The 144,179-nt window shown below is 45.1% G+C and overlaps 2 protein-coding genes and 2 long non-coding RNA genes across 7 annotated transcripts; 3 read left to right on the top strand and 1 right to left on the bottom strand.

Annotated features, from left to right (window-relative positions):
- Nucleotides 1-21,789: 21,789 nt before the first annotated feature.
- LOC120982062 lies at nt 21,790-22,192 on the top strand. The gene is made up of 3 exons (XR_005774830.1): nt 21,790-21,903; nt 22,000-22,032; nt 22,143-22,192. It is a non-coding gene; the product is annotated as an uncharacterized LOC120982062 (long non-coding RNA).
- Nucleotides 22,193-57,311: 35,119 nt separating this feature from the next.
- On the bottom strand, nt 57,312-77,816 carry AP5M1 (adaptor related protein complex 5 subunit mu 1). 4 transcript variants are annotated; one of them, XM_040410893.1, is made up of 9 exons: nt 77,579-77,814; nt 74,685-74,787; nt 72,792-73,437; nt 62,950-63,177; nt 62,603-62,742; nt 61,309-61,394; nt 59,063-59,181; nt 58,223-58,319; nt 57,312-57,454 (listed from the first exon to the last, which is right to left on the bottom strand). In XM_040410893.1, exons 2-9 carry the CDS (start codon nt 74,750-74,752, stop codon nt 57,372-57,374), a joined length of 1,467 nt encoding a protein of 488 aa, XP_040266827.1. In that variant the 5' UTR covers nt 74,753-74,787; nt 77,579-77,814; the 3' UTR covers nt 57,312-57,371. The 4 variants fall into 4 exon arrangements, with proteins under 4 accessions (XP_040266827.1, XP_040266828.1, XP_040266829.1 ...); XM_040410894.1 differs by having other exon boundaries at nt 77,633-77,814; XM_040410895.1 differs by lacking the exon at nt 77,579-77,814 and adding an exon at nt 77,254-77,552.
- Nucleotides 77,817-77,834: 18 nt separating this feature from the next.
- EXOC5 (exocyst complex component 5) lies at nt 77,835-111,747 on the top strand. Its single transcript, XM_040410892.1, has 18 exons — nt 77,835-77,861; nt 81,303-81,397; nt 83,301-83,448; nt 90,899-91,093; nt 94,708-94,772; nt 96,767-96,795; nt 96,887-96,996; nt 98,682-98,726; nt 98,808-98,948; nt 100,596-100,678; nt 101,964-102,173; nt 102,268-102,415; nt 103,804-103,912; nt 106,445-106,565; nt 106,794-106,880; nt 107,054-107,162; nt 109,155-109,370; nt 111,113-111,747. The coding sequence occupies exons 1-18, from the start codon at nt 77,835-77,837 to the stop codon at nt 111,299-111,301; spliced, it is 2,127 nt and encodes a 708-aa protein (XP_040266826.1). The 3' UTR covers nt 111,302-111,747.
- Nucleotides 111,748-126,390: 14,643 nt separating this feature from the next.
- On the top strand, nt 126,391-127,675 carry LOC120982563. The gene is made up of 3 exons (XR_005774944.1): nt 126,391-126,461; nt 126,937-127,103; nt 127,579-127,675. It is a non-coding gene; the product is annotated as an uncharacterized LOC120982563 (long non-coding RNA).
- The last annotated feature ends 16,504 nt before the right edge of the window (nt 127,676-144,179 follow it).

The raw sequence follows: 144,179 nt of genomic DNA, 5'->3' as shown, positions 1-144,179 counted from the left end.
CATAGCAACCAATCAGATTCCACCTTTTATTTTTCACAGCACCTTTGGAAAATGAAAGGTGGAATCTGATTGGTTGCTATGGGTAACTAAGCCAGTTCTACTTTACACCAGTCTGATAAATGACCCCACTTATACTCACTTCTCTCCGTTTTCTCAGGTTCGCAGGCTGAAGGGATATAGTGACGATACGTCATGCGATTCTTTAATTCCTATTATCTGCTGCTGCAGATCATAGTATTTCTATGTGGAGCACAGGTAGCAACATCTTGCCTGAAATGCTTCACCACCCCAGCGGACAGAGCCAGCATTTGTTACCATGCGGTCTCGCTGGACAAAATGGGGGCCGAAGAATGTCTCCAGAGGCTACACTGGGGCTTTGACCCCCTGAATAACATCTCGATAGGTAACTGCTTCATCTTATATATAGTAAATGTGTCATCTCAGGGTTGAGCCATTTTCCTGCTGACTAAAGCTTTACTTGTAGCTCATTAACAGTTGTCAGAACAGGAAATCTCTTCTACATTCTATTCCTCCAGATATCCCCATCTCCATCATAGAGCACTGTATGCAATGTCTTAAATCTCATGTGTCTTCTCCTTACAGCCTTTAACCAGATAAACAACATCAAAAAGTATCTGAAGACCTTTGAAAAAGAGGTCAAGAAAATTGAAAAACGATGTAAGTTCCTGAAATCTCAAGAATTTCCCCAATTTCTTTTGAGTCATAAATAGTAAATGTAAGTTTTCCCCCAATTTTTTTTCCACCAGTTTGGGTAGAACAGTTTGACAAAAAGATGACTGAATTTGTGAAAGGCGTGAAAGATCGTGTCGCAAGTAAGTGACTAAAGATCCTCATAAAGAGCCAGTAGACATATTCTGTATATATCACAACATCATCCATCCTTAACCATATTTGATTCCTTCCATTAGGTCATCCACCGGTGGAATGTAGATCTCCATGTGGTGAGTAATGTTATTAGATGGGACAATTTGATGAGTGGCCGCCATTACATACATGGTGGGGTCATCATTTACCTCAGACATTAGACCCATCTCTCTTTTTCTCTCCCTAGGGCTTCAAAAAGCTGCCCGTACCTTTTCATGCAGCCAATGTGCTGAGGAGGACTGCAAGATACCTGTGACCTGTCCCCGTAAGATCATTTCTACCATTAGTTTGTGAACCTCTTGCTCTTACAGTAAAGAACTATTTCTGATAACTTCTCTGTCTTTCATTCAGCACTGCAGAAGACAACGTTCTCCTCATCGCCTTATTTATTGTATTCTCTTCTGTTTTTCAGTGACGCAGACTAAATCCAAGGCAGTGGAGGAAAAAGAAGCTGAATTCCAACGAGCTCTGGCAGAAAAACTGCCTGCCCAGGAGGAAGAGGAGGTCCTCATGAACCATGCATGCTATGCCATCTACGGTGCTGTCGGCTGTCTTATTGTAGCCGTATTGGTCGGGATCCTTTGGTATGAGTGCCTGAGCTACGACTGGGTGAAAAAAATAATAAGATCAAGAACCAGCTTCCCACCAGAACGCTACCTGCCATAGAAAAAATCAGCCATCTGGAGTCAACAACAACAGACTCCCAAGGGGTATCACCAACTACCCCTCATCTGCAGCCAACCATCTCTGCAGAAAAAAAAATTATCCCTTACCCCCCCCAAAAAAAAAAAAAATATATTCCTTACCCCAAACCTTTCCTATCCCATACCTTACCCAAAACTATACCTTACCTAAAAAAAAAAAAAATATATACTTTCCCTTACCCAAAACCTATCCCTTACCCCCCCCCCCCCCCAAAAAAAAAAAAAGCAATCCTGCAGAGGCACAGTGAGAACCCCTCAAGCCTGGAGCAGACCTTTATCACTTGTCAATAGGTTACACCCTGAAAGGACCAAGAACGTGTCCAGGAGGCAGAGGAGGAGGCCACCAACCCATCTATTTTAAGCTGCAGCAAGACCAACACTGCAGAGGCACAGTGGGAACCCCTCAACCCTGGATGTGATTTTCATCACTGGTCAATGTGGTGCACCCTGAAAAGACATTGAGACATTCAGGATAAAGAGGATCACCATCAAATCACCTCTAGCTTGTGCTATAAGATCTTGCTGGATTGTTACCAAAAAAATAATAAAAAAAAATATAAAAAAATCTTCAGTAACAGTTTTATTAGCTAAAAGGTACAAATCTTCTACAGCATGGGTCCTCAAACTTTTTAAACAGGGGGCCAGTTCAGTGTCCCTCAGACTGTTGGAGGGCCGGACTATAGTTTAAAAAAAAACTACCGCCACTGCTGCCCAATTAGTGCCTGCCACCGCTGCCCAATTAGTGCCTGCCACCGCTGCCCAATTAGTGCCTGCCACCGCTGCCCAATTAGTGCCTGCCACGGCTGCCCAATTAGCGCCTGCCACCATGGCCCAATTAGTGCCTGCCACCATGGCCCAATTAGTGCCTGCAACCGCTGCCCAATTAGTGCCTGCCACTGCTGCCCAATTAGTGCATGCCACGGCTGCCCAATTAGCGCCTGCCATCATGGCCCAATTAGTGCTGCCACCGCTACCCAATTAGTGCCTGCCGCCGTGGCCCAAACAGTGCCCACCACCGCTGCCCGATTAGTGCCCATGGGATGTGGGGGTCATCTGGGGTGTCAGGATCTGTCTCACCTCAGCCTTGATTGAACGACCTCTTCTTCCAAGGCTAAGCTGCCTTCTTCCAAACTGCCTCTGCTCTTCTTGCTCACAAGTCGCTGCGCTGTGATGTCTGCTGTCACGTCTCCCTCTTTCTCTCCCACGAGCCAGCGCCCAACGTTCACTGCCCACAAGTTACCGCGCAAATCGCGTCCAGCAGGCCACTCCCACATGCCCCTTCTCGCTCTTCCACTTCCACCAATGATAGGCTGGCTGCCGGACTGTACGTCTGTTAAGTTGGGGGGGGGGGAAAGTAACGGACAGGCAGTGGATAAATGTCCTCGGCGGGCCACATGTGGCCCGCGGGCCGTAGTTTGAGGACCCCTGATCTACAGAGTGTGAGTGGGGGGGGGGGGGGGGCGTAAGGAGGAAAGAAACAGAAGGTTTGTAAAGGGGGATCAGAGGTGGTGAAAAATGGGGCGTGGATAGAGAAGGACATCAGGGTGGAGTAAAACATATTAGGACCACAAATTTCATGGCCATTGAGCAGCACAGCTAAACTGAAAATTCTAACAGAGAAAGGTCTCAAAAAAGGTTGGACTCCAAACTTTGCATTCACAAGACCCACTCTAATGGAAGAAGCAGCACCCCAATATCTGTAAGCAAAACTAGTGACAAGTGCTTCATAAATATGGTGCTCATTCTAACCACTCTATTTCTCATTATCTTCACACTAGACAACTGGCAGAAAATTCTTTGATAAATCTGTTTCCCTTCTATTACAATGCTGGCTGCCTGCAGCCACCACCAGGGGGAGCTCGGTGCATAGGAATTTATACAGTTACCATTCACTGGAACCTGAAATATTCTCTTTGCATTGAGCTCCCCCTAGTGGCAGCTGCATTAGAATCCAGTGCTTTTACATCTTGAGGAGAAAGGAGTTTAGTTCTGGGACCCCCTCCCCCAGACCCCGTTGCAGTTGCTTGGTTTGGTCTTTCTCTATTGGAGGTATGATACTTACACAGGCAGATAATCTGCAGTACAGCATGTCAAAGGGAATTTAAAAAACAAAATGTTAGCTTTAAAATGTGCTGTGTAGAGATGAGTGAATCAAAGTTGACAAAGTGGAATTCGATCTGAATTACATGAAAAATTAGATTCGCATTAAATCCGAATTTCCTCACACTTTGGGGTAACGATTCAAATTTTTTCCTAATACGGCTGCTGCACGTGTAATGACGTGGAGCAAGGAACTCTGGGAAGGCCGGATCACCTATAATGCCATGCATGCAGGCAATCAGCAACCAGCCAGCCCAGTGATATCACAGCCCTATAAATAGTCTCAGCCATCTTGGATTCTGCCATTTTCCAGTGTACTTAGTGCAGGGAGAGACATCAGCAGGCGCTAGGGACAGTGCTAGAAAAGACTATATTGTGCTAAAAAAACTATTTACAAGTTCAGGGAAAGATTATTCAAGGTGTAGGGAAAGGATAGGGAGGAATAATTCCACAGCATTTATGTAGAACGGGGTTCAGTAAGAGAGGTTACAGCCTGGGTAATGGGAACAATCCTATTACACCTTGCTGCACTGACTGCGGATCCAAGTTGCCATTATACAGCTCTGTAATTCCAGCAAACCGTTCTTGTTATTGGGGTGTAAGTGCTGTTTGATACAGCCATTAAAGGGGTTATCCGAGTTAATAAAAAAATTAAAAAAAAACACTTAAAATCCATCAGGATATACATATAATTTGGTTAAGCTAGATTTCATCAAGTTAAAACCCATATGTACACCTTTTCATGGTTCTGTTATTGCTGTGTTTACATGCTGAAGTACATGCTGAGGGGGCGTATAACAACAAAGCCTGAGCTCTGCCTCATGAATATTTCTGGGCGTGAACAATCTGACCTTTCCTTCACCCTGCTCTGCACTTTGCAAAAAATAAATAAATACACACTTGTCATGCGGATGGACGGATCCCTCTGTCAGTCTTTTTCACAGTTTTCATGTTCTGCGCATGCGCAGACCGGAAGGACGGATCCGTCCTTCAGTTGGTTTGCAATGCCGGATCCGCAAGGCAGCTCCATCGTCGGAGCAGCGTGCCTGCTGGATCCGCCGATCAGTGTGACAACTGACAGCATTTGTAGACGGATCCAAGTGCGGATCCGTCTAGAAATGCATTGCAATAACGGATCCACCTATCCGCTTGTCATGCAAATGGACGGATCCCTCTTTCAGTCTTTTTCACAGTTTTCATGTTCTGTGCATGCGCAGACCGGCAGGACGGATCCGTCCTTCAGTTGTTTTGCAACGCCGGATCCGCAAGGCAGCTCCGTCATCAGAGCTGCGTGCCTGCTGGATCCGCCGATCAGTGTGACAACGGACAGCATTTGTAGACGGATCCAGGTGCGGATCCGTCTAAAAATGAATTGCAATAACGGATCCGTCCAGCGGCACGGCCAAATAGCGGCAGGGCGGATCCGACAGGGTGAACAGCCTGTCGGATACATCCTGCCGCTAGTGTGAAAATATCATTAGCATTATCTGTATCTAAGCAATATCTATATTATTCAAATATATATTCAATATGGATATTGCTTAGATAAATCCATATATTGGTGGTAGATAAGGATTTTATATAGCTGAATAATGATGTTGATGATGATAATAATGATGGCCAATAATTTATTTATATTTCCCAGGGGGTGTTCAATGTGTACTAGTGGGGGGACCAGGGCTGTAATAACGATCCCCAGATGCAGAGGGGAACGTTTACAAACTGCCACCTCTAGCCCCACTGAATGCAGGAGGGACAAACATACCCTGTGCTGCTGGAGAAGAGATCACCTCGGCTCTGGTATGTACTGCACATGAGCGATCGCATACCAGAGCCGAGGCAGTGAGAAGAGCTGGAGGGGGGAGGGCACCAGAGGCTCTGACGTTTCGTTTACAGAGCCTGGACACTCCCTCAAGCAGGGAGACGGCTGTAAACGAAACATCATCAGCAGAGCAGGCTTACTGACGTCAGGGGTCACATGACCCAGAACTGAACTGGCCAAATAGTGATAGATAGGTGATGAAAGTGATTTTAAGAATCTTTCACTGGTCTACAATAAAAGCAATTAGAATAGATTTATTTAAGTCGGATAACCCCTTTAACAGGGTTTATTACAAGGAAATATTTCTATGTCTTATTTGCCCTTGTGCGGTGCAGTTATATGTTCTAAAGCATTTTTTGTCTTGTATTAGTGGGAAAAAAGGGCTTTTTAGCCGTTGTGCGGTGAAGTGTGAAAATTACAGCCCTTTTTGTCGTGTATTAGTGGTAAAAGAAAAATATATTTGCCATAGAACGGTGCAGTTATATATTCTAAAGCCTTTTGTGGAGTGTATAACTGGAAAAAAATAAGGGCCTATTTGCCGTCCAGCGGTGCAGTTATATGTTCTAAAGACCTTTTTTGCGTGTATTAGTGGCAATAAAAGTATTTGCCGTTGTTTGGTGATCTGAGAAAATAACAGCCCTTTTTAGCATGTATTAGCGGGGGGAAAAAAGAAAATTCTTTGGTCTCCTCATGCTGCTTCCACCTCACCACTATGTCATAGGGCCACTCTGTGGACTTCTCATGCTGTTCCAATCCCACCCTCCCCACTTCATGACTGGACCACTATTTTGCCTTTAGGCCTGACAGACGTCATCATTTATTTGACCCTTCTGATCCATCAGAAGGAAGGAAAATGAGATGCACAATGGATCCTGTCTGTGTAGCAGCAGTAAGGCCTGTATGGTCCCATCAGAATTGGCTTATGATTTGGTAGCCAAAAGCAGGAGTGGGTACAAAACACAGAAGACATGCAAACATTCCATTCACATGTCATATCTGTTTTGGATCCACTCCTGTTTTTTTTTGGCATTAGCAATACTGATGGATTACTGACTAAATGCTGACTGATTGAAGGCGGATGCTCCACAGACAGGATCCATTTTTGGGGGTTATTGTTCTGACGGATCAGAGGAAAGGCAAAATAATCAGTGACGTCAACACAAACTTACTGCTGACACCCTCTCCACACAGGTTCTGTAGACATCTATGTGGACTCAGCTGACGACGGTGTAAAGGGAGTGCGCTTCTTCTTGCCGCTAACATTGACCTGTAAGGCGGAGTTCATACTTGAGTTATTTGGTCAGTTTTGGCCCCGTGACTGCCCAAATAAGTGAAGTGTGCAGTGATTCTAAGAGCGACGCCTGTCATCTGCATGTCATACGGACTCACAGTATTTTTTCACTATCACAGTAGACTCCCTATGCGTGTCACTGCAAGGCACAGGGGTGTATCTTGGTTTTGTGCTGCCCTAGGCGAGACTAAACTCGGGCCCCTAATATAAATTTGACCCACCCCTTCCTGTCAAGGCCAAACCCCTTCCTCTGTAAACCCCACCACTTCCTCTTTAGGCTCCACCCTTTCCTGAAAAAGAATCATCACAAATGTATGTATGAAATAAAATAAAATGTCTATCATCTATAAGTTATTTAAAAAAAATAAACTATGCACATTCCTAGTTTGACACAAATATTTTGTATTTTGCAGATGTATAAAAAATATATAAAAATCGGTAAAATACAAAGTATGTGTGTCAGAAGTTGCGCTTTAAAAAAAAAAAAAGAAAGCAAGGTACTGATTGGTCGCTTTGGACCCTAAATGTCCATCCAACGTGTATGTGCCCATTACACACAGATGTAGCAGAGCTGAGTTTGTTACTGAGCACTCCTCGCGCGCTGCCTGTAGTTTTGCATAGGACTGCACATACGCCAAGCGCTTACTGGAGATTAGTTCTCCCCTGCAGACACAAGTTCAGCTCCATCTGCGTGTGACCGGCGCATCAGAGACTGGTGATGGGCACCGGGGTCACTTCCCCAGCAGTCCGGGCACTCACCGCCTGAACATCCCCTCCATGTCCTTGATCTGCTTTCTGCTAAACTGCTTGAACTCGGTGTACGGGTTGAAGACCCTCATGTGCGGCGGCTCCCGCTCTGCCTCCCCTGGGTCCTCCATCCGCAGACGCCGGTTCAGCCTGGAGGCCAGCTCATCCTCAGCCATCGTGTCCCTTCACCAGCTGCAGCCGCCACCTGTCCCCCTCACATGAGAAGATGCAGCCGCCACTGGTCATGTGACTGCTCCCCCATGTAATGCTGCCCCTGATTGGAGGAGAGAGAGGGAGGGGCGGGGACTGGTCCAGAGAGACAGAGAGGAGGAGAATGCTGAAGGCAGAGGAGCGAGCAGTCACTGGAGTGTAACTATCACTAAGCAAACAAAGCATTTTGCCGCCCCATTGGCAAGTGCGGCCCTAGGCAAATGCCTTGTTTGCCTCGTGATAGATACACCCCTGGCAAGGCACAGTATTCTACACCATTATAAAGGCTCTCTTCAGCCAGGAAATAGCCATTTTTTAACGCGATTCGCTGCAAATAAATTTGTATCGAACCAAATTTTTTCAAAAAATTTGCCGAACCGGCCGAATCGAATTTTTCGAAATTTGCTCATCTCTAGTCCTGTGCTGTCTCCACCTCTCCGATGCCTACTAAACATGCAGAGGTCACGTGCCATTTATCATTCCCAGAGGTCACGTGCCATTTTGTGTCTGGGGATTTTGGGAACATTTTAAAGCTGAATACATTGTTTTTAAATTATTCAAAACCCCCTGCTCCCTGCCACATGTTAAAAAAAATCCCAGAGAACCCCTTTAAATCTATGAAACCTTATATTGTTTAAAGAGGATGGATCGCTAGAACGATCATTCATCCTCATACAGTTTTCATACTGCCAGCAGCACATCCCCTGTTTTCAAGGGGAGCTGTGTATGCGGTATGCCAGACCGACAGGGGAATTATATGTGAGGTCACGGTGTAAGCATTAGGTGAGCCGAGGTAAATACAGTTCTGGTTACTCACGGTTATGTCGTCCCTGGGCAGGCTCGCATAAGTGATGAGGAGAACGGCACAAGGATTCTCTGGGGCACACTCTGGTGTAAGGGACACAGGCCAGATGGTGGGTCGAGGTGCCCTTGATGGTCTGTATTAATGTGCCTATGCCAAGGTCCCTTGTAGTCGTGACGCCAGTACCTTTTATGGTGGTACAACCATTTACTGTAGTGTTAACTGAGGAACTGGAGACTGAGGCAAAGATGGTCTAATCCAGCTTATAACTTTTACTGAACGTTGCTCCTAGTAACAGTAACATCCAATTTATAAAACAGTCTTTGGTACATCCAAGTATGAAATACAGTCTCATGCATACAGGGGTAGGGAAATGTAAGTCCTCAGAAGAAACAGGCTCTTAGTCCTATATATATATATGTAAGAAGACTACTGCTTCAGACTAGGCTTTCCCTATCACAGCATCCAAGGGGAGCATCCTTTCTGTTGTAGCTCCCTCCCTGTAGCTGTCCCAGCTTATAACAGTAGATATAGCTTGTGGCAGTTGAAGAATAGAACTGAGCATGTGCGACCACCTCAGAGAGGTGGACAGAGGAAAAAGGAAAAGAACAACCAGCAGTTGGCAATATTCCAATACATCTTGTTGAATAGCTCAACGTTCATACAAATTTTTTTTATTACATTGAATTACAAAAGTATTCCTAATCAGAAAAGTGTATAATGTTTTGTGGGACAACCCATTTAAGACCTGGCTTGGTGTTATACTTGTCTACATTGGATTTACCAGCCGGGTGTGGGCATTGATGATTAATATGGTTCACATCAGACTGAGGGGTCCCTTGGGCACTGCTGAAGAAATGATTCTGAGTGCCCATCACTGATCTATATAAAATATGCAAATGTACCCCCCCCCCCTTTCTTCTTAAAACTGAAAATGTAGAAAAGAGAATTTGAAACCTTCCCCCGTGTCACTCAGCCCCTACCTGTCCTAGCCATTACAGTTAACATCACCATCCTTTCCCTAGTCTCACAGGTCCACTGCCTGTCCTTCAAGCCACACATCCAAACCCTTAACACCACCTGCTGCTTTCAACTCAAGAAAATCACTCGTATTCGCCCCTTCCTTAATCCTGGGTCAACTGAAATGCTAGTGCATGCCCTCATCATCTCCTGCCTGGACTACTGCAACATCCTTCACTGTGGCCTCCTATCTAGCACTTTTGCACCCTTCCAATTTATCTTTACCTTGGCTGCCCCGTTACTCCACCTTTCCTTCTACCAATCCCTTCACTGGTTCCCCATTGCCCAGCAAATTCAGTTCAAGATACTACTAGTTATGATGCCGTCCACAATCTGCCCCCTCCTTACATCTCTGACTTACTCTATCACGGTGCCACTATTTCTATGGTTACTGCCGCTGCCGCCACTGCCCTCGCTTTGTCATGGGGCCACTATTGTTAGAGATGAGAAAAGTTCTTAAAAACTTCGATTTGGCTACTTATAAGAAATTTACGAAAAAATTCTCTTCATGACAAATTACTTCGCCACGAAGCACATTTCTTTGTAAGTAGCGGGTGCTGCAATGACGGGGAACGTCGATTGTGCTGCCCCCTGTCATTGAATCCTTCAGATGCCGCGTTCATCGCTGATCACGGCATCTGAGATGAATATTAAGTAGAGTTGAGCGAACACCTGGATGTTCGGGTTCGACGAGTTCGGCCGAACTTTCGAAAAATGTTCGGGTTCGGGATCCGAACTCGACCCGAACTTCATCCCGAACCCGAACCCCATAGAAGTCAATGGGGACCCGAACTTTTGGGCACTAAAAAGGCTGTAAAACACACCCGGAAAGGGCTAGAGGGCTGCAAAAGGCAGCAAAATGTAGTTAAATCCCCTGCAAACAAATGTAGATAGGGAAATGATGAGTTAACATAAAATAAATAAAAATTAAACAATATTAATTGGAGTGAGGTCCCATAGCACAGAATCAGGCTTCAAGTCACCCACCAATGGAGAAGGTCACTTACTATTATTTTGACCACAGCACCCAGACAAAGGAGAGAGGTCCCACAGCAGAGAACCAGGCATCATATCACCCACCACAGGAGTAGGCCACCATTTAGTTACTTTGACCCCTACACCCAGACGGAGGAGAGAGGTTACACAGCAGAGAATCAGGCATTTAGATCACCCACCACAGGAGTAGGCCCCCATTGAATCAGACCCTGGCAACCATGTCAGATGGCACAACCATCAGCTTTATATCAATCAGCACAGGAGAAGGCGACTTTGAAAGACTTTGACCCCTACACCCAGATGGAGGAGAGAGGTTTCACAGCAGAGAATCAGGCATCATATCAACCACCACAGGAGAAGCCACCATTTAGTTACTTTGACCCCTGCACCCAGGAAGAGGAGAGAGGCACCACAGCACATATTCTGGCATCATATCAGCCACCACAGGAGAAGCCACCATTGAGTTACTTTGACCCCCGCACCCAGGAAGAGGAGAGAGGCACCACAGCACATATTCTGGCATCATATCAGCCACCACAGGAGAAGCCACCATTGAGTTACTTTGACCCCTGCACCCAGGAAGAGGAGAGAGGCCCCACAGCACATATTCTGGCATCATATCAGCCACCACAGGAGAAGCCACCATTTAGTTACTTTGACCCCTGCACCCAGGAAGAGGAGAGAGGCCCCACAGCACATATTCTGGCATCATACTAACCACCACAGGAGAAGCCACCATTGAGTTACTTTGACCCCTGCACCCAGGAAGAGGAGAGAGGCCCCACAGCACATATTCTGGCATCATATCAGCCACCACAGGAGAAGCCACCATTGAGTTACTTTGACCCCCGCACCCAGGAAGAGGAGAGAGGCACCACAGCACATATTCTGGCATCATACTAACCACCACAGGAGAAGCCACCATTGAGTTACTTTGACCCCTGCACCCAGGAAGAGGAGAGAGGCCCCACAGCACATATTCTGGCATCATATCAGCCACCATAGGAGAAGCCACCATTGAGTTACTTTGACCCCTGCACCCAGGAAGAGGAGAGAGGCCCCACAGCACATATTCTGGCATCATATCAGCCACCACAGGAGAAGCCACCATTTAGTTACTTTGACCCCTTCACCCAAACAGAGGAGAGAGGTTCCACATCAGAGAATCAGGCATCATATCAACCACCACAGGAGTAGGCCACAATTTAATGGGACCCCGGCAACCATGTCAGATGGCACAACCATCAGCTTCATATCAATCAGCACAGGAGAAGGCGACTTTGAAAGACTTTGACCCCTACACCCAGACGGAGGAGAGAGGTTTCACAGCAGAGAATCAGGCATTTAGATCACCCACCACAGGAGTAGGCCCCCATTGAATCAGACCCTGGCAACCATGTCAGATGGCACAACCATCAGCTTTATATCAATCAGCACAGGAGAAGCCACCATTGAGTTACTTTGACCCCTGCACCCAGGAAGAGGAGAGAGGCCCCACAGCACATATTCTGGCATCATATCAGCCACCACAGGAGAAGCCACCATTGAGTTACTTTGACCCCCGCACCCAGGAAGAGGAGAGAGGCACCACAGCACATATTCTGGCATCATACTAACCACCACAGGAGAAGCCACCATTGAGTTACTTTGACCCCTGCACCCAGGAAGAGGAGAGAGGCCCCACAGCACATATTCTGGCATCATATCAGCCACCACAGGAGAAGCCACCATTGAGTTACTTTGACCCCTGCACCCAGGAAGAGGAGAGAGGCCCCACAGCACATATTCTGGCATCATATCAGCCACCACAGGAGAAGCCACCATTTAGTTACTTTGACCCCTTCACCCAAACAGAGGAGAGAGGTTCCACATCAGAGAATCAGGCATCATATCAACCACCACAGGAGTAGGCCACAATTTAATGGGACCCCGGCAACCATGTCAGATGGCACAACCATCAGCTTCATATCAATCAGCACAGGAGAAGGCGACTTTGAAAGACTTTGACCCCTACACCCAGACGGAGGAGAGAGGTTTCACAGCAGAGAATCAGGCATTTAGATCACCCACCACAGGAGTAGGCCCCCATTGAATCAGACCCTGGCAACCATGTCAGATGGCACAACCATCAGCTTTATATCAATCAGCACAGGAGAAGCCACCATTGAGTTACTTTGACCCCTGCACCCAGGAAGAGGAGAGACGCCCCACAGCACATATTCTGGCATCATACTAACCACCACAGGAGAAGCCACCATTGAGTTACTTTGACCCCTGCACCCAGGAAGAGGAGAGAGGCCCCACAGCACATATTCTGGCATCATACTAACCACCACAGGAGAAGCCACCATTGAGTTACTTTGACCCCTGCACCCAGGAAGAGGAGAGAGGCACCACAGCACATATTCTGGCATCATATCAGCCACCACAGGAGAAGCCACCATTTAGTTACTTTGACCCCTGCACCCAGGAAGAGGAGAGAGGCACCACAGCACATATTCTGGCATCATATCAGCCACCACAGGAGAAGCCACGATTGAGTTACTTTGACCCCTGCACACAGGAAGAGGAGAGAGGCCCCACAGCACATATTCTGGCATCATATCAGCCACCACAGGAGAAGCCACCATTTAGTTACTTTGACCCCTTCACCCAAACAGAGGAGAGAGGTTCCACATCAGAGAATCAGGCATCATATCAACCACCACAGGAGTAGGCCACAATTTAATTTATTTGACCCCTGCACCCAGGAAGAGGAGAGAGGCCCCACAGCACATATTCTGGCATCATATCACACACCACAGGAGAAGGCCTCTTTCAGTGATTTAGGCCTTTGGACCCAGACAGAGGAGAGAGGTCAGAGATTAGCTTCATATCCCCCAGCACAGCAGAAGACCGCTTTATTTGACTTAGGCCTCAGCACCCAGACAGAAGACAGAGGTAGCATGGCAGAGGTTATGGCTTCATGTCACCCGTTAGTTTAACCGGCCACTTTCATCTGGTTAGGCCCCGGCGCCCAGACAGAGAAGAGTTTCATTCAACTGTGGGTTTCATAAAATTTGTATGAAATAAAGAAGTGGCCCGTAGCACAACAAGACATGTTTTAGGCAGTTAATAAGGACTACTCTGCACAAGGGAGGGACAGGTCCTGTGGGATCCATGCCTGGTTCATCTTTATGAAGGTCAGCTTGTCCACGTTGGCTGTGGACAGGCGGCTGCGCTTGTCAGTAATGACGCCCCCTGCCGTGCTGAATACGCGTTCAGATAAAACGCTGGCCGCCGGGCAGGAAAGCACCTCGAAGGCATAACATGCTAACTCTGGCCACGTGGACAATTTCGAAACCCAGTAGTTGAATGGGGCCGAACCATCCGTCAGGATGTGGAGGGGTGTGCAGACATACTGTTCAACCATGTTAGTGAAATGCTGCCTCCTGCTAACACGTTCCGTATCAGGTGTCGGTGCAGATAGCTGTGGCGTGGAGACAAAACTTTTCCACATTTCTGCCATGCTAACCCTGCCCTCAGATGAGCTGGCCGTGACACAGCTGCGTTGGCGACCTCTTGCCACTCCTCTGCCTTCACCTTCCACCTGTTCCCCTGTGACATGTGGGAATGCTCTCAAGAGCGCCTCTATCAGCGTGCGCTTGTACTCGCGCATCTTACGGTCGCGCTCCAGTTCAGGAATTAAAGTGGGCACATTGTCTTTATACCGGGGATCCAGCAGGGTGGCCACCCAGTAGTCTGCACACGTTAAAACGTGGGCAACTCTGCTGTCGTTGCGCAGGCATTGGAGCATATATTCGCTCATGTGGGCCAGGCTACCCATGGGTAAGGACAAGCTGTCCTCTGTGGGAGGCGTATCGTCATCGTCCACCGTATCCCCCCAGCCACGCACCAGTGATGGGCCTGGGCTGCCACCCCGCTGTGAACTTGCGTCATCCTCGTCCCCCTCCACCTCCTCCTCCTCATCCTCCTCGTCCTCCAGTACAGTGCCTTGGCTGGCGACTTGTGAACCTGTCCTCTGCTGCTTAAACAAACCTCCCTCTGAGCCACTTCGAACAGACTGGCCCGAAAGTGTTAGAAACGAGCCCTCATCCTCCTCCTCCTCCTCCTCCACCTGGGCCACCTCGTCTAACATCATTGCCCTAAGTGTTTTCTCAAGGAGACATAGAAGTGGTATTGTAACGCTGATAACAGTGTCATCGCCACTGGCCATGTTGGTGGAGTACTCGAAACAGCGCAGCAGGGCACACAGGTCTCGCATGGAGGCCCAATCATTGGTGGTGAAGTGGTGCTGTTCGGCAGTACGACTGACGCGAGCGTGCTGCAGCTGAAACTCCACTATGGCCTGCTGCTGCTCGCACAGTCTCTCCAGCATGTGCAAGGTGGAGTTCCACCGGGTGGGCACGTCGCATATGAGGCGGTGAGCGGGAAGGCCGAAGTTCCGCTGTAGCGCAGACAGGCGAGCAGCGGCAGGATGTGAACGGCGGAAGCGCGCACAGACGGCCCGCACTTTATGCAGCAGCTCTGACATGTTGGGGTAGTGGTGAATGAACCTCTGCACCACCAAGTTCAGCACATGCGCCAGGCAAGGGATGTGCGTCAAACCGGCTAGTCCCAGAGCTGCCACGAGATTTCGCCCATTATCGCATACCACCAGGCCTGGCTTGAGGCCCACCGGCAGAAACCACTCGTCGGTCTGTTGTTCAATACCCCGCCACAACTCCTGTGCGGTGTGGGGCCTGTCCCCCAAACATATGAGTTTCAGAATGGCCTGCTGACGTTTACCCCGGGCTGTGCTGAAGTTGGTGGTGAAGGTGTGTGGCTGACCGGATGAGCTGGTGGAAGCAGTGGAGGAGGAAGCCGAGTAGGAGGAGGAGGCTACAGGAGGCAGAGAATGATGCCCTGCGATCCTAGGGGGCGGAAGGACGTGCGCCAAGGAACTGTCCGCCGGGGGCCCAGCCGCCACTACATTCATCCAGTGTGCAGTTAGTGAGATATAGCGTCCCTGGCCGTGCTTACTGGTCCACGTATCTGTGGTTAGGTGGACCTTGCCACAAATGGCGTTGCGCAGTGCACACTTGATTTTATCGGACACTTGCATGTGCAGGGAAGGCACGGCTGTCTTGGAGAAGTAGTGGCGGCTGGGAACCACATACTGCGGGACAGCCATGGCCATCAGCTTTTTGAAGCTGTCTGTGTCCACCAGCCGGAATGACAGCATTTCAAAGGCCAGCAGTTTAGAAATGCTGGCGTTCAGGCCAAGGGCTCGAGGGTGACTCGGGGGGAATTTGCGCTTCCTCTCTAAGGTTTGAGATATTGAGAGCTGAACGCTGCTGTGTGATATAGTGGAGACGCTAGTTGACGGTGGCGGTGGTGGTGGTGTCGGTGGCACATCCTCTGTTTGCTGCTCGGCAGGTGGCAACATTCCTCTCGAGGCGGAAGCCGAGGCAGCAGCGGTAGAGGGAGCAGGGGGAGCCTCAGCGAGTGCCTGGTTTTTAAGGTGTGTACCCCACTGCAGTTCATGCTTTGCATGTAGATGCCTGGTCATGCAGGTTGTGCTGAGGTTCAGAACGTTAATGCCTCGCCTCAGGCTCTGATGGCAGAGCGTGCAAGTCACTCGGGTCTTGTCGGTAGGACATTGTTTAAAGAAGTGCCATGCCAGGGAACTCTTTGAAGCTGCCTTTGTGGGGCTGGGTCCCTGTTGGCGATGTCCAGTAGCAGGCGAACTCTGGGGGCGGCGGCTCGTCTGCTTTGGCCCCCTGCTCCCTCTTTGGCTTCGCTGTTGTCTCGGTCTCACCACTACCTCTTCCTCTGAACTGTGAAAGTCATCGCCACGACCTTCAGTCCATGTGGGGTCTAAGACCTCATCGTCCTCTGCATCGTCTTCCACCCAGTCTCCCTCCCTGACCTCCTCCTGTTCAGTCTGCACACTGCAAAAAGACGCGGCAGTGGGCACCTGTGTTTCGTCATCATCAGAGAGTCGGTGACTCTGCTGTGGTGGTATTCCCATGTCCTCTTCATCTGGAGACATAAGTGGTTGTGCGTCAGTGCATGGTATGTCTTCCTCCACTGGGGAAGGGCTAGGTGGACGCCCCTGGGAAACCCTGGAAGCAGAGTCTTCAAACAGAAGAAGAGACTGCTGCATAACTTGTGGCTCAGACCGTTTCCCTGATATGCTTGGGGGTGATGTGACAGACTGATGGGCTTGGTTTTCAGGTGCCACCTGTGCGCTTTCCGCAGAAGACTGGGTGGAAGACCATGTGGTGAACGTGCTGGAAGCACTGTCGGCCACCCAATCGATTAATGCCTGTACCTGCTCAGGCCTTACCATCCTAAGAGCGGCATTGTGCCCCACGAGATATTGCGGTACATTCTGCCGGCTAGTTGAGGGAGTTCGTTCCCTACTGTGTGCGCCTGGGGCCGAACGGCCACGTCCTCTACCAGCAACAGAGGCTCCACGGACATCACCACGACCGCGTCCTCGTCCCTTAATAGTATTTTTCTTCATTGTTGCGATTCAACTCGCACCACAATGAAATATATTATTTTTTATAAGCAAAATCCCCTCACTGGAATACTTTCAGTCTTTTGACTGTATGGATTACAGATGGAATGACTGTTATATGTGAGTACCGCTTTCTTTGACAGATTCTAGTATGGGTACATATATGTTTTCCCAACCCCAGCACATTAGTTTGCTAATTCCAGATGTATGAAACGCAGGCCTAACTGTATCTAGTATATTGAACGCCAGATAAACTAACTTGGCCTTTTTTAAATAAAAAAAATTCCCTCACTGGAATACTTTCAGTCTTTTGACTGTATGGATTACAGATGGAATGACTGTTATATGTGAGTACCGCTTTCTTTGACAGATTCTAGTATGGGTACATATATGTTTTCCCAACCCCAGCAAATTAGTTTGCTAATTCCAGATGTATGAAACGCAGGCCTAACTGTATCTAGTATATTGAACGCCAGATAAACTAACTTGGCCTTTTTTAAATAAAAAAAATTCCCTCACTGGAATACTTTCAGTCTTTTGACTGTATGGATTACAGATGGAATGACTGTTATATGTGAGTACCGCTTTCTTTGACAGATTCTAGTATGGGTACATATATGTTTTCCCAACCCCAGCACATTAGTTTGCTAATTCCAGATGTATGAAACGCAGGCCTAACTGTATCTAGTATATTGAACGCCAGATAAACTAACTTGGCCTTTTTTAAATAAAAAAAATCCCCTCACTGGAATACTTTCAGTCTTTTGACTGTATGGATTACAGATGGAATGACTGTTATATGTGAGTACCGCTTTCTTTGACAGATTCTAGTATGGGTACATATATGTTTTCCCAACCCCAGCAAATTAGTTTGCTAATTCCAGATGTATGAAACGCAGGCCTAACTGTATCTAGTATATTGAACGCCAGATAAACTAACTTGGCCTTTTTTAAATAAATAAAAAATCCCCTCACTGGAATACTTTCAGTCTTTTGACTGTATGGATTACAGATGGAATGACTGTTATATGTGAGTACCGCTTTCTTTGACAGATTCTAGTATGGGTACATATATGTTTTCCCAACCCCAGCACATTAGTTTGCTAATTCCAGATGTATGAAACGCAGGCCTAACTGTATCTAGTATATTGAACGCCAGATAAACTAACTTGGCCTTTTTTAAATAAATAAAAAATTCCCTCACTGGAATACTTTATGGCTTTTCACTGTATGGATTACAGGTGGACTGGTATTAGTAGGGGTGACACAAGCACACCCAAGTCCCTGATGTAGGATTTCTATGGCACAGACCACTATTACAAGTGATTAATGGACGTTGGGAGAGATTGTGCTGCAGCACTAGTCCCAAGATGGCCGCCGCCTATCAGCCCAGTAACATGTGCCACAAAATGGTCTGCACAACCTTTAAAAAAAATAGCCTTGGACTGTGCTGCTAAATCGCTATTGGTCTGAATCCCAGGTGTAGATGTCTGACTTGTTTGGAGCTTTGGAATGCACACTGTGGCAGCTTCTGCTGCAGCACTACAAGTCGCAAAATGGCGGCCGGCGGTCAGCCCAGGTACATGTGGATGGAAAAATCACTCTGGCCACTCTAAAAATAGCCAATCCCTATCAAAAAAGCAGCTCAGCTGCAGTTGTTCAGATGAATCACAGGTGGAGGAGAGAAATTTGCTTCCAGTTATTCAATTATCCCTGCCTATTCTCGCCCTAGCATCAGCTGCGTCTATCCCTGTTCTATTCACATCGGGAGTGAGCACGTCCCGACGTGCGCACAAGCTTATAAGAGGCTGAGTCACATGCTGCACTTGGCCAATCACAGCCTTGCCAATAGTAGGCATGGCTGCGATGGCATCTTAGGGCAAGTAGTATGATGCATGTTGATTGGCTGCTTTGCAGCCTTTCAAAATGCGCCAAAATACATGCCGAACGACGAACCCAAACTTTTACGAAAAAGTTCGGGTTCGGGTCCGTGTCACGAACACCCCAAAATTCGGTACGGACCCGAACTATGCTCGAACTGTTCGCTCAACACTAATATTAAGGCCTTTCAAGGGTTGATCAATTAAAAAAAGAGCTAAACCTGGATATTTTCCCATTTTCATGCAGGCAGCCCCCTGATATGAGCATCAGAGCATTTCATGCTCCGATGCTCTCATTTGCCCTGCTCTGAATTGTGCAGGGCAAAGGCTTTTTCTGGAGATGCGGTGATGTACAGGGCTCTCCGTAGGTAAGCTAAGCAGAGCCCAGTGATGTCACCTGCACTAATGGACAGGCTTTAGGGCTGCCTTAGCCTGCAAAAGAGCTAGGGCCTGCCCCTCAATTCCGGTGACATCACCGGGAAGATTTTTAGGCGGAAGCCTCCAACTAGCAGTGTAAAAAATATAAACAAACAGCCTTTGCTCTGCACTGGATCGGAGCATGAAACTGCCTGGGTGAAAATGGAGATATGTCCGGGTTCACACCTTTAAATTGTATTCACCTTATCAGTTTGAGCGCGAAGAGGCTGCCACGACCATCTTGCTTAATGATCCTGTGCAAATTCTCGCTCAGTGCGCGCAAGATTTCGTGCAGGAACTTCAAGCAAGATGGCCGTGGGCCCTATTCTGCTCAAACGGATAAGGTGAGTATGAGTTTTTTAAAAAAAATGTAACGCCATTTTAGGGAAAATTGATTCGTTACCATGAAGCATGAGGAAATCCGGCTTTAATTTTCCCTGAAATTTGGATCGAAGTCCACACTAACTATTGTCACGTTTCCTGTTGCTGCTGCTGCTGCCACAACCATCCCCACTCTGTCATGGGGCCACTACTTGAATCTTGGGGCACTGCACGGTTAAGTGCACAGCGATAAATTAGACCTGACGCTAACATTGACCTGTAATACTGACGCACAGTAATTCGATAGCTGACAGCACTGTCCCTGCAGTTTAATTTCCAAGCCTTCACACTGAGATTGGGCCACCAAGTGGGATGCATATAATTAGGCAGAGTGGCCGGGGTATGCCAGATTTCTCGTGATAAATTAATTCGGAAAAAAAATTGCATTTCTTGATGAACTTTCGCGAATCGTCCGAATAAAATTTTTCAAAACTTCCCTCATCTCTAATCAGGATTGTGGGGGACTGGAAGTGGAAACCTCATTGATCATAAACGGATAGCATATCCTAGCAATATGCTGTAACCTTAATCCCTTTAACCCTAAATCTATATATTTTTTTCATATTTACTTATTTTTACATCATCTCAATGCGACATCACATGCTATGATTGTCATTGGGATCGTGATGTGACACATGCTGGGGCTGTGACGTGGCTCGCGCACGTTAGATTTCATTGTAGAAAATTTTTGCGGCTGAAAATCTGTTCCATTCATGTGAATGGGGTTGTTTTGGCTCGAAGCACATGGATTTCTCCAAGCCTCATTCAGATGAATGGAACAGATTTTTAGTCGCAGAAATTTTCTGCAACATAATCTACAGCGAGTGAAGGCGCCTCAGGCTTTAAGTTTCTTCATGTCACTATTTCGTACGAATCCTAAAACAATGATTATTTGCTGGATGGTATTTTTGTAGGGAAAGATGGCCGCTCTGCATGTCACTCAGCACCATACTTGTGCATTGTGATGTCACCCAGCAGCAATCTCTATTGTGATGTCATCGGGGTATATAAGGAGGCGCTGGGCACAGAGCGGTCACTCTTCAGTTGGATGTGACACGTGAGTACTCCATCATTACCATGTCCGTACCTGTAGCTGATAAATAAGTGCCCCCTTCCAAAATCCATACCCTCCTTTCTTCAGGCTTTGGAGATTCCAGACCCAATACAGATCTCAAATCTCCATCTCTATAGCAAAGCCTCTTGTAAGAAAGCACTAGACTTCAGGGCATGCTGTGACTTGTAGTTCCACACCAATAAATAATTCAGCTAGACCCATTGGGGGAGATTTATCAAACTGGTATAAAGTCCATAGCAACCAATCAGATTCCACCTTTTATTTTTCACAGCACCTTTGGAAAATGAAAGGTGGAATCTGATTGGTTGCTATGGGTAACTAAGCCAGTTCTACTTTACACCAGTCTGATAAATGACCCCACTTATACTCACTTCTCTCCGTTTTCTCAGGTTCGCAGGCTGAAGGGATATAGTGACGATACGTCATGCGATTCTTTAATTCCTATTATCTGCTGCTGCAGATCATAGTATTTCTATGTGGAGCACAGGTAGCAACATCTTGCCTGAAATGCTTCACCACCCCAGCGGACAGAGCCAGCATTTGTTACCATGCGGTCTCGCTGGACAAAATGGGGGCCGAAGAATGTCTCCAGAGGCTACACTGGGGCTTTGACCCCCTGAATAACATCTCGATAGGTAACTGCTTCATCTTATATATAGTAAATGTGTCATCTCAGGGTTGAGCCATTTTCCTGCCGACTAAAGCTTTACTTGTAGCTCATTAACAGTTGTCAGAACAGGAAATCTCTTCTACATTCTATTCCTCCAGATATCCCCATCTCCATCATAGAGCACTGTATGCAATGTCTTAAATCTCATGTGTCTTCTCCTTACAGCCTTTAACCAGATAAACAACATCAAAAAGTATCTGAAGACCTTTGAAAAAGAGGTCAAGAAAATTGAAAAACGATGTAAGTTCCTGAAATCTCAAGAATTTCCCCAATTTCTTTTGAGTCATAAATAGTAAATGTAAGTTTTCCCCCAATTTTTTTTCCACCAGTTTGGGTAGAACAGTTTGACAAAAAGATGACTGAATTTGTGAAAGGCGTGAAAGATCGTGTCGCAAGTAAGTGACTAAAGATCCTCATAAAGAGCCAGTAGACATATTCTGTATATATCACAACATCATCCATCCTTAACCATATTTGATTCCTTCCATTAGGTCATCCACCGGTGGAATGCAGATCTCCATGTGGTGAGTAATGTTATTAGATGGGACAATTTGATGAGTGGCCGCCATTACATACATGGTGGGGTCATCATTTACCTCAGACATTAGACCCATCTCTCTTTTTCTCTCCCTAGGGCTTCAAAAAGCTGCCCGTACCTTTTCATGCAGCCGATGTGCTGAGGAGGACTGCAAGATACCTGTGACCTGTCCCCGTAAGATCATTTCTACCATTAGTTTGTGAACCTCTTGCTCTTACAGTAAAGAACTATTTCTGATAACTTCCCTGTCTTTCATTCAGCACTGCAGAAGACAACGTTCTCCTCATCGCCTTATTTATTGTATTCTCTTCTGTTTTTCAGTGACGCAGACTAAATCCAAGGCAGTGGAGGAAAAAGAAGCTGAATTCCAACGAGCTCTGGCAGAAAAACTGCCTGCCCAGGAGGAAGAGGAGGTCCTCATGAACCATGCATGCTATGCCATCTACGGTGCTGTCGGCTGTCTTATTGTAGCCGTATTGGTCGGGATCCTTTGGTATGAGTGCCTGAGCTACGACTGGGTGAAAAAAATAATAAGATCAAGAACCAGCTTCCCACCAGAACGCTACCTGCCATAGAAAAAATCAGCCATCTGGAGTCAACAACAACAGACTCCCAAGGGGTATCACCAACTACCCCTCATCTGCAGCCAACCATCTCTGCAGAAAAAAAAAATTATCCCTTACCCCCCCCCAAAAAAAAAAAAAAAAAATTCCTTACCCCAAACCTTTCCTATCCCATACCTTACCCAAAACCATCCCTTACCTAAAAAAAATAATATATATACTTTCCCTTACCCAAAACCTATCCCTTACCTCCCCCCCTAAAAAAAAAAAAAAAGCAATCCTGCAGAGGCACAGTGAGAACCCCTCAAGCCTGGAGCAGACCTTTATCACTTGTCAATAGGTTACACCCTGAAAGGACCAAGAACGTGTCCAGGAGGCAGAGGAGGAGGCCACCAACCCATCTATTTTAACCTGCAGCAAGACCAACACTGCAGAGGCACAGTGGGAACCCCTCAACCCTCGATGTGATTGTCATCACTGGTCAATGTGGTGCACCCTGAAAAGACATTGAGACATTCAGGATAAAGAGGATCACCATCAAATCACCTCTAGCTTGTGCTATAAGATCTTGCTGGATTGTTACCAAAAAAATAATAAAAACTAAAATAAATTTTCTTCAGTAACAGTTTTATTAGCTAAAAGGTACAAATTTTCTACAGCATTACATCATGGGTCCTCAAACTTTTTAAACAGGGGGCCAGTTCAGTGTCCCTCAGACTGTTTGAGGGCCGGACTATAGTTAAAAAAAAAAATACCGCCACCGCTGCCCAATTAGTGCCTGCCACCGCTGCCCAATTAGTGCCTGCCACCGCTGCCCAATTAGTGCCTGCCACCGCTGCCCAATTAGTGCCTGCCACCGCTGCCCAATTAGTGCCTGCCACCGCTGCCCAATTAGTGCCTGCAACCGCTGCCCAATTAGTGCCTGCCACCGCTGCCCAATTAGTGCCTGCCACCGCTGCCCAATTAGCGCCTGCCACCATGGCCCAATTAGCGCCTGCCACCGCTGCCTAATTAGTGCCTGCCACCACTGCCCAATTAGTGCCTGCCACCGCTGCCCAATTAGTGCCTGCAACCGCTGCCCAATTAGTGCCTGCCACCGCTGCCCAAGCAGTGCCCACCACCGCTGCCCGATTAGTGCCCATGGGATGTGGGGGTCATCTGGGGTGTCAGGATCTGTCTCACCTCAGCCTTGATTGAACGACCTCTTCTTCCAAGCTGCCTTCTTCCAAGGCTAAGCTGCCTTCCTCCAAACTGCCTCTGCTCTTCTTGCTCACAAGTCGCTGCGCTGTGATGTCTGCTGTCACGTCTCCCTCTTTCTCTCCCACGAGCCAGCGCCCAACGTTCACTGCCCACAAGTTACCGCGCAAATCGCGTCCAGCAGGCCACTCCCACATGCCCCTTCTCGCTCTTCCACTTCCACCAATGATAGGCTGGCTGCCGGACTGTCCGTCTGTTAAGTTGGGGGGGGGGGGGGGGGAAGTAACGGACAGGCAGTGGCGGGCCGGATATATGTCCTCGGCGGGCCACATGTGGCCCACGGGCCGTAGTTTGAGGACCCCTGATCTACAGAGTGTGGGTGGGTGGGGAGGGGGGGCGTAAGGAGGAAAGAAACAGAAGGTTTGTAAAGGGGGATCAGAGGTGGTGAAAAATGGGGCGTGGATAGGGAAGGACATCAGGGTGGAGTAAAACATATTAGGACCACAAATTTCATGGCCATTGAGCAGCACAGCTAAATTGAAAATTCTGACAGAGAAAGGTCTCAAAAAAGGTTGGACTCCAAACTTTGCATTCACAAGACCCACTCTAATGGAAGAAGCAGCACCCCAATATCTGTAAGCAAAACTAGTGACAAGTGCTTCATAAATATGGTGCTCATTCTAACCACTCTATTTCTCATTATCTTCACACTAGACAACTGGCAGAAAATTCTTTGATAAATCTGTTTCCTTTCTATTACAATGCTGGCTGCCTGCAGCCACCACCAGGGGGAGCTCAGTGCATAGGAATTTATACAGTTACCATTCACTGGAACCTGAAATATTCTCTTTGCATTGAGCTCCCCCTAGTGGCAGCTGCATTAGAATCCAGTGCTTTTACATCTTGAGGAGAAAGGAGTTTAGTTCTGGGACCCCCTCCTCCAGACCCCGTTGCAGTTGCTTGGTTTGGTCTTTCTCTATTGGAGGTATGATACTTACACAGGCAGATAATCTGCAGTACAGCATGTCAATTGGCGCTCATTTAGTAGATTTAAAGGGAATTTAAAAAACGAAATGTTAGCTTTAAAATGTGCTGTGTAGAGATGAGTGAATCAAAGTTGACAAAGTGGAATTCGATCTGAATTACATGAAAAATTAGATTCGCATCAAATCCGAATTTCCTCACACTTTGGGGTAACGAATCAAATTTTTTTCTAATACGGCTGCTGCACGTGTAAGGACGTGGAGCAAGGAACTCTGGGAAGGCCGGATCACCCACAATGCCATGCATGCAGGCAATCAGCAGCCAGCCAGCCCAGTGATGTCACAGCCCTATAAATAGCCTCAGTCATCTTGGATTCTGCCATTTTCCAGTGTACTTAGTGCAGGGAGAGACGTCAGCAGGCGCTAGGGACAGTGCTAGAAAAGACTATATTGTGCTAAAAAAAACGATTTTCAAGTTCAGGGAAAGATTATTCAAGGTGTAGGGAAAGGATAGGGAGGAATAATTCCACAGCATTTATGTAGAACGGGGTTCAGTAAGAGAGGTTACAGCCTGGGTAATGGGAACAATCCTATTACACCTTGCTGCACTGACTGCGGATCCAAGTTGCCATTATACAGCTCTGTAATTCCAGCAAACCGTTCTTGTTATTAGGGTGTAAGTGCTGTTTGATACAGCCATTAACAGGGTTTATTACAAGGAAATATTTCTATGTCTTATTTGCCCTTGTGCGGTGCAGTTATATGTTCTAAAGCATTTTTTGGCTTGTATTAGTGGGGAAAAAAAGGGCTTTTTAGCCGTTGTGCGGTGAAGTGTGAAAATTACAGCCCTTTTTGTCGTGTATTAGTGGTAAAAGAAAAATATATTTGTCATAGAACGGTGCAGTTATATATTCTAAAGTCTTTTGTGGACTGTATAACTGGAAAAAAATAAGGGCCTATTTGCCGTCCAGCGGTGCAGTTATATGTTCTAAAGACCTTTTTTGCGTGTATTAGTGGCAATAAAAGTATTTGCCGTTGTGTGGTGATCTGAGAAAATGACAGCCCTTTTTAGCATGTATTAGTGGGGGAAAAAAGAAAATTCTGTGGTCTCCTCATGCTGCTTCCACCTCACCACTATGTCATAGGGCCACTCTGTGGACTTCTCATGCTGTTCCAATCCCACCCTCCCCACTTCATGACTGGACCACTATTTTGCCTTTAAGGCCTGACAGACATCATCATTTATTTGACCCTTCTGATCCATCAGAAGGAAGGAAAATTAGATGCACAATGGATCCTGTCTGTGAAGCAGCAGTAAGGCCTGTATGGTCCCATCAGAATTGGCTTATGATTTGGTAGCCAAAAGCAGGAGTGGGTACAAAACACAGAAGACATGCAAACATTCCATTCACATGTCATATCTGTTTTGGATCCACTCCTGTTTTTTTTTGGCATTAGCAATACTGATGTATTACTGACCAAATGCTGACTGATTGAAGGCGGATGCTCCACAGACAGGATCCATTTTTGGGGGTTATTGTTCTGACGGATCAGAGGAAAGGCAAAATAATCAGTGACGTCAACACAAACTTACTGCTGACACCCTCTCCACACAGGTTCTGTAGACATCTATGTGGAATCAGCTGGCGACGGTGTAAAATGAGTGCGCTTCTTCTTGGCGCTAACATTGACCTGTAAGGCTGAGTTCATACTTGAGTTATTTGGTCAGTTTTGGCCCCGTGACTGCCCAAATAAGTGAAGTGTGCAGTGATTCTAAGAGCGACGCCTGTCATCTGCATGTCATACGGACTCACAGTATTTTTTCACTATCACAGTAGACTCCCTATGCGTGTCACTGCAAGGCACAGGGGTGTATCTTGGTTTTGTGCTGCCCTAGGCGAGACTAAACTCGGGCCCCTAATATAAATTTCACCCACCCCTTCCTGTCAAGGCCAAACCCCTTCCTCTGTAAACCCCACCCCTTCCTCTTTAGGCTCCACCCTTTCCTGAAAAAGAATCATCACAAATGTATGTATGAAATAAAATAAAATGTCTATCATCTATAAGTTATTTAAAAAAAATAAACTATGCACATTCCTAGTTTGACACAAATATTTTGTATTTTTGCAGATGTATAAAAAATATATAAAAATCTGTAAAATACAAAGTATGTGTGTCAGAAGTTGCGCTTTTTTTTTTAAAAGAAGAAAGCAAGGCACTGATTGGTCGCTTTGGACCCTAAATGTCCATCCAGCGTGTATGTGCCCATTACTCACAGATGTAGCAGAGCTGAGTTTGTTACTGAGCACTCCTTGCGCGCTGCCTGTAGTTTTGCATAGGACTGCACGTACGCCAAGCGCTTACTGGAGATTAGTTCTCCCCTGCAGACACAAGTTCAGTTCCATCTGCGTGTGACCGGCGCATTAGAGACTGGTGATGGGCATCGGGGTCACTGCCCCAGTAGTCCGGGCACTCACCGCCTGAACATCCCCTCCATGTCCTTGATCTGCTTTCTGCTGAACTCCTTGAACTTGGTGTGCGGGTTGAAGACCCTCATGTGCGGCGGCTCCCGCTCCGCCTCCGCCGGGTCCTCCATCCACAGGCGCCGGTTCAGCCTGGGGGCCACCTCGCCCTCAGCCATCGTGTCCCTTCACCGGCTGCAGCCGCCACCTGTCTCCCTCACATGAGAAGATGCAGCTGCCACTGGTCATGTGACCACTCCCCCATGTAATGCTGCCCCAGATTGGAGGAGAGAGAGGGAGGGGCGGGGACTGGTCCAGAGAGACGGAGAGGAGGAGGATGCTGAAGGCAGAGGAGCGAGCAGTCACTGGAGTGTAACTATCACTAAGCAAACAAGGCATTTTGCCGCCCCATTGGCAAGTGCCGCCCTAGGCAAATGCCTTGTTTGCCTCGTGATAGATACACCCCTGGCTGGAGGGCCGCTGGGTGGCCATTCTTGCTGTAAGACAAACATACATATGCCAAATGGATTTACATCTAAATGTTCTAAGTGCTGGGATAACCTCCAATAGTACCTTGGACTGCGTCTTGAAGTGGTCTGCATGGATAAAGAAAGAAAATATGTGTCACGATACTGGTGTAACAGAACTGGAAACCAATGGCCAGGACTTGGGAGCAGAGTATATATAGTACGGATGTAGCAGAACCCACGTTGTTGTGCCCCGCACAGATGAGGCAGAGTCTGTAGATGAGAACCGAGGTCAGGATTAGCAGAAGTCAGGGCAGGCGGCAAGCTGGCAGGAAAGGGAGACGAGCAGAAGGTCAGGTCAGGCGGCAAGCAGGTACGAAGGTCCAAGGACAGTCCGGGTCGGCAACAGGAGGTAGCAGGGAGAACCGCTAGGGCACAGAACACACGGAGGAGTGAGTTCCAGCAAGAGGATTGCAGACTAAAAGCCAAACACAATACTCTAGCAAAGACAGGAAGGTCTGGCCAGTTTAAAAAGGAACAGGAACAGGAAGTGAGATGGCAACCAGGAAACACATAATCCACCATCTTGACTGAGGGCAAGGTAAACTATATCAGGGTGGTTTCTGACACAGAAACAGGAAGTAAGATGGCAACCAGGAAACACATAATCCACCATCTTGACTGAGGGCAAGCTTGAGGGCAAAGTAAACTATATCAGGGTGGTTTCTGACATTACTCCCACCTCAACAGCGGCCTCTGGACGGGACCTGACTTGGTCTTCCAGGATGTGTTTGATGGAATTGTCTAATCATTCGAGGAGCATTGATGTTGTTTATTGGTTCCCAGGAATTTTCTTCAGATCCGTACCCCTGCCATTTGATAAGGTACTGTAGCTGATTCCTGAAAATCCTAGAGTCCAGAATCTCTTCTACCACGAACTGCTCCTGTCCATCTATCTCCAATGCTTCAGGAGGAGGAAGGGTACGTTCAGGAAACGGATTGGGCACTGCAGCCTTAAGTAAGGACACGTGGAAGACAGGATGTATCCTCATGGATCGTGGGAGTTTAAGTCGAACGGCCACTGGGCTGATTATGCCTATGATTTTATAGGGCCCAATAAACTTCTGTCCCAGCTTTGGTGAGGGGACCTTAATTTTTAAATTCCTCGTAGAAAGCCATACCTTGTCGCCCACTCTAAACATTGGTGTTGGTCTACGGAATTTATCAGCGGCCCTCTTATAATTCTCCTGAGCACTCTCTAAGGTCTCTCTTAGTAGTAGCAAATTTTGTTGAAGTATGGAAATTCTTTCCGCCACTGCTGGTATAGGCGAAGTAACAGGAAACTTGGGGAGAATGTTCGGATGGTACCCCAGATTTGCAAAGAAGGGGGTCTGTCTGGTTGATGCATTTTGGGAATTATTGTAAGAAAATTCAGCCACTGGAAGAAGGTCAACCCAGTCATCCTGTAAGTGACAGATGTAACATCGAAGGTATTGTTCCAAAGTCTGGTTTGTGCGTTCGGTCTGTCCATTAGACTGCGGATGAAAGGCGGTTGATAAATTGATATCGATTTCCAAAGATGTGCAAAAACTGCGCCAGAACTTTGAAGTAAACTGTACTCCACGATCCGAGACAACTTCATCTGGCACCCCATGTAGACGAAACACATTTTGTATTATAAGGTCTGCAGTTTCTTTAGCAGATGGTAGGCCCTTACATGCAATGAAGTGTGCAGCCTTAGTGAGACGGTCTACCACTACTAAGATTGTATTCTGTCCCTTGGATGTAGGTAGATCCACAATAAAGTCCATGGAAATGGAGCCCCAAGGACGGGAGGGGACCGGCAAGGGCTGTAGTAGCCCTACTGGGAGAGAGCGTGGAGTCTTGCATCTAGCACAGGTATCACATGACAGGACATACTTTTTCACATCCTGTCGAGAATTAGGCCACCAAAAGAAACGAGATAAAAATTCCTGAGTCTTCTGCACACCCCTGTGACCTGCGACCTTAGAGTCATGGACTAGTCTTAGAACCTTAAGTCTTATAACCTCGGGTATATATAACTGTTGTCCATGAGTCCATACCCTGTTTTTGTATATTAATTGCAGATCATCGGGTGGTTCTGCCAGGAGGGAGTCAGTGACATAGGCTTCTTTGATTTCTTCAAGTAAGTCTTTATTAAGGATTACCCCCACGAATCTAGACTCTGGAATGATGGTTTTAGGTGGAGTCGTAGACACAGCATCATTGGAAAAAATTCAGGATAAGGCATCTGCCTTGCCATTCCGAGAACCCGGCCTGTATGAAATCACAAAGTTGAATTGGTTTAAAAAAAGAGTCCAACGGGCCTGGCGAGGAGATAGACATTTGGCTGATCTGACGAACTCCAAGTTGCGATGGTCGGTGAGAACTATTATTGGCTGGGAGGCTCCTTGAAGGTGATGTCTCCATTCTTTAAAGGCTGCTATAATAGCCAGTAGTTCTTTGTTTCCCACGTCGTAGTTTTTCTCAGCCGGAGATAGACGTTGAGAGAAGAAAGCGCAAGGATGTAACAACCCCTTGTCTCCTGTTCTCTGTGATAAAATGGCTCCTATAGCAGAATCTGAAGCATCTACTTCTACGATGAACGCCAGTTCCGGGTTGGGGTGAACCAATACAGGGGCTGTGGTGAACCTGGTCTTTAATAAACAAAAGGATTCTTGTGCTTCAGGTGACAAAACAAATTCCTTTTTTGTTTTCCTGGTTAGTTGTGTAATTGGGGTGACTATTGTTGAAAATTTTTTGATAAAGCGTCTGTAAAAATTGGCAAAGCCTATGAAGCGTTGGACCTCTTTTAAGTTACTGGGGACAGGCCAGTCCACTATAGCTCTAATCTTGTTGGGGTCCATGTGTAACCCTTGGGGTGAAATTATGTAGCCGAGAAATTGGATTTCAGTTCGATGAAACTCACACTTTTCAAGTTTGATATATAATTTATTTTTCCTAAGACGTTCCAGAACGAGTCTTACATGTTGCTGATGTTCTTCTGTTGAGTTAGAGAAGATAAGAATGTCATCCAGATAGACGACTACAAATTGGTCCAGAAGATCCCTGAAAATGTCGTTGGCCAAGTGTTGAAAGGTGGCTGGAGCGTTGCAAAGACCAAAAGGCATGACGAGGTATTCGTAGTGTCCGTACCGTGATCTAAATGCTGTCTTCCATTCATCTCCCGATCTGATACGGACCAAGTTATAGGCGCCTCGTAGGTCTAACTTTGAGAAAATTTTGGCGTGACGTACTCTCTCCAATAATTCTGGGATTAGTGGTAGGGGGTAGCGATTCTTAATTGTGATTTTATTGAGTTCGCGGTAGTCAATACATGGTCTTAGAGACCCATCCTTCTTTTTGACAAAGAATATGGGAGCCCCTGCTGGTGAGGAGGAGGGACGGATAAACCCTTTAGCCAGATTCTCTTCTATATATTCCTTGAGGGCCTTCAGTCCCGGACCTGCCAAGGGGTAGATATTCCCGAAGGGGATGGAAGCACCAGGGAGCAATTCTATGGGACAGTCATAGGGTCGATGTGGGGGAAGTTTGTCTGCCTTTTGTTTATCACCAACGTCCATAAAATCCTGATATATGAGGGGTAGTTCCATCACCTTATCGTTCTGGGATGTGGCTTCCCCCCCTTGTTCTGACTGTTTTGTTGGCACAGCATCCTTCCCTGGAAACGTTATCTCTTTGGTCTCCCAGTTGATGTCGGGGTTCTGTGCCTGTAACCAGGGCAAGCCTAGGATAACAGGAAAATGAGGAGAGGAGATCAAAAGAAACGATAGAACTTCGTGATGTTGTGGTGTTATACAGATGTCGAGGGGTTCCGTTTCTTGATCTACAGGGCCCGAATTTAAAGGGGTACCATCCACTGTTTCCATAATCATAGGTGAGAGTTTTTTATGAATCTTTACCCCATGTCTCCTTGCAAAGAAATAGTCCATAAAATTGCCACCAGCCCCGGAATCCACCATAGCAGAGGTGGATATCCACTTGGAATTAATTGAAAATTTGATGGGGAGGAAACAATGAGAGTTTCTGTTTTCCTTCTTAATACGAGGGGCCACTGAAGAGATGGAGCGGATGGTTGTTTCTTCCAATGATTCCGCTTCAGATGTCACAGAGTCTTCATCTGAGAGATCGGGGTCTGTAATGGCTGCCACCAGTTTTCGAGGACGTCTGGGACAATTAATCAGAAAGTGGTCGGCTCTTCCACAATACAGACATAAGTTCTCTCGGAGTCTATGTTCCTTGCGATCAATATTTTCGCGTTTTAAGATGGAGTCTATTTGCATTGGCTCGCTTTCTGATTCCTTGTAGATTCTTTTTGGAATTTCTTTTGAAGTGGGGGTAGACGAAGAAAGTGCCTGTTTCGTAGTATAGTTCAGTGTGGCCCATTTTTCTTGCCGTCGTTCAGCTAGTCGTGTATCAACTCGGATGCAGTGGTTGATAAAAGCATCAAGCTCTAAGGGGGCCTCTGCACGGGCCAGCTCGTCTTTTAGGGAACTACACAGTCCTTTCTTGAAAAAAGATAATTTTGCTGCATCATTCCGGTTAGTGTCGACGGACCATCTTTTAAAGTCCATAGCATATTCCGTGACGGGACGTCTGCCCTGACGCAAGGCTAGTAAGGCTGCCTCTGCTGTAGCACCTCGGTTAGGGTCATCGAACATCTGGCTCATGGCCCCAAGGAAATCCTCCAGATTGTTTAGTCGGGCATCCCCGGTTTCAATCAACGGATTCGCCCAGGCGATAGCCTTGTGTGTTAGTAGCATAATGATGCATAGCACTTTAGATCGATCAGTAGAAAACTGGGAGGAGTTTGCGTCAAAGTAGAGGCGACACTGATTGATAAACCCCCGGAATTTGTCGCGGTCCCCGCCAAATCGGAATGGAGGTAATTTAGGAGTTGATGTAGGAGATGGTGCAGGAGCTGCATTCTCCACCTGTGTTATGCGATCAGCCAGTGCTTGCACTGTATCACGGAGTTCGTGGATTGTTTGTCCATAAAACTGAATGTTGGGGCCGGTCTGACTCTCAAAGGCATTGTATTTCTTCTTTAAGGATTGCAAATCCGCGTGCATACTAGATACCGCAGTCTGCAACTGCTTAATATGGGTCTCTACAGATCCAGTCCCGGCGGAATCCATGGTGGCTAGAGTATTCTGTCACGATACTGGTGTAACAGAACTGGAAACCGATGGCCAGGACTTGGGAGCAGAGTATATATAGTACGGATGTAGCAGAACCCACGTTGTTGTGCCCCGCACAGATGAGGCAGAGTCTGTAGATGAGAACCGAGGTCAGGATTAGCAGAAGTCAGGGCAGGCGGCAAGCTGGCAGGAAAGGGAGACGAGCAGAAGGTCAGGTCAGGCGGCAAGCAGGTACGAAGGTCCAAGGACAGTCCGGGTCGGCAACAGGAGGTAGCAGGGAGAACCGCTAGGGCACAGAACACATGGAGGAGTGAGTTCCAGCAAGAGGATTGCAGACTAAAAGCCAAACACAATACTCTAGCAAAGACAGGAAGGTCTGGCCAGTTTAAAAAGGAACAGGAACAGGAAGTGAGATGGCAACCAGGAAACACATAATCCACCATCTTGACTGAGGGCAAACTTGAGGGCAAGGTAAACTATATCAGGGTGGTTTCTGACACAGAAACAGGAAGTAAGATGGCAACCAGGAAACACATAATCCACCATCTTGACTGAGGGCAAGCTTGAGGGCAAAGTAAACTATATCAGGGTGGTTTCTGACAATATGTTGTAAAATGTGGAGAAACATTAGGCCATGTCAGCACACAATACATAGGTCATAAACATATAATTATAAAGAGGGTTATTGTAGACAAAAAAAAATCTTATATAATCATGAACATGTTAACATATAACATGATTTACAACATATTTTATTGTTTTTAAGTGGCTACATTTTAACCCCAGCCCACAAGCCCACGTCAAGGGTCCTCTTTGTCTTGTGAGTCCCTACACTATCTACATATAACTCCCCCCCCCACCAACATAAAAAAACTCACTAGAAAATAAAAAAATACTAAGATGACCAGAGTCCAGACACTTCATAGTCTGCCGTGAACTACTTCCATCTGCCACGGCTATGCTCCCTCAGGACTTGAAAAAGATTCTTCATAGAGGGCCCGAACTGCAAGCCCTTCAGTTCCAGGAGGTACATGAAGGGTCTGGTCCAATCCTCCAGATGAAGAAGAGGTACCAGGTTCCACATCATCAACTTCTGAGGGAGCATCATGAATCCTGATGAAGTTATGCAGGATCACACATGCTTGAATAACCTGGGTGGCATTCTCTGGCGACATCTGTAAGGATGACAGTAATACTCTCCACTTGTGTGCGAGTATTCCAAACGCACATTCAACGTACCGACGGACTCTACTCAGACGATAAAGATACGTCTGCTGTCATCCAGGCTGCGTCTGGGGCGCATGACATGGGGTGTCAAAGCAAACCCTTCACCAGCCACAATAACAAAAGGAGCCGGTGGTTCCGCAGTACCTGGCAGCATTCTGGCCTCTGGGAGGGCAAGCTGGTTGGCTAGAAGCCAATCACCCATTCTATAAGAACTGAAAATGCGCGCATCAGCAGTGCTCCCAAAATCCCACAATTATAAACTTGTAAGTACCGTCAGCCAAGGCCATCAGCACGACAGAAAAATACTGTATAATTGTAGTACTGGGACCCTGAGTGAGGCGGCTTCTTAACACGTATGTGTTTGCCATCCAGTGGCCCAATGCAGTTTGGAAACGGCGCATCAACATAAAAACCCTCAGCAATTCGATTCCAATCCTCAGCCTTGGACTCTGTCATCACCACTTCCCGGAGTCGCTGCCAAATCAAATCACAGGTTTGACGAACTATCCGAGAAATCGTCAAGACTCCCGGCAGAAACTAAAAATGCAGAGATGCAAATGAATTCCCAGTTGCCAAAAATCTGTAATATACAAACATAAACAGTCATGCAACACAGATATACTATAACACCCGCAATTTACAGCTAATCTATACATACACATAATCACATTGCATCTAAACTATCACATAAGCATATAAAAAATGTCAAATAGACATACCTCAACGTTACGATGAGCCGTTCCTCAGGAGAAATGCAGCGCCTCATATTTGTGTCCTGGTAAGTGAGGCCAGGGCGCAGAGTCGCTAACAACAAGTCAAAGCTGCTCACAGACATAAGACAATACCCATGCAAGTTAAATAGGGGAAGTGAATAAAAGGATGTGTCCAAAAATGATGATATACGGAAACCATATGTAACACCCCAGAGTTATGTTACTACACGCCTCTACCCCGTTACTATCTGTTAAGAGCTTTTTATACTGTCATCTGATGTGATTTTGCTTATGTCCTCCACAAATGTGCATAAACCTATGTTAAATGCAATTGTTCAAGTCATTTTCCTGGTATACCAGCAGGTGGCAGCATCTTTGGTAGAAATAGTTTTAATGTTATGGCAGTTCAGAGTGGAACAATCCCGTTCTATTCTGCCCCCCTGCAGAAGAGAGGTGGAGGATTCCGTCTTCCTGCAGCAAGGGAGGCAAAAACTAGTTAGATCGAGATTTAGTTACCCCCTGTATAGGGAAGACAGCAAGGACCAAGTCTCGGTCTGAGACTTGATCATATTCACAGTCTGAGCACCTGCAGCTCAGCTGGATGAACAAAGCAGAAAACTACAGACAACCTCCAGAGTTCCAGGAAGAAAGCATCTCCTGAGAATACATCGGTGAGATAAGTCCAGAAACCTAGGAGAAGCTGATTCCTCCTCAGCTAGTCTGTCCCCATAAAGCAGAAGTTACCAGATAAGTGCAGAAGCTAACTCTGCCACAATTACAGAGCTACCAAGCAGACGTTTTATCCTGCAAACTCCACATTTAAAGCAGAAGTATTCCTTCCTGCCAATGATTGCCAAAACCTGCTGGGACCAAGAGACCAAAGCTGTATACTGCTTGGATGCAATTTATTTCAAGTAAAGCAACGTTTGAACTTCATCTGAAGGTCTGGAAACCATTTCTTCTGCAAAATTCCTGTATTAGGCCTCATGCACACAACCGTTCCATTTTTTGCAGTCCGCAAACCGCGGACCTGCAAAAAACGGAAGCCGCCCGTGTGTCTTCCGCAATTTGCAGAACGGAATGGAGCGGCCCATTGTAGAAATGCCTATTCTTGTCCTCAAAACGGACAAGAATAGGACATGTTCAATTTTTTAGCGGGGCCACGGAGTGCTGTCCGCATCTTTTGCGGCCCCATTGAAGTGAATGGGTCCGCACCCGAGCCGCAAAAATTGAGGCTCGGATGCGGACCCGAACAACAGTCGTGTGCATGAGGCCTTACTCCTACTATCACTACACTCAAATTTATTGCAAGTGAGCCAGGAGCCAGGAGTCCGGCCGTACCCAGGTAGGAGACACCGTGACACAATTATCCCTATCCTACAGAGACATTATAGGCCATTACACCACTCTGGCATTCCTAATCTGAGACGTGCATTATAACACCTTGGAAGGGCCCTGGAATAGTACCCTGCGCACGCTGCAATTGGCGTCACAAAACAGAAACACAACGGATGCTACAAACGGAACAGCGGATCCGTGAAAAACGGTTCGCAAAAAACATACGGTCATGTGAAGGAGGCCTTAGTAGTTAGTGCTTATTATTATTAGTTAGTGCTATGGCTCTTAGAGAAGGGTCTTGAACGGGGTGACCCCCCTTCCTAAGAGAGCATACAGAATGGCATTGTTGAGATGAGACAACCCCTTTAAACAAAATACATTAAAATATCCTCACATGTATTAATATGATATGTTATGCAAATACATACAACAAAAAGCTGATAAAATGAGATAGCAAGAGATGTAACCGGTGGGCGGAAAAAGATGAAATAGCTCCTAATAATATATCCTAAACACTTAAATAAATGAAAGCGACTCTTGATCTTTATAATGAGCCTCTTGTTAGCAGAAAGAAAAAAAAATCCCCCAGAGCTTTCCTCGCCTCTGACTCTCAGCGGGACCCGCGGAGCTGTCACAACGTGGTGCTGAAAGAATTCTTCAGCAGCAATTTTCTCTCTCCGAGGCTTTGTGATCCGGCTGTTACAGAGCCATGTAAAAGGAGATAGTTCTTTTAATTTGGCTGAGTAATTCCCCCTGTTGTAGTCATCTTCAGTTTACCTCGTAGTTCTCAGAGCCAATTAAGCGAATCGCGAACGCCGGCAGCAGCCTGAGCATATGACCTATAGCTTCTACACGAGACCGGTGGAGAGGTGCAACAGGAGTGCTGCAGAGACCCTCGCTGCCGCTGAGATCAAATTATGTCATTAACCAGGCAAAACTCACACTCTAATTGATTTGAATGAATACATATTTGCCACTTGCATCAGATGCCTACAGCAAAGATAGCGAAATGCTCCCATTATACCCAGGGCCGGCGCCACCAGTCGCCTAGGGCGCCATTTAGCAGGGGGCGCCTGTTGCCCGCCTGAGCGGCTGATGCTGAGCGCTTGCCGCTCTAAAGAATCCTGCCTGCGCCTGCTCTGTGCTGTTGTTAATGTAGCGTGGCCGAGCTCTGTTCGATCCGCGGTACAGGAGCTTTTGTTTCCTGTACCCGGCCGGACTGACAGGAAGTGCACACTTAGTGTGCACTTCCTGTCAGTCCGGCCGGGTACAGGAAACAAATGCTCCTGTACCGCGGATCGAACAGAGCTCGGCCACGCTACATTAGAGGTGGGGGTAGAAATTAGAATGAGAGTGACAAGGGAGGGGGGGGAGGGAATAATGAGAGTGACAAGGGAGGAGGGGTGGAATAATGAGAGTGACAAGGGAGAGGGGGGGTGGAATAATGAGAGTGACAAGGGAGGGGGGGAGGGAATAATGAGAGTGACAAGGGAGGGGGGGTGGAATAATGAGAGTGACAAGGGAGAGGGGGGGGTGGAATAATGAGAGTGACAAGGGAGGGGGGGGAATGAGAGTGACAAGGGAGGAGGGGTGGAATAATGAGAGTGACAAGGGAGGAGGGGTGGAATAATGAGAGTGACAAGGGAGGGGGGGGAATGAGAGTGACAAGGGAGGAGGGGTGGAATAATGAGAGTGACAAGGGAGGAGGGGTGGAATAATGAGAGTGACAAGGGAGAGGGGGGGGTGGAATAATGAGAGTGACAAGGGAGGGTGGGGGGAATGAGAGTGACAAGGGAGGAGGGGTGGAATAATGAGAGTGACAAGGGAGGAGGGGTGGAATAATGAGAGTGACAAGGGAGGGGGGGGAATGAGAGTGACAAGGGAGGAGGGGTGGAATAATGAGAGTGACAAGGGAGGAGGGGTGGAATAATGAGAGTGACAAGGGAGAGGGGGGGGGGGGTGGAATAATGAGAGTGACAAGGGAGGGGGGGGGAATGAGAGTGACAAGGGGGGGGGGGGAGAGAGAGTGACAATGGAGTCCCCAGAGCCAGACTGCAGCCAGAGACCAGATCATCTTATTGTCCTGGTGGTAAGTAGACAATGCAATATGTTTATTATTTAATTGTTTAGTTATTAATACTACATTGGAAACTAATTTACCTCACATTTAGGGTCCATTCACACATCCGTGTGTGTTTTGCGGATCCACAAAACACGGACAGCGGCAATGTGTGTTCCGCATTTTGCGGACCGCACATTGCCGGCACTAAGAGAATATGCCTATTCTTGTCCGCTATTGCGGACAAGAATAGGACATGTTCTATTTCTTTCAGGTTCGGAATTGCGGATCCGGGTCCACAATTCCGGATCGGGGCCGCACGTCGTGCGGCCCCATAGAAATGTATGGGTCCGCAATTCCGTTCCGCAAAAAGAGACGGCTACAAGAAGCTGGATTAACCCTAAGGGAAACATAGCAGTTCTTTTAATTTAAAAGCTGAGAAAGGGGTGGAACATGATATGATACTTCAACTTTCTACATACAGTTCACATTTTTATATAAGGTGGTTTGGGGGTTATTGGTAGTATTCCCGGTAATCGCTCTAGGGGTCCATTCAGGTTTAAAGGGCATCTGTCAGCAGATCTGTCCCTGTGACACTGGCTGACCTGTTACATGTGCGCTCGGCAGCTGAAGACATCTGTGTTGTCCCATGTTCATATGTGTCCGCACTGCTGAGAAAAATGATGTTTTAATACATGCAAATGAGCCTCTAGAGGCAACGGGGGCGTTGACGTTACACTTAGAGGCTCTGCTCTGTCTGTCACGCCCCCTGCACTGTAACCACTTAAGGACCCAGGACGAAAATGCTCGTCCTAAAGTGCTGGTACTTTACGTCCCAGGATGAGCATTCTCGTCTTTCGGTCCTTCCTCCCCCACATGTGCGGTGCCGCGACCAGCGGCAGAGATCCAGCTGTTCCTGTCAGCCGGATCCCTGCTGTATCCACCAGCATTGGTGATAACGCTGATGCCTTTGGATTAACCCATCATACTGTATTCCGCAGTCAGCGCTGACCACGGCATATGAGAGGTTTGCGCTTTCTCTCCTTAGCCATTGGGTCCCCGCGCTGCTGTGGCGGGGACCCAATGGTTGCCATGGCAGCCCCAAGCCATTCCAAGGCCTTGGGGCCCAGCATGTATGGAGGCCTATGAGGCCCAGCCCCCAGAACTGAGTCTCATAGGCAAACTATCAGCATTGAATCAGGGATCAGACCCTGTTTTGTTGAAGTCCCAAAGTGGGACAAAAAATAAAGTGAAAAAATAAAGTTTCCCAAAATAAAGTAAAAAAAAGTTGTAAAAAATAGGAAGAAAAAAAAAGTAGACATATCGTCGCATCCGTATCGACCGTCTATAAAAATATCAAATGACCCAACCCCTCCTGTGAACACCATAAAAAATAAAAACGGTGTCAAAAAAGCCATTTTTTTGTCACCTTACATCACAAAAAATGTAATACCAAGCAATCAAAAAGTAATACGCATCCCAAGATCAAACCAATCAAACCGTTATCTCATCCCGCAAAAAATGAGATCCTACCTAAGACAATCGCCTAAAAAATAAAAAAAAATATGGCTCTCAGACTATGGAGACACTAAAACATGATTTTTTTTTGTTTAAAAAATGCTGTCATTGTGTAAAACTTAAATAAATAAAAAAAAGTATACATATTGGGTATCGCCGCATCCGTAAGAACCTTAAACAATAAAATAAAAACAGTGTAAACAAAGCCATTTTTTGTCACCTTACATCACAAAAAGTAGAATACCAAGCGATCAAAAAGTCATACGCACCCTAAAATCATACCAATCAAACCATCACCTCATCCTGCAAAAAATGAGCCCCTACCTAAGGCAATTGGTCAAAAAATAAAAAAGCTATCTCTCTCAGACAATGGAGACACTAAAATAAGATTTTTTTTTTGCTTCAAAACCCAAAAATTATTGTGCTAAAGTGAAATAAATAAAAAAAAATTGGTATTGATAACCACCTGCTCTATGAAAATATCACATGACCTAACCTAACAAAATAAGTGTGTCAAAAAAGCCATTTTTTTTCTCCTTACATCACAAAAAGTCTAATACCAAGCGACCAAAAAGTCATATGCACCCTAAAATAGCACCAATAAAACCATACAAAAAAAAATAGCCGCCCATAATTTAAAAATTAGTCACCCAAAATTTAAAAAAACTATGGCTTTCAGAATATGGAGACACTAAAAAAATATTTTTTTTCAAAAATGCTTTATTATGTAAAACTGAAACAAACAACCAAAAAAAGATTTATTTGATATAATGATATATCATATTTGATATTGTTGCGTCCGTAACAACCTGCTCTATAAAAATACCACATGATCTAACCTGTCAGATGAACATTGTAAATAACAAAAAATAAAAACGGTGCCAAAAAAGCTATTTTTTGTTACCTTGCCTCACAAAAAGTATAATATAGAGCAATCAAAAATCATATGTACCCTAAAATAGTACCAACAAAACTGCCACCTTATCCCGTAGTTTCCAAAATGGAGTCTTTTTTTGGAGTTTCTACTCTAGGGGTGCATTAGGGGGTCTTCAAATGTGACATGGCAACTTAAATGGTACCTGTCATCCACTTTATGCTGACCGTACTGAGGGCAGTATAAAGTAGTGACAGAAATGCTGATTTCAGCGCTGTGTCACTCATTAGCTAAAAGTAAGTGGTTGCTGAGAACCAGCATCATAATCATTGCAGACTGGGCCTGGAAAAGAGTCCCGGCCACCTGAGAAGAGTCATGGTTATTCATGAATTCCTGCTCTCCTGCCCACCTGCTGATGACTAGGTCTAATACCTAGTTTTCTCCCTTTCTCTCTAGGAGAGAACTGCCAATCATCAGCAGATGGGTGAGAGAGCAGGAGATTAGGAATAACCATGACTCTTCTCAGGTAGATTTGACTCTTTTCAAGGCCTGTGCTGCAATTATTGTTCTCGGCAACCACTTACTTTTAGCTCATGAGTGACACACCACTAAAATCTGCATTTCTGTCACTACTTTATACTGCCCTCAGTGAGGTCAACATAAAGTTGATGACAGGTTCCCTTTAAAATTATCCCAGTGAAATCTGCCTTTCAAAAACCATATGGCGTTCCTTTCCTTCTGCGCCCTGCCATGTGCCCGTACAGCGGTTTACGACCACATATGGGGTGTTTCTGTAAACTACAGAATCAGGGCAATAAATATTGAGTTTTTTTTGGCTGTTAACCCTTGTTTTGTTAGCGGAAAAGAATGAATTAAAATGGAAAATCTGCCAAGCAGTGAAATTCTGAAATTTCATCTCCATTTTCCATTAATTCTTATGGAACACCTAAAGGGTTAACAAAGTTTGTAAAAACTGTTTTGAATACCTTGAGGGGTGTAGTTTCTAAAATGGGGTCAATTTTGGGTGGTTTCTATTATGTAAGCCTCACAAAGTGACTTCAGACCTGAACTGGTCTTTAAAAAGTGGGTTTTGGAAATTTTCTGAAACATTTTTGGAGTTATTACTATCTACTATAAAAGTAGAGAAATCAAAATTTGCTAATTTTTCAAAATTTTTGGTACATTTGGTATTTTTTTATAAATAAAAATGAAATCGTGAAGTACAATATGTGACGCGAAAACGATCTCAGAATGGCCTGGATAAGTAAAAGCGTTTTAAAGTTGTTACCACGTAAAGTGACACATGTTAGATTTGCTATAAATGGCCCGTTCCTTAAGGTGAAAAATGGCAGGGTCCTGAAGGTGTTAATTGACAGGAACAGGCAGTGAAAGCATCATCATGTCTGGATGTCACCATTCCACTAGTAAAAGCGGTGTGTCCCTACACATGTCTGGCAGTGTCATTGCTAAATGGACAATTACAGATTGAGCAGGGACATGCCCTCAATTTGTAATATCTAGTTGTCAATGTATTCATATAATTATAAAAAATATATATATATAAAATACACCTATCAGGAGAGGTTTTACAGGTCCTCTATAAATAATAAACTTCTCTCTGCCAGCAGCCACCACAAGGGGGAGCTCACTCTACTGATACAGCTTTTTCTTTTTCTCTTTTAAGTTTATCCCAGTTGTAAATTCTAATCACAATCTATGATCAATAAGTTGACGGTTCCGCACCTAACGCAGGTGTGGAAGTAGCCTCAGTCTGTTTGCAGGCTGTCAAAGTCTGTTTTCTTTGAATCAAGTCATCTGATGGCTCATGTGTAGCTGTTATCTCTGATCTCCTGACCTTATAAACACTCATTATACCTCAAATCTTGATAAGAACAAGGCTTAACCCCTTAGTGACCAGCCTGTTTTGGGCCTTAATGACCAAGCGTTTTTCTTTCTTTTTTCATCGTCGCTTTCCAAGAGCTATAACTTTTTTATTTTTCCGTCTATATAGCTTTATGAGGGATTGTTTTTTGCGGGACAAGTTGTAGTTTTTAAAAGCGCCATACACATAACTTTCTGATTAACTTTTATTAACTCTTTCTGGGAGAGAGATGGGAAAAACAGCAATACTGCCACTGTGTTTTTACGTTATAAATTTTACAACGTTAATTTTTCGGTATAAATAACAGAATATCTTTATTCTCTGGGTCAGTACGATTACAGTGATACCAAATACATATATATATTTTTTTTACATTTTACTACTTTTTTGCGATAAAACCTTTTTTTATAAAGAAAAAAATGTTTTTACATTGCCGCGTCCCAAGACCCATAACTTTTTAATTTTTATTTCTATGGAGTTGCATGAGGGCTTGATTTTTGCAGGACGACTTGTATTTTTCATTGGTATCATTTTGGAGTAAATGGCACTTTTTGATCACTTGTTATTAGGTTTTTTCGGTGGCAACTAAGAATAAATAAGCAATTTCATGGGATTTTTGAATTTAATAAATGTGTTTTTTTTCTTTTTTTACCACTTAATAGTCCTACAAGGAGACTATGATAGACAGTACCGGTATTTTGATTGCTTTTAAAATGCAATGCATTATCCCAATAATGCAATGCTATTTTAACATTGACCAGCAGGCTGCGCCAGAGAGGCGCAGCCGGCTGGAAATCAGTATAGCCAGGAACGGGGCCTACATCGGAAGACTGGTAGGCTTCACACACATGGCCACCTCGTGATTGCATTTGCGAGGTGCCGATGGGAGACAGAGGGAGTCCGCTCACTCTGTCACCGCTTTACATGCGGCGGGCGCCATTGCCCGTGGCATGTAAAGTGTTAAACAGCCTGGATCGGCACTCCTGCCGGTCCGGGCTGTCGGAGCAGGGCCGCGGCTCTTATGTGAGAGCCAGCTCCCCGCTGCACAGGGGACCCGTGCAGCACTTAGACTGGGCCACTGTAAAAAAGGCCCCTTAATGACCGCCGTAAAAACACGTATTGGTGGGCACTAAGGGGTTAAATAAGTGTATACTATATTTACACTATACAAAAATGTACTCTCCTACAGTCTCGGCCACCTATATTGTACAACCACAGCCACTGCTGCTGGATTACAGAGTGGTCATAACCATGGAAACGAGCAGTGTATAATGTCATGCAAAAATGAATCCAGGCAGCAAAGGAGGCAATATGGACAATCACAATACATTAGGAAGTGCCTTGTATTAACTCTCTCTACATAATAAATGCCATCTGCTGAAGTGAGACAACCCCTTTAACTGTACATAATCCTGATCCATGATGTCTGGTACTTTATATCCGGTTCCGTAGAACCCCAGTAGGAGTCATCGTGTCCAGCTGAGAGGCATCACTTGGGTTCCTGAGGCTGGTCTGTATCAATTGCTCAGTATGGAGTGGTCCCCATATGATGTGTCTAGCCATGCCATTTGGTCAAGTGGTCAGTCATGAGAAGCATGACGTGAAAGTAATTCCCTCATTCAAATTCTGGGTGGTAAGCCTGCTATAATGATATCCAACTCATTATAATGACATGTTGTTGTGAACATTATCATTGGCCAGGCTTCGTTTATACACTATGTAAGACGAGATTGAATCCCATTACCACATAGCAAAATGCACTGATATACCAATAATGTCACTTAAAGGGGTTTCTCACATTTTTTTTTAATTTCCCCCATCCATGGGGATCTATGAAGGGATTAACTATACTTACCAACTCCCTGCTCACTACCGGCTCCATGGGTCCTGAGGTGTCTCCACTGGACTTCCGGTTCCTACTTGTAAACGTCTGCATGGACCGGGCCCTTTGTGCTGTTGCAGCCAATGACTGAACTTGGTAGTGACATGTGCCCCAAGATGGCACGTCACTGCTGGCTCAGGTGCCACTGAGGCTAGTCAGTGACTCCCTCAGCACATGTGACCCTGTCTGTGTTACCCGTTTACACGTGGAGACCATTGAAGACAGCCTGAGACCCACAGAGCTGTAACCGAGTGGCGGAGAGCTCACTTCACAGGTCCCGCTGGGTTGGAGGGGGAATTAACCCGATAAAGAAGACCACCATGCATGTACATAGGAATTCCAGGGTTTAAGCATGGCACCCCCTCAGAAGCTGAGTGGGTGCTGTAGCTGTCAGGTGCCTGCTATTTTACACGGCAGATACCCTGAGGCAATGTCTGTGATCAGTGATAACGCCGATCATAGACATTTAACCTCTCTGATAACGTGTCAACTGAGACCACGGCCTCTAAGTGGTGAAGTCGTGTGACCGCTGCACTCCTGGCGCCCGAACGGCTTTCCCATGCCAAGACTGTGGAGTTGTTCAGGCTCCAAGGCCTACCACATCAATATTCCTATGAAGTCCTGCCTGTGACAGGGGTCCATAGGAACACAGTGGATGTCCTGTAGAGAAGCGATCAGACGATTTCATGTCAAAGTCCCTGAAGGGGACTTAAAAATAGTGAAAGAAAAATTAAAAATATAAAAAAAATCAAAATATAAAAGTTCAAATCAGGTAACAGTAAAATCAGGAATGCAGTAAAAACAAAATCCATAAAACTATGGTGGATTTGCATTCTTATTTTTTTCCTATTTCACCACATTTAGAATTTTTTTCCAGCTTCTCACTACATTGTATACAATATTAAATGATGTCATTAGAAATGACAACTTGTCTCGAAAAAAAAAAAAAAAAAAAAAGCTCTCATACGTCTATGTGAAGGGAAAAATTAAAATTGTAAAAAGGAAGAAAAGGAAGACAGAAAAATTTAAATTGGCCTGGTCCTTATGGGATAAAAAAATAAAAAATCATGGACAGCCCCTTTAATATTACATAGGTTCATGCCATACTGGATAGCATCTACATTATTTATCTCCTAAAAGGAAATGTTTATTTCATAGAGAGATATCTCTGACTTTAAAACAATTCATGAATTTAACATAATATAAAATAACATCAGAGCGCCTTTATAGCTGGTAGTAATACCTATATAAGGCCACTAGAGGGCAGAAAGTTTTTTTTAGCTGTGTAAGCATTTCCAGGACCCAGAGGATTTTTTTGCTCTGTTTCCCCCAAATTGGACACGCAGTATAGGACGGCAGAGTGCACTACGTAGTGTATATAAAATCATATCGCATGCAGCGTCAGTAAAACGGCACTCATAGAATTCTATGTACCTCCATGTGCCTCAGATATTACATGACACAAATCTATTTCTTATTGTTCCGTGAGATTTTGCAAAAAAATTAAATGTGGCATATGTCCTTGCATGCCATACTACATACAGTATGTATTCTGCCTAGAAGTAGAGGTCAGGATAGGATGCTTTATACATACAGATCTATAGGGATCTCATGAGTCCATAGACATTTACTATGCCTATAAAGGGGTATTCCAACCATACAATGGCATATCCTAAACCTTTGGCTGAGTTTTTAAGCCACCCATGCTGCTTTTGAAGAGTGGGTAGCAACGTCGGCCTGGTTTTGTTAATTAGCTTGATGCTAGAGTTCTTGCTGCAAACTTTTTGAAAAGTTGCAAATAGGGACGAGCGAACTTGTGTTTTCAAGTTCGGCGTACAAGGTTTGGGTAATCTAAGAATTCTATGATAGATTCTGCTACCAGCAACTTATGGTCTGTGGTAGCGGAATGCATAACGGAATTCTCAGATAACCTGAACCTTCTACGCCGAACTTGAAAACACATGTTTGCTCATCCCTAGTTGCAAAAAAAAAAGTTGCAACATCCAGTGAGTGGAGAAGTGTAAAAAAAAATGGTGTAGCTTATCTGGACAAAAGTGGCAAAAGTGTTAGGTGTTAGGTTTTAAGAGGCACCAAGTTTATCTACGACAGGGAATTTTGATAAATTTGGTGCACCTTTCATCAATTCAAACTGAAAGCAAAATCGGTTTCAAAAAGTTACATTCTGATACATCCCCCCCTCTCACCCACTGTTTGCAGAAGCTGTCTGGTCCAACAGGACTGTAAGATTTTGGACTGTTATTCCCACGCACTGCATCTCAATAGCCAAAAACACAACACATTGCCGTATAATATATTTGTATTTTACTCACTCATATAGCGCTGACATATTCCGCAGCACTTTACAGACATTAGCATCAAACTGTCCCCAATGGGGCTCACAATCTAAGGTCCCTATCAGTATGTCTTTGGAGTGTGGGAGGAAACCGGAGAACCTGGAGGAAACCCACGCAAACACAGGGAGAACCTACAAACTCCATGTAGATCTTGTCCTTGGTTGGATTCGAACCTAAGACCCCAGTGCTGCATATCAGAATACATCTTTATTTATCATCTAACATACACAATAACAACACATAAAAATACATATAAATATATGGAGGGACCTATAGACACCTGGGCATAAAGGGTGCCAGTCAGAACTTAAAGGTGGCATATTGGAAGAGCATACAACACTGCGGACCAGCTGCCAGCCATAAGAGAAACCAGTTCAAAGGAAGAAACTTAAGAAACCATGGCAGACATTAAAGGGTGTTCCCCTGAGAACCAGTCCCTGCTGGCCCAGAAGTGTCACCTGCCAACACTGCTGCTGGACAATTAATGTCCTCAGTGGTGACATGCAGGCATGGTATGTGACTGCTGCCACCGCTGAGGCCCATGGTTGGCCAGCCGCAGTGACGTACATGTAGATGGCACATCACGCTCCTCATCCAAATGATGACTCCCAGTACCCCAACGTACATGACGCCCATTCTTCCTCAAGAGGTCTGACAGACCATGGAGCGTCCCACCCTTTGGGAATACACATGGACCAATAGCAAGAGACACCATGCATCTGCTGAATATTAGAGATGCAGATAGTTGTGCATTTTTATATTTATCAACTGTTCACCTATTTGCTAATGGTGTCCATTGAAGTGAGAGGGCCCCATAGCAAATCTTAAAATGGGGCCACCTTGGGTGGTTTTAAAGGCCCTCCTACATTTCAGACTATGGTTGGCTGTTTTCACCATTTTTGGTGGGATCTGGCAACTAATGTATATGGGGAGCCTCCAACTCTTCCGTCATGACACGTTGGTGTCTGGCAGTGGCCTTCTCCTCTCTCTCCACTGAAATCCCATACACTCTCTAAAGAATCAAGTGAGATAGCTGAACAAGCATTTGGTCAACAGGTATCGAAGGTGGGCACCATAACATCTCTACACCTCCAAATACTAAGTACAAGAAGATTTGGTGTGCTTCTGCCCACATGGACCTTCCGAGTAGTAGTCCTCGTACAAGTTCTCACCATCTCGATACACCCAAACTCTACTGGACCCCCTCGCTCTCCAGAGATCTCATAGTCGCCGCATGATCTAGGCTCTATGGTATGCATGTCCTTGGAGACCGCTCGTACCCTCAATGTATCACAATCTAAGAACTCAAAGTGGCCGACGTCCCCCTTTTTTTTCTTTTTCCATGGTCAGGAACAAACTTCATTACCTATTCCATTGACTTCCTAACTTAGCTGAAAAGAGTTTGAATGCTGAAAATAGATTACATTCCTGGCCCCTGCTTAAAAGGGTGAGGGAGAATAGGCGCGCACCCTACTAGTATTCTAGTGATCTCCCTAATCTCAGATGCACTTTGTCAGAACGAGGTAACTGGTAGTTGGGAGAAATAGCCTAGATCAAAGCGAGGATTAATCACCAACCGAATCCAGGCTGAATAAACCTGTCATTCAAGAAAACGATTTCCACCGAACGTAGAGAAGGATTGAAGGAATTTGCATAACAGGGACCAACATACTCCAGCCAGGTTAAAAGGTTCCGAATTCATCCCGTGTTTAGCTCTTGCCGTCTTTTCTTTTCAGTGGCCGCGTACAATGGCTCTTAATCTCATAATACCGCTAACTATCTAAACGGTGTCAGTACAGGCGAGTATTGCGAAGAAAAAAAAAAAGTTTGGATGAGGGATGGATCAATTTCACTTTACTATCGCCTAAATCAGATTTGTTCGAATTTAACATGTAATCCTCAGGAAAAGTCCTCTAAACCCCCCGAAGGATTGTTTATGAACACCCTCAGTGACCTTTTTGTCTTAAATTAGTGATTAGCTGACAGGTTACATTTGCGCTTTTTTTTTTTTTATTTACATCAAGGTTAAGTCCGTTGCTGGAATTTCAGTTTAGCGTTAAGTATTTAATGGGGCTTTATGGGATTAAAAGAAAAAGACGCGGCTGCTCCCTGCCAGAAACAGCGCCACTCTTGTCCATGGGCTGGGTCTGGTACTGCAGTTCAGCTTCACTGAAGTGAATAGTCTGGAGTAAAGGGGTGTGCTGTTACTTAGATACTGATGGCCTGTCTTCAGGGTGGTGCGGGTCTGACACCCGTCTGGCAGCTGATCGGTGGAAGTGACGGGTGTCGCGCCCACTGATGTGAAATTGATGACCTATACCGGGGATAGGCCATTAATACTTAAGGCTACTTTCACACTTGCGTTGTTGTTTCCGTTTAGTCCTCTGAAGGGAAAGAGATCAGTTCAGGAGACATCAGGACGTCTTCCGTTCCAGCATCATTCCATTTTGTGACCGTTGCAAGTTGCGGTTTTGGGTCCGGTCATAAAAACTGAAAAAAAAAACCAAAAAAACGGATCCGGCATTGAAAACAATGTAACTCAATGGTGATGGATGTTTTTTTTTTAGGAGCCTGAAACACTGGAACCGTCATCCATTGACTTTCAATGTATTTAGTGGCAGATCCATTTTTTTTCTGTTTTGATTTCACACAACCGCATCCTAAGGCCTCATGCACATGAGCGTATTTTGTTTCCGTGTCCATGGCATGCGGATGTCATTGTTTTTTTGTTTTTTTTTGCGGATCCGCAATTTGTGGACCGCAAAACACATACGGTCGTGTGCATGTAGCCTAACAGAACGGATGCATCCTGATGTGCAAAATCAAAACGGATCCGTTTAATTCCGGTATTGAGATCCTCTGCCGGATCTCAATACCGGAATTAACAACGCAAGTGTGAAAGTAGCCTAAGTCCCAGAATACCCCTTTAACTATTTGTATTACTGTACGTTGATTGTAGCAATAGGGAGGGGCTGTCTTAAAGGGATTGTCTGGTTTAAAAAAAAAAATAATTCCACTACCACACTAAAGTATTATGTGCTAATAGAGGTGGAGCCTTCTTTCTGGCTTCAAAGAGTGTCTATTGCTCTGGAGGAATTTACTTTGACAGTCCATTGATTTCAATGGGAACTATGCAATACTTCATCTCTCCTGTGGTGGCGCAGGTGGGGAATTGAACCCTTGCTGCCAGGTTCCCCATACATGTCTCTGGGGGTTCTAGCAGAGGGACATCTTGGAATTTGCTTATCTTTGCAGGGCTCTTGTAACAAAAAAAGAGACTGTCCAACATGGAAAACCCCTTTAAGTCTGCTGATTTTAATTAATATTAGGTTCAATTTTATGTATTCTAGTCACATAAAAGCGACTGCAGCATCGAAGGGCTGTTTCACACGAGCAGATGCCGTGCGTGTCAACCGCTGCGTGAATGAGAGCCAAGCCCCGTTCCGGACAGCAGAGACACGGAGCATTGACATGACTGATAACGCCATTTGCCTCTCTGTGATCTTTTTACTACAAAATCACAGTGAGATAAAGTTGTCACCATGATTTTGTAGTAAAAAGATCACAGATAGGCACGGAGCATTATCAATCATGTCAATGCTCCGTGTCTCTGCTGTCCGGAACGGGGCTTGGCTCTCATTCACGCAGCGGTTGACACGCACGGCATCTGCTCGTGTGAAACAGCCCTAAGGCTACGTTCACATCTGTTTGTGAAGTCCGGCAGGCTGTTACGGCAGAGGCCGGAGTTCACCATATACGGCATAGCCGATGGAGATCCATCTGCTTTCCGGCATAAATGCCAGCTTTCAGCCTGCATGCATGACGTCTTGTCCAGCCAAAAGCCGGCATGATGGCGGAAAGTGGCCAGATCCTATCGTAGTCAGGAGGTTTGTGGCATTATCCGGCCATATTTTACAACTTAGGGTAAGTGACGCCAGGAAGGAGCTGCCTATGTCAACCCATGCAAGTTCATCGGCATCAAGTGGTGCCAAAGGGTTGCCGTGGCAGTAGGAGTTCTCCAGGTCTGCCACAGGTTTGTGCCTAGTTACCTGTCGGTGGCAGTTTTAATTAAAAATAAAGTTTTAATCCTTCACGTCCACCATCTGTATGCAAGTCTTAATTGTTGTAGCACCATGCAGGTCGGATAAACATATAGACACTCCACTTTAAAGGGCTCGTCTCACTTCAGTAAGTGGCATTTATCATGTAGAGAAAGTTAATACAAGGCACTTACTAATGTATTGTGATTATCCATATGGCTGGATTAATTATAATGGCTCGTTTCCATGGTTACAGGCCACCCTGAAATCCATCAGTAGTGGTCGTGCTTGCACACTATAGGAAAAAGCGTCAGCCTGTCTGGTGGCCGGGACCATCGGAGCGCACATAGGCTGGTGCTTTTTCCTATATTGTGCAAGCCCGACCACCACTGATGGATTGCAGGGTGGCCTGTAACCATGGAAACGAGCAGTGTATAATGTGATGGAAAAATTAATCCAGCCATATGGATAATCACAATACATTAGTAAGTGCCTTGTATTAACTTCCTCTACATGATAAATGCAACTTACTGAAGTGAGACGACCGCTTTAATGGCAAATTTTGCTGTATATCATTGTCTCTAAATAGATTAGGACAGCACTTTGTCACTCCAATTCTACTAAAGTGACGGGGAGGTGAAGGTTATCCCCGTTCACGAAATGTGCCAAGCAATGATGTATCGATAACGCACACATGTGAGGTATTGTTATACGGGGAAGAGAGAGAAATATTTCATGGTATGAATTTGTTTTGTCAAATTTATGACATGTGTTACTAATGAAAAACAAAAGTTGAAAACTTGAGCATGTACTATTTTTCTGTATACAAAAATAAAAATAAAAAGAAGCATAAAAATTGAGGGAGTCATTTATCATTAGGCATATGTCAGGCGCAGATTGTGGCGCAATCTGTGACTTCTCCCTGGTCCCACCACGTCTAAAAAAGTAGGTGTGGGCGAGGAAGGGCACTGTTACAGGCGTAGAAAAAGGTCTAAATGTAAGAAGGCGAGGAAGCTTTCTTACATTCAGACGTGGCGGAGGATCTGCCGAAGTTATGAAGAGGCCGGCGCCTCAACATAACTTGGGTGCATCCAACGCCAGGTATAGGGGTTAAGACCGGTGTCTTAATAAACATCGGTCTTAATAAATGAGCCCCTTAATGTTAATATTCAAGCACCATAGGCTGTGGCTTTAAGTTAATTGAAAAAAAAAAAAAAAAGTCCCAGCAAAAAAATTAATAAAAAATACTGGTAATTCTTTCCCTTTTTGAACAAAAATTATTTTATTGGTTAAAAAGAGTAAACCATAAAAAAAAAATATATATATACACTGTAAATGGTACCGCTGTAATCACAATGAGCCCTAGAATAAAGTTGACATATTATTTATACCAAATGACATAAAAGAAACCCCACAATAGATTTATTAGTGCTACCCCCTCAAAAAAGTTAGCACTAAATATGTACCCCAAAATGATGCCAATAAAAACTACAACTTGTTGGTAAGGCCTCTTTCACACGGGCGTTGCGGGAAAATGTGCGGGTGCGTTGCGGGAACACTCGCGATTTTACCGCGCGAGTGCAAAACATTGTAATGCGTTTTGCACTAATGTGAGAAAAATCGCGCATGTTTGGTACCCAAACCCGAACTTCTTCACAGAAGTTCGGGCTTGGGATCGGTGTTCTGTAGATTGTATTATTTTCCCTTATAACATGGTTATAAGGGAAAATAATAGCATTCTGAATACAGAATGCATAGTAAACTAGCACTGGAGGGGTAAAAAAAATAATAAAAAAATTAACTCACCTTAGTCCACTTGATCGCGTAGCCGGCATCTCCTTCTGTCTCCTTTGTTGAATAGGACCTGTGGTGAGCATTAATTACAGGAACAGGACCTTTGATGACGTTACTCCGGTCATCACATGATCCATCACCATGGTAAAAGATCATGTGACGTACCATGTGATGACCGGAGTGACGTCATCAAAGGTCCTGTTCCTGTAATTAATGCTCACCACAGGTTCTATTCAACAAAGGAGACAGAAGCGATGCCGGCTACGCGATCAAGTGGACTAAGGTGAGTTAAATTATTATTATTTTTAACCCCTCCAGCGCTGTTTTACTATGCATTCTGTATTCAGAATGCTATTATTTTCCCTTATAACCGTGTTATAAGGGAAAATAATAATGATCGGGTCTCCATCCCGATCGTCTCCAAGCAACCGTGCGTGAAAATCGCACCGCATCCGCACTTGCTTGCGGATGCTTGCGATTTTCACGCAGCCCCATTCACTTCTATGGGGCCTGCGTTGCGTGGAAAACGCAGAATATAGAACATGCTGCGATTTTCACGCAACGCACAAGTGATGCGTGAAAATCACCGCTCATGTGAACAGCCCCATAGAAATGAATGGGTCCGGATTCAGTGCGGGTGCAATGCGTTCACCTCACGCATCACATCCGCGTGGAATACTCGCCAGTGTGAAAGGGGCCTAAGAGTCAAGCCCTCACATGACTATGTCGTCTTACAAAAAAAAAAATTGCCTTTATTGGCATTAAATAAAATCACAAAACCCCAGCTTCGGGAATTTTTAAATGCCATTGTGACATTTTTACTCCCCCCCCCTCGCAGGTTCTGAAAAGCGGGCATGGTGAGTGCAGGGTGTTGACTGGACCTTCGGATTCATTATTATTATGTCTGAAACGGCCTGAAATCTACGTCAGTCTGGCACACGGAGGCATGTAATGCATAAATGACGTGTCTGTTCCGGCAGCGCAGGCACTATCAAGAGTGGCATACAATTAGGGCCTATGGCTTTCAGAATATGGAGTTACAAAAGCAAAAAAAAAGAAAAAAAACACTATGTGACAAATTTTGTAATCCTGACTATGATGTAGACAGTACAAACTTAGACTAGACAGTCTATAAAAATCTGCCACATTTCTCACAGGGGCTCAGGCTGGGGATAAGACATTGGTTGGGTTAGGGCTCGTTCACACATCAGTTTTTTGATCAGTTATTTCCATCGGTTATTGTGGGCCAAAACCAGGTGTGGGTCAAAAACACAGAACAGGTACAGATCTTTCCATTATACCTGATCTCTGTGTAGCCTCCACGCCTGGTTTTGGCTCACAAAAACTGATGGAAATAACTGATCAAATAACTGACGTGTGAACAAGGCCTTACTTTGTGATACATTTTCATACCTAACTTTTGGTGCAAAATGAGGCATATAAGGCCAGCCTCCTTTCCGAATAAGCCTCAATGGTTGTGGGCAGGGGGTCAAAATGCAGGTGTAGCCACAATAGTAATTGCATGTAAAGCTACATTCACAAGGATAAACTGTCAGTTTTTAACAGACGTCTTTCTGCGAAACGGACGGTAAAAACGGTCCCCTTCAATTGTATGGGGGTTGTCGGACAGAATAGAACATGTTCTATTTTTTGACCGTCAAAAAAACTGCTGTCTGACTAACCCCATAGACGACCATTGGTCTTAAAACTGCCATTAAAAAAACTTTGGCCACACGTCAATTCTTCACTGTCGTCTGAATGTAACCTTAATGTCCTGAAGGCCCAAAATAGACCGGTTCTCAACAGGTCCATCAATGCTTAGCTGCCCTCCATGGGGAAGAGCTGACAGCAACTACTTGTTAAGCCATTACTGGTTGAGCCCCTCTTTGCAGTAGCTTTCAATTGTGGTTAATAGACAGCGGTGACGGTCAGGAAAGTGATAACCAGACAGTCTAACGCAAGCAAATATTTGAAATCTTCTTAGCAATGTATAATAAAATTGCCTTGAAATCATGGTGGCAATTGTAGGCGATGTGTGTTATATGGCAATCCAGGATCCAAAACTGAAAAAGGACCTAGTTGAAAAAAAAGGGGAATATTGAAGTAGTGATGTAATATCTTATATAACTGTGATTTATTATCCAAAACGGAGGGAGCAGAATCCAGGTTTTATAGAAATTAGAGTTCTCTCACCAGCGACCACCCAAAAGTTGGCAGCTGCAAGTATTATTTTAGGTCAATGGTACCAGAGATGTCAAAGCATTACTGATACTTGACAGGCAGATAAGAACCTTCTGACTGGTAGTGGACACCAGGCTCTATCAAATGGCACTCAGTTCCTGGTCAAGATCATATCAACAGGCAATTAATACAACAGCCAGAACCATTAAACTTACCAATGCATTAGCACCCGATAAGTTTTAAAGCTCAGGAAAAGCATGAGGAGCTAAAGGTGATGAGACATTTTCTTCTAGAGATTGCTGGGGGTCTCAACTTCTGAATCTCCAGACCAATTTTTGTGTTTTCAAGTATACCTACTAAGATTACACAGTACAGTCTAAAATTAACAAAAAAAAGTTAAAAAATACCCTACCCCTCAGAATTGTGCTCAAAATAGACATGAAATGAGATACTGACGGCAGTTGCCTCCTACCAACCACTCCTTGGACCAACTGTGTCACTGACTTCTTTAACCCTTGTATGAAGGCACCTGCTTAAAGAGTGTTCTTCAAAGTCCACTCACCTCGCATGAAACGCTAACACACAGGTTTCGTTGCACTATCAATACATCCCGATATAAATGAAAGGCTGACACTATTCAGGCCTTCAAAGAAAACTCTTAGGCAAACTGAAGACTTAAAGCATCTTTCAAGTTAAACATATGCAAAGAAACACTATCAAAGAAAATTAATAAAATCCATATTGGGATAATTTTTTATAGAAAATGATTGAAGTTTTAACCCAAGAAAGGACTCTCCTATTTTCATATAGCTTAGTATAAGAACTTGTCAATCACGATTAAGGGTCTGGAATCTGAATCCCTTTGAAATGCAGCTGTTTCTTCTTTAATTGTGGCAGTGGACTCCAAAGAAAAGAAAGGTCTGGACTTAAAGATGAGCAAGGAATACAAACTAGCTTGGGATTAGCAGTGGAGTGCAAAGGTCGCTAATTACACTAAGGCGTTCCCAGACACAGGGAGAACATTAAACAGGTCATCTACCAAACTGGGGAAACGGACCTTGTCTTCAAAAATGTATCTTCAAGTGACAGATTTTGAGACAATATCAAAAGCTTTTTTTCAGCAGGGTGAAAAGAACAATGGGTAAAAAAGAATGTTTTCTACCACAGCGAAAAGTAGCAGGAGAATCTCCTGAAGATGGCACCAGACTATTGTCCTAGCTGTAGGCATGAAAGTAAGATACCCCACATGAGTCAAGGATTGCTTCATTCTTCTTGATTAAAAAATGCCTGGGACCCATTGGATTTGTTAGCAGAGAGGGCCAACTAGCTGTGTTTTAAATTAAAGAGATGATCAAGGAAAAGAAAATCCATCTGTCCTGATAGGCACTTGGTAAACCTGTCAAGAGGCTTGATAGTAAAAAAATAAAAAAGTCTTCGAACACTAGAGGGCCTCCATTGTATAATAACCTTATGAAGATTGCCGCTTGCCTTCTGCTAAACCAACGAGGTGAAAAAAAAATTAGATTTTTTTTCTTTAGTTTGAATACATAGATATGTTGTAAAATGATGTGCATCAACTGCAAATATGGTTGACCAACACAGCCACCTTTACTGCTCTCACAAGGGTGGACACCCAAATCCCCAAGATGGTTGAACGCTAGGTGGTGATATACCCTTACTCCATGTTTTTTATTATAACTCTGGAGATTCAAGACCTAATAATGCTGTGGTTTGGTGTTACCTGGATCTCTCAGAAACTGAAGCTGGAAACGAGTGAAGGAACTTTTTGACAAGTTCAATGACTTTTTTGTTTTCATTTTAAGGTGGTATGGTCTATTAAGGAGCAAAACCAACCATTATATAAATATACCAATTCATAAAGGGTTTCATGTGGTTTAGCATGACCAGCTTGAAAGCACAACTAAAGCTGGTTAAACACTTCAGATGCATGTGTTTTCACTGGGAAGAAGGAAGTTAGGGGCTTATTATCACTGACCAATGTTCGGGCAGGATGAGCGCCGATCGGCACTCATTTGCATCAGCCTATTACACAGGCAGATACAAAGTATATGGGTCATACATACCTCATCCAATTCTATTGATTATTGGCAGCACATCCCTGATTACACATGAAAATCTTCTGCCAAAAATCAGGCATTTTCATTCTGATGAAAGATGCAAATCATCTGGCAAACAAGTGCTAATTTTCTGGTTGATTGGCAACGTGATCATATGTGCCAATGATCGGGAATGAGCGTTTTTCGTAAGTGTCCGGAAAAATTACTTAGAGAAGTCCATAGTCTACAGAGTATGTGCAAACTAGTATACTTCAAAGATAGAAAATTGTTTTGGAGTTAAGCTGTCCGGAAACACACATCACTGAACTGATGCAACTGGTAAGAAACACTCATAAGGTCTTTCCATTGAGACAATGATCATAATTTCCATTAGATTCATTATTTTTTGAAGTTTGGACAATGGTCACCAAAAGCAAATATTCAATCGTACAGATTCTTAACATTTAAATATGTGAAATGATAGAAATAAGTGAGGTAAAGTGCTTTTTATTGGTCACCCATCTTCACAATTTACAAATCACTGTTGGTCGCTAATCAAAGAACGATCTGCATACGATAGGTGCCGGCGCCTTGGAGTTCCATAAGAAGTAGTCTGCTGAGATGAGCTCCCGTGCTGTAAAGCAAGGAAACAATGTGAGATGATACAGGCCATTCTCAAATAAACCAGCCGAAAAACCAGAATATAGACACAGGCTATTAGGGATTTATTGTCATGGAAGCCCTACAACTATTAAGTGGAATGTATCGTCAGAATTATAAATGTTTGGTAGTATTTTTTTTTTTTTACTATTCTACAAAAAATGGAAATATTTCAATTTTCACAATGGTCACTAGAGCAGTCACAATAGGCTTCCTGTTTTCTGTAGATTACTTGTCAGCTTTGACGTATAGACTGAGGCATCATGAGCAGAGTCATCTCATTCTCAGTAGCAACGGTAACTCTACTGTACTGCTGACAGGTAGTAATATTGCAGATATGGCTCTGTACGCCTCTCCCCAGTGTGTATGGGAGGGGGTATTTTACTCTATTACTTTTTGGAGACCAATAATACTTATCTATTTTTCTATCAATCAAGTCCCATTTATTTTAGCTGCCATGAGGCACGCATAACCTGAGTGTGTCTGTGTGTGCCTTCAATATGGCCGCCCCTTGAAAGTTTTTTTTTTATAATAAACTATAAGTTGCTACAATATTATATTCTATCTTTTAAATTTTATTAATGAAGGTAAAATCAAAGGCATGGTAGATTTCTTAGAACAGTGGAGTCAAAGGGGATAAAAAGCAGAATCTCACATATACGCTTTTGTCCATTAGCCCATATTGTAAATATACTCAGTAAAAATGGTGAATGACCAAGAGTGAACACAAAATGACTCTTACAGGTAAGGATTTTTGGCTTTGCCGTTGAGAAGACTTGGACAGAGTGCTGGTCGGTGTAACATCCCGTCAGGCTGTAGTCAGGAATCCTAAATAAAAGCTACGGACACAACAAGAGTTTTAGCACCACGCAAACATTCGGATGTATACAATACATGAACTTGTGTAGGAAACACCCTGGCTCTGCCATTGTTTACTAGGCACAGCTCCATACTTTTACTAGTGGCAGAGCCTGGTATTACAATACCAGGCATGGCCACTACTAGGCGTACAAAGCTGTACCTGGTAAACCATAAATATGGAGGTGGTTCTCTCTGGTATGATGCAGCCTCTTTAAACATCAAGGAAACGGCAGGAATGCCAGGAGTCATACTCGCACTGATTTCATATTGATAGGTTATCCTAAGGATAGGAGACAAAGTTTAAAGTCTTAGATAACCTCGTTAAAATAAACACTTCAGGCTACTTTCACACTAGTTCCGTCGCTGCCTGCAAACAGACAGCATTTGTAGACGTATCCGGATCCGTTTTTATTTTTTTTTATCACATTTTTAAAGGTCTGCGCATGCACAGACGGGAAGGACGGATTCGGCATTCCGGCAAGTGTTCGGGAATTTTGGACGGAGATAAAACCGTAGCATGCTGCGGTATTATCTCCGTCCTGAAAAGTCAAAAAGACTGAACTGAAGACATCCTGATGCATCCTGAACGGATTGCTCTCCATTCAGAATGCATTAGGATAACACTGATCAGTTCTTTTCCGGTATAGGGCTCCTAGGACGGAACTCTATGCCGGTAAAGAAAAACGCACATGGGGTAAAGTACCCTCATTCCTTAACTTACTTTGACATAAGCAGTGTTTCCAACACAAATGGGATCCACTGGGTCGTTCAGGTGTTTCTCCGAGAGAAAAGTCACAGTTCCTGACAAGGAAATCTCTAAGGATTTGGGAAACTTCTGGCCTAAAGAGAATTGCAAAAAATAAATAAATTGTGATTTATTTTATTATGTGCCATTTATTCCAGTCAGCTGTGTATATGAAAAGGCATCACATACAAAAGACATAAGTAACATAGTGACAGACTGGTACAGGAGGAGAGAGGACCCTGCCTGCAAGGGCTGACACTCCACAAGGGAGGCACAACATATATAAACCTCACCACATCAATAGGTCTGTACATTCCTGATCATCCCGTAAAAAATATTGAACCTCCAAACAAGCAGAGTGAAGGTGAACCTAAAGGAGGTTGTCTGGGTCACAAAAAACATTTTCATATACCTTCTTAGGGAATTCTGAGTCCCTGAAATCCCCTATACTGAGCCTTAAAGGGGTTTTCTCATCTCTGGACAATGGGGGCGTATCGCTAGGATATGCCCCCACTGTCTGATAGTTGCGAGGGGTGGCTGGACAAGCACGGTGCGCTCCCATTCAGTACTATGGAGAGGGGGCTTGGTGGTGTCAGGACCCGGGGCAAACCCGAGGTCCTCCGGCCACCGCCTTCCCCTGCTTCATTCTCAGTGTAGGTGTGGGTCCCAGCGGTGGGACCCGCACCTATCAGACAATGGGGGCATATCCTCAGATGGGAATACCCCTTTAATGTATTAGTCATAGTGGAAAGTGTCTATAAAGATCTTGTTATTCTGGAGGACCCAGCATGTCCATGCATTACACTGCTACCCACTGATTCTCAAAGGGATTGATTAATGCTTTATTTCTCCTGTGGGGGCGCCAACCCTTTCAGCCGATGGGTGAGGATACCCGTCACAAAGAGGGACTGCCAATTCTTTCAAACTGGGTACTGCCACTGTAAGTTATTTTTTTAAGAAAAGGTGTTCAGTACTATGTGTGTTCAGACTTAGTGTGCAGAAACTGAGAGCAATCCCCCTCTCACTGTTGTCAATGGGAACCTGCACTGACCTTCATTCGACCACAGGTTATCTGAATGGGGCTAAAACTGCAGATGGATCTGCGGCATGCAAAACTGTGGCAGAAGGCCAAGGGCCAGCCTCAGATAATGCAGAGATATCAGCTTGCATTTAAAGTTTTTTTTTGAGATTTTTGAACTGATGACTGATCCACTGGTGGGGGGCCAACACCCGGGACCCCCGCTGATCAACTGTTTGAGAAGGCAACGGTGCTCACAGTAGTGGCACAGCCTTCTCTCAGTTCACCAAGCACAGCGCCGTCCATTGTATAGTGGCTGTGCTTGGTATTGCAGCTTGGCCCCATTCACTTCTATGGTGCTGACCTGTGCCTAGGCCATGTGACCGATGAACGTGACATCACATGGCCTAGGGGAAGCGAGAGAAGGTCGCGGCGCTACTGTGAGTGCTGGTGCCTTCTCAAACAGCTAGTGTTCGATCCCCACTGATGACCTATCCGGAGGACAAAAAAACCTCTGAAAATCCCTTTAAAACATGGCATTTTTGCTAATGTTTATGGAGATCTCAAAAAAAGCCATTTAGGCCTCTTTCACACGGGCGTGTGTGCCCCGTGGTCGTGCGGGCCGCAATGCACGAGCACAGTCCGTGGGGCAGCCGCAGCGGATCGCGGACCCATTCACTTGAATGGGTCCACGATCCGGCCGTTCCGCAAAAAGATAGGACATGTTCTATCTTTTTGCGGAACGGAAGTACGGGACGAAACTCCGTAGTGCTTCCGTAGGGTTCCGTTCCGAGCTTCCGTTCCGCAACTCCGGATTTGCGGACCCGTTGAAGTGAATGGGTCCGCATCCGTGATGCGAAATGCGCACGGAACGGCGCCCGTGTATTGCGGATCCGCAAATGCAGTCCGCAATATGGCAACGGGGGCGCACACGCCCGTGTGAAAGAGGCCTTAGACATGAAATAAAAAAGTGACTTTGTAACATAAACCTCATCTCTAATTTTCATTATTTTGCAGCGAACAGTGGAGGTGGTTTTCATTTCGTCTTGAGTGCTCTTGTATTTTAGTGTAATACTGAGGATTTTCTTTAATCAGATCAGCTTCGTATATTTTCATTCATATTATTTGAATATATATGTTGCAAGAGAAATGAACCAGGCCAGATAATATATATATATTTTATTATAAAAATGCTAATACTTACCTATCACCCAAACTACAAGACTCTTCTCTCTTGATAATTCAAGATGCCCGTGGCTTACTTTATATTCAAAATGCTTTATCTGGCCTCTGTAATACACGGGAGCAGATTAAGGGAACCGCACTATAATATAGCAACACATTAGCTTCTTTACTGTTCTCTCTTACCCAATTGCCCATTATAGGACATTCAAATAAAAATCGAATAAAATGGATTTGTATATTCTCATGATCCAACTGTGCTGTTTCCACCGCCCTATGTAGAGTATATATGACGATTCAGCATTCAAGCCACAATGGGTGTTACGCTTGTTATACGGGATACATTTTGAGAGAATTTGCCATAATTATTCTCTGAGTGACTGAGAAAACCCCAAAAAATTCAATTGTTCTATAGTTTAACTGTATGAGTCCTGATCAGACCGTAACAGTGGGTTAGATCCAGGAAGAGATGATACAGATGTATTGTATAGGTTGTATACAATGAACGGTATCTGACGGCATTATAATAATAAGCAAAACCAAAACTACAGAGTAAAAATTGGAGCATTAAGTATTATTTATTAATACGCGATTTAAGCAAATTTTAAAGAATTTATAATATTCGTACTCTAAAAAAAAAAAAAAAAAAATGCTTTCTGTGTAAGTAAAAAAAATAAAGGATTTCTATAAAATAAATTATCCTGATAGGAAGGCACAGAAGACAAATACCTTGGAAGATGTATTTACTAAATTACGGACTAAAAAAAAGTTAGACTGTGGATTAATGAAACATGTTATTATTATAATACCTACAAATAATAAAAAAAAAGCTAAAATAATTTTTTTATTTTATTTTACATGTGCAGTTTTGTTTAGTATTTCATGACATCAAAATACCTAAATGGCAAATATTATTTTAAATGACACATTGGCAATACATGATAAGGCCATATATGATAAAAATTCCATATCAGTTTAAAATAATACTGTGATAAAAAAAAAACAACACATTTAATATTAAAATAATACATGATAAAAATTCCATATACTTATTATTAAAATAATGTTGTCAGGCCGTGTGTGCTAAAAATTCCACATACTTAATTTTAAAATACTGTCAGGCCATACGTGATAAAAATTCCATGTATGGTACTTAATATTAAAATATTACTGCCAGACCATACGGGATAAAAATTCCATATGCTTAATATTAAAATAATATCGTCAGACCATATGTGATAAAAATTTATTTTTCCATATAGATAACATTAAAATAAAATATAAAAATAAATAGAATTTTAAAAAATATATCTTACTTGTTGAAAAAGGGTATTTGTGCTTCACAGTAATCAAACCCATTCTTTATGCTCTCGTGAAGCTTTAGTTTAACCGATATCTGTACCTGATGTCCATCATCTGTCAACTGGTAAAAACCTAATATGGGAGGCACAGGTACCTGTAACAAAAAATAAATAAAAAACGAATAATAATACTAGAAAATGATAGCAAATTGAATAAAAAAATAAAATTTAAAAAAAGGCTCACGCACAGGGCCACCATGCAAAGTCAACACCTGTGAAGGCACAGGACTCCGGGACTAATATAAAAGATATTCTTGGTACAGCCATAGTCTATAAATCCAGGCTCCTAGCCCCCCATTTACCTGGGATGTGTAGTAACACAATTGGAACAAATCAAAGGGCGGAATGAATGGAAATTTGTACGGCCCGTTGAAAGCAGAGTCGTCTGTCGCAGCCACGCTGCTTGAGATCAGCATGGAAGAGTCAATGGAAGTCACACAGGGATGGACCAGGATATCCTGAAGGGGGGAGCCATTGGCAGGAAGATTCAAGCCGACTATTACATTTGGGCTGATTGTTTCCAAATTACACTTTGGGAAGAAAGAAAGAAATAAGAAGAAAAAAAATATAAAAATGCTGACGTTAATTAGATCTGTTTAAATGCTCCAGCCAAGGCTTTTAATCCAGCCGTCCACTTACTCAGCGCAGGCTTCCAATGGCGCCCTGCGGGACTCGTGCATTAAATCAATCAAATGTACCTTTTGCATAATAAAAAATAATAACAATGATTTACATAGGTCCGTACATGCTAATAAGTCCTTGAGCCACTTTAGGTTGACTGCAATCAAAGAGTCATTATTTTAGGTAGTGCTGAATACGTCGGTCCCTCGGAGCTAATGTCGCTCGCACAAAGATAAACAAAAGAGAAAGCGGCAGGAGAAGAGCTGAAATGACTCGGGCTCCCACCATGTTCATTGACCACCACCTGCATAAACATCTGCCTGCCCTTCACCGGCGACACATTTGACTGCCCACCGCAACCGCTTTCTGAATGCCGGTAATACATTTCAACTACCAACAAACTGTGTTCTGCAAAAAAAAAAAAAAAGACCGCTGCCAGCACATGGGAATATGATGAAAATCACTTCGTTTTGTCTTTTTTTTGCTTTTTTTCCGGTTAATCTGTACAGCTATTTCTAAGTATAACCACAATCTGTTCAGAGAGTACAAACAGCATTCTTGGACATTTCAAAGAAAAAATAAAAAAATAATTAACAGGAGCCACAGGCCCGACCTGGACATACTTTGTTGAGTGTAGATTTTTTTTTATTTTTTATTATTATTATTATTATTTATGAGGCTAAAAAAAGTCTAATTCACTATATTTTATGGAAATATTTTATGGTTAATGACAGCTTAGTTGCGTATCATTTTGGTGCATTTTTTGCAGTGATTTGTTAATGACAGCTGAGACTAGTTTCATAATCTGCGCTTTTTACTTTCTGGCTTTGAGATCCATCAGGGGATCTCAAAAACCGGAGGAAAACGCTTACGTTTTGTCCCCATTCATTGTCAGAGTGCGCCAGAATGCATTCCGTTTGGTCGCGTTCACATACCAGACACAAAAATTCTACAAGCACCTTTTTTTTGTGTGTGCGTCATGGGATACTGAAAAAAAGGATCCAGCATCATTGACTTACTGTATATTGTGTCTCATGTCGGATTAATTTTTTCAGACACAACAAAAAAAAAAAAAGGGATCCGGTGCCTATTGACTTACAATAGTTTTAGTGCCGGATCCGTCTTGTTCAAAAACGTAGATGTGAAAGTAGCCTTAAAGGGGTTTTCCATTTGGCCATTTCTTTTACCTTTATTGCCCCTATCTCCCGTTCTGGGCTGTGGTCACATGACCATGTCCGTGCCGCTCTCTCATTTCCTGTGATGTTATGTCCATGAGCGGGGCAGTGATAGGGGCGTGTCCATGTAGCTGGGTGGGAGGAGCTATAAACTAACAGTGTGCGTTGTTAGAGACGGGCTGGAGCGGTGGCAGAGGAAGGAGACGTGCATCATGGGTTTGGTTGGATGCAGGAACAGGAAGTGCTACATACAAGATGGAAACAACCAGAGGGATTGGTTTATATGGTGAAAACAGGTCGGGAGAGTTCAACTTGAATGTAAAAAAAAGCATGGGAAGGATAGACATGAAGTAATCAACTACATGAGCCTATCTGTTAAAAACCATAGTCATCCTGGAAAACACCTTTATGGGTCATGGCCACTCATGAGCGCCTGCTTCCCTACCCACCACTTCCTAGTTTTCTCTTCCTCTCTACGAGAGAACTGACAATTATCAGCAGATGGGCAGGGAAAGCAGGAGCTCATGGATAACCGTGACTCTTCTCAGGTGGCCATGACTCTTTTCCAGGCCTGTGCTGCAATGATTATGACATCCGTCCACTTTTATTTTCTGATTGTAGATTTTGACATGCTATTTCCAGAACATGATTAAGGGGGCGGCCATTTTGCCTGCACTGTTGTTAACAGCATTTAGAGATAGGCTTTACAGCAGCCACCGTAGGCCATAGACACAATAGACAGAAGGAGACCTCGCTGACTTCAGAGGGAGAGTTTTCTAGGCATGCTCTGTGACCCGTGCAGAGGTCATTGTGCAGGGAGGGGGAGTAGATAAGCTGTGACCATCACTTATTGTGAATAGTGTATACAGGTTTTATATTTTGTTGTAATCCTGCCTGTGATGATAGTAGTGTTAATAGAGTCTCAAGGGTGTATAAAAGCAGGTACCCCACTTTTATAGACCTTTGAGACTCTATTAACACTACTATCAACATAAGGTCATCTAGAGAAACAGCAGGTTTTGAAAATTCTTTTTTTCCTTTTGGTGTTTCGGTATCAGAGGAATCAAATGAAAGTTTTTGTTTAGCCTCTTGGCCATTAGTTTTTCTATGTACGGTAAGTACCCTGGACCACTGAGGTCTATTTTTCTGTATAGTTTATGCATTGAGCGCAGAGATCACAGAGAGGACTATAGGGTACATTATACTGGCTACAGTCCGATATATCGTGTATAAGACTGTCCTATAACTGCCTCCTGTGCATTCGTCCCAGACGCCACCCAGTGCCACCAGACCACCACTGCTCCCTGCCACAACCACCAGACGTCCCCGTTCAATTCTTATTGCATTGAGTTTTGCACAGTCTACCGCTCCGATCTCTACGCGACAGATTTGGTGCTTAAAGAAAGGTAGGGATTCAGTCTTCTGAGAGATACATTTAAAAATGGTCAACATTTGCTATTTCTGCATGGAAGACATTATAGAGGAGACTGGTAATGGTTTCCCTGCATGAATAGCAACCCCTTAATGTTATATAGGCCTACGTATTATATATATGAATACCTGCAATTTTCGTACTCCTCCTCGGCTAAAAATACTCCTCAAAAATGGTCAGAGGAGTATTTGTACTCTTCCGGTAAAAATGCAGTGCGACCTCTGCCGCTATCCATTGCGCGCTTAGCTGGGTTTTGCTTTCATAAAAGCTGGCAGAGATTCCTCTTAACTGTACAAAGAGGAAAATGATATTTGCATACATGGTTTAATATGAGAATAAGCGCACTAAGGTGAATGAATCCGGCAGCCTTCACGGGTAGCTGCCTGAGCCTGCCATACGAGGCCACAAATCACATACATCGTTGGGCTGAGACCTACAAACGGCATTCACTAATCGCACACGTGGCGGCTTACATCATTCCGTAACAGGTAACAGAAGAAAGGCAATTTCCAAGGCCATTTGGCGCCTTCACGATAATTCTTGATAGCCCATTAGACATGGCAAGAACATCAAGGGAAAACGAGATCCACTTCTGTTCGGGGATAAAAGCCTGACAAGTGGATGTAAAATGAATGACGTTCACAACACTTGTTGGTTCCTGAACAGCAGTGTTAACTACAAGGCCGTCTTATCCCTATGTACAGACCAAGTCCTCACGCACGCGACCGTGTTTTCTTCCGCATCCAATTCGCGGACAGGAATAGGCTTTTTTTTACAATGATGCCTGTGGACACTGCGCAAAGCACACAGCCGGTATCGTATTTAGCGGGCTGCAAAATACATACAGTTGTGAGCTTAAGGCTACATGCACGCGAACGTTGTTTGTTTCCGTGTCCGTTCCGCTTTTTTTGCGGATAGGATGTGGACCCATTCATTTCAATGGGTCTGCAAAATATGCGGACAGCACACCGTGTGCTGTCCGCATCAGTATGCCCGTTCCGTAGCCCCGCAAAAAAAAAAAAATAGAACATGTCTTATTCTTGTCCGTTTTAGGCATTGTTACAATGGATCCGCAATTTGCGGACCGCAAAACACATGCGGTCATGTGCCCGTAGCCTAAGGCTTAGGCTGCATGCACACAACTGTATTTTGGGAGTTGTCCAATCCGCATTTTTGTGGATCGCACACAGACCCATTCAATTCTACGGGTCTCACAAAATACGGACAGCACACGGATGTCACCTGTGTTCCCGAAAAGTCATCAGTATCTGATCAGTGGGGGTCCAACACCCAGGACCCCTGACAATCAGCTGTTTGAGAAGACACCGATGCTCGCAGTAGCTCCAGCGCCGTACATTGTATAGCGGCTGTGCTTGGTATCACACTCAGCCCCATTCACTTCTATGGGGCTGACCTGCGCCTAGGTCATGTAACCGATGATCGTGATGCCAAGACTGCGGCACTACGACGAGCACGATGCCTTCTGAAACAGCTGATCGGCGAGGCTCCCAGGTGTTGGACCCCCACCGATCAGATACTGATGACCTATCCAGAGGATTAGTTCATCAGTATATAAGTCTCAGAAAACCGCTTTAATCTGACCATTCTCTATAAAATTTTCCTTTCAATATCTGGCGACTTATGATTTGTGTGCATGAGGCCAGTAGGGCAGCACATGGAGTACTTAGAGCTCAGTAGGACATGTGCCGTCATAAAGTGCCTCCATACACTACTGTATTACAGATGTATTTTCTCCTAGAAGCAATGTGATGGAACCTGCCACAATTCCTTTCCGTTTTATTCCATATGGATCTGAGAAAAAAAAAACGTTGTAGGTCGTCGTATGAAATCGTATGCAACTCAAATTTTGATGGACCCATGATATGGTCCCCAGAGTAAAGACTGCCTAGTGTACCTCAGACAATCGCAAAGCTCACATTTAGGGTCCATTCACACGTCCGCAACTTCATTCCGCATTTTGCGGAACGGAATTGCGGACCCATTCATTCCTATGGGGCAGCACGATGTGCTGCCCGGACACGGAATTGCGGACCCGCACTTCCGGGTCCGCAATTCCGTTCCCGGAAAAAATAGAACATGTCCTATCCTTGTCCGCAATTGCGGACAAGAATAGGCATATTCTATAGTGCCGGCAATGTGCGGTCCGCAAAATGTGGAACACACATTGCCGCTGTCCGTGTTTTGCGGATCCGCGGCTCCGTGGATCCGCAAAACACGTTGCAGACGTGTGAATGGAGCCTAAGACTTCATTTGATCTCGTGGTGGTCTAGTAAACATCAAGCACTCAGTTTTCACAACCCACTTGGTTGGATCCGGAGATAGATCCGGCATTTCAATGCATTTGTCAAAAGGATCAGGATCCTGATCCATCTGACAAATGCCATCAGTTTTCATGCGTTTTGATGGATCCGGCGACGGAACTGCCTGCCGGAATCCTCTGCCGCAAGTGTGAAAGTACCCCAAGACATTCTTTTCATATTTCCTTTACGCAACTTTAAGAGGATGATAGGTAAATTCATTCTTTCATTGTATTCTGTAGAAAGGTGACATTAATGTATTTTTCGCTTTATAAGACGCACCTAGGTTTTAGAGGCGGAAAATTAGAAAAAAAATATTTTTCATCGGACCTCAGATCAAACTTCTAATCTTCATAAGACCTCAGATCAGACCTCAATATCAAACTTCAGATCAGACCCCCATATCAGACTTCCATTTCACACTCCAATATCAGACCCCATATCACACCTCAGATCAGACCCCAATATCAGATCCTTATAACAGATAACTAAATTACTTACCTCTAATGCTCAGGACAGCCGGACACTCTGCACATCCAGCCGCTCTTCCTGCATTCACCGCTCCATGGTCTTCTCTGGCCCACACTGCCCTGTGACCTGACGTTGCACAGCACCAGGTCATAGTGCGCACACTACATCCTGAAGCTGCAGTGCTCCAGACTAAAAAAAATACCTAGTAGCCATTGGCTCCTGAACTGAAAAATTTAGGAGCCAGATCAAATTTTTAGTCGCCAAATCGAAACCGAATCAAAATTTTGGTATCGTGACAATGCTACGTCGATCACATCGGCGTAGGGTTGTTTTGAAACCCAAATTTTGATTCGCTTTTGTCACCATAAAAAAGTATTGCGATACTCAATACCGCGCAAAAAAAAACACCAAAAAAAGCCGCGTGCATTTCGCATTTTATGAAACGTTCGGCCCATAATAGAACAGTCCTATGCTATTTTTTGGGGTGACAAGGTGACTAAAAAATGGCGAATGCTCACTGCATAGGAGATATTTTTTAATAATTTAATAGTTTGGACAGCGCTATGTAATATGTTTATTTATTTATTGTTTATATATTTTATATGTAAAATTGGGAAAGGGGGGATTTAAACTTAATATTTTAGAGTACTTTCACACTAGCGTTTTTCTTTTCCGGCCCTGAGTTCCGTCACAGGGGCTCTATACCGGAAAAGAACTGATCAGTTTTATCCCCATGCATTCTGAATGGAGAGTAATCCGTTCAGGATGCATCAGGATGTCTTCAGTTCAGTCGTTTTGACTGATCAGGCAAAAGAGAAAACCGCAGCATGCTACGGTTTTATCTCCGGCGAAAAAAACTGAAGATTTGCCTGAATGCCGGATCCGGCATTTTTCCCCATAGAAATGTATTAGTGCCAGATCTGGCATTCAGAATACCGGAATGCACCCGCACTGAATCCTGACCCATTCATTTCTATGGGGCTGTGCACATGAGCGGTGATTTTCACTCATCACTTGTGCGTTGCGTGAAAATCGCAGCATGCTCTATGTTGTGCGTTTTTCACGCAACGCAGGCCCCATAGAAGTTAATGGGGCTGCGTGAAAATCGCAAGCAAGTGCGGATGCGGTGCGATTTTCACGCATGGTTGCTAGGATGAAAGTCTATTCACTGTATTACATTCCCTCAGGGTGGATTTGATTTAAATCATAGTTTTCTACATAAAGACTAATTCTTGCTGGTATAACTTATAATATGCAAGTAGATGAAGATTTAAACAACTTTTCATATTAGTTTGATTAGGTTGATTCTGCATTCATAGGTTTGTAGAAGTTAGGATTAAGGTATTTTTCTCAACTCTGTTCATGTTATAACATTTTTGCTGTGAAGAAGAGGCATGTGATCTCTGCTGAGTCAAATTCAGTTTTGAGAACTGCAAAAGTAAACCAAGCATCTGTGATAATATCTTGTAGGCAGAGAAACTGCCCAATAATCTTACAAAAACCTCTGGAAGAGCATGACATTGTGAATGGATTAATGGAATTTATTTACCAAAAAGATCACACACATAGAAACATAGAATGTGTCGGCAGATAAGAACCATTTGGCCCATCTAGTCTGCCCAATATACTGAGTACTATGGATAGCCCCTGGCTTTATCTTATATGAAGGATGACCTTATGCCTTTCCCATGCATGCTTAAACCCCTTCACTGTATTTGCAGCTACCACTTCTGCAGGAAGGCTATTCCATGCATCCACTACTCTCTCAGTAAAGTAATACTTCCTGATATTACTTTTAAACCTTTGCCCCTCTAATTTAAAACTATGTCCTCTTGTAGCAGTTTTTCTTCTTTTTTAAATATTCTCTCCTCTTTTACCTTGTTGATTCCCTTTATGTATTTAGCAGTCTCTATCATATCCCCTCTGTCTCGTCTTTCTTCCAAGCTATACATGTTACGGTCCTTTAATCTTTCCTGGTAAGTTTTGTCCTGCAATCCATGTACTAGTTTAGTAGCTTTTCTCTGAACTCTCTCCAAAGTATCAGTATCCTTCTGGAGATATGGTCTCCAGTACTGAGCACAATACTCCAGATGAGGTCTCACTAGTGCTCTGTAGAGCGGCATGAGCACCTCCCTCTTTCTACTGGTAATGCCTCTCCCTATACACCCAAGCATTCTGCTGGCATTTCCTGCTGCTCTATGACATGGTCTGCCTACCTTTAAGTCTTCTGAAATAATGATCCCTAAATCCCTTTCCTCAGATACTGAGGTTAGGACTGTATCACTGATTTTATATTCTGCTCTTGGGTTTTTACGCCCCAGGTGCATTATCTTGCACTTATCAACATTAAATTTTAGTTGCCAGATTTTTGACCATTCCTCTAGTTTTCCTAAATCCTTTTCCATTTGGTGTATCCCTCCAGGAACATCAACCCTGTTACAAATCTTTGTGTCATCAGCAAAAAGACACACCTTACCATCGAGGCCTTCTGCAATATATATTAAACAATATGGGTCCCAGAACAGATCCCTGAGGTACCCCACTGGTAACAAGACCTTGGTCTGAATATACTCCATTGACTACAACCCTCTGTTGTCTGTCCCTCAGCCACTGCCTAATCCATTCAACAATATGGGAGTCCACGTACAGCCTTATTCTACATAATTAAAAAACTAATCTTTATTTCATGATGGAATAACCTTTGGATGGTAATATATTTTCCTCAAAAAGAATTTTATATAAAAAAAATCTGAGTTAAATCAAAAAAATCTGATTTAAATAAAAAAAATCCAATTTTTTTGATTTTTTAAAAAAAAATCATTGATTTTTATCCACCCTGCTTTCCCTTATAACAACATGGTTATAAGGGAAAATAATAGCATTCTTAATACAGAATGCTTAGTAGAAGGTCAATATAATAAACATTGGTGGCGCAGTGCACCCCCCCAACACCCTAGTATAATAAACATTGGTGGCGCAGTGCGCCCCCCCTCAATATAATAAACATTGGTGGCGCAGTGCGCCCCCCCTCAATATAAAATACATTGGTGGCGCAGTGGGCAGTGCCAATGAGGGTTAAAAAATAAAAAAATAATTAACTCACCTTCTCCAATTGATCGTCTCCTGTTCTTTCTTCAGGACCTGTCAAAGGACCAGTGGTGACATCACTGTGCTCATGGACCATGTGATGAGCTCAGTGACGTCACCACAGGTCCTGAAGAAAGAACAGGAGACCGGCAGCTACGCGATCAACTGGAGGAGATGAGTTAATTTTTTTATTATTTTTAACCCTCATTGGCACCTCCCACTGTGCCACCAATGTTTATTATACTGGGAGGGGGGGGGGGTGCACTGTGCCACCAATGTTTCTTATACAAATACAGGAGGCGGGTGCTGGAATCAAATAGCCGACACCCGACCTTTGTGACAGGGAGCTGCGATCAGCGGCAGTTAACCCCTCAGGTACCGCACCTGAAGGGTTAACTCAACTGCAGCTGATCGCAGCTCCCTGTCACAGAGGTCGGGTGTCGGATATTTGATTCCAGCACCCGCCTCCTGTATTTGTATTACAGGTCAGTTATCTTCATTGGTGGCGCAGTGGCCACAGCCCCTCCCCTCCTCCTCCCGTCTCTTCTTACTGGCGGAGGCGGCGGCAGCAGCAGCACAGGGGGAGGGAGAGACTCCTCCACTGCGCTGCTGAGAACGATCATCTCCTGTGCCCCGCCGCTATATTGAGCAGAGCTGCGGCGGCGGGTCTAGTCGCAAATGGCGACAAGACAAAAAGTCTTGTCGCCATTTTTAAATTCTAAGTCGCATTGGCGACCATTTTGGTCGCCATCTGGAGCCCTGAGCTGTACTCAGTCATTGCAGCACGGGCCTGGAGAAGACCAGGGAGCGGTGAGTACAGCAAGAGCTAAGCAGTGCTACACTCACTGCTCACTGGGCTTCCTGTATATTAGTGAGCGTTACCATAATAGAAGCTCTCACTAGTATTCGCTCCATAAGACACACTGCCATTCCCCCCCCCCCACTTTTGGGGGAGAAGTGCGTCTTATAAAATGAAAAATGCAGTAATTCATCAGACATCAAAAAAAGATATACTTGTCATATAAAGTCTATGCTTTTACCTTGCAGGACACTGTCCCATGCACCTGCCACGTGTCACTATCATCCCCTTTGTCATACTGTGTGGAATCCACTTTTTCTGTGATATAAACTTCAATTTGAGCTTTGCCTTTTTGTTTGGTGGTCTTCCACGCCGGAGATTTATAAGACTGGTTTGCAGATGCGTTGCTTAGATTATCAGGCAATGCAAAAAAGTCAGTGTCCAGTGGAGAGCCTAGCGGACAGGCCTGTGTCACCAGAAGTGGAAGCTGGGTGAGCCTAGAGGAAACATCCGCCTCCGCGTTGTGTCCAGAATTCACAAACTGCATAATTCCAGATAAAAGGGAAAATGCTTCAGAGATACTACTAACATTAATAAGTGGTGGGACAGGCGTCAGTAGCTGCTCCACCAGAGGAAGACATACGTAGATAAAGTCACCACTCTGAATGGCCAGGACAGGCCAGAGGTTTCCTTCAGAAACCACCAGGGAGTATACATTTGTTTTACTGATCCTGGCGCAGTTATCTCTGTATTCCACAAAGTTTTTCTCCTCGTTTGTCAGTCCAAGTTCATGGAGCAATGCTTTTAAGAGGTCTACATCTTCCGGGACGTTCACATAGCTTGCCCTGTTGAAGGCCTTGGCTCGTTTCTCCACTGTAGGGTAATGTCTGGAAGACATTGAAATACACTCTTTCTGTAATAAACATGATTTTAATGTTCTCTCAAAACCATTATGAGCATATTCTTCGGACACTAAGACACTTTTAGCAAGAAAAATATTTCTAAAACGTGTGAGCCCACCTAATGGTTTGGAGCAGGGCCTGGACATGTCAGATGTTTCCTTGGGTATACTGGGCATAAAAGTATTAAAAAGGTTCTTCAGGAGTTTGATATTGATGGCCTATCCCCAGGATTGGTCATCATTATGATATTGGTGGGGATCTGACTCCCGACATACCCACCAATCAGCTGTTTGAGGAGGAAGCAACGCTTCCTCACAGCTTACCGAGCAAACTGCTGTCCATTTGACCGTACTGTAGCTCAGCCCCATTCACCTAAATGAGATTGAGCTGTGACTAGGCCATGTGACCAATGTATGATGACATCACGGGCCTAGGAAGCACCGCAGCCTCTTTAAAAAGCTGATCAGCGGAGGTGCCTGGTGTCGGACCCCCGCTGATCTGATATTGATGACCTATCCTGGGGTCTTAGAGAACCCCTTTAACCCTCTCATCTACCATAGACCACCAGCTTTCCATTACTCTAAACCACAAGGGTAGGAAACGTCAACCTTTCTATTACCGTAGACAACCGAAGAAGGGGGCACTTAGCCTACCTTTATCCTAGTTTCCAATAGTAACCACATGAACCTCTCTACAGTGGCTGAAGAAGGACTGTTGTTCCTTGGGCCTACCGGAGGAAATTATTCTTGTATCATCAATAAAGTTCAATGGAGTTAGAATCAACAAATACACCCTGGTGGCAAATTATTGGCTCCAAAAACAGCCAAACCTGCTTTTTCTGCTGGATCTTTGGGGGTATCAGAGCCTGGGGCCACCGGAGGATCCTCTGGTACTCTGGTGGGCCAGTCTGACCCTGAGAGGCATTGTTCTGTTACATGGTGACTGTTCAGATGAATGGCCGTCCATATAATACAAAGAGTGGGAACCACTTTTACAAAGTAGATTTCGGCTAGGTTCCATAGAATGGGATCCAAATTAGGGGCCCACAATAACAGGCCACATGGACAGAGGTTCTCTTTATAGCCAGTCCCTATAAACACATTACCCACTGCCATAATACACACAGACCCCTAGATTAGTCTGAGATCTTTTCTTCTTCTGCCATCATCTATCCTTGGGGAATGTCATGTAGAACATAACCCACAGAAGTTGTTACTGAAGATCCTTATTACCTTGAGAACTTTACTTCTCCTCGTCCCCCTGGCCGGTGATAGAAGATCCACAGTCCACGGATAGGCATTATTCTTCTCTAATATTGATATCGACCTGCCAGACCTGTCCAAATATTTAAGTAATTAAAAAAATTGTACAGTATAGTTATGATACTTAATTGAGGTCGATTGGTCATTTAATTATGTGATCGCCGGTAAGGATAGCGGGGTCAAATTTATCCTCCAGAATTCTGCCGCAATTTGCGCCAAACACAGCTGTACATGCTTTGCAACACACTTATTAAAGGTGCTTTCTCATCTCAGACAATGGGGGCATATCGCTAGCCTCCACTGTCTTATAGGTGCAGGTCCTACCTATATCGGGAACGGAGCCCAGCAAAGTGATGGCTGCAGGACGATGATCCGGCCACCAGCAAGCGCTCTTCCCATAGTAGTGAATGGGAGCGCGCCGCGCATGACCGGCCTCCGCTCCTATGACTTCTATGGGCCCGATGGAAATAGCCAAGGTTATTTTTGGCGGCTACAGTGCCCTCGCCACCACTTTCAGGGCTACATTCTCGATATAGGTGCGGGTCCCAGAGGTGGGACCTGCACATATCAGACAATGGGAGCATATCCTAGCGATATGCCCCCATTGTCTAAGATGGGAATACCCCTTTAAAGGACATCTGTCAGCAGATTTGTCCCTATGACACTGGCTGACCTGTTACATGTGCGCTTGGCAGCTGAAGACATCTGTGTTGATCCCATGTTCATATGTGTCCGCATTGCTTAGAAAAATGATGTTTTATTATATGCAAATGAGCCTCTAGGAGCAACGGGGGCGTTACCATTACACCTAGAGGCTCTGCTCTCTCTGCACTTAGATTCACAGGACCAGGTGTGATCATGTTTTCACTGTCTGGTCCTATCAAGAAGTGCTGGCCACCTGAGCTCTTCTTATGGCTGCCGGTCAGGCGGTACTTTGTGCTGCACTATGGTATTTGGTTCTGCTGGGGCGGTATCTTGTGCTGCACTGTGGTATTTGGTTCTGCGGGGGCGGTATTTTGTGCTGCACTATGGTATTTGGTTCTGCTGGGGCGGTATTTTGTGCTGCACTGTGGAATTTGGTTCTGCTGGGGTGGTATCTTCTGCTGCACTGTGGTATTTGGTTCTGTGGTGGCGGTATTTTGTGCTGCACTATGGTAATTGGTTCTGCTGGGGCGGTATCTTGAGCTGCACTGTGATATTTGGTTCTGCTGGGGCGGTATCTTGAGCTGCACTGTGATATTTGGTTCTGCTGGGGCGGTATCTTGTGCTGCTCTGTGGTATTTGGTTCTGCTGGGGCGGTATTTTGTGCTGCACTATGGTAATTGGTTCTGCTGGGGCGGTATCTTGAGCTGCACTGTGATATTTGGTTCTGCTGGGGCGGTATCTTGTGCTGCACTGTGGTGTTTGGTTCTGCTGGGGCGGTATCTTGTGCTGCCCTGTGGTGTTTGGTTCTGCTGGGGCGGTATCTTGTGCTGCTCTGTGGTATTTGGTTCTGCTGGGGCGGTATCTTGTGCTGCCCTGTGGTGTTTGGTTCTGCTGGGGCGGTATCTTGTGCTGCCCTGTGGTGTTTGGTTCTGCTGGGGCGGTATTTTGTGCTGCACTGTGGTATTCGGTTCTGCTGGGGCGGTATCTTGTGCTGCTCTTTGGTATTTAGTTCTGCTGGGGCGGTACTTTGTGCTGCACTGTGGTATTCGGTTCTGCTGGGGCGGTATCTTGTGCTGCAATGTGGTATTTAGTTCTGCTGGGGCGGTATCTTGTGCTGCACTGTGGTATTTGGTTCTGCTGGGGCGGTATCTTGTGCTGCCCTGTGGTGTTTGGTTCTGCTGGGGCGGTATCTTGTGCTGCACTGTGGTGTTTGGTTCTGCTCGGGCGGTATCTTGTGCTGCACTGTGGTATTCGGTTCTGCTGGGGCGGTACTTTGTGCTGCACTGTGGTATTCGGTTCTGCTGGGGCGGTATCTTGTGCTGCCCTGTGGTGTTTGGTTCTGCTGGGGCGGTATCTTGTGCTGCCCTGTGGTGTTTGGTTCTGCTGGGGCGGTATCTTGCGCTGCTCTTTGGTATTTAGTTCTGCTGGGGCGGTACTTTGTGCAGCACTGTGGTGTTTGGTTCTGCTGGGGCGGTACTTTGTGCTGCACTGTGGTATTCGGTTCTGCTGGGGCGGTACTTTGTGCTGCACTGTGGTATTTCTGGCCCCGCCTACTTCTGTTATCCCCGCACACATGTGTTGCTCCTCCTTCTGTCAACTTGGACCCTCCTACAACATGGGGTCCCTTTTAGTTTTTTTTTTCCAGGGCCCCTTTAGGTTACCAGTCCGCCCCTGGTCCTATTCTGCATTATCAGTATGGCCTGACTAGTCTGGACAGTAACCCACCCCCTTCAGTGGCCTGAATTCATTTAACCCTTTAAATCAGACTCTTTTGTGCCCACTTGGGTGCCAGTCATTACTGCTTTCATGCCAGCACTGCCCCCTGCACCTTTATTACTTAAAATTCATTAAAACAAAAAATAAAATAACAATATATAAAAGCCGTGAACCCGACCTTGGCCGCGCAGCTTCCTCTCCCTCCCTTCAATAAGCTCTCTGTCTGGGACTTTTTAGCTGTACTTGTCACGTGATCCGGCCGCAAAGCATTCTGGTAGGCTAAACCGTTTCCCTTGCCAACAACAAAAATGGCGACAAGAGACTCTCGTCGAAGGCGAAATCCCCCGAGCTTTTCTAAACGTCGCGAAATGTCTGCGTTTCATTTCTTCAGGCTCCATCTAAACACTAAGCCGCGGGACGCCAACCCGCGTGGGATCAAATCTAGTACGGCATGGCTATGGAACTGAACTAGCAGTTACAGCATGCCCTGACAGCAGACTCGCCTGGTTACGAGCATGCCGGGACGGGCCGTTGTGCAGCCTCTGCAGCGCCCTCACCCGGTGTTCTTCCGCGGTCCCGTCCAGCTCCGCTCTTGTTTTCACTGGTGGGTCAGAGGTCATCAGCTGCTTCCGGTCCCTGTCAGCGCTTCACTTCCGGTAATAATGGCAGCTCGCTGATCCCCGCCCGCCCGGGAAGTGTCTGGTGCTGTGTCCGGAGCCTGCCCCGGGATTTAGCCTTTGGGGCCTCACATAGAGCACCATGGCCGCCACTGCGGAGCTGTTCGAGGTGAGTGAACGTCCGACGCGTCCTCTGCTGCTGCCTGTACACACTGTGCGTTATGGGGGGAGCTGAACCAGCAGCCAGTATGTGCATTTGTGTGTACGTATATATACGTTGGGGGTTAGTATCAAGCTGGGGGTGCCTCTTTCCAGTGGAGCCCCAGGAATACTACCTAGAGGCCTGTCTCTATGACAGATCTCATTCCCCCCCCCCCAATAATAAGGTTCCCCAATATACAGCGAGTCTCAGGTCCCGATCCTTTCATGCTGATCTCAGAAAACTGCATCAGGTAACAGGATCTCTACTTTGAATCGCGGCGGGGGCGTCGCTGGGCGTGCAAGTGGTCACATAATATACAATATGATGTATTGTTCTGATCGGACTGGGCGGTAGAGCTTCTCACTACTGGAACCAGTAGCCAGTGGAGCACCGTGTAGCGGTGGGCGGGCTCCATGGACAGAGTGTCGCACACGTCGGCTTGGCGTTAGCATTCTGTATTAACCCTACATGATGAGCTACATAATGACCCCTCGTCACCCTAAAGCCTACGTGGTCGCTTGATGGCGAGCCGTCACCTTCTGACTCCTCCCCAGAAATGTGGAGAATGGCGGGCCCCAGCGCCTGTAGTCACCGGAGAGGTGACTATTTATTGGAAGGGTTAGGTGGATATTAGGTCTATCACAAGCGTTCGCCTAATGTCAGACTGTGCAGGGACCCCCCCCCCCCCCCAACTGTAACACCTATTTGAGCCTTCATTGCAAACTGCTAGTAACTCATTCATAACTTCTAGAAGGAATAATAGAGGAATGGCACAACATAGAGCCATAAGAAGAGATGCTCCAGAATTGGGGAATGCAGGTAGTTACTAAATCTGACATCTCCCCTTTAAAGCAGAAATGGACGACCGACACTCACTTTACTCGCAGCACCGTATGGGTTTGTTTTTAGCATCAAAACTAACACGTTTTGCCTCTAAAGGCATTAAACGCGTTGCAGTTTTGATTCTAGAAATAAACGGATACATACAGGCCCGTCTTTTCTGTTTCAATACGAGACGCCTTCCCTAGAGGCGAGCACCTCATGGAAAAAGACCGGAGAGCCGACTGAGTATCTTCACAACGTGCTCCCCTTTAAAGGGCATCTGTCGGCAGGTTTGTCCCTATGACACTGGCTGATCTGTTACATGTGCACTTGGCAGCTGAAGGCATCTGTGTTGGTCCCATGTTCATATGTGTCTGCATTACTGAGAACAATGATGTTTTATTATATGCAAATGAGCCTCTAGGAGCAACGGGGGCGTTACCATTACACCTAGAGGCTCTGCTCTCTCTGGAACTACTGAGCCCTCTGCACTTTGACAGGACCAGACATTATGACAGTTTCACTGCCTGGTCCTGTCAAAGTGCAGAGGGCGCGGCACTTGCAGAGAGAGCAGAGCCTCTAGGTGTAATGGTAACGCCCCCGTTGCTCCTAGAGGCTCATTTGCATATAGTAAAACATCCTTTTTCTCAGCAATGCGGACACATATGAACATGGGACCAACACAGATGCCTTCAGCTGCCGAGCGCACATGTAACAGGTCAGCCAGTGTCATAGGGACAAATCTGCTGACAGATGCCCTTTAAATCCCCCCCAACAGACACAAGAAATGAAGCATTACACTGCGCATTCAAATCAATGGCTTGTCTGTGTAATGCTAGATGGAGCAGGGGACGCCCCTTGTAACTGCTCTTTACTTTGAGTATCATGATGAGAGGACCCTGTAATAGGGTGTATGACAATGGGCTTTCTAAACTGGACAACCCCTTTAAGTCACATGCATAAAACTGTATTTCATCCAGATCCTGTAACCCAAAGCTGATATTTGGCTTTTCCTGTGGAATATTTATTGATGTACTTTCCTTAGGATAAGCCGTCGGTGTGTGATCTTTGGGGGCTGACCCCTGACCCTCACTGGGTTCGCTCAGTTAGAGCTGAGCCCTAGACAGGCTGATGTAACAGCGAGAGATGACGTTTGGATTTGACCTAATGGAAAGTTGATTCATTTTATGCTTTGAACCAGTAAGAAAAATGTGGGGGTGACGCTGTGGATCGGCTTTATTTTATATATGACCCATTATCACGCCGAGAAAGCCGAACTGTCGCCTGCAAACGCCTCCAGACTGTCTTCTATGTGCACCTTGTGTCGAAGGACATTTCCTGCTCTTTCCTGGACAATAGAAGGAAATGGGTTGTGAGCGCATGTTTTTGGGATCTGGCCGGCTTCATAGTGTGCATAGAAAATATAGGGAAAATGTGGCCACCCTTTGTGCTCGTTTTTGCCAAGCCCCTCTTGGGCAGACCTGCAAAGGGGAGAAAACTTACTTGCTCCCTGCTGCTGGGTCCCTGGCTCAGGTCCTCCGCTGTCAGCATCTGCTTTGACGCTGCTGCAGCCATTTGCTAGTGGCAGCGATAACCTGTTCCCCTTACATCATGTCATTTGGTCAAGGGTAAATGGTCACAGCTGCAGCCAGCAACTGGCTGCAGCAGTGTCAAAGTGGATGTTGACAGTCGAGGCCAGGAAGCGAAGGAGCCGGAACCCAGCAGCAGGGAGCAGGTAGGTATGCTGGCCAGGAAGAAGAGGGGCGTCGCAAAAATAAAAGCCAAATAAAACCCAAGAGGTGGCCAGAACACGAACCGCAAAACATATAGGTCACGTGCATGAGGCCTAAAGGGGTTGTCACATTACAACAACTTATCCCCTGTCCACAGGATAGGACATAAGTGTCTGATTGGCAGTGGTCTACCTGCAGGGGGGCCCCCCACCAATCTCTAGACATGGGGCCTATGTACCCCCTTTTGAGTGGAGTGATGGATGTGCATGCGTGTCTGCCGCTCTATTCAGCTCTTCGGGACTGCCAGAGGTAGCCAAGTGCAAGCCCCTCATTATATCCGGCAGCGCTGCGCAGAGGAGTGTCTGATGCTCTATTCCAACAGGGGAACACGGACGCCTGTCCTAGTGATTCATGGCGGCCCCAGTAGTCGGACCCCTGCCAATCAGACACTTATCAAGGATAAGTTATTGTAATGGGACAACCCTTTTAGGCCTCATGCACATGACCTATGTATTTTGTGTCCGCTTGCGTCCCGCACTTTCTCATCCTGAAAATTGGACAAGAATAGGACATGTTCTATCCTTTTTGCATGACGGTCATGCTTACGAACGGTTGCAGATAGCATATAAATGTTGTGTATACCATTCCTGGAGACTGGACCAGCGCCCCATTCAAACGCTGTCTCACTGTGGTCATGGGGGGGGGGGGGGGGGGGGGTTCAGAAGCCCTAGTCTAGCGATCGGTGGGGCTCCCAGCGATCAGACCTCATCTGATTATCTCTGACTGCTGGTCACAGCTCTACCATCGTACAGAGTAGGAGTGACTGACCAGAACTGTGTGCTTCTGATTCTAGGAGCCGTTCGTTGCTGATGAATACATTGAGCGGCTGGCGTGGAGAACTCCAGGGGGGGGATCCAGAGGAGGAGCAGAAGCATTTGATCCCAAAAGGTAAGGGCATTGATTTTGGGACCTCTCCGCTATGTGGGGGTGTTTTAGGGTGCCTTCGCACGTTGCAGACAATCTCTGCAACATCAAGACTTCCACCATGTTATCCTATGGTAAACTGATTCAGCAGCGCAAAACGCTGTGGAAAAATCCGCGGCAAATTTTGTTGCACATTTTTGCGATAATTTTTCTGGCAGGATTTTCCGCAAGGTCAGAGGGCACCCTTATTTGGGAAAGGTGCATTTCACGCAGCTGGGTACTTGAATGGGAATTAGGGCTTAGGGATGTATTTTGGCTGTGGCAAGTTATTTCCTATCCACAGGACAGGAGATGACTATTAGCTGGGTGGGGGTCCTAAAGCTGGTAACCTACTGATCACAAGAACGGGGACCCTGTACCCTGCTGGGCCCCTTGAAAAAGAACAGGGCAACAGGTTGGGTTTGTGCACTGTTGCTCCATTCAGAGTACAGCGCTCGACCATCTCTGGAACTCCCATAGAGATGAATGGTGCGGCGGTTTGCATGCCCGACCTGCCGCTCCATTCATTTCGGGGTGGCCCACAGAGTACAGGGTCCCCGTTCTCGTAATCAGTGGGGGTCCTACTGCTGTGATTGGGGATTACTTGCCACAACCGGACTACCCCTTTAATTGTATTACTTCTCTGAGACATTGTGACAGTCACCTTGATTAACTGAAAGGTGCATATTTCAAGTCCGGCCATCTTGTTTTATGCTGTGATTGGGGTCTTTTTGCAGTTCTTCTGGTTTTAGAGGGAAATATTGGCTTTCAGTGTCCGATGCCATTTTTTAGGATTAGGATGAGATTAAAGGGGTTGGCCCGTGTAGATTACTAGCTGCACATGGGCTGGTAACACACATGCATGCGGCTAGTAATAAGCATTATTATACTATCAGCGCTGATGTCTGATAATTTTTAATATGAATAATTCATGTTTGTCAGCAGGTGACCTGACCTGCGCACTGCCAGCGCTGCGCTGGGAACATGGCTGCTGAAGTAGGATCCCGTCCATCAACAGTCTCCAGTTACTTATACTGGGGACGGACTGTTCACAAGCGAGTTCATCTGTCCATCCCCAGTGTAAGTGAATGAAGGCCGCTGATGGACAGAAACCTCCAGCAGCAGCCATGTTCCCAGCGCAGCGCTGGCACACAGGTCAGGGGACCTGCTGATAAACATGTGTCATTCATATTAAACTATTTGAAGGGGTTCTCTCATTTGAGACAATGGGGGTATATCGCTAGGATATGCCCCCATTGTCTGATAGCTGCGGGTCCCACCGCCGGGACCCGCAGCTATCTCCTAAACGGAGCCCCGAAAGTGGTGAAGGGTGCACTGCGCGTGAACAGCCACCCTCCATTCATTTCTATGAGGCACATATAGAAGTGAATAGGATCGGTGGCCGGTCATGCGCAGTGCGCTTCCATTCACTCTCGGGGCTCTGTTTAGGAGATAGGTGCGGGTCCCGGCTATGGGAGATGGCTTTTTGGTGGCCGGACCGGAGGCCACCACTTTGCCCGCTCAGTTCTTGAAATAGGTGTGGATCCTAGCGGTGGGACCTATCCGACAATGGGGTTATATCCCAGTGATATGCCCCATTGTCTCGGATAAGAATACCTTGTTAACATCAGCGCCGATAGTTTAATAATCCTTATTACTAGCTGCATGCGTGTATGTTACCAGCTATTAAATCAAGCTGGCCAACCCCATTAAAGAGGTATTCCCATCTCATCGCTATATGCCATCAGTGTCAGATAGGTGCAGGCACTTCTCCTGTCTCCAGAATGGGGTCCCTGAAGTGAAGGCGAGCGCAGTGGTGGCATATCCTAGCCATATGCATCGATGTCTGAGATGGGAACACCCCTTGAAGCAGTTGTCTGTGTTGCAGGTTATTGGAGCAATTTGTCAACCATATTGAAGAGCTGAAGATTATGGATGAGAGGATCCAGAGAAAAGTGGAGAAATTAGAACATCAGTGCCAGAAAGAAGCGAAAGAGTTTGCTAGAAAAGTCCAAGAACTTCAGAAAAGCAACCAGGTGAGTGATGGGTGAAACGCAAGGTTCTCACTGAAGTCGCCCAAATGTTGTGCAGTGGAGGCGACTGAGAAGTGACATTTCTAGAGTCTTCTTGCCACCAATGTCTAAAGTGAGCCATAGATGGCCTGGTGACTAAAGAACCCTGATTGTTGACAATAAATCTCACCTCCCTCTATTTAAGGCCGAATGCACACGGCTGTGGAACACGGCCTGGCACGGTGTCATTGGTTGCTATGACGCCGTGCGCTTCATGTCGCCGCTGCACTACAGTAATACACTGGTATGATCTATACGAGTATATTACTATAGTGCAGCGGCGGCATGAAGCGCACGGCGTCATAGCAACCAATGACGCCGTGCGCTCCTGCTGTCAGCAGGATGCCAGGCCGGGATACCACGGACCGCTCACGGCCGTGTGCATTCGGCCTAACAGTGTTATGAGACACTGAAATACTTAACCCCTTCCAGACCTCCACCTTACATGTACAGCAGCAGTTGGTGCCCTCTCAGGAGCTGAGCTGGCATCATAGACACTGGGTTTTTGCTGTTTTATACAGCAGACACCAGGAGCTAATATCTGTGATTGGCGATAACGCCGATCACAAACATTTTTTCCCACAGATGCTGTAGTCAATTGTTACGACGGCATCTAAGAGGCTTTTACCGGTGAGGGATGCGCTTCCAGGGCCCGAACGGCTCCCCCGATGGGGGAAGCTGTCGTTTACTTGTGGTAGCCTTCAAGCTTTCTAAAGACTCTGAGGCTACCACAGCGATAGTTCCTGCAGCATGTCAATTCATACATCGGATTTCACTCTTTCCAATGCAAAGAGTGAAATCCTGCAACTAATCGGCCACATTTCAGCAAAAAAATCTGTTACAAAAAATGCTTCATTCCGCTGCTAATCAGTCACTTGTGAACCCACCCTCAAAGTCTGATCCATGAATTTCTGTGCTAAAAAGTCAAAACTGTTTATGTGGGTCAACTGAAAAGTGATCCCTTGTGTAAGAAACGTCCCTTCTGTGTGTTGACATATGGATCGATACAAGCAGGAGCTGCAGATAGAGTACATATATCGGATATCTGTACCGTCTCTGACGTAGAGGCTAGTACAGACAAGAAATATGTTATAATCAGGCCACAGGAAAGGGAATAAGGGCACTTTCACACTAGCGTTTTTTTCTTCCGGCACTGAGTTCCGTCCTAGGGGCTCAATACCGGAAAAGAACTGATCAGTTTCATCCCCATGCATTCTGAATGGAGAGAAATCCGTTCAGGATGCATCAGGATGTCTTCAGTTCAGTCTTTTTGACTGATCAGGACGGAGATGATACCGCAGCATGCTACGGTTTTATATCCGGCCAAAAAAACTGAACACTTGCCTGAATTTTTTCCATAGGAAAGTATTAGTGCCGGATCTGGCATTCAAAATACTGGAATGCCGGATCCTTCCTCGCAGACCGAAAAAAATGTTTTTTTTTTAAACTGATCCGTTTCTGTATGACAAACGGACAGACGGATCCGTTCTTGCAATTCATTTGTAAGACGGATCAGGATCCTGATCAGTCTTAAAATGCCATCAGTTGGCATACGTTTTGACGGATCCGGCAGGAAGTTCCGGCGACGGAACTGCCTGCCGGATTCCCCTGCCGCAAGTGTGAAAGTATCCTAACTGGTTGATTGCTGGGGTTCTGACTGCTGGGACCCCCACCGATCCCAAGAACGGGGCTTATGTTTCCTCGTTCTGATAGAGTGACAGGTCGAGAGTGCACCCTGCTGCTCCATTTTACTCTCTATGGGCACGCAGGAGATAGTGGAGTACAGCGATTGGCTACCTCCCACGCTCCCATAGAGAGTTAATGGACGTCAGGGCGCATAAATAAGGGATAACTTAGAAACTTGGCACAACCCCTTTGATAAAGAAGCCTACCAGCAACTCCTGCTCGTACCAGTCCACTTGACAGAATTTTCCGTCAGAATTGTGGCACAGATTTGACGCAAAATATTGCATCTTAAAGGCCCACATACTGTATACGCTCATCTGGTCTAGGTGTACAAATAGCACATAACGACTATGGCCCAGATTTACGGGTGCACTGAAAAGGCTAGAGATTGGTTGCTGCGATCACATTTTGTCAATATGTTTTAAACGCTGCAGCCAGGCAAACAGAGCCCTACTGGGAGAACCGGAGCGGGATCTGTCAGGTAAGTAATAATCTATTCTTTATTACATGTAACTCTGCTAAGTTGTCCGGTTTCCTCTTGAACCAGACAACCCCTTTAAGCCATGCCCCTTTCCCTCAAAGCTGCATCCCTCCCTGTTAAACCCCGTCCCTTTTTCAAAAAATTGAAGCAACCCGAATTGTGCCAATTTGCACCACTTTTTAGACAGATTCTGGATGTAGACACATTGGTACATCTGGGTCCTAATTGTTATGTGCTATTTGCATAACTAGAGCAGGTGAGTGCATACAGTACCAGTGTCCCCCAGAACTACCAGACTGTACCCTATGAAGTGCCTTTGTGCTTTCTATTGTCAGACACAATCGTTATTGCCTCCATTGCATGTAGGGGCTCATAGCGGAGTATTAGTCATAATAAGGGCTCATTCACATGACCGTAGGAACAAGTCCGCATCTTGCGGATCGGATGCGGACCCATTCATTTAAATCGGTCCACATCCGTGATTCTGTTCTGCAGCCCTGCAAAAAATGAAGAGCGTGCCCTATTCTTCTCCACAATTACAGACAAGAATAGGCATTTTCCATGTGCGGCCCGCAAGTTGTGGAATGCACATGGCCGGTATCCATGTTTTGCGGATCCGCAAAACACTACAGTCGTGTGAATGTAACCTAAGGGTGAGTCATCAGCCTCATAGTCAGATGGGATACAAGTCTCTGAGTGATATCATGCACTTCTACAATATTCTGTCAGCAGGTCACATTTTCCGTATAGATCAGTGGGTAGGACTAAGAAATATTGTCATCCTCCAATATGTTTGAAGTGACCTCCATGACTTACAGAAATCCAATTAAATAAGTGTCTGTTGTTGTCCAAGTCCTAATCAGGAAGGATTAACACTGTTAGGCCATATCCATTTTACGGCCTGCAAAATACGGATGCTGTCCGTGTGCATCCCGCACTTTCCCCATAATAGTAATTGCTGCTCTTTTCTGCAAAAAGGACAAGTATAGGACGTGTTCTATAATTTTCAGAACGGCCACGTGAATGCCGACAGCGCACGGATGGCATTTTTCGAGCCCCCATAGAAATTAATGGGTCCATGTGCGAGCTGCAAAAAATGCGGATCGGGAGCGGAGCAAAACTACAGTTGTGTGCATGTAGCCTAATCCAGGACTTTAATACGGATATAAATGCCGTGTTTCGGCTTGATAAAAAACATTGCCTACAGCATTTCTTTTGGTACGTCCAACAGCCAGTAGACCGGGTGGGAATAGGGTTTGATAGGCCTGTGACATCACAGGGGATCGCTACCTGCGGATTGGCTGGATGCACGACATTATGGGTGATCTCACGTTCCCGGCCTTCTTAATTTCACACATGCAGCCACCCTTCTTGGAAAACCTGATTCATTGCCACGAAGAACGAGGAAATTCCGCTTTGTTGGGAACCAAAGTTTTCCTTAACTTGCTTCACTCAACACTAATTTTTGGCATGGGTTACTGACCTAAAATTTCAATGGGCAACACGCATGTTAAATAGTGTTGGGCGAACTTGTTTTTTAAGTTCGGCGTCTAAAGTTCGGGTTATCGAAGAATCCCGTTATGGATTCTAAATTCTATTATGGTCCGTGGTAGCGGAATGCATAACACGATTCTTCAATAACCCAAACCCGAGCTTTAGACGCCGAACTTAAAACACAAGATCGCTCAACACTAATGTTAAACCATATAGAGCTTTTTTTTCTACTTGCAGCTTTTAAAAACACGGGCGTTGCAGGAAAATGTGCGGGTGCGTTGCGGGAACACGCGCGGTTTTTCCGCGAGAGTGCAAAACATTGTAATGCGTTTTGCACTCGCGTGAGAAAAATCGCGCATGTTTGGTACCCAAACCCGAACTTCTTCACAGAAGTTTGTGCTTGGGATCGGTGTTCTGCAGATTGTATTATTTTCCCTTATAACATGGTTATAAGGGAAAATAATAGCATTCTGAATACAGAATGCATAGTACAATAGCGCTGGAGGGGTTAAAAATAAATAAATAATAATTTAACTCACCTTAGTCCACTTGCTCGCGCTGCCCGGCTTCTCATCTGTCTCCATTGTTGAACAGGACCTGTGGTGAGCATTCATTACAGGAACAGGACCTGTGGTGACGTCACTCCGGTGATCACATGATCCATCACCATGGTAAAAGATCATGTGATGGATCATGTGATGACCGGAGTGACGTCACCACAGGTCCTTTACCTGTAATGAATGCTCACCACAGGTCCTGTTCAGCAAAGGAGACAGAAGGAAATGTCGGGCTACGCGATCAAGTGGACTAAGGTGAGTTAAATTATTTTACTATGCATTCTGTATTCAGAATGCTATTATTTTCCCTTATAACCATGTTATAAGGGAAAATAATAATGATCGGGTCTCCGTCCCGATCGTCTCCTAGCAACCGTGCGTGGAAATCCCACCGCATCCGCACTTGCTTGCGGATGCTTGCGATTTTCACGCAACCCCATTCACTTCTATGGGGCCTGCGTTGCGTGAAAAACGCAGAATATAGAGCATGCTGCGATTTTCACGCAACGCACAAGTGATGCGTGAAAATCACCGCTCATGTGCACAGCCCCATAGAAATGAATGGGTCCAAATTCAGTGCGGGTGCAATGTGTTCACCTACCGCATTGCACCCGCGCGGAAATCTCGCCCGTGTGAACTCAGCCTTAGGGGGTAAAAAAAACAAGTGACCTGTCCATTGACGTGGATTCTCCGTTCAGAATTCCTGTTGAAAAAGGGCAGGAATGAAAATACATGCCAAAACTGTGTTAAAAAAATGTGTGAAACAGAGAGTACTCCAAGTGAGCATTTTCTAAGGGTCCTTCTACGTGGGCAGATTTCTGCTTTGAATGAACCCTGATGATACAGCAGGTTGCTTAAAGGGAATCAGTCACTAGCATATTAGCAAAAAATTTTTTTAGGAATCCATGTGTAATAAAGTACCTTATTTCCATATGTCTTGTTCTTTTTATTCTGTGTCTTGTCATTTCTTAAAAAAAAACGCTTTTTATGATATTCAAATGAAGCTGTAAGGAGCCCAGCGGGGCGTTATTCTTTGTCCACGGTGCCCAGGAACGCCCCTCTGAAGTGCCGTGCCCGCCGAAATTTGAAAACTAAGAACTCCTCCAAGATCACCTAAGTGCTCCCCCCCCCCCAGCGCCGCGCTCTGCGGCAAACACCCCCGATCCTCCTCTCGCCTGCATCCGAAATCCCGCGCAGGCGCAGTGCCGGCGATTGCCTGCGCGATGATAAGACGACTGAGGGTAACCGCTTCAACAGCGTCACTGGGCATGCGCCGATCCCAGTGACGTGTTCGCTGTTTCCTCAGCCAGCTAGAAGCTGAAGGGGCTGTCCCCTGTCCTGACGTCAACCAGAGGATTTGAGTCTGGAAAAAAGAGATGGAAAAAATGTTGGAAAAAATGTTTTTAATAACTACCACTATACACCAACGTATATTTATTGTCCTACACTAGTTACATATCAATATAATATATGGCCATATGATCCTATACACCCCCCCCCCACACACACACACAAATAAAACCCTCAAACATATATGATATAAATAGCTCCCACATCTTTTTATATTATATATGGTTGAGGGTTGAAATAATGTGCTAAAACATGTGAAACACCCCCCTCCCCCACACATAAATCGCCGGCACTGCGCCTGCGCGGGATTTCGGATGCGGGCGAGAGGAGGATCGGGGGTGTTTGCCGCAGAGCGCGGTGCTGGGGGGGGGGGAGCACTTAGGTGATCTTGGAGGAGTTCTTAGTTCTCAAATTTAGGCAGGCACGGCACTTCAGAGGGGCGTTCCTGGGCACCGTGGACAAAGAATAACGCCCCGCTGGGCTCCTTACAGCTTCATTTGAATATCATGAAAAGCGTTTTTTTGAAGAAATGACAAGACACAGAATAAAAAGAACAAGACATATGGAAATAAGGTACTTTATTACACATGGATTCATAAAAAATTTTTTGGGATAATATGCTAGTGACAGATTCCCTTTAACACTCGTGAAGAGACCTTTTACACGGGTAGATGATAGCCTGAGCGAGCGCTCACATGATTCATCAGATTGTTTTATGCGACCATTCATTTTCATGGCCGTGTACTACCAAAAAACAATGTTTTTTTTAAAGAGGACCTTTCACCTCTCCTGACATGTCTGTTTTAATAGCTTCATGCATTCCCCATGTAATAACAATTCTGTAGCATCTATTCTTATGGCTCTGTTGTGCCATTTCTTTATTATTTTTATAAATGAATTGCTAGCAGTCTGCAGTAAGGGTACAGAGGGGAGGTAACCAGTTGGGGGTGTGTCCCTGCACAGACTCACTCTATCCAATCAGTGCTGCCATTTTCAGACTGTGCAGGTACACGCCCCCAACTGGTTACCTCCCCTCTGTACCCTTACTGCAGACTGCTAACAATTCATTCATAACTTCTAGTAGAAATAATAGAGGAATGGCACAACATAGAGCCATAGGAATAGATACTCCAGAATTGTTATTACATGGGGAATACATGAAGCTATTAAAACAGGCATGTGAGGAGAGGGGACAGGTCCTCTTTAAGTAGTCCTAAAAGATGCAATGAGCCAACAACTAGGAATAATGGGTTACACCGACTTAAGTAAAGACGCCCTCCCCTCCCCATTTAATGAGGGGGATGTGATGGTGCTGTATATTACGGTATGCTAAGGTTGCTTTCAGAGGAAGGCAAAAAAGGTCACAGCCAGCAAAAGGGATGATTACAATAAGGTCTCCCCAATTTTTGAAAATCATTGACTATGTTCACATCTGCATCAGGTCCCAGTGACTGATCTGGCACTGGATCATAGTTTCCGTTTATGATGAAAATCCACCGTGCAGATGTGAACAGAGCCTATTCTGTCCACGTTATACTTCTTTGTTAGACTTCATGCACACAACAGTGTCCATTTGTGTCCCACAAACCACAGATCCTCAAAATACGGGTACAGGCCATATGTTTTTTCTACTAGAACTGGATATTAGAATAGGACATGTTCTATAATTTATGAAATGGCCAACATGGATGTGGAGCCCTATAAACACATGGATCCACGTGCAATCCGCCCCAAAAATGCAGGTCGGACGTAGACCAAAACTGTGGTCGCGTGCTTGAGGCCTAACACTGTTGCGGCATTATTTCTCCACTCCACAATACGCATTCTCCGCTCTTCTGCCCTTCAGATCGCTTTTCAGCATTTCCAAGAGCTGGACGAGCACATCAGCTACGTGGCAACGAAGGTGTGTCATCTTGGTGACCAGTTGGAGGGGGTGAACACGCCGCGGCAGCGGGCTGTGGAGGCCCAAAAACTGATGACCTATTTTAATGAGTTTCTGGATGGAAATCTGCAGTCTGATGTGTTTAACAACTCTGAAAAGGTAAGGACTGCCAGCAGGGCGTGAAGTGATTGCAAGCGACAAGCAGCGTTGCCCTAATTGCTTCGACTTGTGCTGGTCACACTTACAGCCGTTGAGAGACTGACTCGTTAAAGTTTAATTGTTCACAAGTGCGCGTTTACAACATTATCCCGCTGAGCGCTTCCAGATTTATTTATGCTTTAAAATGTTGTTAACTGGTCTTTTTTATGTTACATTTTCTGCCCAGCTGCTTGTATGTTTAATTCAACAAACACATAGACTTTTTTTTTTTTTACGTCTTTCTCGCTGGTCTACAGAAGTGCATTAAGAAGCAGAAGGCGAATGCGGGAACCGGCCATATTTTATTCAATGTACTATTGTGGAAATAATGTAAAGGTCCTCCTCATACTCATAGGGTGTATTGGGTTACAGAACCTGGACCCATACGTTTCCCGTATGGACCATTACATGGCAGCGATCTAAATGTTTATGTGATCTAGATCTGCCAGGGTGGGATCTGACTAGTCGCGGCCAAAGGTCTGAGACTGACACCATCATTGTAAAATGATATTTATTGGTAAAAACTATAAAATAAAATAAAAACTAGCTATGTGTTTCGGTAGCAGTATGCCGCTGAAACACGTAGCTATTTTATTTTATACTTTAATGGTTTTTACCAAAAAAATACCATTTTACAAGACACCAGTGCAGCTCCCGTTTCCCTATTTTTTACACTTACCTCTTTCGGCATTAAATATTGGTGACTTGTGCTTCAGTCATAGAGGTAAGATTGCATTTGCATGTCTGTATCTATTAAGTGTGATTAAACTGCCTCAGGAGAGGTGTTAAAACAGCATTGTAAGTGGCAGACTATAGATGTCGCACCCCTCCACCTCCTTTCAAGTTCAGTTTAACATAAATAGCTTTCACACCTTTTGAACCAGTCTTACTCTAAGATGCAAACCCCGCTGTCATCAAACGTCACTGACGTCAAGCATCACAGGCATATTCGTTGCCATGAAAATTACTTAATCACTTAAAGGGGTTATCCCATCATAATGATCAATGTTAAATCTGTTAATGATTTGACAGTGATCATTTTTGTAAATATATTTGATTAACCCATTCCCACCGTTTACGAGAAAATTCATCCCCACTTACCTCATTGTTGTCATTCGGTCTCCCCTGGTTACGGCCACCGCTCTTCTCCGGAATCCCGGTGGCCGCGCTTGCGCATAAGATTCCTTCTTTTCTCCCGGCCGGGCCGCTCGCTGTCCTGAACGCGCATGCGCGATGGTGACTTCTTCCTGGCCAGAATAGTACAGAGCCGCGAACGCGCACGCCGTCTCTGTACTATACTGGCCAGGAATAAGTCACCATGGCGCGTGCGCGTTCAGTCCAGCGCGCGGCGCGGCAGGGAGAAGACTTCAATCAAGATGAAGGCCGCCCCCAGCCAGAATCCAGGAAGTGAACGGCGCGCAGGCAGCAGGTAAGTATGAAAATGCAAAGTGGGATAACCCCTTTAATTAAACCCAATATCCGACGCATTTTAGCCCTGCCACAAAATGACCAGTTTAGTGATCCTCTCTTTAGTTCAGGAGAAAGTGTTAATGAGGAAAAGGCAGCCGTTATCACTCTGTCATGCTGATTGAATTTGAAAAAGCGAACTGGTTGCTTTAAAGGGGGGTACTTGAAATCATTGTCTTCTTCTGTTAACCATGGTTACCTCCAAGGAAACACATGCAGTGATCATTGCTTTGCATCAAAAGGGCTTCACAAGCAAAGACATTGCAACCTGTGAGATTGCACCTAAATCAACTATTTATCGGATCATCAAGAACTTCGAGGATAGAGGTTCAGTTGCTATGAAGACTTCTTCAGGGTGCCCAAGAAAGTCCAGCGAGTGCAAGGATGGTCTCCTAAAGAGAATTCGGCTATGGGATTGGGTCACCACCAGTGCAGAACTTGCTCAGGAATGGCAGCAGGCAGGTGCGAGTGCGTCTGCACGCACAGTGAGGCGAAGGCTTTTGGGAGATGGCCTGGTGTCAAGAGGGGTCAGCAAAGAAGCCACTTCTCTCTAAGAAACCATCAAGGATAGACTGACATTCTGCAGGAAGTACAGGGATTGGACTGCAGAGGACTGGGGTACAGATGTTTTCTGTGATGAAGCCCCTTTCAGACTGTTTGTGATATCTGGAAAAATGATTATCTGGAGAAGAAAGGTGAGCGCTACAATGAGTCCTGTGTCTTGCCAACAGTAAAGCATCCTGAGACCATTCATGTGTGGGGGTGCTTCTCATCCAGAGGAGTGGGCTCACTCACAAACTGCCGTGACTAAAGAACGGGATCAAAACATCCTCCAAGAGCAACTTCTCCCAAACGTCCTGGAGCAATTTGGTGATGGACAATGCTTCTTCCAGCATGATGGAGCACCATGTCACATAGCAAAAGTGGTAACTAAGTGGCTCGGTGAGCAAAACATTGACATTTTGGGCCCATGGTCAGGGATCTCCCCAGATCTCAATCCCATTGAGAACCTGTAGTCAATCCTCAAAAGCTGGTGACAAACAAAAACACAGAAATTGTGATAAATTCCAAGCACTGATTAGGCAAGAATGGGTTGTCATCAGTCAGGTTTTGGCCCAGAAGCTAATATCCAGCGTGCCACAGCAAACTGCAGAAGTCTTGGAAAACAAGGGTCAACACTGGAAATACAAAGTCTTTGCAGAAACTTGATGGATTTGTCTGTAAAAGTAAAAAAACAACAACTTATAATTGTACAGAAACATCTGTCCAAAAGATCCAAAAACACTAAAACAGCAAACTGTGTGGAAAACAAAATTTGTGTCCGTCTCAAAACCACCATGGTAGAGGGAGGTCTCTATGAAGTCCATAAGCTCTTTAAGGCATACGGACATGGATTGTTTTTATGAAATAACCTTTATAAAGGGGTTGTCCCATGAGGACAACTGGTCCCCTATACACAGAATAGGAGTTAAGTGTGTAATCCCCAGTGTCCGACTGCTGGGGCCTCAGTTAATTACGCAAATGGGGGGCCATAATTCCCATATGAATGACACGCATGAGCACTCGGGTACCTTCAGCTGTTCCATAGAGCTGAATGGAGCGGCAGACACACACATGTATGGCCACCACTCCATTCAGATGGGGGGGGGGGCTCCGTTCTCAAAATCAGCAGAGGCCACAGCGTCCAGACCCCTGCAGTTCAGACACTTATCACCTTGTGGATAGGCAGTAACTTGTCATCATGGGACTCACTGCAAGGGGTATCATATCTGGGTCTTTTCCTTTGTTCACACATTGCACTGTAGGTTGGGGAAGGTTAACAATACATATTCAGTGGGAGAATCACCACAAAAGTCAGTGCTGATATATTCATGAGAGAGTGACTGGCCTGTCCTGTGCCCTAGCTCTTTCATGGCTCTGGTACAGATGTAACGGTATGGACCTCAGTACTAAAGTAGAACGTAGAGCACCAAATGGTCTGACCCAATGCTCTGGATAGGTAGTAGTAGTAGTATATAAAGATTTGCTTGGACAAGAAACACATTTTATTGTTTGCAGTTTTCATTGTGATTTTTGGGGAAATCATCTCCGTCTGTGTATTTTTACAGATAAAGGAAGCTGCTGATATCATTCAGAAGTTGCATTTAATTGCTCAAGAACTACCATTTGATAGGTAAGTCTTTTGTGGTACATATGCAGTGGTGCAAGTTCACACTTTGTTTTCGTTATGTCAAAGTCTTATGGGCCATCCTTTCTCTTAACATTTTATATTTTTTTAAAAATCGTCTTTCTCTACCATCGGACTCCTTTTCGCTAATCCCACTCTCCGTCGCTGATCACTCACTCTAAGTTCATGATTAATGTCTGTCTTCAATGAAGACAGGCTAGCAGCTCACTGAGAGTCAGGTTAGAGTGGCTGCCCATGGAAATCTATGGACAGTGCAGGAGGAGGGAGATAGAGGCGGAGATACACACAGAGACGCTGCTGCTGTTTTAAACTCACTCCAGTGCTGGATTCACAGCTGCACTGCTATAGAATGTCTTCCATGCTGTTGCTGCTGCTTTTGAGGGTGTGCTGCAGAGAAATAGGGGAGCAAGATCTCCTCTACTGTGTGTTCGGTTTATGGGGGACACTTTAGCAGCTAATCCTCACATTTTAGTCCATATTGGCCATTAACAGTCATTCAAACTTGTCCGTACATGTTCAGTGACACCTGGAGAAGGATGAACGATCTTTCACCGAATGATGATTCATGAGCAACCACCACCATATGCAGTCAAAAATTGTGACTATCAAAAAAATGTTTTAAACATTGTTGTTAATATCTGGAAAGATGGCAACTATCGGTCATCAGTTGGCTAAAACAATTGTTCGGCTCTATCTCCAATAGTGAATAGAGCCAGTTACTTCCATTCGTGTGACTTCTGAGAGTCCCTCCAGTGATCAGATACTTACTCCCTAGCTCCATAGCTGGTGGAGGATATTCTGACGTTACGAAGAGGCACCGGCCTCTCCATAACTTCGGTGCATCCAGCTCCAGTTCTAAATGTAAGACAGCTTCCAAGCTGGCTTACATTTAGACCATTTTCTACGCCTATAACAGGCGCAGAAAATGGTGAATGAGATGGGCCTGCCAGCCCGTCCTCTTCCCCGCCACACCCCCAATTTTAGACCTGGCGTGAACAGGGCGAATTCACAGATAGTAAAAAAAAGGGGGTCAGTCAGCACATCCCATAGCACTGCATTATTGCAAATGCTATATCAGCCAGTTAGAGATATTTGGCAAATCATTTTGTACAAAATTATCTGAGCCCGTCTGCCGAACGTCAAGGCAATCTCTAGTTAGACGGGTTCCTAACACTATATACCTGTTATGTGCCCTGGCGGCTAACATACAATTCAGAAGGTATAGGTTCCACTCACATGCTGGGCTCACCTGAATTTCTGTCATTTTCGGTGCCAAAATGGCCTCCATTGAATCCAGGGAAGACATGAACCAGCATGCACCCTGGGCCCACTCCACACCACCCCCGGCGCCACATCGAATTCACAGATAGCGGTGCAACTTACCATTGCACCGCCATCTGCGCCATAATTTAGGCATATTTTAGCTTAGTAATTGACCCCGTGAATGCACCTAGTTAGCCCCTGTTCCCGCACATCATCTCCTCCTCTGGTCATGGCCACTGTAAGGAAGCAGCAATATGAAAGTCACTTTTCTAAAATGGCGAGAAAAGGGGTGAGGCTTAGCAGGAAGATGACGCCCATTACGTCCCACCAGATTTACTATTACTTATGCCAGAAAGTGGCTCAAGTCCTGGCGTAGATTTGTGTTTCTGGAGCTCGGAGGGCCAGAGATGCTCCTAATTTGTTAAGAGGCGTCTGCGTCCTATTCAGTTAGGTGCATCTTACTCCAGTGCACCAAGACTGGCGCATGGGAACACCAATCTAGTTAAATGTCCCCCACTGTGTTCTCAATTACGTTAGTACACAACTCTCATTCGTTTGCAGAGAGCGACCACGCATGGCGGACTGCTGTCTTGTAATAATGAATTTTAACCTGAAACACGGACCAGTAAAGACCAGCTTGAACTCGCTGTGCAGATTATTAACTATTTTGAAGAACATCTCACATTTAAAAAAAATATCAATTTTTTCTTTTTCAGATTTGCTGAAGTGAAGTCTAAGATTGCCAGTAAGTACCTGTTCTAGAAGTCGGTGGTTTCACATGGTCACTTCTAGATTGTGCTGTGCATGAACTGACTGTGGTTTATGTCGTGTTACAGGTAAATACCATGATCTAGAACACCAGTTAATTCAGGAGTTTACAAGTGCGCAGCGACGAGGAGAGATATCTCGGATGAGGGAAGTGGCCGCAGTATTGCTTCATTTCAAGGTGCAAAAAAATTTACTGAATGTATTTGTATTTTTTATTTGGCAAATATATTGACTTGTTGTTTACATAGTTCCAACATACTGCATAGCGCTGTACAGAGATTGACGTCACTCGCATCCGTCCCTGTCTCCAGTCTTAATTCCAGAACTGTAAGGTGTAATTTAGAGGAGTCTTTTCTGTCCATGCGCTATCTGGACTGCACCCACAGACCCGTTAAAGCAGGGGTGCGCAGCCTGTGGCCTGCAATGCTATTCTTTGATGCCCCTAACTAACTCTGTCACCCTGTTTAGGACCCCCCCCCCTCTGTTCAGTACTCCAGATAGGAAGAGATGGCTATTCGGGTGAATCTACAACCTTCAGCATGCTCCCTTCACTTCTGTGGGAAGCAAATGTGCATGCTGGGAGTTGTGGTTTCAATACAGCTGGAGTTCTGGATGTTGGTGACCCCAGTTATAGGTGATAGCAACTCTTAGAAGTCCCAATGGACATGGCATTGCTTATACTTGGCCACCTCGACTGATTTTCTTTCCGGAGCGCCCAATGGGACCCGCATTCTCTGGGTAAATTTACAATTCCAGAAATGGAACCTCACGTATCAGATATTTATGGCATATACTGTCAATATGTCTCAGAAGGGAATACTCCTTTAGGTTTAACAGTCTAACGATGTAGACCTCTGGTCAAAAAAGGATGTGTACCACTGCAATAATGTAAAGGGTGCGGTTCACACCACTGGTCTGTGCAGAGACGTTTGCCGCCTTCACCGTTCTTGTACATTTTATTAAAAAAAAAATTGTCCAATACTCATTCATTCAAGTACGTGGTCCCTGAAAAAATGGACGCACCCAGACACCATACACAAGTCCGGGTTTTGTGTTCCGTAGTAATGCACAGTGGGTACCATGTCAATCTACCTGTATGTTTTTGGAGCGTGGGCAGAAACCCCCACAAATAGAGAGAATATAGGAATTTGCAGATGTCTTTGGTTGGACTTGAACCCAGGACCACTGTGCGGTAAAGCAGCCTGGGCAGCAATCTGCTACTTATTTAAAGGGGTATTCTGGTTGATACAAGTTATCCCTATCCACAGGATAGGGAATAACTATTAGATCAGTGGGGGTCCTACCACTCGGACCCCCATCGATCACAAGGACAGGGTCCCCCAAAATAAACGGAGTGGAATGCACACTGCTGTTCCATTCATTTCTGAAGCTTATTCAGAGACAGCCGTGTACAGTGCTCGCCTATATCCAGAACTCCCATGGAGATGAATGGAGCTGCAGTGTGCCTACTCGACCTGCATCTCTGTTCATTTCGGGGAGCCCCAAGGGGTAGGAAGTCTTTATTTCGGTGATTGTGGGGGGATTCAGCGGTAAGACCCCCACCAGCGCTCGCAGTAGCACTGCCGCCTTCTCTCAGCTAACTAAGCACAGCGCCATACATTGTATAGTGGCTGTGCTTGGTATTGCAACACAGCCCCATTCACTTCAATAGGGCTAAGGTGCGCCTAGGCCATGTGACCGATGAATGTGACGTCACTGTGGGTGTCGGACCCCCTCACTGATCAGATATCCAATCCAGAGCCTAGGTCATCAGTTAAAAAATCTTGGAAAACCCTTTAAAGCAGCTTATTGGCACTACCAATAGTGGGTCGTTTCTGATTTGTCTGTTTCTTCTGTCAACAGGGATATTCCCATTGTGTGGATGTGTACATAAACCAGTGCCAGGAGGTAACGTGAGCAGCCTGACCTCATGGAACCGCCGCCAGCAATGGTCACAGCAATGGGTTTGATGGTTTGTTCTGTTTTTAGGGGGCCTACACGAGGAACGACATATTTGAGGACTCTGCTCTGTTGTGCCAGCGCGTCAACAAGGAAGTCGGAGACATTTTCAGCAATCCAGAAATTATTTTGGCCAAGCTTATACAAAACATATTTGAAATCAAAATCCAGGTACGTTTATACCATTCAATCTGCAGTCATTGCTTTAATATGAGCTTGTATTGGCTGGCCATAGGCATGTGCGGGCTCCATTAGTATGCACATTCAGCCGAGGATGCGTGTTCTGTCAGTACAGGTAAGTAAGCGACTCTCAGGTTCTCGCACTACTGGTTTGTGGTGGGAAAAATAGGATCACAGGTAAAGCATTATGGTGACATGTGAATGGGGATACATTGCTACCCATTCACCACGCACCTACCACAGCTTGAAAGGTAAATGAAGCCAAAAAGAAAATGAAAAAAACTTGAAATATTCCAGTATTCCCACTGCAAACTACAGTACACACAGTAAGCTAACATGTCCTGTTTTCTACAGCTCACTTGTCAATGTTGCTCTGTAGTTTTTAGCAAGGGCTAGGGGATGTGGTGTTCTAAATAAGACTGGACTATAAAGGTGCCCATAGACATTACAGTCTGCAAAACCTGCCAATTTCGGCAGGACTGGCTGATCTTATGTGTATGGGGTTGAGCAGACTCTCCTTTGATGGCAGGAAAGACAGATTGGGCATATTGCATTTCAACATGCCCTATCCCATGCTGTCAAAGGAGATAAGCTACCACCAAGCGTGTCTGACAGGCTTATTCCTCTTTTTCCATTGAGGACATATTCACATTCAATTGAGCGGAGTGTGCGCGTGTCTAGCGGACTGGGAGCGATAAGTGTGTAATCTGCAGGGACCGGGCCGCTGGTGCCGATCACAAGAAGCGGTGGCCCTGCTTTAAGTGGAGCAAAGGTCACACGTGCACACTACCACTTCATTCAAAACTGAGGGACTGCCAGCGATGGTGGAGAGTTGAATGGAATGGCAACATATGCATGACCCCAGTAGTCGGATCCCCGCCAAACAGAAACTTAAAGGGGTGTTCCTATCTGGGACATTTATCCGATATGGCATCAATGTCAGATAGGTGGGGGCCACACGTCTGGGACCTGCTCCTATCTCCAGAATTGGACCCCCGAAGTCAGGAGAGCAGCCGCACATGTGTGGCCACCCTCCGTTCACCGTTATAGGAGGTCCGAAAATGGCCAAGCACTGGCTTGGATATTTTTGACAGTTCCATAATTGTGACTAGAGAGGTGGCCGTGCATGCGAGGTGCACTTTCCATTCGCCAGTTCCGAAAATAAGTCCTTCCTGCATGACTTTTGTCTCCGCTTCAAAAACCTTCCTCTGAGCAGATACCTAACGGACCCCATTGTAGTCTGTGATGGGGTCCTAAGGCTTCGTTCCTATAACGGAGCAGGAGAACGGAAAGGCTGATGGCTTATCTGAAGTGAGCCCTATGGTATATGGGGATCCAGCAGTGCTCGGTGGTGTCTGGCTATGCCGGATACGGCAACTTCAGTACTTTGTTGGACCAGACTACCGGGTTATCTTAGCGGAGATCCTACCCTTAGCGATGTTTGCTGCCGTTTCTTCCCCTAGCAGCCTGATACCACATAAGATTAGGTCGGTCTTATTTACATCGAGATGAAAAGAACAGCGAAGCTTTCCTAATTTTGTTTACATGCGCTGTGACTAATTGGACAGGACACACATAATCTGCTCTTTCTCGCAGTCGGCTAAGATTCTGCCGTTCTGTCTCCACATTTAACTCTAGAATTTTGTGAAAGAGCATTTGGAAGAATGCAGAAAATCGGATGCAGAACAGTATCTGAAGAATCTCTATGATCTGTACACAAGGTGAAATTGATTTATTTGGCAAATCTATTTTGCGCAAATGTGCAGATTTTTGTGGGGGGGGGGGGGGGGTGGATGTTTATCTATGTAAAAGCTTGAGGCCGAAAACGCTGCAATTGTTGTTTTGGAAAACATATTTACTTTGAACTTTATGTGCGTTTCGGGAGGTAGTTTTGAGTTAGGATTTTTTGTTTTCTTTAGGCGTTTGGGGGAAGGTGGGGGGGGGGCTTTCCCTTGCATAGAAAATAGATGCTGAGCCCTTGTATTAACTCCTTCACGTCAATTAATGTGAGTGTTTGCAGTCTAATAGCACCTACTCTTTGAGGCAAAAACTTAAAGGGAACCGGTCATCGGGATTTTGTGTATAGAGCTGAGGACATGGGTTGCTAGATGGCCGCTAGCACATCCACAATACCCAGTCCCCATAGCTCTGTGTGCTTTTATTGTGTAAAAAAACCCCGATTTGATCCATATGCAAATTACCCTAAGATGTGTCCTGTACATGAGATGAGCCCAGCACCGCCCCGCATCCTCAGGATCTCCTCCTTTCTCCCCGATGTCAGACAGCCAGAGCGCCGTAATCTCGCGATGCGCAAGCTAGCGCATATGCAGTGTCCTCATAGTGTTCCTTCCCTCTGCTGGCATCAGCCTCAGGGAAGGAACTGTGCATGTGCTAGCTCGCGCATCGCAAGATTACGGCGCTCTGGCTGTCTGACGTCGGGGAGAAAGGAGGAGATTCTAAGGATGCGGGGCGGTGGTGGGCTCCTTCACGCTGGACTCATCTCAGGGTAATTTGCATATGTATAAAATCGTTTTTTTTTTTTCCCCACAATAAAAGCACACAGAGCTATGGGGACTGGGTATTGTGGATCTGCTAGCGGCCATCTAGCAACCCATGTCCTCAGCTCTATACACAAAATCCCGCTGACAGGTTCCCTTTAAAGGGGTGTTACGGGAGTACAATATTGATAATCCATTCTCAGGATAGGTCATCAATAGCTAATTGGTGGGATTCCGACACCCGGCACAGCCACTGATCAGCTGTTTGAAGAACTGTAGCGCATCGGTCTCTTCACAGCACACCAAGCACAGTGCTGTTCATGCTATAGTGGCTGTGCTTGGTATTGCAGCCTAGGCCCATTCATTTTCAAATAAGCCATATGACTGATGAACGGGACGTCGCTGGCCTAGGAAGAGGCTGGAGCTCTGCTGGAGGTTAGGGCATATCGACGTTTTAATTTTTTGTGAGACATGATCTTCTACCTTTTTTTTTTTTTATGTTACACAGGACTACCAGCCTTTCCAGTAAATTTATGGAATTCAATCTGGGGACGGACAAGCAAACTTTCTTGTCCAAGTTGATCAAATCAATTTTCATCACCTACTTGGAGAACTACATTGATGTAGAAATTGGTTACTTAAAAAGTCGGAGTTCGGCGATCTTACAGCGATATTACGATTCCAAGAACCATCAGAAGAGACCCGTCGGATCTGGAGGGTGAGTGGCGAATTCACACAGTGTGATCCGCTTCATAGGGAGCCTTGGATGTAGACCACAGTCTTGTAGATGACCCTTTTGTGTTCACTGACAGAATTCAGGACCTGAAGGAAAGGATTAGACAGCGCACTAATTTGTCTTTGGGCCCAAGCATAGAGACTCATGGTGAGACCTTCTTGGCACAAGAAGTGGTGGTGAACCTCTTACAAGAAACCAAACATGCCTTTGAAAGATGCCATAAGGTAAATCTGAAGCTCATTCCTTGCCTTGTGGCAGGTTTTATTTTCTGATATTGCTAGGGGACACTTTCTTGTGTCAGCGGTGACAGCAGTAGAGCGTAATCACCCTTTCTCCTCTTCTTGGAACTACTTCGATCTGATGACCCCCTTTTAGTAGAACAGGATTGTAAAAGGAATCGTCACATCTGGTGAATACCCCATTCCATATACCCCTTGGCTCCTGTTTTGACTCACACACAAGGCGATGTATTAGGGCAAATTCACATTCTGCAGATTTAGTTGCAGAACTTTTTGTGACCGTCTCATTACTCTGAATGCAGCGTGCAGAAATCCACTCTTTGCCACTAAAACAGTCCCATTGCAGTGAATAAAACAGAGTTTGTCGCAGAAATTGTCTGCAACCAATTTACCGCTTGTGAATATACCCTTAAAGGGGTTTTCTGGAAGTACAATATTCATGACCTATCCTCATGATAGGTCATCAATATCTGATAGGTGAGGGTCTGACTCCCAACACCCCCACCAATTAATTGTTTGAAGAGGCTGCATCTCACAGCATGTCAAGCACAGCACCCCACGTTGTATAGTGGCAGTGCTTGGTATTGCAGCCTAGACCCATTTGCTTGAATGGGACTGAGCGGCATTTAGGCCATGTGACTGATGATCGTGACATCACTGGCCTGCCGGGATTTGAATCCCCCACCACCACCAATCAGATATTCATGACCTATTCTGAGGATAGGCCATCAATATTATACTAACAGAGAACCCCTTTAAAAGGCATCTGTCAGCAGATCTGTACCTATGACACTGGCTGACCTGTTACATGTGCGCTTGGCAGCTGAAGACATCTGTGTTGGTCCCATGTTCATATGTGCCCGCATTGCTGAGAAACATGACGTTTTAATATATGCAAATGAGTCTCTAGGAGCAACGGGGGCGTTACCATTACACCTAGAGGCTCTGCTTTCTCTGCAACTGCCGCGCCCTCTGCACTTTGACAGGACCAGACAGTGAAAACGTCATAAAGCCTGGCTCTGTCAAAGTGGAGAGGTTGCAGAGAGAGCAGAGCCTCTAGGTGTAATGACAACGCCCCCGTTGCTCCTAGAGGCTCATTTGCATATAATAAAACATCATGTTTCTCAGTAATGCAGACACATATGAACATGGGACCAACACAGATGCCTTCAGCTGCCAAGTGCACATGTAACAGGTCAGCCAGTGTCATAGGGACAGATCTGCTGACAGATGCCCTTTAACAATCCTTTGAGTAGCTGCTATATAATACTATATTTCCCCTGCAGCAGCCACTGCTGGGACGTCTATTTGTAATGTAATGGGCATCGCTGTATGTATGCAATATACTAATCACTAATTTTGTATGTTTTCAGCTTTCTGATCCATCCGATCTCCCGAAGAATGCATTTAGAATATTTTCAATACTTGTTGATTACTTGTGCATTGAGCACATTGATTATGCCTTGGAGATAGGATTAGCAGGTAAGGGTTTTTAACTGTATAATGCTTGTATACATCTTTGTCATGAGGCTTAATTTACACTACTGCCATTTCTGTCAGAGATGTTGTTCTGTATTAGAAGAACATGGCTGCTTTCTTCCAGAAACGGTGCCCAGTCGGTCCATGGATACCATGACCAGTAATTAGCTGCGGAATGGTTAATGTGTCTACAAGCCTTAGCTGAGGTACATGATCAACTTCAGGTTAATTGGCTGACAGCTATTACTCCGACATATATATGCACACTCTGCTTGGCTAAGCATGCATGTTCTCACTGCAGAGATGGGAGTAAGCTGCTTCCAGCCCACAGAGGCTTATCTTCCTTGAATACAATTGGGTTGGGCATGTAGAATTTCAACCTCCACGGAGATCTGGTGCTGGTGGAGAGTTGGGACACCCCCATAAACATTAAACAGTCGTCCGGTTCCACCAGATACAGTTGGTTCATTGGTCTAAGGGTACTTTCACACTAGCGTTATTCTTTTCCGGCATAGAGTTTCGTCCTAGGGGCTCTATACCGGAAAAGAACTGATCAGTTTTATCCCCATGCATTCTGAATGGAGAGTAATCTGTTCAGTTTGCATCAGGATGTCTTCAGTTCAGTCATTTTGACTGATCAGGCAAAAGAGAAAACCGTAATACTAATGTATTAGTGCCGGATCCAGCATTCAAAATGCCGGATCCATCCTTCCGGTCTGCGCATGTGCAGACCGAAAAAAAGGTGAAAAAAGTAAATGCCGGATGACACCGGAAAAACGGATCCGTAATTTCAATGCATTTTTAAGACTGATCATGATCCTGATCAGTCTTACTAATGCCATCAGTTGGCATACGTTTTGCCGGCAGGCAGTTCCGGCGACGGAACTGCTTGCCGGATCACTCTGCCGCAAGTGTGAAAGTAGCCTTTTGTGTATGGACATTTTCAGTACTTGCCTACCTTTGAAATAAAGGAAGTGTACAACTGGTGAGAGTATGACGCCACCAGCCAGATTACACTGAGATGCAGATAGTAACATAGTACATAAGGCCGAAAAAAGACATCTGTCCATCCAGTTCGGCCTGATTCCTGCAAGTTGATCCAAAGGAAGGAGAAAAAAAAAAACCCTGTGAGGTAGAAGCCAATTTTCCGCACTTTAGGGGAATAAAAAATTCCTTCCCGACTCCAATCGGGGAATTCAGAATAATTCCCTGGATCAACGACCCCTCTCTAGTAGCTATAGCCTGTAATATTATTACGCTCCAGAAATACATCCAGGCCCCTCTTGAATTCCTTTATTGTACTCACCATCACCACCTCCTCAGGCAGAGAGCTCCATAGTCTCACTGCTCTTACCGTAAAGAATCCTCTTCTATGTTTGTGTACAAACCTTCTTTCCTCCAGACGCAGAGGATGTCCCCTCGTCACAGTCACAGGGATAAATAGATGGGAGAGATCTCTGTACTGACCCCTGATATATTTATACATAGTAATTAGATCTCCCCTGAGTCATCTTTTTTCTAAAGTGATCCTAAGACGTTTAAATATACACTTTAAGGAGGAGCCGTCACCTTTCCTGACTTGTCTGTTTTAGTAACTACTTTTATTCCCCGTGTACTAACAATTCTGGAGCCTCTATTCTTATGACTCTATGTTGTGCCATTTCTTTATTATTCCTGCTAGAAGTTATGAATGAGTTATTGGCAGTTTACAATGAAGGCCCAGCTGGGTGTTACCAGTTGGGAGTGTGTTCCTGTGTATCTTGACATTGGCAGCATTGATTGGATAGTGTCAGACTGTACAGGGACAGCCCCCCCCCCATCTGGACCTTCATGGCAAACTTCTATAATTTCATTCATAACGTCCAGCAGGAATAATAGAGGAATAGCACAACATAAAGTCATTAGAATAGATGCTCAGGAATTGTTATTACATGGGGAGTGCAAGTAGTTACTAAACAGCCATGCCAGGAGAGGTGACAGGTCCGGTTTAGTAACCGAGTGAAGTAATGTACGGTAGGTGCACATTTCTGCAGTTCTGTGAGTATTTGGATAGCACTGGCTCTATACACTTAGGCCAGACACGCACGTCTACTAGCAGTGTGTCAGTGTGAGTCCTCCTCTGACGGGATCACACAGAGTTATAATGTGTGAACCTGAGAGTCCTGGGATCTATTGCAGTACTCTGACAGCATTATGTCAGTATAATTCAGTAGATTTCAGGACTCTTAGGGTCACACAGCATTATAAATCATTATAATGCTATGTGATCCTGTCAGAGGAGGGTGGTGTCCGGCCTAATTCTCTGAGTGATGTCATGGATCAAAAACGCACCTCCTTTCTTCCAAAAACAGCACCTACATGTCAATGGGTTGTATGTGGTATTGCATCTCAGCCCCATTGAAGAGGATAGAGCTGTTCTTCAATACCACGCACAACCTGTGAACACGTGGTACATTTAGAAGAAAGCAGACACGTTTTTTTACTTATGTTACTATGATCCAAGATAACCCCTTTATTAAAATGATTGCTTTCCAGCGATCCCTTCTCCCGACTCTCGGAATGCCAACCTATATTTCCTGGATGTCGTCCATCAAGCCAACACAATTTTCCATCTATTCGATAAGCAATTTAATGACCATCTCATGCCTTTGATAAGGTAAGTGCAAGAACTTCTGATAAAGTTATTGATCTAGAGGAATGGCCAACCTGAGGCTCTCCAGCTGTTGCAAAACTACAACTCCCACCATGCCCTGCTGTAGGCTGATAGCTGTTGGCAGTCCGGGCATGCTGGGAGTTGTAGTTTTGCAACATCTGGAGAGCCTCAGGTTGGCCATCCCTGATCTAGAGGAATGGCCGCCATCTTTATTTGCTCTTTCTCGTCTAGCTCCTCTCCAAAACTGACAGAATGTCTGCAGAAAAAGAAAGAGATCATCGAACAAATGGAAGTGAAGCTGGACACGGGTATCGACAGGTGAGTCACTAGCCGGTAGCCCATGGCCGGTCAGCTCCTGCACTGTAAGGTGCAGTCAGCAGTGCATCCTGGGAGTTCATCGGTCGCCCCACAAGCCACAGATATGAGATGTAATCACTTGACTGCCCTTTATTTGGAGACCTTTATTACTATTTTTTGCGATCCATCTGCAGGACACTAAATTGCATGGTGGGTCAGATGAAGCAGATATTGGCAGCTGAGCAGAAAAAAACGGATTTCAAACCAGAAGACGAGAATAATGTATTAATTCAGTACACAAGTGTAAGTTTTTTTTGTTTTTTTTTGTTTAGGACAAGACTGGTTAAGCTTTAGATTAGCAAAAAAATAATTCTGATATTAAGGGGGTTGTCCAGAACTAGAAAAAAAGCTAAATGCTCTACTTTCTTTCTAAAAGAAGCACTGCACCTGTTCATGGGCGGTGTCTGGTACTGCAGCTCATTCAAGTCAATGGCGCTAAATTGCAATACAAGACACCACCCATCGGCAGCTGTGCCTCCGTTTCTTATAGGGCCTCTGGCACACTGCGGATCAGCGAAACACCAGCCAGGTGTGTCCCGCACTTTTCCATCGCCCTGCCCTATTGTAAAAATGCCTATTCCTGTCCGCAAAACGGACTAGAATACGACATGTTCTGTTTTTGTGGGAAAGAAATGCAGATAATACAGATGCAGACAGAACACGATGTGCTGCCTGCATTTTTTTTTTGTGTGGCCCCCATTGAAACCAATGGGTCTGCATCCAATCCGCAAAAATGTGGGAAAAAAAAAATATGGTTGTGTGCATGAGGCCTAAGAGAGTAGACCCATGAAACCCCAAGAATGAATGGTTGTGCAGACAACAACTTGGGCACAGGTTTATGCCACATCACACATTAGAGGATTTGGGGCAAGATAAAAGTGGTCGGAAATAGACTTGTTAACAAAAAAAATATAACTTACCAAGTAAGAGTTGTTGGAATCGAATAAAACTTTCTATGTTTGAATGTCATAATGATATATATATATATATATAAGTGATTACAATATTAGAGCTATAGGAGAAGTGTACAATCCGCTCGAGGACCCTGTTGGGCCACCTCTAGCCTGGATACAAGATGAGATATGGTTGGGCATAGAGGCATACAGGTTCCCTATGGTATCCTGTGGCACATTTGCCCACAGATGTTGCAGCTGGGCCTGTTGATCCTACACACTTGCTGACGCTGGCGTTTCAGCTGGTCCCATAAATGCTTGATTGGCGATAAATCTGGAGACATGGCAGTCAGACGAAGTGAAGACATTGTTGGAAAACTCGTGTGTGTGAGCATTATCTTGCTAAAAAATGCCTGTTGGAAGCCCTGCCATGAGAGGAACACATGTGGGCGCAGGATGTCCTGCACATAATCGCTTAGTGTCCCTCGTAGGGGTGACACTGTCGTATACAATGGCTCCCCAGATCATCACACCAGCAGTAGGGGCAGTGTGTCATTCTATAGCAAAGGCAGGATTGAAGTGCTCACCACAAGATCTCTGTGCTCAAACCCGACCATCCCCTGATCTCAGACAGAACCTGGATTAGTCTGTAAAAACAATATGGTTCCAGTCCGAAGCAATCCAGGTTTCTCATTCACAACACCACTGCAAGCAAAGGTGATGGTGGCTGGCTGTCAGTGGCAGGACATGTAATGTGTGTGCAATGGAGGTGCCATCTGTGTTTGGATGGTGGACAGCGAAACTGTGGGAGCTGCCTGTGGTTGTTCGTGGATCAAACGGTCCTCTCTACCATTGGTCTGGAGCTTGGTCACCATGCGTGCGTGTCCTCGCGTAACCACAGCTCCCAGCACCTCCTAACAGGTCAGGACCGCCTACATAGCGGGCAGTTCGTCAAAACAACCATCCTGCTTCCCTCAATCCAATGGTGTGCCCCATCTCAAAGTCTGATAGCTGGGTAACATGTCTTCAAGTGCATTGTAGAGGCATGTCTAGCAGTCAACGATCTTTCACCAAGAGGTACACTACCCAAAAGTAGCTTCTGAGAACCTTTTTATACAGTAGCGGGGGAATCACTTTTACACCCTCTTGTGACAGGACCCAGTGTATAATCACACCACACCTGTAATCATTTACATTGCTGCACGCCGAGTTTTGCATCAATCCGACATTGTCTGGTTGCGTTATGTTTTTTTTGTTAGTGAGTGTACACCCTGGCCCAAGGGGCTTCTGCTATGTAACATTCGCCTCCTTATACGTTTTTGCCTTCTCTCCCTGTTTATAGGCTTGCGCCAAAGTTTGCATTTACATTAGAAAGCAAGTGGAGAAGATCCGTAACTCTATGGATGGAAAGAACGTGGACACCGTGCTATTGGAACTTGGGGTGCGTTTTCATCGCCTCATATACGAGCATCTGCAGCAGTTTTCCTACAGCTCAATGGGCGGCATGCTGGCTATCTGCGACGTAGCGGAGTATAGGAAGTGTGCCAAGGAGTTCAAAGTATGTAGTGTGTATATATATATATATATATATATTCTAATATTCTGCTACCTCACTTTTATATTGTACTACTGCTGATTATACTGACTGTTCAGAACAGCGCTAAGGACATACAACATAACGGATTTCTCCTGACTGGAGCTTTGCATTGTGCAGTTCATCTGTTATTCCCCCTAGAAGTTAGATTGACAACTGGTTGTTACCATATGGGGTGTCCCTATACACTGACCTCGTCCAATCACTTCTGGCTGTGGCAGCCTGTGTAGGGGCAACCCCATTTTGACAAAGGGGATTGTTAAAGGGGTTTTCCAAGATTTTGATACTGATGACCTATCCTCAAGATAGGTGATCGGTGGAGGTCCGAAGTGAATGGGGCTGAGCGTGATACCAAGCACAGCCGCTATACATTGTACAGCGATGCGCTTGGTAACCACGAAGAAGGCCGCAGCACTCGCAACAACGCTGGTGTTTTCTCAAACAGCTGATCGACGGGGTTCCCGGGTGTCAGACCCCCACCGATCAGTATCAGAATTTCGTAAAACCCCTTTAATACCCAGTTGTCAATTTTAAGTATATACAGGGGTAAAACTAGAGGAACAATACAATGCAGAGTTCTAAGAAAAGTTGCTCCAGAAGTTTTTGAGGAATACAGACCGGTCGGGAAAGGTGACGGGTCTTCTTTGGTAGAAATTATAAATAAGGATAATGTGTGTAAATGAATAGTATATTTATTTTCTTGAAGTTGTGGTTCTAAAGTACAGTGAAATTCTTTTAATCCAGTATCTGATAATCCAAAAAATCTGCTCCATTTTCCGGGACCACTTATCGATGTCAGATGTGGAATATGCAGCATAGTACAGTACAGCACGATGGACAAGATTACAAAAATCTCTGTACACGGGGGACTTGTTCTGTGGAAATCGTCCTGCCATGCAGATCCAAGTCTGCAGCATGTCAATTATGTTTGCGGTTTTACGGTCCATTCACACATCCGTGTGTGTTTTGCGGATCTGCAAAACACAGAAACCGGCAATGTGCGTTCCGCATTTTGCGGACCGCACATCGCCGGCACTAATAGAACATGCCTATTCTTGTCCGCTATTGCCGACAAGAATAGGACATGTTCTATTTTTTTCGGGATCGGAATTTGCGGACCCGGAAGTGTGGGTCCGCAAAATGCGGAATGGAATTGCGGATGTGTGAATGGAGCCTTAGCTGCTGATTTCACCCTTTTCAAATGACGAGTGAGATCTGCGGCAAAAACGGCATTGAATCTGTTATTAGAATTGGTGCAGTTTTGGTGGAGATCTTCTGTGGATTCACTTTCAACCGAAGGGTAAGAATGGGGGGCCGGACCTGTAAAGAAAAGCTGACTTGCCTGCCTCCCGGTGCTGGCTCCTTCTTCTCCAGACACCGATTCACCTTGTGTCATGTGACGTCTTGTCATGATGTAAGGGGAGCCCAGCAGAGCCTCATAGACCTAGAGGACACAACCCCTTTAAGCAGTTTTACTGTAATATTTTTTTTCAACAGGTTCCAGTCTGTACTGTGCTTCTTATCGTAGGGTCCTCCACTTGCCCCTTGCAGTTTTGTTATCGGGCACTGTAATATATTTCCCTGTGCTGTTCCATTTTTATTAGGATCATTTTTCCGATGCAGGGAGCTTCACGCCAAACATTTCTAGATCACATATGTATGTACTCTTGAGTTGATTGTCTGACTGTCGCCTTGTCCCGTTGCAGATTCCTCTTGTGCTCCAGCTTTTTGATACGCTGCACTCCCTCTGCAACCTGCTGGTGGTGGCCCCAGATAACCTAAAGCAGGTGTGCTCCGGAGAGCAGCTCGCCAGCCTGGACAAGAACATGCTCCACTCCTTTGTGCAGCTGAGAGCCGACTACAGATCCTCCCGCCTTGCCCGACATTTTAACTGAGCAGCTGCCTGCTGAGAAGGACTTTCTACAAGCTGAAGCTAAGCCAGGGCTAGAGAATAGCACAGCATACACTCCCTGATACATAGACGTTTCTTTAGTTCTTTCAGCACGGTCGTGCGGCCATGTTTCATTTGCTGCTCAGTGCGTTTCCTAGAAAGATGCAGATGTGTATTCTTTATGTGTTGTTCTTTAACGCAAGGCCAACCCCCCCCCCCCACCCCAGTTTACACCTTCAGAAAGAATGGAACTTTCTTAATCGCCAAGATAAGGGACAGTGGTCATCCTAAGAAAGTGATGAAAAGTTCAGTTTCTTGTTATGTGCTGTCCCATAACTATCACTAGATCCACCTGGGATGACACCCACCAGTGTGTACAGTTCTTAAAGGGGTTGTCCGGGACTTAGTCATTGGTGGCCTAACCGGAGGCTAGGCCATCAATATAAGATCGGGGGGGCGCGCTGACACCTTGCAATCAACTATTTTCAGAAGCTCCCGTTGCTGGGAATGGTCATGGGGGCCGCACAGGTCTGTCCGAGCCTGGTTACTGCAGCAATGTTTTATTGAAGTGCTGCAGTAACCAGGCCCAACGACTGCACAGATGTGGAGCTTCTAAATACAGCTTTTAGAAAGTAAGGATAGCCCATCACTTGGAATGCCTTTTAGCTAAATCCAGGGCCAAGTCCGCTGCAGGTCAACAAGAATTTACAATGAAAAAGGCTGATCACACCGGGGCCCCCTGCATTGCCACATGCTGTGTCCTGACTTTGGGGGCACTTGGAATGTTAACAGGGGTTTCGTAAACTGAACAAATACTTGCTAAAAAAAAGGTTTGTTCCTGTGTAGAGAACGTTAGGACATTATTTTTTAACACAGGGGAGTCCCTCTTTGGGGTTCTTTAGCATTTAGCCACAGCAGAGAGTGACTACAAAGAAGGTCTCTCTCTGGAGGATCAGGCATGTCCATCTGAATACAGTGGGATCCAGTGGTGTTACACTGCAGAGGAACACTTGCTGCCTGATTCCTCCCACAGATTTATAGCTGACCACTGGTGGCCTCAGCATAGCCTGGTGATCAGCTTATTTTGGGGGAAACCCTTGTAACAAATTGTCTAAAATTGACAACCTCGTTTTATCATCTTGGACATTGCTGGAATATCGCTAGGATTTACCACCAATGTCTGGTGCGGGTCTCACCTTTATGACCTGTATCTATCACCAGAACGGGCCCCTGAAAGTGAAGGGGTGGGGGCGCAGGCACGTAGTGGTCTCCATTCAACTCTATGGGAGTGAGCACGCTCAGCTATTTATAGAAGTCACATAGAAATGAATGGCAAGCGTGGCCATCTCTCCATTCACTTCTATGGGACTATCGGAAATAGCTGAGCCAGAAATGAATGGAGGGTGGCTGCGCATGCACAGCTGCCCTCTGTTCACTTTGGGGGTTCCATTCTGGAGAAAGGATCGGATCCTTTAAAGGGGTTTTTCATCTTATAAAGTGACATATTGCTAGAATACGCTATCATTTTATGATTGGGGGGGTTGACCAACCTTTGAGAACCCAGCCGATCCGGAGAATGAAGCGGCCGCAGTGTACCACTTCACACCCTACACTCTTTACCTGTACAGAGCCGCTCCAAGCCCCCTGTGAATGGGGCCAGCTGCAGTTCCCTGCACAGTTTGGCGGCTGGGAATGTCATTGTACAGGGAAAACTTCAAGGGATTGCTACACTACACCACAGCTGCAGCTCCTTCACTCAGTGAAGGTGCGAGTTCCAGATTTCGGACCATCGCGATAATAATAATAAAAAAAAGTCATAATTCTACCAATCTGCTATCCTTGTATATGATGAAAATACCCCCGTTTGGTTGAATTGCACTGAGCTTGTTGCTTTTTATTAAGGTTTCTTATTGCCTCCTGTAATTCATAACTCCCCTCTCTTCTCCGGATTCATTTCTCTTCTCAGTTCAGGTTCTAGGTATTCAGGAAACAAAGATGCATTCATTAGATGGTCAATTTGCTGCATTACGTTGTGCACATTTGTCGGGTTTATTCGCGTTCTATACCCTTTGTCATTGTACTCTAGCCATGTCCGATAAAAGGGCCTCATCCCCAGTCCTAGAAACTGCAATTATTATTTTACAATATTCCCAGTCCACAGCAAATTTTTGGGTTCCCCCCTTCATTTTGAACATCGACTGGGTTCTCAGGTTGGACCCTCAAGGTCGATGGTTTTTTTTACCTCTGCTTTTCACACTACTCACTAAGAATGCAGTTAAATGGATTTTCTGGGAGATCAGTATTGACAGCCTATCTTCAGGATAGGTCATCAATATCTGATCTGTAGGGGTTCGACTCCTGCTGATCAACTGTTTGATGAAGCGGCCGCGGTGCTCCTGTCAGTGCTGTGGCCTCCTCACAGCTTACTTAGCACAAGGCCATACATTGTATAGCGACTTTGCTTGGTATTGCAGCCCAGACCCCATCCCTTGAATGGGACTGAGCTATGAGGCCATGTGGCTGACTAATGTAATGACACTGGCCTAGGAAGATAGGAGCACCACAGCCTCTTCTAACAGTAAAGTCAGACACCCACCAGACAGATATTGATGAGCTATCCTAAGGACAGGTCATCAATATCAAATTCCTGGAAAACCCCTTTCCCGAACTCTGGTTCAGTTCCAAGGTACCACTTGGAACCGAACCTGAGTTCGGGAAAGGGTTTTTTACAGTATAAATTAATTTCTGAAGTTATTATGAGACTTCGCGAAGTAATAACTTTGGCTCATCAGAGCCAATACATTCTAATACGGTCTAGAGCTCCTGCTCCGCACAGTATTAGAACGAAGTTTTATGCGAATCGAGTTTGGATGTTTCATCCGAAGTCGATTCGCTCATCTCTAATCATAACCAAATACCAACTTAATTTACAAAGGAAAAGTTATTCAGATTAGTTGTTTTTTTTCAATTATTAGATTCTTACATAGCTTTTAAAGGAAATTCCCTTTTTTCGACCACTCGAATTTACATGGGTCATAGACTGGTGGTGGTGGGACTCGCAGTTTTAGACCAGTAGTCTTCAACCTGTGGCTCTCCAGTTGCAAAGGAACTACAACTAACAGCAGTCAGTTGTAGTCTTCCAATAGGTTGAAGACCACGATTTGAAGGTCACAGGTTACTGATTTGACTCCAGTGTAAATTTCGTCTTATGTCGCCATTGAAGACTGTATCTCACAGAAGTGCTTGAAAATTTTTTATACTTTCTACACTTTCCTTGTGTGGACTTCTATTTTAAAGTTGTATAAATTGTATCTATGGCTGTATGTTTTCTTAATATATATTTAGTTATTATATTGTTTTTGGTGCATGATCTTTTTGTTCTCGTGCAATATCTCCTTATGCCCCCTGAAAGGACAGCAGCAAAAACATTTAGTATCTGTTGTAGTTTTAACATGTAAAGTGCTCCTTCATTAAACACGTTTCCTCTATCTTCTTGTTATGGTGTCATTATTATTGTGACAAACTAAAGCTAAAAAATAATAATTCAGTCCTTATTCCCCGCTAGTTTGTTAAAGGGAACCTGTCGGCACAAAATGCAGTCCAGCCTGTAGGCGGCATCTAGTAGAGCAGGAGAGGCTGAGCAGACTGATTATATAGTTTTGTGGGAAAAGAATCAGTAAAACTTGTTTTTTGTTTCTGAACTTAGGCTACTTTCACACTTGCGGCAGAGTGATCCGGCAATCTAGAAACATAGAATGTGTCGGCAGATAAGAACCATTTGGCCCATCTAGTCTGCCCAATATACTGAATACTATGGATAGCCCCTGGCCCTATCTTATATGAAGGATGGCCTTATGCCTATCCTATGCATGCTTAAACTCCTTCACTGTATTTGCAGCTACCACTTCTGCAGGAAGGCTATTCCATGCATCCACTACTCTCTCAGTAAAGTAATACTTCCTGATATTACTTTTAAACCTTTGCCCCTCTAATTTAAAACTATGTCCTCTTGTAGCAGTTTTTCTTCTTTTTTAAATATTCTCTCCTCTTTTACCTTGTTGATTCTCTTTATGTATTTAGCAGTTTCTATCATATCCCCTCTGTCTCGTCTTTCTTCCAAGCTATACATGTTAAGGTCCTTTAATCTTTCCTGGTAAGTTTTGTCCTGCAATCCATGTACTAGTTTAGTAGCTCTTCTCTGAACTCTCTCCAAAGTATCAGTATCCTTCTGGAGATATGGTCTCCAGTACTGAGCACAATACTCCAGATGAGGTCTCACTAGTGCTCTGTAGAGCGCCATGAGCACCTCCCTCTGTCTACTGGTAATGCCTCTCCCTATACACCCAAGCATTCTGCATGAAAACGGACATTTGTAGACTGATCTGGATGCGGATCTGACTCACAAATGCATTGCAAGAACTGATCCGTCTCTCCGTTTGTCATACGGAAAAACGGATCAGATTATTTATTTTTTGCACATTTTTACCGATCTGCGCATGCGCAGACCGGAAGGACGGATCCGGCCTTGCTGTATTTTTAATGCCGGATCGGACACTAATACATTTCAATGTAAATTAATGCCGAATCTGGCATTCCGGCAAGTATTCCAGAATTTTGGACGGAGATAAAACCGCAGCATGCTGCGGTACTATCTCTAACCTGAAAAGTCAAAAAGACTGAACTGATGCATCCTGAACGGATTGCTCTCCATTCAGAATGCATGGGGATAAAACTGATCAGTTCTTTTCCGGTATTGAGCCCCTAAGACGGAACTCTATGCCGGAAAAGAATAACGCTAATGTGAAAGTACCCTTAAAGAGATCTTCTGGCCCCAAAATCAAAATTCTTTTAATGTGCTCCTAACACCCCTCACTATGCATATATATGCCCCCCAATACCTATTTTTCATGTCTGTGCTTTCCTTCCCCCCCCCCCCTGTCTGGGCTTCAGATTGGCAGGAATGTTTACATTCAGCACTTCCTGTTTACTTCCTGTTTTCTTCACTAACTAGCCTGATCTGCAGAGTGATGAGTCATAGGCTGACCCCGCCCCCACACTTCAGTCTGCAGGAGCCACGCCCACTACACTTCCTGTGGTCATGTTACTACACCCATACATGCTAGTGTCTTGTCTCTTACTACATCACTGACTGGCCACAGGTTCTTCCCTCACTATATAGGAGTGAAATAAACAGGAAGAACATCCAAATCCATCTGTCTAAAATCCTATCCAGTACAATACAGCCTGATACATTGCCTGTGTGTGAGATACTGCCTGCTGAGCTGTATATCTATTCCTATCTTGTATGATCCTGTCTGGTGTGTATATAAGGCGGCTTTCACACCTCCGGTTTGAGTTCCGACAGAGAAAAGCCTCCCGGAATTCTGAATGTCCGCCGGCCCCTATTAGGTTTAGGCTGCATTCTGCGGTTTGTGTCCGGCCAGTTCTCCGCTTGTCTGTGAGAACAACCATGCCGGAGTTTCACTACTGCCCCAGTGACATCCTCAGTGACATCCACATTGTCCTGAAGTGACATCCTCAGTGACATGCACATTGCTCCATAGTGCCATCCATACTGCCCTTACAGTGTCCCACAATTAAAGTGACATTTACGGTGCTCAACAGTACCATCCATACTGCCCCAAAAGTGACATCCACAGTGCTCAACAGTGACATTTATAGTGCCTCACAGATACATCCACATTGACATCCAAAGTGCCCTAGTGAAAGGCTCAGTGCCCCCCAGTGACATCCAAAGTGTGCCACAGTAACGTACACAGTACCACATCCACAGTGACATCAACAGTGCCCCAGTGACATCCACAGTGCCTCACAGTTACATTCATACTGCCCACAAGTGACATCTACAGTGCCCCACAATGACAACCAAAGTGCGCCACAGAGACGTCCACAGTGCCCTTCACAGGTCACCACGGAGCAGTGACAATCCAGCAGTGACATCCAAAATGACCTACAGTAAAATGCACAGTGCCCCAGTGACATGCTCAGTGCTCCAAAGTGACATCCACAGTGACTCAATTACATCCACAGTGCCCCAGTGACATGCAAAATGCCACAGTGCCCCAAAGTGCAACAGACTGGTGCACAGGGGATAGTGAGTGTAGTGGTGGTGAGCCGGTGGGTGTAGTAGTTCGTTTACTCACAGTTAGGTTGTCCCCTGGGTCGGCGTGCAGTGGGTGGGAAGACAGCACTAAATCCTCCGGGGCACTTTCGGTTGCAGGGAACACCAGCCAGATGGAAGTTGAGGAGCCCTTGATGGTAGTGTGTAAGCTTAGGGTGCTTTGGTGGCTGGGCCCCTGTGTTCGTGACGCCAGTACCGTAAGGTGCAATTAAGAGATGGAGCAGAAGAGTGAAGAATGAGACAATAGTTAAACCAAAGAGGAACTTTACTTGTCAGATGTAGTAAGACATCCAATATCATCACTTTGTCTTGCATACAGATGGCAAGAAGGGTAAAGCTGCAAATCCAAATTAGCAGGCTCCTTGAGGTGAAGTGTAGAGGTTAGCTCCAGCTCACTGTAGTAGAAGTGATGTTCTTACTTGTACTTGGTTTCTGATCTTGCTTTTGTCACTCACCCTTTCAATAGTAGTTTAGATCCTCTGTAAGTAAGTATTCTGACAGATGGCCTTTCTGTCCGTAATTACGGTGGGCAGCCCGTAGCTTAGAATCTCTCCCCCTAATGCAAAGGTGACTAAAACCTGATAAACGGCAGTTATCTTCCTTTGCCAATAGTCTATAGTTCAGTAATCCAGCAACCCAAGGGCGATCTCCCTCACGGCAGCCAAACTCTCTGCTTCATTATTTTAAAAGGTTGCGGTCCTCAAAGTGATAATCCACTTTATACCCCGAAAGGGTAATCTACAGTCTAGGATCAGATAGTCCTAATCTTGGACTCAAAGGTTGAGGTAAATTGGTTCTCCGGGCTAGGCCCGGGAGAACAGAGACAAGCCTGTCTCCTCTCCTTCCTCCCAACTCCCAATCTTCCTCTAACTTCCTGTGGCTGCACTATATAAAAAGTGTGATGGTGACCTCTAGTGGTGGAAGTATGTAAAGCATGTTAACAGCCTGTAATATGGATTTAGCAGCATAGACAAAAAAAAGTGCAAAATAACATCATACTATACATAACAATTTGGAGTGGACCATATGTGGGACACTACAAAAGTGACATCCAAAGTGCTGCACATTGAAATACACGGTGCCCCAGTGACATCCCCTGTGCCCCACAGTGCATTAGTGACATTCACAGTGCCCCACAGTGACATCCAAAGTGCAGCATTGAAGTCCACTTTGCCCCACAGTGCCATCCATAGCACTCCACAGTGACGTCCACAGACATCCCCAGTGTCCACGTGACATCCCCAGTGTCCAATGGCATACCTCCCAACTTTTGAAAATCACATAGAGGGACAATACATGTGGCGCACATCACGGCAGTTTTTTTTTATACTAGGCCGCGCCTCTAACTCCACAAAGCATAATTACTGACTCCGTCACAACTGCAGCAGCTGGGGAACGGTGAGGTGAGTATAACTCCCTATATTTTTTTTCACCGTAACATCCACAGCGCTCCAGTGACGCCCACTGTGATCAACAGTGACATCCACAGTGCCCCACAGATACATCCACAATAACATCCAAAGTGACTTTCACAGTGCCCCAGTGCCATCCCCAGTGTCCCAGTAACAGACTCAGTGCCCCAAAGTGACATCCACACTGTCCCACAGTGCTCAACAGTGACATCCACACTGCCTTAATAACATTCACAGTGTCCCACAGATACATCAACAATAACATCCATAGTGGAGCTCAGTGACATCCAAAGTGACATCCACAGTGCCCCAGTGACAGACTCGGTGCCCCACCGTGACATCTACAGTGCCCTAGTTAGATCCAAAGTGCGCCACAGTAACATACACAGTGTCCCAGTGACATCCACAGTGCCCAAGGGACATCCACAGTGACATCCATAGTGCCCCATATATATATATATATCTCCACAGTGGACCACGGTGACATGTACAGTGCCCCACAGTGACATCCACAGTGCAACAGTGATATCCAACAGTGCCCCAAAGAGACATCCAAAGTGCGCCACAGTGACATCCATAATGACATCCTCAGTGCCCCAGTGACATCCACAATGCCCTAGTGACATGCTCAGTGCCCCACAGTGACAGCCATACTGCCTCAAAGTGACATCCTCAATGCCTTAGTGACATCCACAGTGCCTTAGTGACATCCACAGTGCCCCAACGTGACATCCAAAGTGCACCCCAGTGACAGCCACAGTGACATCGACAGTGCCTAAATGACTTAGTCACATCCAGTCTCCCACAGTGACATCCACAAACAGTGCCCTATACTGATATCCACAGTGTCCCACTGTGATATTCACTGTGCTCCACAGAGACACCCACAGTGACATCCATACTGCCCTGCAGTGCCTTACAGTGACATTCACAGTGAATATCAGCGGTCAGGGGGCAAGGAAGGCCGGCAGGAGGTGGTGATGTGCCGTCTCCTGATGAAGATGGACTTGGACCAGAGGCCCTGAAAATGCAGAATGAATGGTCACATGCAGAAGAGAAATTAGCTCAGTCAGGGAAAAAAGGCGATAAGGCATTCTTCAGATACATAAATGAAAAAAGGAAACTAAAACAAGGAATTACCAAAATAAAAACAAAAGAAGGAAGGTATATGGAAGAAGATAAAGAACTAGCTGACTGCCTCAATGAATACTTCTGTTCAGTTTTTACAAAGGAAAATGAAGGAAAAGGACCTCAGTTAGGAAAGAAGACTAATGAATCTTTTGATGCATCTGTCTTTACAGAGGAAGAGGTTCTAAGTCAGCTGTCTAAAATTAATACAAATAAGTCACAGGGTCCTGATGGGATACACCCAAAGCTATTAAAAAAGAGCTCAGCGGCGAACTAGCAAAACCATTAACAGATTTATTTAACCAATCACTGGCAACAGGAGTTGTCCCAGAACATTGGAAATTAGCAAATGTTGTGCCCATTCACAAGAAAGGTAGTAGGGAGGAATCGGGCAACTATAGGCCAGTAAGCCTGACATCAATAGTGGGGAAATGAATGGAAATCATACTTAAGGAGAGGATTGTGGAACATCTAAAATACCATGGATTGAAAGATGTAAAACAGCATGGGTTTACTTCAGGGAGATCATGTCAAACTAATCTTATTGATTTTTTTGATTGGGTGACTAAAATAATAGATGGCAGAGGTGCAGTAGACATGGCTTATCTGGACTTTAGTAAGGCTTTCGATACTGTCCCACATAGAAGGCTTACCAATAAATTGCAGTCTTTGTGCGTGGACTCCCATATTGTTGAATGGATTAGGCAGTGGCTGAGGGACAGACAACAGAGGGTTGTAGTCAAAGGAGTATATTCAGACCATGGTATTGTTACCAGTGGGGTACCTCAGGGATCTGTTCCGGGACCCATATTGTTTAATATCTTTATCAGCAAAATTGCAGAAGGCCTCGATGGTAAGGTGTGTCTTTTTGCTGATGACACAAAGATTTGTAACAGGGTTGATGTTCCTGGAGGGATACACCAAATGGAAAAGGATTTAGGAAAACTGGTCAAAAATCTGGCAACTAAAATTTAATGTTGATAAGTGCAAGATAATGCACCTGGGGCATAAAAACCCAAGAGCAGAATATATAATCTGTGATACCGTCCTAACCTCAGTATCTGAGGAAAGGGATTTAGGGGTCATTATTTCAGAAGACTTAAAGGTAGGCAGACAATGTCATAGAGCAGCAGGAAATGCTAGCAGAATGCTTGGGTGTATAGGGAGAGGCATTACCAGTAGAAAGAGGGAGGCGCTCATGCCGCTCTACAGAGCACTAGTGAGACCTCATCTGGAGTATTGTGCTCAGTACTGGAGACCATATCTCCAGAAGGATATTGATACTTCGGAGAGAGTTCAGAGAAGAGCTACTAAACTAGTACATGGATTGCAGGATAAAACTTACCAGAAAAGATTAAAGGACCTTAACATGTATAGCTTGGAAGAAAGACGAGACAGAGGGGGATATGATAGAAACTAGAGGTGGGACGAATCCAATTTTTTTCGAATCCGAATCCGAATAGGTTCTCGAATATATCGAATCTCGAATCCTACGAATCCTGTACATAATTGTGTGAACGCACGGAAATAAAGTCAGACCGCGTCAGTTTGTCTGAACCTCCACCTCCCAGTCACGGTCGCACCCTATATGACTGCGATGACCCCTGCTATGACTCCTGCTCCTATCACTACAGAACATACAGGGTAATACAGCGCACATACCTCTTACATCCAGTGACGTCTCTTGTAGATGTTCTCTTTCCTCATCTTCTCCTTTCAGACCAGACACAATTTTTCAGCCATTTTTCGTCTCTGCAGCTTGACAAAAAAAAAAAATCTTAGTTTACTACTTTTCCATCATCCTCCCATCTTCTGGACAAATCATCCTAACACCCCCAATACTATACTGCAGAAACAGATAATACCCCTGATAATACTAGTACCACACAGAGCCCCCCATATAAAATACCCCTTCTTTGTGGCCTCAGTAGATGCCCCCATAGTGCCCCCAATAATGTGCCAATAAGAAGTGGCCCCACAGTGCCACCCAATAATGTGCCAGTAAGTGTCCCCATAGATGCCCCCCTAATCATGTGCCAGTATCAAGTGCGGAGTGCCTCTCTCCTCCCCCCCCATGTGCCGGTATCATAGTGCCATCTCCCCCCCAATGTGCCCGTATCATAGTGCCACCTCCCCCCATAATGTGCCCGTATCATAGTGCCACCTCCCCCCCATAATGTGCCCGTATCATAGTGCCATCTCCCCCCATAATGTGCCCGTATCATAGTGCCATCTCCCCCCATAATGTGCCCGTATCATAGTGCCATCTCCCCCCATAATGTGCCCGTATCATAGTGCCTCCCCCCAATGTGCCAGTAGTATCATAGTACCTCTCACCTCTCCCCCTGGCATTCACAGATCCCCCCACCCCATAACAGTGCCATCCACAGACCCCCCACCCCGTAACAGTGCCATCCACAGACCCCCCCCATCCCATAACAGTGCCATCCACAGACCCCCCCATCCCATAACAGTGCCATCCACAGACCCCCCCATCCCATAACAGTGCCATCCACAGACCCCCCCCGTCCTATAACAGTGCCATCCACAGACCCCCCCCATCCCATAACAGTGCCATCCACAGACCCCCCATCCTATAACAGTGCCATCCACAGACCCCCCCCATCCTATAACAGTGCCATCCACAGACCCCCCCCCCATTGCCGCTCCAGTAGTTATAAAATGTGTAATTGTGATTAAAAATCATGCTGCCCCCTCTGTCTGTAGTATTACATGATTCAATAAATCTTACTTACAGGGCTAGTACTGCTATCGTAACAGGCCGGCCGGGCAGACGAGCTGCAGCGTCACTGACTGACGTCACCTGCCTGAGCCGCCTGCTTTATGAATGAAGCAGGCGACTCAGGCAGGTGACGTCAGTCAGTGACGCTGCCGCTCGTCTGCCCGGCCGGCCTGTTACGATAGCAGTACTAGCCCTGTAAGTAAGATTTATTGAATCATGTAATACTACAGACAGAGGGGGCAGCATGATTTTTAATCACAATTACACATTTTATAACTACTGGAGCGGAGGGGCCAGAGCACAGTGAACGCACCGGCCCCCAGCTCCGCCTCCCAGTCCCTCCCACCGGATTCGTTTCAGGCAAATTACGTCAGGATTCGAGTCCACGAATCCCACGAATCCAGCAAGATTCGAGGGATTCGTGGATTCGACGAATCCCCCGTCCCATCTCTAATAGAAACTTTTAAATACATAAAGGGAATCAACAAGGTAAAAGAGGAGAGAATATTTAAAAGAAGAAAAACTGCTACAAGAGGACATAGTTTTAAATTAGAGGGGCAAAGGTTTAAAAGTAATATCAGGAAGTATTACTTTACTGAGAGAGTAGTGGACGCATGGAATAGCCTTCCTGCAGAAGTGGTAGCTGCAAATACAGTGAAGGAGTTTCAGCATGCATGGGATAGGCATAAGGCCATCCTTCATATAAGATAGGGCCAGGGGCTATTCATAGTATTCAGTATATTGGGTAGACTAGATGGGCCAAATGGTTCTTATCTGCCGACACATTCTATGACTGTGAGTAGGATCCTGGAAACGCTGGTGCTGCTGTGGTTAACTATTTGTTAATTATTGGTCCCCTTTAAGATGGCCCCCATGTACAGCTATCAGTAACTGACAGCTATCTCTGTATACACACTTACACAGAGAATGTTATCAATCACTGAGAACACCTCTCCCTGTGTACAACTGTCAGTGACTGACAGCTACAGTATCTCACAAAAGTGAGTCCACCCCTCAAATTTTTGTGAATATTTTATGGGACAACACTGACGATCTGACACTTTTATACAATGTAAAGTAGTCCGTGCACGGCTTGTATAACAGTGTAAATTAGGAGTGCCTTCAAAATAACTCAACACACAGCCATTAATGTCTAAACTGCCGGCAACAAAAGTGAGTACACCCCTAAGTGAAAATGGCTAAATTGTACCCGATTAGCCATTTCCCTCCCCGGTGTCATTTGACTTGTTAGTGTTACAAGGTCTGAAGTGTGAATTGGGAGCAGGTGTGTTAAATTTGCTGTCATCGCTGTCACGCTCTCTCATACTGGTCATTGGAGGTTCAACATGGCACCTCATGGCAAAGAACTCTTTGTGGATCTGAAAAAAAGAATTGTTGCTCTACATAAAGATGGCCGAGGCTATAAGAAGATTGCAAACACCCTGAAACTGAGCTGCAGCATGGTGGCCAAGACCATACAGTGGTTTAACAAGACAGGTCCCACTCAGAACAGGCCTCGCCATGGTCGACCAAAGAAGTTGAGTGCATGTGCTCAGCGTCATATCCAGAGGTTATACAAGTGCTGCCAGCATTGCTGCAGAGGTTAAAGGGGTGGAGGGGTCAGCCTGTCAGTGCTCAGACCATATGCCGCACACTGCATCAAATTGGTGTGTATGGCTGTCATCCCAGAAAGAAACCTTTTGTAAAGATGATGCACAAGAAAGCCCGCAAACAGTTTGCTGAAGACCAGCAGACTTAGGACATGGATTACTGGAACCATGTCCTGTGGTCTGATGAGACCAAGATAAACTTATTTGGTTCAGATGGTGTCAAGCGTGTGTGTCAGCAACCAGGTGAGGAGTACAAAGATAAGTGTGCAGCGTCCCACTAGCATACACGGGCAGTGGAAATCTTGCTATGATGTATGTTGTATCATGTTGTATTGCACTTTTGTATAAGGATCCCTGTTACCAGGCTGTCAGGTGCACGACACACATTCCACCACTAGATGGGGATAGCACCACAGTATATATATACTACTGTTCAGGCCTAGTGAGGCAGTTTGGAGTTAGAGTTTGGAAGCAGGAGGAGATGGAGTAAGAGGCAAGGGGGAAGGAGAGGGCCCCCTCCTCTCAGCTCTCTCTTGGGCTCCACAGCCCAGAGGAGCCAATTAATGGTCTCAGTGTCAAGCAAGGAAAATAAGCAGAGGTGAAGCCTTTAGTCTACCGTCTACTCTTCCGGAGTGCCAAGTGGATTTTACTAATGTTATTGTGGAAAGACAAAGGAAGGACAATAGCCATGATTTTAGGCTCTAGGCGCCTTTGTAATAAGGTGAAGGTTTATTAGCTTCCGGCAGCCTCACCATTACTTCAAGGACAGACAGGCCATCTGTTGCATCACTTGTGTGTAGAAGATAAGGACTTGAACCACCCTTACTGCGATTGGAGCAAGCCAAGGAGCTAAATACCTGTGAGTATACAACCTACTACTATAGCCTGAAACATAGCCACCTATACATCCTGTTACTGGGATTTGCCACATCCAACCTACATGTTCATAAGAGACTGTTTATAATTGGATGTAAAATTGCTGTCAAGATCCTGGTTATAGTAAAGTTCTTAGTTGGATTGAAACCTTGCCTCATTCTTCTATCTCCATACTACTACCACTCTCATCATTTTGCACCACCAAGGTGCTGGCATCACAACATTACCTAAGTCAGGGGCCCAGCCGCACAAGCACTCAGAAACCCAATCACCATCAAGGGCACCTCGATCACCACCTGGCCGGTGGCCCCTGTCACCGAGTGTGCCCCGGAGAATCCAGTGCTGTTCTCCCCCTCACTGCACTGCTGGCCCAGGGAGGCGTCTGCTAAACCGCGAGTAACCGATGAACTATTGTACCCTTAGGCCCACACTGAATCTCATGTGTTCTCCCCTGCGGACCGGCACGCTGCACGTGTGTCTTGCCTACAGTCAAGCATGGTGATAAGAGTGTCATGGTTTGGGGGTGCATGAGTGCTGCTTGTTGTGGGGAGCTACAGTTCATTGAGGGAACCATGAATGCCAACATGTACTGTGACATACTGAAGCAGAGCATGATCCCCTCCTTTCGGAAACTGGGCCAAAGGGCAGTATTCCAACATGATAACGACCCCAAACACACCTCCAAGACAACCACTGCCTGCTAAAGAAACTGAGGGTAAAGGTGCTGGACTGGCCAAGAATGTCTGCAGACCTAAGCCCTATTGAGCATCTGTGGGGCATTGTCATACAGAAGGCGGAGGAGTGCAAGGTCTCTAACATCCACCAGCTCCGTGATGTCGTCATGGAGGAGTGGCAGAGAATTCCAGTGGCAACCTGTGAAGCTCTAGTGAACTCCATTCCCAAGAGAGTTAAGGCAGTGCTGGAAAATAATGGTGGCCACACAAAATATTGACACTTTGGGCACAATTTGACCAATTTCACTTAGTGGTGTACTTACTTTTGTTGCCAGAGTTTTAGACATAAATGGCTGTGTGTTTGAGTTATTTTGAGGGCACACCAAATTTACACTGTAATACAGGCTGTACTTCGACTACTATCTTGAGTGTTGTCCCATGAAAAGATATAATAAAATATTTACAAAAATGTATCTCTGTATATACACTTACACAGAGAATGCTATCAGTCACGGATAACACCTCCCCTGTGTACAGCTATCAGTTACTGACAGCTATCTCTGTATACACACTTACACAGTGAATACTACCATTCAATGATATCACCTCCCCCTGTATACAACTATGCATACCCACTTACACAGAAAATACTATCAATCACTGATAACAACTCCCCCGTGTGCATCTATCAGTGACTGACAGCTATTTCTGTACACACACTTACACAGGGAATGCTATCAATCACTGATAACACCTACTCCTTGTACAACTCACAGTGACTGACAGCTACTTCTGGATATACACTTACACAGAGAATCCTATCAATCACTGATAACACCTCCCCCTGTGCACAACTGTCAGTGACTGACAGCTGCCTCTACATACACAGAGAATACTATCAATCACTTATAACACCTCCCCTGTGTACAGCTTTCAGTGACTGACCGCTATCTCTGTATACACACTTACACAGAGAATTCTATCAATCACTGATAACCCCTCCCATATGTATAGCCATCAGTGACTGACGTTTTCTGTATACACATTTACACAGAGAATGCTATCAATCACTGATAACACCTCCCCTGTGTACAGCTATCAGTGACTGACAGCTATCCCTGTATACACACTTACACAGAGAATGCTATCAGTCACGGATAACACCTCCCCTGTGTACAGCTATCAGTTACTGACAGCTATCTCTGTATACACACTTACACAGTGAATACTACCATTCAATGATATCACCTCCCCCTGTATACAACTATGCATACCCACTTACACAGAAAATACTATCAATCACTGATAACAACTCCCCCGTGTGCATCTATCAGTGACTGACAGCTATTTCTGTACACACACTTACACAGGGAATGCTATCAATCACTGATAACACCTACTCCTTGTACAACTCACAGTGACTGACAGCTACTTCTGGATATACACTTACACAGAGAATCCTATCAATCACTGATAACACCTCCCCCTGTGCACAACTGTCAGTGACTGACAGCTGCCTCTACATACACAGAGAATACTATCAATCACTTATAACACCTCCCCTGTGTACAGCTTTCAGTGACTGACCGCTATCTCTGTATACACACTTACACAGAGAATTCTATCAATCACTGATAACCCCTCCCATATGTATAGCCATCAGTGACTGACGTTTTCTGTATACACATTTACACAGAGAATGCTATCAATCACTGATAACACCTCCCCTGTGTACAGCTATCAGTGACTGACAGCTATCCCTGTATACACACTTACACAGAAAATGCTATCAATCACTAATAACACCTCCCCATGTACAACTGAAGTCAGAAAGAGCAGAAGTTTTACTGAATCTTTTCCCAAAAAACTATATATCAATCTGCTCAGCTCCTCCTGCTCTATACCATGCTGCCTGCAGATTGCACTGCATTTTTTGCTGACAGGTTCTCTTTAAAACATATATCCACATTTGTTCCAATGAATCTAAAAGAGAAAATAAAGCAATTTTGCAAATAATAACCCTTCATTTTGTGTATACAACTCATGTGCAGACCTTTATTTCCATGGTAACAGACCACAAACAAAATGTGTAGTCTGATCCTGCAGTCATCTTCCATTTCATATGTCCACTGGCCGCTATTGTGGGAATATGTGTGTATTTGTCATTCCCACTGTAAGCTGTGTACAAGGGTGGGCTCCCCAGGATACAGCGAAGTCACGAACGAGGAAAACAACTCCACCACCAGCTTTTGCTTAAACAGAATTTTACTTAAACGTGGCAATGAACACAACCACAAATGCTGGGAACATACAATAAATTTACTTACACCCAGCCCGGCACCCTCTGATGGATGCAGGAGGAAAGTGTGGTAATTTACCTACTGACAGGCACAACTAAACTGCCACACCTTAAGTGTTATTTCCCTAAAAAAAAATGAATAACTGTTTCGGTGTGTGGTGCGGACTAGCCTGCCGTGCAGAACAACGGCTTACAATCTTACAAAGCTCTACAGAATTCCACCTCCTATAACTGGTCCTGTAGCACGTGCCTGAGTATTCCTTCTGAGCAAAACGCCTGCCTGGCTTCAGTTTGTGGGAAGTTTATCAGCTCTCCAGTGTGAAATGTCACTTTAAGTTATGGAGTCCTTGAAATGGACAGTAGCAACACTTGTGGCCTGACACAGAGACCCTAACTAACTTACTACAGGCCTGGTCTCAGTCTCTAGGCGCTAACACTGTAATGAGGTGCGTGCACGATCTTACCGACCCGGGTTTTATCTGCATCTGCTGGTGACTCTGAACAGAACAAATGCCTCTCCAACAAGCATGCGATCCCGCAGTGTATGTAGCTTTGCTCCTCAGCTCTCATCAGCGTTCCTGGAAGCAATCATCCTTCCTTTGGACAGGATCAGTGTCTTGGACATGATCAGCTTCACTTAGCTGCAGCTCTGGTCACTGATGTATGCTCCCACACCTGGATGCCGTCAAATCCTCTGCTGACACAGTTCCTCAGTATCAGCTCCCTCTAAGATGGCTGCCCGCTTTCTCTTCCTCTCCAGGCTCTGTGTCTAACTCCACCTCTCATGAATATGGAAATATGCAGTCTGTAGCTGTGTTTAGGAAACAGCGGCATCTTGTGGCCAAACACCAGAATGTCAGACCAGATCATTTAATTTAATCTACACAAACAGTGTTCAGAAAAGGAGAGCTGTTTCCTCATCTCAAACAACCATTGTTGTCGTGTCAGTGTGTGTGTGTCGTGCCATCACATACAGTTCTCTGGGTAGAAGGGTTAATGAGTTCTAGGCCACTAAGAAATGTTGGACCGGTCTCGGCTGCTCTTCACGTCCTGGTCCTGGCATATGGTGTATGTGCATCTCAGTCCTATTCAAGTGAATGGGCCGGGTCTGCAGTACCAAGCACAGGCACTGTACGATGTATGGCACTGTGTTTTGTATGCTGCAAGAAGGCTGCTGCACTTACAGGAGACAGCTGATCAGTAGTGGGTATCCTAACCCCCTCAGTCATAAATCGAGCTGATAGACCATCAATAGTTTAACTCCCCCTTTAAGAGGAAACGATGTATAGTTGCATCATTTTTAGTACTTTTCTAACATCCCCTTTAAAACATTGCATCGTTTAACATGAGCTACAAGATGTTTGCTTAGGGTGTAACGTCTTCCGAAGATTTCATAATGAGAAAATAAATCTGAAAACCGAACTAGGTGCTGATATTTTGCCATAAAACAAAGCCCCTTCATTAATTTGGCGGGTCTCACTCTCTCTCGATGACTGCACAAAATTAATTAAAATAAATTGCAAAGTCTCAGGCAAGTGGCTTGTGAAGGTTGCCTGCTTCACTTTCTGATCCACCAAATCAATCCAAGCAGGAGCTCGTAACATTTCGCTCATAACGCAAACAGACGGGGGGGTCCGCTCGCTCACTTCGCCGTCTCTGCGTTACACGGCAGACCGCAATGATGCATTACAAATATTATATAATTATTTGCACTAATATTTGAGCAGGTGGAATGGATTAGTGCACGGTAAACAGCAACGTTCTGATAACATGCAATTCCCTAAATGAATGTGTGCCATGCATCATGTCTAAATATTGTCTGGAATTCGCTTCATCCCAGATAGCACTGTGTATCCTCGCTGCATTGCAGGCTGAGTATGGAATTGGCGCTCGTTGTGGCGCTGTCACATTGCCTCAGTGTATAATTACAGAACACAATTCATTTTACAGCTGAAAAGGTAAACAAGCCGGGGTTTTACTATTTGATCATAATTAAAATTGTATCTTCTTGTAAGTAATTGCAAGTATTCTTATTTTTGGAGAAGAGTTTTTTTTTTTTTTTTTAAAGGGTTATCCCACCATCAGACATCATATAGAACATGACAATCTTTTTCTAACAAAGCTAGAACCAGCCCTGTACCTCACATGGATCCAGAGATCTCCACATACATTGATCCAATTCTTCTGCTAGATTTATTTCAAGCTGGCAGCTCAGGGGCGGGTCATTTCTGATGAGGTCAGGGGCGGACTGGAAACTTAAAGTGGCCCCGGAAAAAATGTAAAAAAATGGCCCCGTTTTGTAGTTGGGTCCAAATTGATGGAAGACAGAGCCAGCGATACCTACAGAGCCAAATACCACAGTCCATCACAAAATACTGCCAGCAGCACAAAATACATCCCCAAAAACTTCCACTGGCTGGCCATGAGGAGGGCCCAGGCGGCCCCCTGGGCATCAGCCCACAGGGAAATTTCCTTGTAAGGTCTATGGCCAATCCGCCCCTGTCTGGGGTTGTTCTTTCTGCTGCAGCTCTCTCCCCATTGCAACTCAGGAGACCGTTGAAGGATGAAACTGAGCATGTGTGTCCACCTCAGCGAAGTGGACAGAGAAAATAAATAAATAAGCAAACAGCAGGTGGCGCTACACAGATAGATTTCATTGAATAACTCTGTAGCTATACAACATTTTTTATTACATGCAACTGCAAAAGTATTCAAGTCCAGGCATTGGTTTGAAAACTGCAGAAAACTTTTCGTGGAACAACCCCTTTACGTAGTAACAGGTCCCCTTCAAGTTCTATCTCAGTAGCCTGATTATATACAAGATGCTGATGAACATCCTGATGTTACCATTTTACTACCGTGTATCTGTTATTACTAATTACTTTACATCTAGGAGATGGAGTCAGAGTTAGACTTGAAAGTTAGGCTTACCGACTCCACCGCCCTGTGATTGACTATGATGAGGTAGGTTGATTTCAATCACAATGTCCACCATTTTACATAATAATGCTGCATTATTTTATCCAGTGAGTTTGAAAGATTTTGCTACTGAAGCTCCTAACGGAGACTCCAGCACGTATGTCACCAGGTTAATGCTGCCCCAACTGTGGGTAGCATAAAGTAGTGAGAAAGATTGATTCAAGCAAAGGGTCACTTACTTTTTTTGTACATTGGTTTCCTTTACAACTACTGTTGAGCAGCTACAGTGGGACCCAAGCACGGGAATCAATGATGAGCGTCCTCAGTGGAGTCCCGCTATTGATGAGCTGCCGGCTGCCGCGTCCCCAGCACTTTTTGGCAGCTTTGTCTGTATTCACAGTATAGAAAGAAGCATGTTAATCACAGGCATCATGGTGGCTTAGGGGGGTTAGCACTGGTACCCTGCAGTACTCTTGGGTTAAAATCCAACCAGAGACAAGATATGCATAGAGATTGTAGGCCCTCTCCATGTTTGCATGGGTTTCCTCCAGATACTCCGGTTTCCTCCCACACTCCAAAAGTATACAAAATCGGATTCCTATAACATTGACCCTAATGTGTGTTGGGGTCCCGAGTTTGCATTCAATACGGACAACATATGCATGGAGTTTGTAGGTCCTCCCTGTGTTTGTATGGGTTTTCTCTGGGTACTCTAGTTTCCTCCCACACACCAATAATATACTAATAGACAAATTGGACCCTAGTGTGTATTATGCGTTGGGATCAAGTCCCTATATGGCAGCCAGTGACTTCCTAGGGAGTCGCCCCCAACCTCACAACTATCCCTGCGCTATAAGCCCCTGTGAGAAAAGCGTGTTACAGTTGTTTATCATTGTCATCATCTTTTTACGGGTTCTGCTGGTACTTGTCACTAGGGATTATAAGAAAAAAGCACAAAAAAATTTGTGACTTATCATTTGAATCAGGGTCTTTGTCACCCATTAATCCCACGCTCAGATAAAATCGTAACAGATTTCCTTTAAATGGCTGCATATAACACTACGTGTGCATTGCAAGGGCTGCTTCATCGATTAACGTTGATCTCTGCAGGAACCTCACTGCAATAATATCTGAAGCCAGTTGTACATTTCCCCTGCTGCAGCCCGAGTATTAAATGCTGTTCCATGGAGGGCTGCATCCACCAGATTTATAAGCTGCCCTTTTTTAGCATCTCTTTGCTTCGGCTAATACATCAGGTCCATATGCCTTAGTAGCTCATGTAAGAAAAGGTGGTCTTCATAAGTGTTCCTCTTTCAATGATAAAATTCTGGCTTTCTGCAGCCACCACTAGAGGGAGCACACTAGGGACAAATTTACTACTGTGTTCAATAACAGCCGTATAAATCCAGTATGGAATTTTACATCTGACATGTTAACTAGACACCCTCTGTTCCACTCATGGACTATTTATAACTGTTGTTATTCCAAATTCTTTTATAACATTAATTTCTATGGAGAACAGATGGCACATGGGAAATCATGTCTCCATTGAAATGAAAGGGATTGTCCAGTATAAAAATAAATAAATAAATAAAACATGGCTGCTTTCTTCCAAAAACAGTACCACCCCTGTCCACAGGTTGTGTGCACTATTTCAGGTGTTCCCCTGCTTACCGCCGCAGTCCCGGGCGCCATGTTCAGCGGTGATCTGTGGCCGGTGCTTCCCATTTACCGCTGTAGTCCTGGGCTCTGTCTGTGTAGCTACTATCGTTCTGGGATCTGCTCCACAGCTTCCTCTCAGCCCTGGCCACAGCATGCTTGCTGTTTGTTTCTTGCAGCACGTCTCTAAGGGCCAGCACACGTCACTTATTGAGCTTTATGGGTTAGGTCATGTGACCTCGCTGACCAATCCTAGCCCTCCTGCACATATATAAGTGGCTCAGTCCTCTTCCCAGATGCCTCAGTGTCAAGGTCCTTGTGTCCTTTTAAGTTCCTGATAACCACTTGTATTTTTGTGTTCCTGACTCGTATTGTGTTCCTGGATTCTGCTACCAGTCTGATCCCTGCCTGCTTGCCTTGACTCTCCTGTTGCCGATCCAGATTGCCTGACCTGTGCCACCTGCCCTGACCTTTTGCCTGTCTGACTACGCCTCTGCCTCATCCTTTGGTTCTGCACTGTTGCTCCTGGTAATGACCCCGCCTGCTGACATCGCTTGTACTTCTGGTACCTTTCTCAGGTATCTCCTGGTCCGCCTGGACCAGCTGTCTTGTGTGCCTACCCTCCTTAAGAGGTAGCTACTTGGTGTTCTCCTCGGGAAAGTCTATCCCCACCATCAAGGGTACTGTGAAGAATCAAGGGGTTCACTTAAATAACGCCCTTAGAGGAGGTAGGATACGTGGCACAGTGAGTTCACACCTGCTGGTTCGTGACAGCAGGTCTGCCACATTGACTCTAACGAAAAGGAGCTGCAATGCAAGACACATCCCATGGACAGGGAGGTTGGTGTTTTTGGAAAAAACAGCCATGTTTTTGTAACCCTGGATATCCTGGCTCATTTCTTAGAAAAACACATGACCATAGCCAAAGTAATCAGGTTTCTTAACTGGTGCCTTGACCTATTTATTCATGGAGGACCTTGATGAGGTCTCATCTCTTGTTCCTCACCTGGGTCATTTTCTGACAGCTATAAATTGTTGCTCTGCTTGACATGGTTAATAGACATTCCTTGGAATTTTTGGGAAATTGACTATTAAATATACAATTCTAAATATAGAACTGATGTCCTGTTTTTCTAACTAATGTTTAAAAACATATTTCTAAGACTTTTGCTATATAATATCTTGTGCATTTCAACTGTAATTACTTCTAAATGGTTCCCCTTGTAAACCTCATGAGCGGTGCAAACTACAAAGAAACTGAACTCGTCACGTAACAATTGAATAGCATGATACCTTTTTTCAGTCCCAAAATTGGTCACATGGGTGTCACTTATTTAAAATGTACCTGTATAATATGTGGCTCGGGGATGATGGATTAAGTGTTCTTGAAGCTGCCAGAACAGCATATGATTTAACAAGGATGACTGAGCTGTTCCGAAGAATCTTGCAAGTATGATTTTCACCTCTCCCCTAATGTGCCTCAGAAAACACGGGTCACAACATCAGCCTCTTACATTATGGAGACCCCTTCATTTACCGGAATTGGCTCTTAAAATTAGACATTTGGAAAAGAACTAAAACACTATGGAATATTTTATTGATTACCCATAGAAAAATGCAACAAGATGCTTCAAAATATTGCTTTCTCCTCCTTAGTAAATCCTTCTTTAAATATCCCATACAGCGAAAGCATAAAATCTGCTTAGAAAAATTCTACATGTGAACCAAAAAGTGCAAAACAAATCCAAATTTTCAAACAGATAATCCACAGGGAAGTACAGAGGTGTTGAATCAAGCGCGATTGCATGCAGTTGCGAAGTTTCGGGGTCCACCCCCTTAATGAAGCATGGAGACGGACCGCGAAACATCAGGGAAACCACTGCATTACAGCATAAAAACCTCATACCATCTGTGAAACGTGGTGGTGGTAGTATCATGGTTTGGACTTGTTTTGCTGTATCTGGGCCAGGATGGCTTGCCATAGTTGATGGAACAATGAATAATACCAGCAAATTCTGAAGGAAAACGTCAGAACATCTGTTCATGAGCTGAATCTCAAGCGAGAACGTGGCTCATGCAGCAAGAGAATGACCCTAAGCACACAAGTAGTTCTACCAAAGAATGGCTAAAGATGAATAAAGTTAAAGTTTCGGAATGGCCAAGTCAAAGTCCTTTCCTTAATCCAATAGCAGGGGCGGACTGGAAACTAAGAGTGGCCCTATAAAAAACTTAAGAGTGGCCCCATGTTGCAGGCGGGTCCAAATTGACAGAAGGCAGGGCAACATAATTAGTCAGGGACTACATATGTAGGCAGGGACAACAGAAGTAGGCAGGGCCAGCAATACCATAGTGCAGAGCAATATACCGCCCCAGCTGAACCAAATACCACAGTGCAGCACAAAATACCACCACCTGTGCCACATTATTGAACTGTATTACTGTCTTGAGGACGTCGATATAGTTGAATTCAGGAGGGCACCTGCGGCTGCTGAACAGGTGTGTAAGAAAGAACCAGATCATTATGTACCCAACACGCTCCCGTTAGGAGGGCTTGGGTGGCCCTCCTAGGCATCGGCCCATCAGAAAATTTCCCTGTAGGGTCTAGGCCAATCCGCCCCTGTCCAATAGAAATGGAAACCCACCAACACAGCAAAGGTAAAGCTTTTTTGTACAGAGGAATGATGTACAAAAATTCCTCCAAGGCGATGTTGAGGACTAATAAAAAAAAAATAGCTGCACAAGGAGGGAAGGGGGAAGGGGGGCGGGGGTCACTCCAGATACTGAAAGCAAAAGTTCACATACTTTTGCAACTTACAGACATGTGATATAGGATCATTTTCCTCAATAAATAAATGACCAAGTCTAATATTTGTAAGACTCACTCATTTGATTTGGTTATCCTTATCTACTTTTTAGGAATCGTGATGTCCTTTTAGTTAAAATTTATGTAGAAATATAGAAAATTCTGAGGGGCTCACAAACTTTCACGCACCACTGGATATTTTATTTCTTACCAACAACAGAATTCTTGGAAATGTAGTAAAGGTGTGGTCAACCAGATTCACCAGGAATTGAAAACAAACCACAACAGAGTTTGTATTAAATTACTGTGTCCTACCAACTACCCAGCTCCTTGCTCATAGAATAGTTGTTCATCGTGAATAATCCTTTTTGGTTAGAAGAACCCCTTGAAAATATGATGATCACAGCGATCAGTTGTACAGAGGGGCCCAGCAGCAAGTGTTCCATTTCCCTGCAGCACCACTAGAGGGGAAATAAAGCATTACACTGTCCTGATTTAAATCAAGGGGTTGAGTGTGTAATGCACAGACATGCTGGGTCCTCCCAAGGAGTGAGATGCTCTTTGTGGCTGCTCTCTGATATAAAATAATTAATTGATGAAGATCCTACAGGTTTTTGATTCATTTATACTTAGCAGGTCCAATTAAGCAGCCACCAGGCCATCCCTAGTGATTACTTGCCAAGCCTCATATAGCAATTGTTCAGATTTCAGCCTCATACCATAGAGGCAGTTATGTATCCGCTATGGGAACCTTGGAGAGATGGGGCCAAGCTCTGATTTGACCTTTTCCCTTTGCTACTAGGTAGCAGAAACCGAACTACCAAACATTGGGATGACATATTAGCCCAAGTGGGTGTAAAAACCCATCACCATCAGGGTCCATTCACACATCCGCAATTCCATTCCGCATTTTGCGGAACGGAATTGCGGACCCATACATTTCTATGGGGCCGCACGACGTGCGGCCCCGATCCGGAACTGCGGACCCGCACTTCCGGGTCCGCAATTCCGATCCTGAAAAAAATAGTACATGTCCTATTCTTGTCCGCAATAGCGGACAAGAATAGGCATATTCTCTTAGTGCTGGCAATGTGCGGTCCGCAAAATGCGGAATGCACATTGCCGCTGTCCGTGTTTTGCGGATACGCAAAACACACACGGATGTGTGAATTGACCCTAAGGGCTCATGCACACGACCGTATGTATTTTGCGGTCCACAAAAAACATCTGCAAAAAATACGGATGACATCCATGTGCATTCTGTATTTTGCGGAACGGAACAGCTGGCCCCTAATAGAACAGTCCTATCCTTGTCCGTAATGCAGACAACAATAGGACATGTTCTATTTTTTGGCGGAATGGAAATACGGACATACGGAAACGGAATGCACACAAAGTAACTTCTGTTTTTTTTTTTGCGGACCCATTGAAGTGAATGGTTCCGCATACGGTCCACAAAAAAAACGGAACGGACACGGAAAGAAAATAAGTTTGTGTGCATGAACCCTAACAGAGGGTCTATCAAGATGATTTCATAAGTTACAGGGTATGGGGCTAAGGGTGGGGGGGACCTTCAGTCTTGTTCCTACCAAAATAAATCACCCATCAAAGCAGAATAATTAAGTAGATTGGGTTTTATTGCAGGAATAGAAGAATTAATTTGTAGCAAGAATTTCTTCAAAAACATTTGCTGACGGATCCTCTATTGACTCGTATTTTGGATGACAATCCCAGCCCTTGAGCTGCTGGCACAGAGACAGAATTAGATCTGAGAGCTTTCATGGACAATACAATGCTTTAGGAATGTGACACAAATATTAACAAAGCCACAAACACATTAGAAAACAAGGAACAATGTAAGTAGACATGGACGAATGGAGATTGTCCATACATGATGGTACTGTACGTCCTCTCCATTGGTCCGAGGCTTTGGCACAAGTTCCAGCAAAAGACGCTTCCATTTAGAATTGCTCTGGCAGCAACAGACTGGAAACTTGGTTGCTGTAGGGACCAATATATTTAGCTTTCAGTAGCACCTACTGTATATGAAACTCTAGTCCCTACTAGGCATGCATTGGCAGCAGAACCATCCATGATCTTCTGACCACTTCCCCTCTGGGGCTTGACTCTAAGATATGTAATAGTTCTATTCCAAGAAGGACGTTTATTCTCAAGATGATATGGGGGGGGGGTCTCATCTTCTTCGGGGAGTTCTTATGGGTAACAATATTGGACACCAGGGTTGACAGCCAGTGATAGCATCGATGTTAAAAATCTATTTCTTGACCTAGACCAAGAGTATTTCCACCTAGACAAAGAGTGAGCCCAAGGCCCAACTCGAAGAGCTGCCCATGGACTTCGTGCAGCTGTTGGCTAAACATTAGTTTGGTCGACAGCTGTTTATGCTGAATACCCCATGCACAGCTAGGCCAAGTGTTCATGTATTTTTAAAGAGACAAGGTTGCCAACCTCTCCTTCAGTTTTTTCCGGGTTGCAATTATGGGTCTCAGTGTGTCAGTCACTACTGCACGCTGCTCTCAGAGAGATGATGGGTTCCCTTCAAGAATGGATGTTACCTTTGAAGGGGGTTTTGTGACTTCTTGAAAGGTTCCAGTTGGCTCAATATGTGTAAAAAAAATTAACAATCATCTGTAAGCCATTTCCTATGTTTCTGCACCTTGGCATGTGAGGAGGCATAGTGAACATAAGCCTCAAGCTATTTATAAAGCTTAGGCACATGGATGACATCTGAGCAGAAACAAATTGTGCGCAAACCCTGCGTCAACCCAATAACAGTGACTCAGAGACATTTTACATATACCGCATGGACAAGAACCAGCCCCAGTAGCAATAACTTGCATCTATGGTACAATCAGATGAAGCCAAGTTATTGGAGACAAATGGAGGTATTTTTATTCATGGTGTTAACGTCAGAAGTATTTAATGAGTAGTCACTAGCAGTTATGATGCTGGGCGGTCATCTCTCTATGGGCAGCTTTATAAGCTGGTGTTTGGTGGGTGGTGGATAGTAGTTGTGGGCAAGGTTCCTACAGACTGTGCAAGAAGTCTGAGCATAGTTAATGCCTCCGGTCTCAGGCAGCAATTTCTTGTTCTCCTCTCTCTGTGGTTCTGGCATAAAGCTATTGGAGTTGACCAGCTTCCATGAGATCTGTCGCCCACCTGATCCCATGTGGAAACAGTAGAGATTCAGAGGTTGGGTGTAAGGTCCCAGCAGAGGCAGGATCCTGGGCACAGTGCATCATCTGGCATTTCAAGAGGGGCCTCAGACTCACTGACCAGCAAAGACTTCAGATCCTGATCACCATAGCCTTCAAAGAACATCATCTCATCATCTCATCACTGGTGCCTTGGTTCTCCTGGGGTATGAACCCCCTGCTTGGGAAAATTGGGGTGGCACAGAGTTTGGAAGAACAATCTCACCATGCAAGCCTGGAGATCAATGCCTGGCATGAGAGGGAAGAGGGTGCAGGCCACTATGAAAACAGGCATGGAGGGGCAGTCCCTTGATTGCACTGCTCATGTCATATACTGGCACATGTGCAGTGCAGACTTCATATGAAAAAACAAAAATACACATACAGAGGTTTTTTTTCTCCCAGACTATCGATTTTAGGATGTAGTTGGCTTATATAAGGTTCCCATATCTATTGTATAGGTTCATGTTGATGTGCTTTTATACATATTAGGCTACATTCACATGACAGTTGAGGACGGCCATCACACCGCCGTTTTCAGAACCATTGCAGTCTATGGGACATCAAGAAATAGGACGTCCTATTTTGACAGCCAGACGGACCCCATTGAAATAAAGGGGCCCATTTTTAAAGGCCGTTTAGACTGAAATGTTGTTACAAACGGGTACATTATTAAAATAAATACCTCACCACAGGTATGCTGGGAACACTTGCTCTGCACTGGAGGCAGAAGAACCCCAGTGTGATCATGTGACATCATTACTTCAGATCCTGCTGCCTCGAGTGTGCAGTAGGTGTTCCCAGTGTGTCTGTGGGCAGGTGAATATATATATATTATTGTTCTTTACTGGGAGCACTAATGAGAGGCATAATTAATGCTGGGGGCACGAATGAGGGCATCATTTTTCCTGGGGGCACTAATGAGGGGCATAATTTATACTGGGGGCACTAATGAGGGGCGCAATCATTGCTGGGGGCACTATTGTGGGGTATTATCTATACTTGGGGCACTAATGAGGGGCATAAATAATCCTAGGGGCACTAATAACATACATTATTTATCCTAGGGGCATAATATATACTGAGGACACTGGGGCGGGGGGCAAAATATATACTGAGGAGGGCACTTCAGGGGTTGGGGTCAAAAGAAAAAAGCCACTGAAATTGATCCATTTTTAACAGACGTTAAAAACAGACAGAAAATTAATGCACGCACTGATGCAAAATGGCCATTTTAACAGACATTTTTGTTGTGTGAATGTAGCCTGAGGCCTCATTCATACGGCTGTGTGATGGCCATTTTTAGAACCAATTAAAGTCTATAGGACTATTTTTTCCCACTTCCCTCCAGTGCAGAGTGAGTGTCCGTGCGTTCAAGTGGATGAGGTGAATATATATATTTTTTGTGCTTCTATTTATACAGGGGGCACCATTGGGGGCCTTTTTATATTATTAGGAGAAAACTATTGGGGAGCATTTTCTATACAAAGGGCACTATTGGGGGTATTTTATATACAAGGGGTACTGTGGGGGGCATTTTACAAACAGTGGGCACTGTGGGGGGCCTTATATATACTGAGGTTACTATAGAGGGGCCATTATAGATACTGGGGGCACTGAAGGGGTTAGGAGGCTAAAAAAAAAAAAAAAGTGAAATTCATCCATTTTTCATGGCCATGACAAATGGACGCAAAACGACCATTAAAAATAGCCAGAAAATGGATTCAGAATGGCCATGAAAAAGTAAAAGGGAGTTCATTTTTAACAACCGTTTTTTTGGCCGTGTGAATGAGCCCTTACACATTTTGTGATTTTTTTACTCCTACTTCTCCAGAAGCCTTCCACCAAGTTAAAAATCACAATAAAAGCAAACAATCTTTATCCATCCTCCACAGTCTGCTTGTTGCAGCGTATTATGCGAGTATGGTCACTAATGCTAAGGGGAATAATTATATAGCAAAAGGGAACTAACATAAAATAATAATAAAAAATAACACAACCCAGCGGCGGATTTCTTGTCAAAAGGCACTAGAATGACAGGCTGTTTGAGGTATGCGGAATGTTTCTGCTTTCATACATGCTGCCAGCCGGAGGGGGTTTATTGCCGAGAATATGAGGAAAGTTACTGCCAGTTTCTACTGGTACTCGTGTTTAAAAAGAAACTATGGAAACCAGGACTAGGATTATTAATTAAGTTTAAATTTGGAATGTCTCTGCCAAGGGCGCCTGTATGAATTCAATAATGCTACCTGTTGGGTTGTAATTTAATGTACTGTTTGTAACTTATTAGAATGCCGAAGTGTTCCTAAATTAACACATTGTTTCAATAATCTTATTAACATTTCTTTTTATCCATCAGATTGGATTTAGCAGGTTACAATACAGAGAGCCAATGTGCGTTTTCCCTTATTGTCTTGGTAATATAGACAATGTCTGGTACTTGCGCCCTTAATGACTAGAGCGGCATTTTCCTATATCTGCCATGCGGGATTATGTCATGTCACCCAAGGTCGCTACTTTCTTCTAGTCCTAAAGGGCATCTGTCAGCAGGTTTGTACCTATGACACTGGCTGACCTGTTACAGGTGCGCTTGGCAGCGGAAGACATCTGTGTTGGTCCCATGGTCATATGTGTCCGCATTACTGAGAAAAATGATGTTTTCATATATTCAAATGAGCCTCTAGGAGCAACGGGGGCGTTACCATTACACCTAGAGGCTCTGCTCTCTCTGCAAATGCTGTACCCTCTCCACTTTGTGCAGTGTAAAAGTCATCATACTTGGCCCTGACTTCTAAAGTGCAGAAGGGTGTGTTAGTTGCAGAGAGAGCAGAGCCTTTAGGTGTAATGGTAACGCCCCCGTTGCTCCTAGAGGCTCATTTGCATATAATAAAACATCATTGTTCTCAGCAATGTGGGCACATATGAACATGGGACCAACACAGATGCCTTCAGCTGCCAAGTGCACATGTAACAGGTCAGCCAGTGTCATAGGTACAAAACTGCTGACAGATGCACTTAATGACTAGAGCGGTATTTTTCTACATCTACCATGCGGGATAGTATCATATTAAGGTCGCTACTTTCTTCTAGTCTTATGGGAGTCTAAAGGTAAAGCAGAATGAACCGAAATCTGCTTTGATAGGTGAAGGTCTCTGCAGGCATCATCAACCCAATTATAAAACATATTGTAAATGAATTGTCTTAGGGCAGGGGTGAGAATCTAAAAATATTAGGGACATGATCCCGGGGGCATGTGTTTTGCGCCCCCACTCAACCCCAAAAAATATCTTGAAGACAGCATAGCTCCAACAGTACGTCCACACAAGGCATGAGCGCCACAGATCCGCTGTTGTGCATTTGCGCACAGGCAATCTGCAGCATAAATTGATCTGAGGAGCACTTTGTAAATCCGCAGCATGTTTATTTATGCTGAGGATCTCCCCCGTGGATCTCACCCTTTGCAATCCAGAAGGTGAAATCTGCAGCACATAACTTAGGCGGATTCTTTTATAGGATGTTGTTTCAGGTCCGCTGCCAAATATGCAGTAGATTTTTCACTGCAATTTTCAGCGTGGACGTACCCTAAATCAACTTTCCGAAGACCTGATAGCCAACTTTCGGAATGCAAGATAATCATTGCTTCAATGCCTCAAACTGCAGAGTTTGCTGAGCTCCTTAGTGCCTCACACAGTAATAATGGCTCTTTAGTGGCCCCCACAGAAGTAGTGTCCCCCTACTCCACTATAATTCCTCCTCTCTCAGTACTGTGGTCCCTTAGTGCTCTTCACTCTATAATGGTGCCCATTAGTGCATGCAGTTAGGTATGGTGCCCCACCATGTCACCCCTCAGTAATTCAGTAATAGTGCCCATTAGTGCATGCAGTTAGGTATGGTGGACCACCATGCTACCCCTCAGTAATAGTGCCTATTAGTGTCTCCAGTTAGGTATGGTGCCCCACCATGTCACCCCTCAGTAATAGTGCCTATTAGTGTCTCCAGTTAGGTATGGTGCCCCACACTAGGTAAAGGTGAGCTCTGCCGTGCCCTCTCTCAGTAATAGTGGCCCTTACGGCTCCTCTTCCAACAGAGAAATTGTGACACAAAATAATATATTAACCTCTAGCCTCACATCTCGGTTTAGTCAGGTAAGCAGCATAGATGGCATCCCCGTGCGGTCCGATGCAATCTAGTGATGTCTTCATGCCCGGCTTGTGCAGGACTCTAATCCCAGTATCTCCTATGCCACAGGCTTAAAGTGGCCTGTAGCCTATGAGACAGAATGGTGGAGCAAGGAGATGACAGCACTCAGCTCCACCATTCTATCCCACTGTATCCTGAGGATGCAGATGCAGTTGAAAGTTGGCGGAGATCCAGGGCACTGGGCCAGAAATCCGAGGCTTGTGCCCCAAATGCTTGGTGCTAGTGACGCCCCTGTCTAAGGGTAGGTTTACATCTTGTCTTTGTAAACATTGGAGGTATACCTCAGGAGTAGGGATGAGCGAACCTGAACTTTATCGGGTTCAGGTTCAGTGTTGAGGTGGGTTAGGAATTCCGTTATAGGTTCGTAGATGGAATGCAAAACAGAAGCCTTTCAGAGGCATTCTGTTTTGATCCGTCCTAATAAAAGTCTATGGCCAATCATAACGGATCCGTCTGGTTTCCGTTATGCAGGACGCCGGAAAACAAAGTCCTGCATAACGGAACGTCCTGCATAACGGAAACCAGACGGATGCATCCTTTTTTTTTTTACACTGTATACCTTCTACATAGAGAGGAGAAATCTGAGTCTCACTTCCTTCTGGGATTCGCGTCCCCACCTATTCCTTGGTTGAACTTGATGGACTTATGTCTTTTTTCAACTGTATTAACTATGTAACTATAGGCTTAAAACAAGATGAGAACAGAGCCCTACCAGAAACATTATTTCTTTTTGGACCCCAGAGTTTGGGGACTATGGGGAACGGTGACTGAGAAGATCAGTCATACACAGGAACTTGACAGATCTTCTCATTCTTTCTTCCATTTCCTGTCCCCAGGTCTGTCTGTCTTCTGTAGGCCGCTTTCACGCTCATAGACTATTTGTGCAGTCATTGGGGTCCTTTTGGCCCACCAGTGGCCAATCCTTTGTCTATACAGAACACATGCACATCCACTTTTACCTGCATTGTAAGTTTTCTTCTCATCATTGTACACAAAGAACAGATCATCAGTAAGGAATAGATGAAACATGATTAGTAATGGACCCTGGTGGCAAGCGTCTGACTCCAAAGTCAGTTAGAAATGGGGTTGTCTTCTGCTGAACCTTTGGGGTCCAAATTTATGTTGGAGTACTGGTACACTGGTGGACTAGGCCAACCATGCTTCTGTGCCTACCTGGATTAGTACAGAGGGATGGCACACCA

This window comes from Bufo bufo, chromosome 11, assembly GCF_905171765.1.
Source record: "Bufo bufo chromosome 11, aBufBuf1.1, whole genome shotgun sequence".
Taxonomy (NCBI): domain Eukaryota; kingdom Metazoa; phylum Chordata; class Amphibia; order Anura; family Bufonidae; genus Bufo; species Bufo bufo.
This window is presented reverse-complemented; position numbering and strand designations above follow the sequence as displayed.

Coding starts and splice junctions, on each gene's coding strand:
- EXOC5 (XM_040410892.1), top strand. CDS start 77,835: ATGGCCGCCACTGCGGAGCTGTTCGAG. Junction 98,949..100,595: donor TATTTGAAATCAAAATCCAG/GTACGTTTATAC, acceptor ATTTAACTCTAG/AATTTTGTGAAAGAGCATTT. Junction 100,679..101,963: donor CTCTATGATCTGTACACAAG/GTGAAATTGATT, acceptor TATGTTACACAG/GACTACCAGCCTTTCCAGTA.
- AP5M1 (XM_040410893.1), bottom strand. CDS start 74,752: ATGCCTATCCGTGGACTGTGGATCTTCTATCACCGGCCAGGGGGACGA. Junction 58,320..59,062: donor GAAACACTGCTTATGTCAAA/GTAAGTTAAGGA, acceptor TTGTGTCCGTAG/CTTTTATTTAGGATTCCTGA. Junction 57,455..58,222: donor AAAGCCAAAAATCCTTACCT/GTAAGAGTCATT, acceptor CTTGCTTTACAG/CACGGGAGCTCATCTCAGCA.